The sequence below is a fragment of the Saccoglossus kowalevskii genome, chromosome 14, assembly GCF_978046115.1.
Source record: "Saccoglossus kowalevskii chromosome 14, keSacKowa6.1, whole genome shotgun sequence".
Taxonomy (NCBI): domain Eukaryota; kingdom Metazoa; phylum Hemichordata; class Enteropneusta; family Harrimaniidae; genus Saccoglossus; species Saccoglossus kowalevskii.
The window spans coordinates 29,413,622-29,557,800 of NC_140654.1; the positions used below are offsets into that span (position 1 = coordinate 29,413,622).

General features: G+C 37.6%; 3 protein-coding genes, 2 long non-coding RNA genes and 1 pseudogene across 5 annotated transcripts; 4 read left to right on the plus strand and 2 right to left on the minus strand.

The window, feature by feature from the left end:
- The first annotated feature begins 733 nt into the window (after nt 1–733).
- Nucleotides 734–1,331, plus strand: LOC146734671 (uncharacterized). The gene is made up of 2 exons (XR_014931565.1): nt 734–877; nt 1,264–1,331. It is a non-coding gene; the product is annotated as an uncharacterized LOC146734671 (long non-coding RNA).
- A 1,164-nt stretch (nt 1,332–2,495) lies between these two features.
- On the plus strand, nt 2,496–51,816 carry LOC100369350 (uncharacterized). Its single transcript, XM_085507592.1, has 43 exons — nt 2,496–2,790; nt 3,881–4,105; nt 4,710–4,874; nt 5,811–6,297; nt 6,891–7,023; nt 7,680–7,844; nt 8,591–8,819; nt 11,578–11,768; nt 12,266–12,368; nt 12,718–13,137; nt 13,658–14,275; nt 16,443–16,700; nt 17,220–17,554; nt 18,184–18,402; nt 19,471–19,728; nt 20,702–21,011; nt 21,543–21,772; nt 23,113–23,263; nt 23,420–23,655; nt 24,408–24,909; nt 25,625–25,734; nt 26,370–26,552; nt 27,006–27,129; nt 27,688–28,448; nt 28,670–28,851; nt 29,249–29,474; nt 29,996–30,215; nt 31,093–31,227; nt 32,045–32,265; nt 33,091–33,742; nt 34,011–34,236; nt 36,052–36,146; nt 36,855–37,072; nt 37,525–38,854; nt 39,095–41,848; nt 42,342–42,700; nt 43,415–43,616; nt 44,009–44,192; nt 44,830–45,050; nt 46,005–50,077; nt 50,771–50,945; nt 51,649–51,764; nt 51,799–51,816. The coding sequence occupies exons 1-43, from the start codon at nt 2,496–2,498 to the stop codon at nt 51,814–51,816; spliced, it is 18,315 nt and encodes a 6,104-aa protein (XP_085363718.1).
- An 8,443-nt stretch (nt 51,817–60,259) lies between these two features.
- Nucleotides 60,260–98,780, plus strand: LOC144342566 (uncharacterized). The gene is made up of 16 exons (XM_085507593.1): nt 60,260–62,793; nt 62,995–63,140; nt 63,278–63,431; nt 63,895–64,193; nt 64,466–68,090; nt 68,221–70,032; nt 70,203–70,364; nt 70,754–71,137; nt 72,063–72,359; nt 73,231–73,543; nt 75,941–76,067; nt 76,410–84,203; nt 85,196–86,217; nt 86,798–86,895; nt 87,560–87,761; nt 88,397–98,780. Exons 1-16 carry the CDS (start codon nt 60,426–60,428, stop codon nt 97,353–97,355), a joined length of 27,762 nt encoding a protein of 9,253 aa, XP_085363719.1. The 5' UTR covers nt 60,260–60,425; the 3' UTR covers nt 97,356–98,780.
- Nucleotides 98,781–101,514: 2,734 nt separating this feature from the next.
- Nucleotides 101,515–104,113, plus strand: LOC146734672 (uncharacterized). Its single transcript, XR_014931632.1, has 2 exons — nt 101,515–101,645; nt 102,665–104,113. It is a non-coding gene; the product is annotated as an uncharacterized LOC146734672 (long non-coding RNA).
- Nucleotides 104,114–104,504: 391 nt separating this feature from the next.
- LOC100369644 (dehydrogenase/reductase SDR family protein 7-like) lies at nt 104,505–112,661 on the minus strand. The gene is made up of 7 exons (XM_006824707.2): nt 112,609–112,661; nt 110,413–110,579; nt 109,878–109,981; nt 109,349–109,568; nt 108,075–108,167; nt 105,626–105,778; nt 104,505–104,901 (listed from the first exon to the last, which is right to left on the minus strand). The coding sequence occupies exons 2-7, from the start codon at nt 110,567–110,569 to the stop codon at nt 104,699–104,701; spliced, it is 930 nt and encodes a 309-aa protein (XP_006824770.1). The 5' UTR covers nt 110,570–110,579; nt 112,609–112,661; the 3' UTR covers nt 104,505–104,698.
- A 5,126-nt stretch (nt 112,662–117,787) lies between these two features.
- Nucleotides 117,788–120,613, minus strand: LOC102803218 (uncharacterized; annotated as a pseudogene).
- Between the last annotated feature and the right edge of the window lie 23,566 nt (nt 120,614–144,179).

The window sequence follows — 144,179 nt, forward strand, 5'->3', positions numbered from 1 at the left end:
GTAAGTAATTTCTGACATGAAAAACCTTTTTTTGTTATTAAAAACTTCATGGGCAAACTGATTATTGACTGATGACTTAATTTTACATATTTCATACACAGGAGAATTGTATTTTGGTGACGAGCCGTTTGGTAACAGAGTGGTAAGGTTGGGTCTTGGAGGCAGTGGTGGTGGTGCACTTAAAATAACAACAAGACATATGGTTTTAGATGGTAGTATAACAGCTGATGGTAAAGCAGGTAAGTATTTTCTATCAGTCATAGCCATTGGCTAATAAATAATTGTGACCTAACCTGTAAGCCAATCAGAAAACACCTTGTTTGGTGGCCTATCATTTTCTGGTTTTGAAATAGCTCTTCCTTTGTCAACATGTGTGATGCTGAGCATATCTGACAACAGAGTGAATTTATATAATTCCAGACTATGCTAATTTTCATCTGCATAAAAACAAACAAAAATAAAATAACTAAAAGCTGTTTTTTTTTAGTATTGAAACTTAAATTTCAATTTAGATAAATCTGTCTCTATGTTTTGGACATTCTTACAAGTATATTTCTGATAAATATTAGTTACATGTAAAATTAATCACTTTTGAGTTTTGAGAATTGTTTTTTATGGTATGGTATTGTATGTATGATTGTCACATTTAACTGTACTATATTTTTATATACCCTAGTGTGTTCCTACTTTGATAGATTATATCTCTGGTTAATCACAGGAGGAGGTAGTGGTGGCAGTGTATGGATTGATTGTGAAGACTTAGATGGTTATGGTCTGCTTTCAGTAAATGGTGGTAGTGGAGGTGGAGCTGCTGGACGTGTTGCTGTATATTATCAGGACAACACAAAGTTTAATGGAACAGTCACAGCATTTGGAGGTGAAGATTCGTTTATTGGTTTTTTAGATAAAACCAGCAACATATTGAACACTATAAAATTTCTTTCAGAAAAACATATATTTTCATAATTGGTAATATTTGTTTGTACATTGGTAATTTTCAGATTAGAGTGCAAGCCAGAGTGTACATTTTATTTATTTATAAAAAAATGCCAATGAACATAAATTTTGGGATAGGTGTTTTGGGGGCCGGTAGAGCTTAAAATGTCTATTCACCCATTGCGAATAATTTAAAAAGTGCATGCCGAATGCAGATACTATGTATTACCCATGTTTTGTTGTATCAATGCTTTTTTAAGCACAAATGCAAGCAGGTACTAGGGAGTATTGCATGCAGCGATTTAATTAAAAAGATCTACATTACAGGTGATGGCAGTTATGAAATTGGTGCTGCTGGGACAATTTATCTTGAGCAGAGAGAGCAAGAAACTAAAGAGATACTGCATCGAACTCTTCGTGTTGATAACAATGGTGTAGGATATCCTCATGCTGCTGTGTATAATCATGGTGATCTACGAAATTTATTAGACGGTGACTATCAGGATATCAGCCAATCCGGCGGGATCACGTGGTTGTGGCATTCTTCTGATGCGTACCAGGTTGATGAGTTACATATCAATGGCAAATCACATGTCGCGATACTTAGCAATGCCAGTATAAATGAAGTGGTTGTGGAAGGTGGCAGGATGTATGGTGATCGTACTGGTGTTCTACATGTTGGACAGCGTCAGACATTTGGGTTTGACTCTGTGGATATTTATATACCCATTAACCTGCAGATTTACAGGTAGAGTTCTACTGTCCACATCAAGCAGTATATAAAGATAATGATATGCAAATTAATTTCTATGTATGGATGGTTACATGCAGGGTGATACAGTGAATGGCATAAAGCTTGGGGTGTTTTAAATGTTTTTTAAATAAAAAATTTTATAAATGAAAATGACTGGTTGAAATTTGAAATGATATGACAACATCATCACAAGTTCTAATATTACAGAATTACACACCATTCAATCAGCAAAACCTTTATTTTGAATAATTAGGCAATCTCAGTTGCTATATTTCACTTGAAAGCGTGCACACACATTATTGGCGTAGACAAATATTTGAATTTGAATGAAAGCTGCTGATTTACAATTATTTATAAATATGTTTATAATTATAATAATAATAATAATAATAATAATAAATATTAATGTGATAAGTTCTTTGTTACTCTTCAATAACAATTTCTGACGATATGGCATCACACAAAATGTGGAATAGACACTTGGAACGATTTGATTGTAGAAACAAAAACCTACTTTCATGGTTTCTTGCACATGACTATAATATGATTATAATAATAATAATAATAATCTTCATTATACCATAATAAAAACAATGTTAACTTCATCTTAGGCTCAAAAGTAATAGAGAAATACTTCAAACAAAATTAAGAACAAAACTAAATAAAAAGTTAAAAATAAAATAACCTGCTGTATTTATATGTTATCAATAGTTATTTTCCTGTGAGAATTATGAACAGTTATTTATTTTGCATTAAAACTGAATATTATAGATATGGTCACTTGGAATTGCCACCTCGTGCAGTAATGAGGGATGTGTGGATGGAATGTAACGGTACATTGGCAAATGTTGCTGATCTCACTGTAGAAACAGGTGGTTTTCTCTATCTATGGTCCTATGGCAGTACATACAATCAACTTGATGGCGTCTATGAGTTTGGGAATGTGACCATTCGTGCTGATGGTAAATTTGAACTGCTGACAGTGGCAAATTACAGCCGAATGTCGCTTGGTGTTACGTTGCTGGATGTAAAAGCCGGTGGTTATGTACGAACTAATGATATGAAATTGACAGCAGTTAATGTGACCATAGATGTGGCAGGTAGGTAATCATTAAATACAGAATAAAACACAGAAATCAATCATTAAGCTTGATCAGTACAGTATTATAAAGTCTTTGGCAATTTTTTTTATATTTTTCAATTAGTTTGCTTATGGACCCAATTTTTTAGATGAATGTGATATTTCTGTATGAGGATTTTGGGTTAACGTGGAAATCTATGAGAAAAAAAGTAAACTCATTTAATTAGAAAATTTCTTTGCAATTTTTTTGTAACTCAAGATTATAAAACAATGTGTCTGGAAATATATATATATATATAAAGTAAAATGAGTGTGGGGTACAGAACTATTTGTAAAGATATGACAGTTTAATTGTTTTGCCCTATGGTTAATGCATGGCTGATAGACGTACAAATCAACATTGAAAAGCTTATATTTGTTACAGAAAAAAGCTATACGAGTGGTGGCAAAAGCAGAGTATAGTAGTCATACAAAACCTATTTTTTATAAGTTTAAAACCTTAAATATATATGACATTATTGAATTAAGAACAGTATTAGTTCGTTATAAAGCAAATAAAAATCAATTACCTTTGAGTGTTCAACAGTACAATACAAGACAATGTCAGAATTATGGTACCATTTACAGAAGGACTAGAGTAAAAGCTATGTGTTTATCTTGTGCTGGAGTAAACATTAGGAACAGTATTGATAATAATTTGAAAAATTGTAAATCTTTCCACACATTTAAGCAAATGTACAAAAAGCATTTGTTAGAACAATATCGTGAAATGTGATTTTTCTTTTATGATGTTGTTAAATTAAGCAATTAAAATTTGTAATTAATATTTTGAATTGCCCATTAAGGCAATTGTCAATTTAGTTAGTGTAAACAGGGAACATCATCAATAAGCAGTGCTTCGTGATGTCCCCTTTTTCTTGTAACCATATTTATTTATTTATTTATATTTTTTTTTTATATTTTGTGCATAATGTATTAACTGCAGATGGATACAAGGAAATAAAATTATTGTCATTGTCATAGAACATATTCTCTTATGAAAACTTAACAATATTTTAATGAATATATTTTGTGTTACTACTCACTATAACTTTAATCTTTATCCCCAGGTGACATGCACTCAGATTGGTCTGGCTATTCTTCAAGTGAAGGTCCTGGTGCTGGACTTGACATTCAAGATAACACACTTGGTGGATCTGGTGGTGGCCACGGTGGTCGTGGAGGTCACTCTGATGCTGGTCTTTACTCTGCATACTCCTATGATTCCATGTATTCCCCATCACTACCTGGTAGTGGAGGAGGTAATGGTGAAGGCAGTGGTGGGAGAGGGGGAGGTAAGATATACATGTATATGATTCATATTTAAAGGGGAAATTTAATTTTAGTGGATGAGATGTTGCAGGGATATTTTTTTCTATGAAAAGTCAGCTGATAGCCAGCTTGGAAGTTAACCTTTTCACTACCAGTTCCCTCTTTTCATCACAAATTCACAAAATAGTCCTGTTTATAGTCTGCACTTTCCTTCAGAAGACTGGGACAAAAATAGCCAAATTGACTCAAATTTTGTCTGTTGGCTCCAAAATTAGGGTTCATTTCCAGAAAAATGGAAGAATATAAGAAAAAAGTGACGAAAAATTTGGGCGAGAAAGAGTGGTGGTGAAAATGTTAACTAATGCTTTGTCTTTACTGTAGTGGAATGCATATTTTATTGACAAAATATGGAGTTTTTTCAATAACAACTTGCCTTGCATTACATGAGATATCATAGTATGGAAATAAAAAAATAACACTCTGAAATTATGAACAATGAAACAATGAAATTTCTTTAAATGAAAGTTGAAAGAAAAATCATACAAACATCATCACAGTCATCAGATGCAATAATTTACCCATACACAAATTATAAATTGTTTATTATGCTTTATTTATGCTTTGTAGGTGTGATGCACTTGGAAGTTGCTAATACTTTACGTGTCGAAGGTCGTCTTCATAGCAACGGGGAGGCCAATGGTGATAGTGGTGGAGGTGGAGCTGGTGGTAGTATTATGATACAAACTGGGCATTTGGATGGAAGTGGAACCATTGAGGTCAAAGGTGGCCAAGGTGAGTACACACACTAATGATTGGTCAGCACAAATGCATGAAGTCATTTTTATATTTAAAATAGAGTAAATCTATATTTTGTATTTAGTCTGTTTAAAGTTTACAAAAGCCAAAATTTGTATTTATTATATACTAGATTGTTAAAATACAAGTTATTTTGATTATAGACACACCTCTGCTACTTATGTAAGCCATGCGATACTATTACTACATGTAATAGGTCATTGCACTTTTTGTGCATGCATGTGTATGCAGTGACCAGTTAGCAAGTACTGATCGTTCCCACTCAAAGATAAAATGATAGCGCTGTTCACTGATGTTGTTATCTAATTTACATATATGTGTTCCTGTACCTAAACCAATTTGTGGGCAGTGTTGTCATCGCAGATCCTGAACTACAATGATCAGTTAGCGAAATTTGTTATCAGACATTCGCTTGTGGGTTTACAAAAATATAAACAATGAAGTCACAGTGTGATGACCTATAGATCAAATACTGTAATATAATTTCTAACCAATTTCATAAGCAAATTATCAGTAGCACATTGCTGAACAGTCAGATTTTTTAAATGTGACCTAGAGTTGTTTTTCAGCTTTTTCAGTCTAAATAATTTTTCTTTCATTCTCACACTCCTAATTCAAATTCATTTGCTTTAAGTGTTTCTATTTCCAATAATTGTCTGTACTTTCCTATTTTCATGATGCTTTTCAGAAATATGTACATATGTACACAGTTTATACAGCTACATTCTGTAATTTTCCTGGGTTACATTTGTCCTTTATTTTATTGCTTATTTTTGCTGTGTTGAACTTCAATGGATTTTTGGGGAAATATATATAAAATTGTTTTATTGATAGTGAATTTATATGCCAGAAAGTAGCATGATTTGTTTAGAATTCATGTACAAGACCTATAACCAGCCTTTCTTTATACAGCTGTTAGTGGTGGTGGTGGCAGTGGAGGAAGACTAGCTATATACACTGATTGGTATGATTTCATTGGTCAGTTACAAGCATATGGCGGCACAACAAGCCATAATAAGGACATGAGAGATACCAGTGGTAGTGCTGGTACGGTCTACACAGCCAATGGAAATAATAACAAGCAACGTAATTTATACATTGATAACACCCATGATGTCACGGAAGCCGTTCGTGTGAATGAAATACACCAATTGTCTATGGCTGGAAAAAATGTGAATTGGTATAGTACAACGTTCACAACATATGGGGATGTGGTAGTCACGACGACTGGTAGTGTGTGTTGTAGCGTTAATGGCGAATACCCATTCTATAACATCAAATCAGGAGCAGGAAGTGATGCTTATTATAGAACAACAACTGACGACCCAACCATTACATACTTTTTACCATTTGCGCTATATGTTGATCATATAAAAATATACCCACAATGCAGTTATCAGTAAGTAATATTGTAAATCATTTCTCTTTATGGGAGACAATCTTTCAGGAATTTTGGTGGTCATTGAAACTGTTAAGATTTGTTCCAGTGAAAATTTTGTTTGGATCTTTGAGACAGCACTATTTTACATACTACCTGTACATACATCTCTGCAGTCATCTTATGTATTGTAAATATTACATTTCATAGTCTGATTTCAACTGATTTGAGGTAGTTCACTACCATTAAAACATGGAAAAAATACACTCAGTCAAGACCATCACTTGTTATGGTATTGATCTACTCAACTGACTGCACTCAATGTGTTGTAAATTGAATGGGTGATATAACCTGTCCTCAGTGTGTTAAATAGCTGATATGTCTTTAATGCAGTTAACAGATTTCTGCTATTTGATTTTTTACTTTAATGCCAGAGCTGGGATGGGACTTCATATATGTTACTAGTGTTCTTGCTGTTGAGTAATGAATAAATCAAATAACAAAATTGAATTATATTATCAAGTTACGCAACTCATGAACTTTGACAGGATTTCAGAGAAAACAAAATCTTATTATGCCATTTTATTCATTTTGATGTATTGTGTTGTTTGTAGAGATTGGACAAACTATGAGGTGATTGGTGAACTTAACGGTGAACAACTGAATCATACTAATGGGTATGTGGAGACTACTGGATGCCAGAGTAATGAATATGGTAGAGTGAACATAGGAAGATTCACAGACAAGGTAGGTGCATGATCAGGTTTAAAATGCATATGCAGATGCAGCTACTTGACTAACAAACTGAGCATATTGCTAGGCACTGACCCTCACCAACTTATCAGGACAATTATTTAAATAAATAGGTGGAAACTGTGAATGTTACAAACTATCAGTATGTTCCTTTCCCCTTTTTTTTGAGAAAAGATGTAACAGCATATCTTTCTCGAGATATGTGTGGAACTTGTCATCTCGCAAATGTTGATACATGTTGTTTTTGGCAAACTGTTTTAGTTTGGCAAGGTATTGTAATTGGAATAAGATGAAGATCCATGATTTCACAATAATCACGACAGATGAAATAACCTTACAAATATAAAAGTGCTATAGAACTACAACTATCCCCCAACAAATTTATGAGGTTTTTGACCCTAAACAAAATGTCTCCCGCTTTGACTTTCATGGAATATTCACTGAACCAACATTTTAACCAAAACTATAATAGAATTCTACTGTACAATATATTAATGTCCAGATATGAATGCAGACAATCTTAAAAATGGCAGGCATATTGTGTTGCCAAATTACTCTAGTATCAACTAAGTTTATTAATAAGATAATACTATTAAATAAAATATCTTAAATCTACAAATGTATAAAATTTTCATCCTGAATGTTCACAGATCATAATCAACTTGCATGCCATATCAACGTATGCCGCAGTCAATGAAATTGAGATATATATACGAGAAGATCCTGAATCCGCTGAACAGAAGGAATTTACTAACCATGTATCAGCAATGATTGTATCAGAGAATGAGGAAACCAATCAGTTTGAATTTGAAGAGGTATGACTGAATACAAGTTTTATGGAGACTGAAAGAGTTAAATAGATTTTGTCTTTGAATTGAATTGAATTGACCAGTCCAGTGTGTGGATGTATGTTGGTGGACTGAATACAAGTTTTATGGAGACTGAAAAAGTTAAATAGATTTTGTCTTTGAATTGAATTGAATTGACCAGTCCCGTGTGTGGATGTATGTTGGTGGATCTATTTTAATAATGAATGGCATGTGGAGGAGGCTTCAATGTTATAAGTTTTTGTTGCCCTTATTTAATGGCAAAGTGTGTATTACATGTGTTTCTACTACATAATTAAAATTTTCCTAGCCTACACTAGTACTTTTGTTTGTAATAAGTTTGCTTCACATGAAATCTTCATTACATAGTATCTATGCTGCATACTCTTATCTTACCTGTTCACCACCAGTTCCTTCTTTTCATCACAAAATAGTCTTATTTATAGTCTTCAGAAAATTGGGACAAAAATAGCCAATTTTTTTTGAGTAAAAACTGAAAATTGACTCAAATGTTGGCTCCAAAATTAGGGTTCATTTCCAGAAATATTGAAGAATATAAGAAAAAAGGAGAATAATTTGGGCCAGAAACTCTGGTGGTGAAAAGGTTAATAATCCTTGGTGTCACTTAATAGAAATGATATATGACAACTTTACACCCCCCAAAAATGCCAGGATGTGTGACATTTAGGGGGTCATGCAAAATGTGTAAAAATGTGATTCTGTTATTATTTCAGATTAATATATCTGGTCGTGGCTCATTGGGGATGAGTTCTGAAGGATCCAGTATTATATCACATGACATGTCAGGTGACTACAGTGGACTGGTTACCATACGACATCAACAAGAGTTGTATACATCACTAGCTAGGGAGCTAGTTCCATATTCTATTTTGATCCACAGTGGTGCTAATGTAACCCTTCCAACTCATCTAGATTGCAGGAATGTGGAATTAATCATTAGAGGTATGGCAATTTTTTAATCTGTAAAATTTGCATTCCCACTTTGCACAATTATAATATATAATTGTGTTTGTATACTTATTAGGATTTTGATTAAAAATGCAACACAGACATGAAGAATAAAAAAAAAGAGGAAAAAAAACTGATAAAATGAATAAAGTACAAATAAAATGGAAAAATAAAAAAGAGAATTTATTTTTACCATCAAAGGAGATTGTGGAAGGATAATGAGAAATTTATTAGACAATATGAATTTCAAGTCTTATTAAATTAAGCTAGATTTGTAAAGAATTGAGTTAGAAGATTTTCTTTGTCGTTGAAGGTCAGTTGTCTGAGTGATAAAACCCTCTAATAATTTCAAAATAAGTGAGCACAGGATATCTACTTTTAATATATCACGTTTTTAAGCTACAACAGCATCATTTCAGATATTTACAAAGGGGAAATGCATTCTTAGAGGAACCCAAATGGGAAGTTGTATATTTTGATTACACTTACCTTGTATTTGTGAAAAGGGCATCGGCTGCGTTTTTTACCAATTTTTCAATATTTTGTAATCCATGTGCCATATTACATTTTTTGGGGGTTCTATGGTAATAGAGCTGTCAGTTTATTTTAAGGATTCAGTATACAACTAATGCGACTGTTGATTTATGTTGCCTTCTATTAGATGTGCTTCTAATAGAGCATATTTATTATTATTTTTGCGAGCAGCTACATGTAGCTGGAAAATAAATTCTGGGTTGGTACAAAAAATATTTTCCAGCTGTGCTCTTTGAATATATATAGTATGATCATTCTACTTGTTATTACTATAGCCGTGACTTCTATTAAAATAGTACAATGCAACAGAGGGAATGCTGCTTCCATCAGAGTATTTTACTTTTATGAGGGATGCAGCTTGTAATACAGATTTTACGGTACCACATGTCTTTTATTAGCTCCGCTGTCGACTTTGTCGAGCGGAGCTTATCATATGAGTGATTGTCCGTCGTCCGTGTCAATGTTTTACTTTTTCGACTTCTTCTTGAAAACTACAAGCCTGAATGCTTTGATACTTGGTGTATATGTACCTTGGGTAGACCTCTCTTAGGTTTGTTCATTTCATGTTGATATCTTCAATTCTCTAATTTTGGTGAATATTTTTGTCATTTTTGGTAAAAAGTGATATTTTCGACTTCTTGTTAAAAACCGCAAGTGCAATTGCTTTGATATTACATATATAGGTACTACATGTGGACCTCTCTCAGATTTGTCCATTTTGTAATGATATCTTTAATCCTCTAATTTTGGTGAATATTTTTGTCATTTTTGGTAAAAAGTGATATTTTCGACTTCTTGTTAAAAACCGCAAGTGCAATTGCTTTGATATTACATATATAGGTACTACATGTGGACCTCTCTCAGATTTGTCCATTTTGTAATGATATCTTTAATCCTCTAATTTTGGTGAATATTTTTGTCATTTTTGGTAAAAAGTGATATTTTCGACTTCTTGTTAAAAACTGCAAGTCCAATTGCTTTGATACTACATATATAGGTACTACATGTGGACCTCTCTCAGATTTGTTCATTTCGTGATGATATCTTCAATTCTCTAATTTTGGTGAATATTTTTGTAATTTTTGGTAAAAAGTGATATTTTCGACTTCTTGTTAAAAACCGCAAGTGCAATTGCTTTGATATTACATATATAGGTACTACATGTGGACCTCTCTCAGATTTGTTCATTTTGTGATGATGTCTTCAATTCTCTAATTTTGGTGAATATTTTTGTAATTTTTGGTAAAAAGTGATATTTTTGACTTCTTTTTAAAAACCAATAGTTCAATTGCTTTGATATTACATATATAGATACTACATGTGGACCTCTCTCAGATTTGTTCATTTCGTGATGATATCTTCAATTCTCTAATTTTGGTGAATATTTTTGTAATTTTTGGTAAAAAGTGATATTTTCGACTTCTTGTTAAAAACCGCAAGTGTAATTGCTTTGATATTACATATATAGGTACTACATGTGGACCTCTCTCAGATTTGTTTATTTTGTGATGATGTCTTCAATTCTCTAATTTTGGTGAATTTTTTTGTAATTTTTGGTAAAAAGTGATATTTTTGACTTCTTTTTAAAAACCAATAGTTCAATTGCTTTGATATTACATATATAGATACTACATGTAGACCTTTCTCAGGTTTGTTCATTTCGTGTTGATATCTTCGATTCTTTAATTTTGGTGAATATTTTTGTCATTTTTGGTAAAAAGTGATATTTTCGACTTCTTGTTAAAAACTGTAAGTCCGATTGCTTTGATATTACATATATAGGTACTACATGTGGACCTCTCTCAGATTTGTTCATTTTGTAATGATATCTTTAATTCTCTAATTTTGGTGAATATTTTTGTCATTTTTGGTAAAAAGTGATATTTTCGACTTCTTGTTGAAAACCACAAGTCCAATTGCTTTGATTTTACATATATACATATATAGGTACTACATGTGGACCTCTCTCAGATTTGTTCATTTTGTAATGATATCTTCAATTCTCTAATTTTGGTGAATATTTTTGTCATTTTTGGTAGAAAGTGATATTTTCGACTTCTTGTTAAAAACTGTAAGTCCGATTGCTTTGATACTATACATATTGTTCATTTTCTAATGATGTCTTCAGTTCTTTAATTGAAATGTGCATTGCTAATAGCGGAGCTATCTCAGCCGATAGGCTGCTTGTCTGATGTGTGTTTAATTGTAACTTTTAAAGGTGAATTTGATGAGATGGAGAACTTGACAATAAGTAAAGGATGTGCGTTTACTCTACAACATCTGACTTCCACTACAACCTTCCTACATCATGTGATTGTGAAAACTGATGCACAGTTTACTGTATTAACAAAAGGACAGTCTATCACAACCCTAGAGGGCGCCACTTTCTCTATCAGAAGTGGTGGTTTGGTAAGTAATTTATCTGATATTTGTAATGTTTGATTTATAAGTGCATATTCGCTCTGGTAATATTTTTACATGAAGTTGAGATGATACTTTTTGATTCAAGTTTATTGTTAGATATACATGTATGTCCACATTTTTAGGATTGTCAGTGCATCTGAAAGTTAATTGGTGGTTATTTTGGTTCCCAATCGAAGTTTGTCTTAATTTCAGCAATTCCGATCCAGTTACTGGATTTCCAAATGCTGTATACTGTGATTTGCATTTCAAGAACCTAATTTAGATCTAGGCTGAATTTTTAAATATTTTCCACTTATTTCCAAAAAGTCATACTTATTCTTACCCCCAGATAATCCGATAATAATTTCTAAGACACCTGGAAACATAAAATTGTCATGTTTGGGTATAACTTTAGCTGGCTCACAAACAGGGAAATTGTATTTTTACATGTACGGTATATATGTACTGCTTAATCATTCTTTTTTTTTCATCTATACTTGTAGGTGTACTCTGATGATTTGGTTCTTAACTATGAAAATATAACCATAGAACCATATGCACATCTATCAGCTGATGAGAGTGTTCCTCTCAGTATAGCAGAATCAGGTTAGTGTCATGCTGATACCTACATATACACTGTATTTTTCAACTGATTGGCCAATCAGAGCCAACTTAGTATACTGGGTTTACTGACCTGTCAAATTCATTATGCGTAAGACAACTTTCAACAAACAAGCTGCTCTCTGATTGGCCAGACTGTTAGATATTCTGGTTGGGCAGCCAATCAGGCTCAATCTTGTATGTGCTATGACAATGGTAGTTCATGGGTTGATATTAGATGGATTCCTTTGAAAATTCTATATCTCTTGGCATTATTAATTCAAACTTGGGATTAACAATAAGCTGTACGTGCGCTTAATAGTGATTCATTCCATTCATCTTTTCCCTTTTGTAGGCATTGGAGTTGGTCATCCAGGGCAAACAGGAAGTTCTGGTGGTGGCCATGGTGGCACTGGTGGTCAGGGTAGCATTCAATCTGTTGTTGGTAGGGGTCATGGCTCATTTTTAACTCCCAACTCATTTGGTCGTGACGGTGGACATGAAATATTCCCGCATCTTGGAGGAGCTGGAGGTGGTAAACTCTTTATGAGTGCTAAGAATCGATTGGTCTTGGATGGTTCCATTTCTGCTAATGGTGGGGAAGGTCGGTCTCCTCATAGTGGCGGTGGAAGTGGTGGGAGTGTTCGGATAGAGTGTGGTACACTGGACGGTGATGGGTATATTGAAGTGATTGGTGGAGATGGACGCACCGGGACTGGTGGTGGTGGAGGGGGAGGTAGAATTGCTGTCTATTACACTGCCAATCATTTTATTGGTGAGTATTGAGTTTCTAGTGTTCATTTAGATTTTACTAAATTAATCACAACATCTGAAAATTACGATACTTTTATTATTATTCAATTCATGGCTTATTACAAATGAGCCACAAAATAGATTGAAAAATATTTGTTTCTGTCTATTTTTCACATTTTTTTTCATTTTCACAGTATCTGACAGAAACTGACACACATGCTGACTAAAACCAAATCATTTAAATTTGTTAGCCTTGTATGCAGTTATTTTTTACTGATGGGGTATTTGACAGTAACTTTGGCTTTGAAATATTTTTCTGAGAATTACTTCTAGAATTTGGTGCCACATATATTAGCTACATCAATGTTAATTTCATTCAAAGTGAAAAAGAACATTTATTGATTAAAATATGACAGATTTTAATCACATTTTTGAAACACGAATAAACGACTAACGTTGAAATTGCTGTAATTCTTGTTTCCATCACAGATTTGTTGCATATCAAAAATTATTTATGTGTTGAATATTGTTTCCCCTATCAGGAGATTTCTTTGCATATGGAGGTGATAGCGGTTATGAACCTGGTGGAGCTGGCACTGTGTATTTACACAAACTTCTTGCATCAAATGATTCCATTCTATTGGATGGTACCAGTCCTGAAGCACTGATATCCCACGATTCCAACGTCACGTCCGAATTGACCAACAGAACGCTGTACATCAATAATATCGGGAGATATCCGCGAGATATGCTCCGAAATCTAACATCAATCTACCAAGATTTGGAACTAGGGTCAACATTGACGTGGATCACTCCGGGAGAACCATCTCATGACAATGAACAAAGCCACCACTATACCGAACATATACAAATTGACGAATTACACATATATGGTGGCGGCCATGTTGGATTTGTGTTTCCAGAGAGGCCAATGGATTCTCTGGATATCCGACTTGGGACAGTGTTTGGTGATCGTACTGGGCGATTACATGTTGGGTATAATCAGAGTTATTTTTCAGCTCATTCAGCCATGCCTATGGATATGTTTGTATATCAGAGAGGCTTAGCTGTGTTACATGGTGAACTCAAGGTGGACGGTGTGACAGTAAACGTTGAGGGTGTTCTGGAAAACTTAGAGAATATTAGCATATCAGATGGAGGTAATACCATTATAACATATCCTAAGTGTCAAATTTTTGCTGCTATCAATTTTTTAGTCCCCGTTCGGACGTAGTCCGAAAACAGGGACTTATAATTCGGTCTCCGTGCGTCCGTGCGTCCGTGTGTCCGTGCGTCCGTCCGTAGTTATATCTCAGAGTCCCTTGGACCGATTCCGTTCATTCTTTGCATGTGCCTAGTACTTTATGTGGGACATATGCACATGCAGTGGTTTAGCGATTCGATTCAAAATGGTCGACTTGTAGCCATCTTGTTTTTTGAAAATGTTGTATTTTGGACATGCTTTGTCAGTTTTCATTCAAACTTGGTACATAGATTATACATGTTAGGATACATGTCCATGATGATTTATTTCACAATTGGATCAAAGATGGCCGACTGACAGCCATCTTGTTTTTTGAAAATGTTGTATTTTGGACATGCTTTGTCAGTTTTCATTCAAACTTGGTACATAGATTATACATGTTAGGATACATGTCCATGATGATTTATTTCACAATTGGATCAAAGATGGCTGACTGGCAGCCATCTTGTTTTTTGAAAATGTCGTATTTTGGACATGCTTTGTCAGTTTTCATTCAAACTTGGTACATAGATTATACATGTTAGGATACATGTCCATGATGATTTATTTCACAATTGGATCAAAGATGGCTGACTGGCAGCCATCTTGTTTTTTGAAAATGTCGTATTTTGGACATGCTTTGTCAGTTTTCATTCAAATTTACTACATAGATCATACATGTTAGGATACATGTCCCCGACCGTCCATGAGTTCCTGAGTCTGTCCGTCCGTCCGTGTGTCCGTCTGTCCCTGCGTCAGTCTATCCAACGTCATATTTCAGAATCCTGTGGACTGATTCCGTTCATTCTTTGCATGTGCCTAGTACCTTATGTGGGACATATGCACATGCAGTGGTTTAGCGATTCGATTCAAAATGGCCGACTGGCAGCCATCTTGTTTTTTGAAAATGTTGTATTTTGGACATGCTTTGTCAGTTGTCATTCAAACTTGGTACATAGATTATACATGTTAGGATACATGTCCATGATGGATCAAAGATGGTCGACTGGCAGGCATCTTGTTTTTGTTTTTTTTTGCGGTATCTTGGACGTGCTCTGTCAGTTTTCATTCAAATTTGGCACATACATGTACTTTATACATGTTAGGATGCATATCCATGACAATTTGTTTCAAAATCTGGTCAAGGATGGCCGATTGACAGCCATCTGACTTTTTGGCCTTACTACTATATTTACACAATTTATGTACCATTTTCATTCGTATTTGGCACATACATCATACATATCAGTGTGTTTCATAATCAGATCAAAGATGGCTGAATAACGGCTGTTTTTATTTTGGCCATATTACTATGACACGAAACACGTGTTTTGATGTAAATAAACAATCTGTTGTATAGGCCACTTGGAACTCAAGTTTCAAGGACACGCTCGCGACAACCCCTCCGCTTTAATATGACGAGCACAAAGAGAACTTAACGGGGACTGTGTCATTTTCAATGACTTGTTGCTTTTATTAATGTGTGGACATTCAGGAGGACAAAATTATCAGAGTCACTGTGAATTTATTCAACGCCGCAAAATTTTGTGATTTGCCCTGACTTACTTTGTAAACAAATGCAAAGATTTGCTGTGATGCAACTAGTTATTCCAATGGTATGTTGTTGATGCAACAGAAAATGATACTGTAACAGTGATATTATAGTGATCTTGAAAAACATCTATATATAGTTATAGAATTTGGTAAAGTGAAATTAACATTTTACAAACAAAATAAATGTAAAAATGAAGAAAATCAGGTGCCAAAACATTTGTGTTTGGGCCTTAAGTCACCAACCTAGTCACATACCATTTACTCATTTTTTGAAGAACTCACTTCAGCAGTCAACAAAATGGCTCAACTTGATTTTGAGGGATCTCTACAAAATCAGTTCTGGAGGCACATTGCTTCAAATATAAAAACATTTACTTTGAACAGTTCGTTTTGCCATTGTCAGTTTCATTTTTCACCACAACCCTCTCATATGCAATCTTATTTTCTTTGGAAAGTTTACTTGATGCATACAATATTTAGTAAAAGAAAACAAAAATAGAACTTCTCAAATTTTTTGTTTTTCTCTTCAGGTAAGCTGTACATGCATGAAATGATAAACATAGATGGTGAACCAACTGAAATGTTACAACTCCAGACATGTAATGTTCGTAACCATGGTATCATGTACACACATAATGGAATGAATAGAAGAACTTTGTTGGGTCATACCATTCGTGTATATGGGGGTGCAGAGCTCTATGGTGTTAATTTGCATATTGAAACTGAAGAAGTGATTGTTGATTCTCTTGGGTCATTGAATGTTGACAATGCTGGCTACCGAAGTGCAGGTAAACAATTTTATTGGTTGTGTTTTCTGGAACTTTTCCGGGTTAATTAAGGAAGTTACGTGTGAAGGAATTTTTAGTAATTACTGTAAAACACATTGAAATAGCTACATGCTATTTTAGCTAATTTGACTCAACACATGAATTAACAAAATCTTAATTTAGCTAAAATGCCAACAATCTCATTGTGAGAATATACTTTATTCTAAATTAGCGACATCTTGAATTAGCAAAATTGCAGATTACCTGGGGTAGCTAAATTAGCTAAAAAGACGTGTTTTACATAAGTGGAGAACATGTTGCTGCTGTATTTAACATATGGTTGCCGTGGTAATGTTTGTTTTTGGTTACCACAGTAATATTTATAGTGTTACATGTATGATTGCCATGGCAATGTGTGATTCTCTGTGGTTGCCATGGTGAATTTTCCTTCATAGATAGTTGCTATGGCAATGTGTTTTTTGTGGGGTTTTTTGGTGATGTGCAACACAGATCTGTAATGTCATGTTTTCTTCATTTCAGATGGTCCAGGTGGTGGTTTTACATATGGTAATTATGGAACAGGTGGTAGTCATGGCGGCAGTGGAAGCTGTGATAGCGAAAGTGAATCGTCTCCTCCTGGTTATGGATCGTTTGTCTTCCCCAATGAGTTTGGATCAGGAGGCGGTATGAGCCACCTTGGTGCAAATGGAGGAATGGGTGGTGGGATCCTAACGATGAATGTCAGTCGCTTGTTACGTGTTGAGGGTGCTCTTCATGCCAATGGTGAGAACTCCCAGAATAATGATGCAGGTGGTGGCAGCGGAGGCAGCATGCATATTATTGCCAAGAGGTTTGAAGGAATGGGAAGTATACAGGTAATCTCAGTTTAATAAACAATTCATCTGTCCAAGTATGTGAATATTAAATTTATTATTTCATGATTGATAAAATTGAAATTATCAATTTTGAAGTATTTCTCAGAAACGATAAATACTTATCGTAGGATTATTGGAATAAACATTAGCGATTTTCACTGACTTTTGAAATTACTGAAAAATTAACTCAACATGGCTTACAGTAATTTTTTATTTTCCCCTGAATACTAGTAAGTAGATTAGCTACTTATTGTGCAAAACACAAATATGCACCGGACATCATCACATCTTTATAAAGGTTAACCTTTTCAATTGTGTAACAAGGGGTACTAGTCTTATCCAATTTTGTGATTTCTGATAAATTCTGCTTAAAACACATTTTTTTAAACTATGCACTGGACAAAGCTGAAGAATCTGTCTTCAGGTCGTCACCTGTTATAATCAGTTGTTTTAATCATGTCACTAGTTTTATCATATCTGTGTTTTCTGATGAATGTTACTTAAACCTTAATGTATTTAGTACATTGTTATCATGCAGTCAAAACAAATTATAAAAACGTGAACAATGTTCGCATCTATACTTTAAACTGGATTTAAAATATTATGACTTACAAATCTTTGATACAAAGGTCAATGGTGGTTCTGGACATGGTGGAGGAAGCGGAGGACGGTTGGCTTTGTATTACGAGGAAGACGACTACAGTGGAGTCTTTGAGTCAGCTGGTGGTGCAGGATACAATGAACATGGTGCGTCTGGTACAGTGTATCTTAAGAAACAACATGATGATTTGGAAGAAGAGTATCGAACACTTCGTATTTATAATAGCTTTGAATATGCTAATAAACAGGTATGTAATGGGAGTAGTCAAACTGATATTAGATAAAAATACCATTATTTGTCACATATGAAATGTACACATGTATAGTGTGTCACACTATTTACTATTATAAGAAAACACATCTCTAATAGAAGAGCATATAAACCAAAAATGACATTTGTTGTATACTGAATTGTTAAAGCGAGAGGGTCGTCACCTGCGCACGAGTGGGAATTGAGTCCGAAGCGACGATAACAACACACACTAAAAACGCAAAGGCTCATGAGTAGACGCTTGTTTGTAAACACGCTATGGCCAACTGACGCATGCACAGGTAACGACTCTCCCCCTTTAAAACATTAATTATTTTCACCATTATAGTAACATCTCTAATGTACTTAAAACTCTTTGAGTGCCATTGTCACATTTTTGACACCAGCAACCAAATGATTGTATACAATCTGCTCCCCCACATGAAATGTGGGTAAAACATCTTGGTCAAAAGCTGATAGTAATATCTGAAACTGTCAGTATGGACCAAAATTGTGATGAAATTTAGTGACAAATTCACAAAATGTGAAAATATTTGCACTGAATTTTGGGCAAGAAAAATATCTGGCAGTCAAAAGGTTAAGCAATTAACAATTTAACAATTACGATAATTTCACATAAAAAATAATAAAATTTACAATTAAATTACTAAGCAATAAAAATAGACAAAATTATATCCAAAAGCCAAAACAATAGATTCTATTTTAATTTGATTGGGTTGATGCCTGATAATACATTATAATTGGAAGATGGTCATAATGCCATGTCACGTTGTCCCAATAAACATGTATTTTTTTAGTGGTGAAATTTAGCATTTTTAATTGCAATCTGCACATAAAATAAATTCTGAAGATACAAAAACGAATTTTATAACAAAAACTACATGTAACTCACACTAAAGTATTTAAAAAAATAAGAAGAAAAAGTACATGTTGGATAACTAGGATATAACTATTACTGCAGTAAGTGGTAGAAACATGGCTCCAAATGTCTGATATGTTTTCTAATATTCCTAGTCATTAGTATTACATTATTGCCTATTTACAGAGTCGTAAAACATGGGTAAACATTCCAGAGAATGTGTCACGTGATTATGACATTGATTTATTAGACATTGGTGGATATGCACATGCCTCCATTGAGTCCTCTGACATCAATGGCTGGCCATCACAAGGACTAAGACGATTAAGTGTGTATGATATTGCTGGTGATCACACAGCTACTGTGCATGTCAGTGCTGACAAATACTTTGATATTGTTGGCAATGCAACCTATAGAATACCATTCAGTACAGCTGTCTATGAGGTGAGTCATGTTATAAACATTTTCACCACGAGTTCCCTCTTTTCATCACAAAATCCCCCTTTATAGTCTGCACCTTTCTTCAGAAGATTGGGATAAAAATAGCCAATTGCTTTGAGTAAAAAGTGAAAATTGACTTAAATTTTGTCTGTTGGCTGCAAAATTAGGGTTCATTTCCAGAAATATTGAAAAATATAAGAAAAAAAATGCAGAAAAATTGTGAGAAGTCTGGTGGTGAAAAGGTTAAAGGAAGAGCTGAGATCACATTTCAGTCTAGTTAGCCAATTTGACAGGCATGGACTCTTCATCTTTCAAAACATGAGTCATTTACGAGAAGAAATGTTATACAAATAGACATTTAGAATCCATCTATTAATTGATTTTGAAAACAATTGGAGAGCACACAAGCCAGGCCTGTTACCAGACATGAAACTTAAGTGTTGATGTGCTCCAATGTAAGATCCAAACTATCATACCCATGTTCAAGAGTGACATATTTCGTCACAATTTTTGGTTCACATTGTCTTGCATAACAAAAAAAAGTGCAACATTGATCGTGCACAAAAATTATTGAATTAATTGATTGTGAAAGGTATAAAACAAAGTTCTTTGCCAAATGTTCACAAGTTGTTAGTCTCAGGGTGGAGCTACATCACAGAACGTTCTACGTTGCGAAGACTGTGGAATGCCAGTCAATAACTAAATTCAAGGAAACAGCACAAACTCAAATTTGAAATAATCCTGAACAGCCAAATTTATTTATGTTGTACATTGTAGGGGTAATCTTGTTTTCCTGTTCAAGTATCTCAAAGTACAGTTTTCTGAAAGTTTTTGGAGAGTTGATTATTTGAACATCATAATTTTTCTTTCCAAAACTTGTTTTAATTTTATTGTATTTCTGTGTTAATTTGAACCAAATGGACTTTAATAATTTCAATTTTTCAACATACTGTGTGCTTTTGTTGACTTCATACAGAATGGCACTGCATCATTTCCGAGCCATACCTATTTACAAGATGTAGACTTGATGTTATACGGTGGTCATGTGTTTGGAATTGACCACCTTGAGCTGTCTCTGAATGGCCAAACCATCATGGATGCTGACAGTAGGATAAACTCAAAAGAAGATAGTATTGTCAGTCTAAAGGATGTCACAATACATGATGGTGGTGTGTTTCATTACACCGGGGATGCAAGGGTTGATGATGCTCTGATGATGACACTAACAAATGGACTACATGTGAGAGGAGGTGGATCTCTGATTGGTAATCAGTTACACATACAAGGTAAAGACAACATTAAACTCCCATATATTAAAAACGTGTAAACTTGTTGAACAATGTTAGGCATACATGTACAAGTCAATGAGTCAAGTAACTAAAATTTTAAAAATTAAAAGAGATTTGTCTCATTTTTAATATCAATAGTAAATGGCATCATCCATCATCCCAAAATGAGTCAATTCTACTCTACTGGTGTAGTAGCAGTATTATAATGAAAGCGGTCTATTCATTTATAAACATGAATACATATATTATGTAGCAGTAATAGCCCTGTCAATGTATTTATTGGAGAAATTGCAGGACAATGTTTTGGCACTTTTTGCATTTCATTGTTTGTACAAGCAACTGTTTTCATGTCCAGGCCAGCGCAACACAGATTGACTTTCTCATACAGTAGCTTGATCTACACTTGGTACCTTAAATATTTGTGCAACAGATTAATTTTTTTGAAGATGGTGATATGAAGTGCAATTGATCACTGGTTGGTGACATTTTGGTATATATTTTAACGATGATTTTTTTTCATCATATCAGCCAAGACCATTACAGTTGATGATGAAGGAGAAGTGAATGTCAACTACAGAGGATATGGACCAGGTGAAGGACCTGGTGCTGGCATTGATCATGTTTATGGTGGTACAGGGGCTTCACATGGTGGCAGAGGTGGCATTGGAAGTTGGACATTTAAAGCAGCTCCTGCATATGACAATGTCCTGGACCCAGTGGATTATGGTAGTGGGGGCAGCATTGGTGGAGGGACACAGGTAGGTCATCCCTATGACAATGTACTAGTCTATTTTATAATGTGTAAAACTGGTCTATAGGGATACATCTAGGTTGAACAGTGATATGTAATTAGAATGTACAGTGTATACATTATAGTTTTCAACAGTTTTATCATGTGTATAAGTATTTGATTTATGTTTAATGATATTATACATATGCACGTCAATTTGTTTCATGATCTGATTCAAGATGGCCGAATGGCGGCCATTTTTGTGCTAAAAATCATCAAAATCAAGCATTTTTCGGCTGTTTACAGATGGATTTTGTTCAAAATTGGTATATACATTAGACATTATAGGACCTTGATGCACATCATTTTGTTTTTCAGATAAGATTCAAAATGGCCGACTGGCGGCCATTTTGTTTTAATGAATGTGGTTCTAGTGCCATATCTCTGACTTGCTTTGACTGATTATGTTCAAATTTTAAATATTCATTATAGATCATGTCATAGATATACAGATATATTGGTTTGACGATTCTACTAAAAATGGCCGAATGGTGGCCATTTTTGTGCTAAAAAATCATCAAAATCAAGCATTTCCCGGCTGTTTACGGATGGATTTTCTTCAAACTTGGTATATACATTAGACATTATGGGACCTTGATGCAAATAATTTTGTTTTTCAGATCGGATTCAAAATGGCTGTCTGGCGGCCATTTTGTTTTAATGAATGGGCTTCTAGACCCATATCTCTGACTTTTTTTGACTGATTATGTTCAAATTTTAAATATTCATTTTACATCATGTCATAGATATACAGATATATTGGTTTGACGATCCTATTCAAAATGGCCGAATGGTGGCCATTTTTGTGCTAAAAAAATCAACAAATATCAAGCGTTTCTGGCATTTATAAATGGATTTCGTTCAAACTTGGTACATATATTAGACATTACAGGTTTCTGATGCACGTCATTTTTTTTTTCAGATTGGATTCAAAATGGCTGACTGGCGGCCATTTTGTTTTAATGATTGGGCTTCTAGAGCCATATCTCTTAAATGCTTTGACTGATTATATTCAAATTTTATATACGGTATTCGTTATACATCATGTTATATATATATATAAATGGCTGATTTTGAATGCTGTTCCAGAGCAATATCTCTCAATATGGACAAGTACTTGTTTGACGATCAGATACAAATGTGAATCATTTTAATGTTAAAAAAATCATATTCCTGACATGGTTATATTCCAGCTATATTACTATAAACAAAACTATGTATCTTAAATTTGATAACTAACGGGGACTGTGCCATGCATGGCTTGTTTTTCATCATTTGTAAATTCTATTCTAATTAATTTGTTTCCAGGCGACAGGGTCTGGTGGAGGCACTATTCAGCTGATTGCAGATGTTATCATAGTAGATGGTGTGATCACATCCGATGGTGGTACTTCAGACCAGCCTGGTAACGGTGGAGCTAGTGGTGGAAGTATCCATATTCAATCTGACATTCTATCCGGTGAGTTATCGTGAAATATATACTTTCACTTGTGGAAGCTAAATACGGTTTACCAATGTCACAGTTACTCTATACATTTTGTATGTCAAAAAATCAATAGAATGTAATACACATGAACAAAACTAACAATAATGTGTTTGTGTTTTGATTATGTAGGTACTGGTGAGATGTCCTCTAATGGTGGTGATGGTGCATGTGTTCTACATTGTAATAAATGTAATGAACATAGAGAATGTTTGGAGTGTACAGATTATAAATATTGGAGAGATTACAATTGTATCGATGATTGTGATGATTATCATAATCGCAGAAATGTCTCTTATTCATATGGTCATCTGGTAATCCATAAAGTTGGTAGTTATTGTGTGAATGAGAAAGCTGCTCATGACGAGGCAAGTATTGTTTTAATACTGTTTATTGCTGGGAGTAAGGTTCAATCTCAAAATTGGGATTTATAGATTAGCTCAGCATTCCTTGAGTAGCCTTGAATTGCCAGGATGTACCGGAATTCCAAAAAATCTTGTTTCAGTCTTGAAAAGTCTAGAGCAAAAAATCTGACACTTGAAGTTAATAAAAACTCGCTCCTTTTCTTCATACTACCTTTTCATTTATAATTTGCTGATGGTGAGAAAGTTCATTTTTGCAATTTTCTAATCTGTGCTTGAATTGTATTAATTCAATGGAAAACATTGATTCCGGTGAAACTTGAATGAAACTTCCCTTTGTACCACCTTATAAATTACAACCAAAATAGCCTGGAATAGCCTGTAATTATTTTTTTTTCTGAAATGTATGAATGCAACAGCAGTTTGTCTGACCATTATGTTGGCAGAGTGATCATACATTAAAGCATGAATGTGTTCATTATTTGTGTTATCATGATTGGATTCAATATGGCCAACTATTTTGATTTTTGTTACAATCTATATCTCCATATCCCCATGAATACTGATGTTCTCCACAATATTTGGGCCAATTGATGCATGAGTTCATCATTTTGCTTCATGATTGGATTCAATGGATTCAATTGAAAACTTAATTATTATTAACTTTGTTTTAAATGTAAAATTTTACAAGTTATCATATTTATAATAGAATGTAATGTACAAGATAGCTGAAAGTACAATTTATATTTCACTCACAGTTGTGGATAATTGGGGGTGGTGGAGGAGGAGGACGCATTGCTCTGTATACTTATGAAGATAATAGATATACTGGTAACTTACACACTTATGGTGGGGTCAGCTACAAAGAATCTGGTGGACCTGGAACTATCTACATGTCTAATACTACACCAAATGGCACTCAGACTACTCTAATAGTGGACAACCAGGGAAGAACGCCTCTACGGGATCATAGACTCCACGATGTTGAGGAAGACTCTGCTCGAGCATATATAATTACTGGTGAAGCGCATCAAGTTGATTCTTACTGGTTTGATGAGGTACACATCAATCAAGGTGCTCATTTAGCCTTTGAGAGCAATGTTAATTATTCTACTGCGGTGGAGATTGGTAAAATATATGGAGATCTGACTGGTATGCTACACAGTGCAGAGAGTTTTCCTATTATCATTACAGAATCACAGTCACCATTCCCTGCTGCTTTTTACATCTATGAAGATTCATATGTACAGCTACCAACAGGTGGGTTGTTTAATCTTGCATTTAGTGGTGAATTTATACTCTATATATACATGTACATGTATGATCATATGAAATTTAGTCCCAGAAGTTTAAAAAAGGGAAACTTCTCCTTCTTGTGTGTATGTGCACGTGTATGTGTGTTCATCCACACCTTAATCTCAGACATGTCTGGATTAGTCATGTTCAAATTTCATATGTAAGTCGTACTTCATGTCACACACTATAAACATGCATTTGTTTCATGATCCGATGCAAGATGGCCAAATGGCAGCCATTTTAAAGTTAAAATGCAAAAACCAAATATATCTGGAGCCAATTCTGGACTGATTTAATTGAAACTTGGTACATATACCAGAATATGTTCTGTTGCTTGCAATTAACTTGCTTACTCATTAGTGATATTTGCTGTAACTTTCAAGAATATTTTAAATTCTCAAATGATTTTTTTGAGCCAGTGAATAATAAGTGTTAAAATAAATTACTGAGTTTCATGCGTTTATCATATTTTGAAATCCTTGCCTGGAAGGTCCACTCAATTTTATATTCAGCACATTCAGTGGAAAAATGTTGGTGATATATGTCAAGGATTTTTGGTCAGTCTCTTAGTATGGAGATGTGCATGTTATGTCAATAATGGTAGTAATAGCCAATATTCATTTTTTTTACAATGTATGATACATGATTGTGACAGGAATGATTATATTTATCTTTTCAGCTGTCACACTCAGTAATCTGGACTATCCAGACATCTATATTGATGGTGAAGTAGATGGAGTACAGAATCTTGTGATTGGTACACATATCAATTTGCATATTGGAAGTCAGGTAAATATTTATTTTGTGTTCGATTCATGAAATCATCGCAGTACTGAAATTGTTGCTAAACTGAAAATAAAGTAAATTTAATTCAATGATCTGATTCTACTTGTAAAAGCATTTTACAACTCACAATAAATATCCTTAGGACAGTTCAAACACATAAATAAGCGAAACAAAATTATTGTATTTTTTTGTTTCAAAAGTGTCACATAATTGTTGATTTAGACATAAGTCATTCACTGTTGAGCTTTTTTACTCTGCATCAATAATTTTTTTTTTTGAAAACGTATAAAAATGGGTCTCTTCGAAACTATTTCTATAGGATTTCATAAAACATGAATAGTGTTTGTCAGAATTTGTCAATAATTCAGAAAAGCCATTAGTACCCATCTTATAACTACCGCTACCGAACAAAAATTTTGAGATATGACTAAATATTTTCATCACAGGAACCAATGGTATAATGACTTTATGTGATGAATCTCATTAACTCTGAACGCCAAAGTCAACTTTTGTCACCATATACTAATTTCAAAAGTACAAATTATTTTCGTAATTTTTTCCAAATTTTGATCAAGACTTGTTGCTAATTGAAAACTATGTCCAATTGGTTCAAAATTATGCATCTTTTTCTATTTAAGGGTCACTCATCTGGAGACGATAAAAAATGTCTGAATTTATTGAACCTGGATATTTTATCTGATGGTGCGATTCAGTCCTGGTACGGACAAGATCCAGATTTATCTGAGACCAATCCAGATTATCCTTCATTGAATTTATCGTTAAGCGATAAACTACACATCCATCCTGGTGGCAAGATATTGGTAAGTGTACAAGCATAGACATAGAAATTTATGATAAGACCAGGACCAGATATCTGAATAATTAATCTTATTTGGATGGTGGGACAGGAACTTGTAAGGAGTTCAGTCCATGTATGCCTATACCAATTTTTGCTCTAATTTGGCAAAAATACAAGATATGTTTATACACGTATACATGTAAATTTGTATTTTGTTTCATTACTTTTGACGGACTGGTGGCTATTTTTGTTGCTAAAAGATTATGTCATCAAATGCTTCTATAAAGAATTTAGCATTCCTATAATTAGCAATATAATTTACTCATTTTAATACTTTGTCACCAACGTATCACTACAAAAATTTGTCCTTGTATATATCATTAACCAACTGTAATTCATTGCACTCACAGTATGGCTAAAATTATAAGACATTTGCAAACCCAAGTCATAACATCTGAGTGTCAATTTCTTACAGACTGCTTGGGTTGAAGTAAATGCTAACACTGTTATCATAGATGAAGCTGGATTTATTGATGTTAGTGAGCAAAGTAGTCAATATATACATGAAAGACATGGAGAAATATACTCACCATACTGGGGTAAGTATGAAAACTTGTCACATGAATGATCAAAATAGTGCATATAATTTCATGAAGAAATTTCTTGCGAATGCAAATTCAATAGTTGTGAGATCCCATGGTTATGTGTGAAATCAAATGTAAAAACAGGACAAACAAAGGTCATAGAGTCGTAATGACGTCATAAAGTTGTGTGGCACTCAACAAATGCAAAATTATTTTGGGGTATTTCCATGCTTAATTTTGTGCTTTACATTTTTGATGATGGTCAATTTTGATGAAATAAGAGTATCCCAAAGCAATATTCCTATCTTCAAAAATCAGTATTTCAACTTTAGTTATTAACCAAAAAAGTGAAATTAAAAATCAAATCAGTTGATTCTTTCACACAATATACAAGTTCTCGCAGTGAATGGAAAATCATCTATTTTGATGATGATTTGTAGGAAAACAATTTTGTGAAGTATATGTATACACGCCAAAATTGATATTAATCTGATCTTATTGATCAAGGAGTATTCTACTTTATCACTGCAGGGTTGAATTATCAGTGAATCAGTCTAATTATATTTTCAACAGGTGGTTCTGGTGGTGGCCATGGAGGTAGTGGTGGACAGGGTTACAATACGCAGAAAGTTGGACCAGCATATGGATACTTACATCATCCTAGAGATTTTGGTACTGGGGGAGGTAACTCAGGTGGCAACCTGACTGATGGCGGTAGAGGAGGTGGTGTCATTAGTATCACTGCCCTTGATATTGAGATATATGGAAGTCTGAAAGCCAACGGTGGTGATGCTATGAGTGTATCAAGTGGTGGTGGTGGTGGAGGAGGTGTGTACACAGAGAGTGTTAACTTTAGAGGGTATGGACTGATAACTGTCAACGGAGGGTCAGTTCCAGAGGGTGGAAACTATGCTGGAGGCGGTGGTGGAGGAGGGAGGATGGCTCTCAATTATATCAATAATTATTTTACTGGTCATCTCCAAGCATATGGTGGAAGAAGTCTACATGAAGTGGGTGGTGCTGGAACTATTATACTACATAACACCCAAGGATTGAACACATCACTGTACGTGGACAATAACAATATAGGGAGGCCGTTAAATGAAGCAATTGATTACATTTCTTTAGTAGGACGACATCGTGGTAGTGTTAGTTGTCGTACATGGGTTGTTGACCAACCAGGTTATGAATTCCTATTCGATACTATGTTTGTCACTGGTCAAGCAGAGTTGGCATTTGTTCGGCCATGGCCTGAGACGATGGTGAAGCAGAACATTCTGGCAAAGAAATCTGAGGGTGATGGTTCAGGCATAGTACATATCGGACCTTTACAGGTAAACCTGTGATGTATTCTCTATCAAACATCTTTCATTTAATGCACCAAAATCCTGACTACAAATTATCATGAACTTTCTTCAGAACAGCAGACAGAAACAATATATACTACAATTGAGGTTTATAATTTAAAAAAATAATTCAGATATTACCTGAAATTAAAACACATGTGAAATTACCATGATCTTAAAACTAATTACTGGAATCTTTATATTCACAGGTGTTTGATGTAGAACTTCCTCATAGCAGTCCTCGACTGCGTTGGGGTATAACTATCTATCCACATGGTGAAATGATTACAGCGTCATCCCTTGAAATATATGATATAGCTGTCATCATTGAAGGAACATTGACTGGGGGTAAAAACGTTACAGTTGGACGTGGAGGAAAACTTATTCTGAGGTATCAGGCAGTTTTAACTATTAAACCAGAAATATTTAGGAATTAAATTATTATTTATTATAAATATGTCAGTAAAACCTAGACCATATATGAGCAAAGAACTTGCAAAAACATGTTCATAAATATTTACCAGTCATAACCCGATTTCCTTGAAGTAAAAATGTTTGTTTGGCAGAATCTACCATCATCATCATTACAAATTCTCTGACTCAATTACAGCAAAACTAAATGTTCAGAAGAATGACAAAAGTTTACTGACAATTAATAAACACATATTACAATTCATGGTCAAATCAAGGCATGAAGCTGTCCTTCTTTCATTGGTTTTAATATTATGTTTTTTAGTAAATTAAAAATTAATTTATATCTTAACATAACGAATTTATTGTTTATTTAGGCATGTGACCAATGAAACCCATGAGAGTATCCGTGATATTGGATTTGATCATCTTGAAGTGTATGGAGGAGGTCGTGTTATATCAGAGAGTGATGAAGATGGGTTATTCCTGACAACCAATCGTTTACATTTGTCTAGTGGATCGGTGTTTGAAGCTGACAGATTAACAATTACATCACATGTTGTTATATTAGATGACCAAGCCATGATTGATTTGTCTTCCAAGGTGTGGATCACTAAACAAAGATTTTTATTCTCTTTATCAAACCTCGTAAATAATATTATTTATCACTATTAACCAACTTCATCAAACTTTTGATCAAAATCTAGGTTATCCATGTTTTCCAATGTTGGCGGAGTTTGAAAGTTGGATAAATTTTCTTTTCCTGCATTTTAAACCTAATATTTTGTCAAACACTGTATTTTGATTATTTTAATATTTTCTGGATCAAATTATTTGGTTTATTAAATTCATGGAATTCCCATTGAACCTGAAAAGTTCTATTGTAATTTATGTTCTTAGGGATTTAATTAGCAGGAGTTTACTTGTCAATGAAAATAACTTGCTTAAAGCTCAGTGAATACTTATAAGTATTCAGTAAATTTTATTTCTGCTGCTTAGAAAATGGTAATGAAGAATCAACTTGCATATTTTCATACAAAAAACTTGTCTCTAAAATTGCAAATGGACTGGTCATACAACTCATGAACCAAAAAAATAGTTAATACTTTCTGTTTTTTACACAGTCTCTGATTGGTGGTTCAGCAGGGCTTGGAGAAGGGCATTATGAATCTGGAGCTGGACATGGAGGTGAAGGCGGTAAAGGTTCACGTCCTTTTAGTGGTGGTGGTATGTTTTATGGAGACTTTGTACACCCTAATGAATTCGGCAGTATGGCTAGTAATGAACAATCCCATGGTGGTGGAGTACTCAAGATAAACACAGACAACTTGCTTCATATTGATGGTTAGTAAACCTGATATTGACATCCCAGATACACAATTGTACTATCATATTGTCCACTGGAGGCAGGGAATAAGATGTAATGCAGCAAATGAGGTTGTGTCTCAACCATTTGTTTGAACGCTACTCACACATTTAACAATGTGGAGAACATAAAGCAATGAATGTCGTAGGAGTAAACTTAGATAAGTTGTATTACTGTAAAATACAAAAATTTACTTTATATTAGCTGGAATCAATTTTTGCTGAAAAGATATTTTGGGTGTTTTATATAGAATTTATTTTCACTGATTTTTGACAAGTTGAATGTAAAATATAGGAAAAAAGGTATATTCACTGGATTTTATTTTCACTAAATCATTCCATCAGCAAAAATAGTGAAAATGAATTCCAATCGAAAATAAAGTATTTTACAGTAATCAAATCATGGTTTTGAAAATGACACTATCATCAGAATTGTACCTGTGCATAGGGAGAGCTCAAATAACAATGAATGTTTACAGATTTAGAGTGACCAGTTTACAGAGATCTACTAAAGTCATTTGCATATTTACCTGCTAGCTAGTAAATAATTGTTAAAACTATGTTTTATGCTTGGAAATAATTAATGTTTTTTGTGATGATAAAGTACTGTTATGACTGTGAGTGATGATCATGTTTAGAGTCTACTATAGTGTAATAGTGCATGCGTTGTAGTAAATTAAGCAAAACAAATTATAATAGAATTTTGTATTCAAATTTCTGGCGACAGTGCCACTTTAATTCATCTTTTTGAGTTGTGATGTAATTTTAAAAGTATACGTGTTGCTTCTTTCTCATCATGACCAATTTTAAAAGTGAAATTTCATGGTGACCTACATTATATGTGTAATTATTGCAGGAATAATACGGTGTGATGGTGAATCAGGAAAGATAACCAATGGAGGAGAAGGTGGTGGTGCTAGTGGCGGTAGTGTTTTACTTGTAACCAATATCTTGAGTGGTGTTGGGAGAGTAGAGGCCAATGGTGGAGCAGGTTAGTACAAAACACACAGTGAATATAAATATACAAACGTTCACAGATATAAGTGTTTATAATTTAATCATTCAATGGTGTTTGCATGACTTAGTGGCTGTCATTCATTATGACTGATGCATGAGAAACGTACGCTATTCGTAATGGGTGCTGAACCTGAATAATGAATACAAAATTTTGAAAATACAAAATTAACCCATATCTTATTTAGTTCACATGTTTACATACCTTTAACCCACATCATACCACTATAGAAACCATTACATTGGCTCCCAGTCAATGCTCTAATTAATTACACAATTGCAAGCATGTATTATTTATCACTGCATCAGACACTGCATCACTTTATTTTGTCAGTATCACATGTACAATGTTTGACATTCACTCATGCCTGTATCTATAGCCTGTGTTTTGCGTAGTTCCTTATTGTGATTTCAATGCTTGTAATAAAAAATTAACTTGTACTTCTTCTGCCTCCAAATAAATAGATTTAAAGCTTGACGGCTCCTCACAATGTCATGAACGTCAATGACTCAAGGAAGTCAGGAAAATGTTCACAGCTACAAAATTACATGATTTCTGCTGGATCACAAAATATGTTGCTTGGAAATAAAAGTGTCCTCCAGTAATAGACAAATGACCCTTAAATTAGCATGAGGTGGATATGGCCCACAATGCATCACACTGAGATGTAATGCCACCTTTTCTTAAATCTTAATACCAGTTATAAATATTTTAAAAATTGTTTGTGTAGTGCAGAATGACTGATTTTGAGTCAATTGAAACTCTCTTGTCTAAGTAAATTGTTTTTTATCAGCTTTTGTAGATGAGAATGGTGAATGTTCAAGTGGTGGTGGTGGAGGAGGTCGTATTGCTGCATTCTATCACCAAAGTAACTACCATGGTATAATGACTGCATATGGTGGGATATCGTCATGGCAACCAGGTGCTGCTGGTACAGTATATTATGAATCAACAGATCCTGGTGTTCGATATAATCAGTTAGTGATTGATAATAATGGACAAGACACCGGTGTGGTGAGTAATAGATGTTTATCTTGTGATGCATTGTGGATCTTCCATGTGCGATTAAAAAAAATCGTTTGCATGGTTCATACTTAGTACATTATCTAGAAAGCCCTGATATCTGACGGTAAAAATACTGTAGTGACACTGTCATTATGACTGAACATTTGCATGTGGCAAGTGGCTCTCAACAAAAATATTTGCATAGCAACTACGGGTGTGATTCCTATGAGTGTTCATTTATGGGTGTGAGTCCTACAGGTGTGATTCCTATGGGTGTTGATTTATGGGTGTGAGTCCTACAGATGTTCATTTAAGGGCATGAGTCCTACGGGTGTAAGTCCTACAGGTGTTCATTTATTGGTATGAGTCCTACAGGTGTGAGTCCTACAGGTGTTCATTTACGGGTGTGAGTCCTACAGGTGTGATTGAGTCCTACAGGTGTTCATTTACAGGTGTGAGTCCTACAGGTGTTCATTTACGGGTGTTAGTCCTACAGGTGTTCATTTACAGGTGTGAGTCCTACAGGTGTTCATTTACGGGTGTGAGTCCTACTGGGTTCATTTACGGGTGTGAGTCCTAATTGTGTTCATTTACGGGTGTGAGTCCTAATTGTGTTCATTTACGGGTGTGACTCCTACGGGTGTTCATTCATGGATATGAGTCCTACAGGTTTTCATTTACAGGTGTGAGTCCTACAGGTGTTCATTCACAGGTGTGAGTTCTACAGGTGTTCATTCACAGGTGTGAGTTCTATGGGTGTTTATTCACAGGAAAGATATGTACGTTTGTTTCATTTTTGCCCTGCAAATTAAATAGTGTTAATTTCTTTTTTAGGATCACATTCAGAGCTATGAGAGCTTTTTTGAGAGCAGTGGTACCACTTGGCTGACTTTGCCAACTATGCAGTTCTCACTTACAGAACTGAAGTTGTTGGGAATGTCACACCTTGCAATTGAGTATAAAAATCACCAATCCAAAGAACTCACCATGGAGGCCTTCATTGGTGAGCACCTTGATGACTATCAGAGATTTGGCACAATACATGTGGGTCCCAAACAGACGGTTCGCATTCAGAAGACAGAATACTATCTACCATGCAATGTACGAGTGTATAACAAGGGCGATGTACACTTACCAACTAAAATCAAATTTGAAAACAATCATTTGTATATTGATGGTGGGTTTGGTGCTCCACATGAACTGTCTATTACAAATGCGACAGTAGAGTTCGGAGGAAATGCACACTCATCGTCAGAGATATATAAACGTAGAATCAATTTTCGTCAACTTTCTCTGCTTGACAACGGTGTAATGGATGTGACTGAATCTTATGAAGAGTACACTGTAAGGGTGGATCAGCTCACTATACAGCCAAGAGCAGTGCTCAAAGCCAAGGTTCTGCTGCTTGAAGCTGATTTGTTGTCTGTTGCACCAAGTGGTCATATTAATGCGGATTTCACAGGCGATAGTGTATATGATGGAGAATGTGAGTAAATAATATCTTCTTCTTAGAGAGTTATATCATAGTTTTTGCTGGGTGAACCTATCAAAACAGGGGGGGGGGGAGCTTTGCTAGAGAGTGAAACAATGATATGGTTTAAAATATAATTCCTAAAAAATAAACGTTGCCCCTGCTGACAGATTTTTGGGTGTTTTGTATGGAATTTATTTTCACTGATTTTTGACAAGTTGAATGTATAGGAAAAAAGGTATATTTGCTGGATTTTATCATGGAAATTTTTGTTACTTTACAGATACAATCTTTGGTGGTGCTGGAGGGTCACATGGTGGTGATGGTGGAATAGGTGAACATATACATCGTCACAGTATTTCATATGACTCTATTGTTCACCCTGTTGAGCCGGGCAAAGCTGGAGGATGTGGTAGCTTACATTGTGATTTAGGTGGAGCACCGGCTGGTGGAGGTGTCCTTCATATTATTTCTGATACACTTGAGAATAATGGAGTAATCAGCGCAAGGTATGTATCTTGAGTGTGAAGATGACATACTGGTTATATAGCTAGGTTTCTCACTTGATGACACACAGATTTTTAAACCATTGTGATGATCGATGCAGACTGGTGTGAATACACTGCACCATGGTGGTATGCAAGGCAGACTGGTCTGAATACACTGCACCATGGTGGTTTGCAATACAGACTGGTCTGAACACACTACACCATGGTGGTATGCAAGTCAGACTGGTCTGAACACACTACACCATGGTGGTATGCAAGGCAGACTGGTCTGAACACACTACACCATGGTGGTATGCAATACAGACTGGTCTGAAAACACTACACCATGGTGGTATGCAAGGCAGACTGGTCTGAACACACTATACCATGGTGGTATGCAATACAGACTGGTCTGAAAACACTACACCATGGTGGTATGCAAGGCAGACTGGTCTGAACACACTACGCCATGGTGGTATGCAAGGCAGACTAGTCTGAACACACTACACCATGGTGGTATGGAAGGCAGACTAGTCTGAACACACTACACCATGGTGGTATGCAAGGCAGACTGGTCTGAACACACTACACTATGGTGGTATGCAAGGCAGACTGGTCTGAACACACTACACCATGGTGGTATGCAAGGCAGACTGGGCTGAACACACTGCACCCTGGTGGTATGCAAGGTAGACTGGTCTGAACACACTACACCATTGTGGTATGCAAGGCAGACTGGTCTGAATATACTGCACCATGGTGGTATGCAAGGCAGACTGGTCTGAACACACTACACTATGGTGGTATGCAAGGCAGACTGGTCTGAACACACTACACCATGGTGGTATGCAAGGCAGACTGCTCTGAACACACTACACCATGGTGGTATGCAAGGCAGACTGGTCTGAACACACTACACCATGGTGGTATGCAAGGCAGACTGGTCTGAATACACTACACCATGGTGGTATGCAAGGCAGACTGGTCTTTACACACTACACCATGGTGGTATGCAAGGCAGACTGGTCTAAACACACTATACCATGGTGGTATGCAAGTCAGACTGGTCTGAACACACTACACCATGGTGGTATGCAAGGCAGACTGGTCTGAACACACTACACCATGGTGGTATGCAATACAGACTGGTCTGAAAACACTACACGATGGTGGTATGCAAGGCAGACTGGTCTGAACACACTATACCATGGTGGTATGCAATACAGACTGGTCTGAAAACACTACACCATGGTGGTATGCAAGGCAGACTGGTCTGAACACACTACGCCATGGTGGTATGCAAGGCAGACTAGTCTGAACACACTACACCATGGTGGTATGGAAGGCAGACTAGTCTGAACACACTACACCATGGTGGTATGCAAGGCAGACTGGTCTGAACACACTACACTATGGTGGTATGCAAGGCAGACTGGTCTGAACACACTACACCATGGTGGTATGCAAGGCAGACTGGGCTGAACACACTGCACCCTGGTGGTATGCAAGGTAGACTGGTCTGAACACACTACACCATTGTGGTATGCAAGGCAGACTGGTCTGAATATACTGCACCATGGTGGTATGCAAGGCAGACTGGTCTGAACACACTACACTATGGTGGTATGCAAGGCAGACTGGTCTTTACACACTACACCATGGTGGTATGCAAGGCAGACTGGTCTTTACACACTACACCATGGTGGTATGCAAGGCAGACTGGTCTGAACACACTACACCATGGTGGTATGCAAGGCAAACTAGTCTGAACACACTGAACCATGTCCATAATAAATATTAAAGAACTTTTTCTAAATTGCTGCTCTTTTTTAATAGAGGTCAAAATGCTGATGATAGTGAAAAGGGAGCTCGGTCTGGAGGTGGTGCAGGTGGAAGTGTTTGGATTGAAGTCGAAAATTTAATCGGCAATGGTGAGAACCTATTTTGTAGTTTTGCAATGCAAGACTACAAAATGTTAATACAACATTTTATTCTGATTGAAGGGCCATCACATTTTCCAGATTAAATATAAAATAAATAAACTTAAAATTCTTTGGGAAACAGAAGACCAATTCAGAGTTCATACAGCACAGATTGCAGGTATATTAACATGAGTCTTGGACTATTCATGTCCTATGTTTTAAACTTTTTGCACTTTTTGTCTTTTATTCTACATTATTTCTGGAGATGAACCCTAATTTTGGAGTCAGTGTAAAAAAATTTAGTCAATTTTCAGTTTACTCAAAAGATTTGGCTATTTTTGTCTCAATCTTCTGAAGGAATGTGCAGACTATAAACAAAACTATTTTGTTAGTGTGTAATTAAAAGAGGGCGGTTAAATAGTTAAAGAATTAATGTCCAGCATAAACATCTCATAATTGAGAGGTGTAAAGTTTAACTGCTACCATGTTTGTTCTATTGGAAGCGCAACTTCAGTAAAAGCATAAACCAAAAATTTTATTTATTGTGTACTGGATCATTAAAATATGACTTATTTTGAAACACTTCTGTAATATACATAAGCTCAAAAAAATAGTATATTTATTATTTAAAGTGGATGCAACTTTTACTACATGTAATTATAATATTTGAAAAATTGTCATCAAGATTAATCTTTACATTTTGGTTTATTGTAACAGGGAAGATAGATGTGAGTGGAGGCGATGGTCATTTTGAGGTAGATGGATTGTATCACTCTGGTGGTGGAGGTGGGGGAGGCTATGTGTCCATTGGTTATGGAGAAGCACATGTAACATCTCTTGAAAATATTGCTACTCATGGGGGAATTGGGTATCAAAATGGTGCTGCTGGAGCTGTGTATACAGAAGAACTCATTGACTCAGGAACGACATCAAAGGTACACTATAAAATATCTTGTTATGTATCAACAACAATGCATTGGCTAGTTGTCTGACAGTACCATTTTTATTGCAGTAATATTAGAATTTCAGACTGGATACGGTTACTTGCATGGTGTACTTACACTAACTCATAATAAAAACAAGTTTTGCTCTCCATCTTTCTCTCAACAAGTTGTCTGTGGCCATTTATAAATAAGTTCTAGTGTTGGAAATTATGATAACATAGCTAGAGTAATATCTGTGAATTGTTGGAATGATACATTATGGCTTGGCTGATAGGTAAATCATTGAACTGGTATCTGTTGTCATATAGCTTATAGCATACAATATGAACATGAATTGATTGATTCACTTCCAATTCTTTATTGAATCATTACCTGCTTGGTAAAAATTATGCCACATATTACACACATGTGACTTATATACATGTAATTTTTATATTCTGCAGGTACTCATAGATAATAAACATATGTCAGCGGATGTTCTAAATGGTGACCCAGTGTTCTCTAATATTAATTTTCATCCTGATATATTTCGCTGGTCATTTGACGAGGTTCAATTACTAGGAAGCTCTAATGTCAAGTTTGTTGATAGAAGTGACAGTACTGAACAGTCTATCTGTGTTAATATTGGTAAGATTAGTGGAGACTGGACATCTTTATTGAGTGTGGAAACCAAACAGGAGGTATATGTTGGTGATTGTGGTTGTATTGGTGGATGCCCATTTAGTGGTAAGGAAACTGTCTTAGAATTCAATGTTAAAGTGGATAAAAACGCACGCTTTGGAACGACTGAGACGCTCCTACTTACCAAAAGAACTCAGTTAGATGTTTGCGGTCAACTGGTAAATACGAAAGACATAACAATTCAGCATGGTGGGGAATTGCTTCTTGGTTATCCTGCCAGCACCTCTGGTAAACCTGGTGGTGAGATGAATCTTCAGACGGTGCAACTCTTCAAACAGGGCACATTGAAACAATCAGATAGCTGTGAGAATCCTCTTGATAAACTACTCCATGTACATGTATCTCACTTTATTAAGTATTACAACTCAACCCTTGATGTAAATGGATTAAATATAACACAGAATGTGTATGAAGACATTGACATAGGTCCTACTCTACCTATGTATTGCCTTGAGACAGACCATCTCCATTTGTTAACTGGACAGGATTGCTCATTGAAACCTGGAGCTTACAGCTATAATTCTATCACAATTGAGAGTGGAGCAATCATGTTTATCGAAGGTGACTCATTAGGCATAGATTTAACTCAGATCACAGTCACTCAAATGGTGATTCACGCAGACGGTCTTATCACTGGTAATGGAGCTGGACATCATGGTGGTGGTGATGGTTTAGCTACTGGTATTAATGGTGCAAGTCATGGAGGACGCGGTGGGGGGAATACAGCAGTTGTAAGCTTGTACGGTAGTGTGGCATACCCATCTCTTTATGGCAGCAGTGCAAGTAGTGCCAGAGGTGGTGGGCAGTTGAACTTGACAGTTGATGGACGCCTACTAAATGATGGTGTCATTGACATGAGTGGTGATTCTGCAGTCGATAGTTTGACTGGTGGAGGCAGTGGTGGTAGTCTGTACATCAAAGCTGGTAGACTTGTAGGAAATGGCGAGATACTTGCGCGTGGTGGTAATGGACACTCTGGGAGCCATGGAGGTGGAGGTGGCAGAATATCTCTAGAAGTACCAGATACAAGTCTTGAATTTACTGGTTTAATAGATGTTGCTGGTGGAAATGGTACTTTATATGGGACATCAGGTATGCTAAATTATTCACATCAGTTTTGTTATCATCCTTGCTTGCTTATTGTGTCGCATGCTATGAAGGTTACGTGAAATAATAACCCAGACATTGTACTCTGTGATATTTGATGGCAGACTTCAGTAATAATGGCTCATCTGAATATTTGTTTCCTTTTGTCAAATGAAGAATATTGCAAACCTGAATGGTCCAGTACTCCCATATTCAATAATCACATCTACATCTTTCTTACAACAGGTACATTGTTTATCAAAGACATGCCTCAATCTGTACTAGAATCTACACTAGTGTTAGCAGGCAGTGGAAGTGAACCTGTCTTAATTCCATTTGATACATGGTCTGATATTGAACACTTGCACAATCTGCAAGTATTAGACAGTGTTGTATTTGACATAGATAATGATATAACAGTTGATACACTGATGGGTGATAACACTGGAAGTATAATAGCAAGTACTGGTGTGGCCACTATCAAGACTGTGCTGCATCCATCTAAAGGAACACTGTGTAACTTTGATGTAAGATCTGGAGCTGAAGTTCATTTCATAAATGATATTAAATTAAGCAGTGACATTACTGAAGTGTTACAGTTGAATGGCAAATTAGTTACACCATCAGTCACCATTGATGAAGACCAGACTATCTTGGTTGCTGACACTGGTGTTCTGGAAACTGAGCAGTTCATTCTTGGTATAAAGTCAGTTGCTGTGTTCTCACCTTTGTCAATGGTCGGAATAGACAGTGATCTGTCCCTACCTGGATCCTATGCATTCAATAGACTTGAAGTAGGAGTTGATGCTACTTTGACCTTGGAGGCTGCAGATGTCAGTATTGTGAGTGTAGATGTAACAGTCAAGAGTGGAGGATTGATCCAAATGACAAGTCTGTATAAAACACTTCATGTCATTGCGAATGCTACATATATTGAAAGTGAAGGGTTAGTATCTGTAAATGAAGGAGGTCACATAGAAGGAACTGGGAGACCGAGTGACTCTACCAATGGAGCTAGTCATGGTGGTGAAGGAGGATACATGAATGAGCCTGTGGGTGAAGTATATGGATCCACAATGCTTCCAAGTGAATTTGGAAGTGGTTGTGGATCTGCTGTGAATCAAAGTCGAGGTGGTGGAATCCTAACATTTGCTGTCAACGGTGCATTCGTTTTGGAAGGAATACTTTCTAGTAATGGTGGAGATGGCAGTGTTGGTTGCGGAGGCGGAAGTGGTGGGAGTGTGTTAGTTGAAGCTGGTAAGGTCGAAGGTCATGGCCAGGTTACAGCTCATGGAGGATCCGGTGCAGCTAATATCTCAGCTGGTGGAAGTGGTGGACGTGTGGCTTTGTACAGTGATGACGTTTCACTGTTTAGTGGTGATATATTGGCATATGGTGGGCATGGAACACTCCCTGGGGCTGCAGGAACTGCCTACATGAAGTACACTGAGTATGGTCTACTGACAGACTATATCATCATAAACAACAACAACCAGCAAACACCAAGTAACACAATCATTTTGAATGATCAAGATCAATTCATCAATATTGCGAATTTGAAAATATTGAAACATGGTCGACTAGAAGGACGAAACTGGCAAACGATCGATGTAGGACAACTTGTTGGTGATAACACTGGAACAATCATTGTTATTGATCATCAAAACATGTCAATAGCTACATCATTTGGAACCAGTCAGCCGTACATCCTGCATAGCTCAATCATTGTAGAAGAGAATGGAGAATTGAGACTACCATCATGGGTGTATATTGATGCACTCCAAACTAAGACATCATCCATTGTGTTAAAGGGCATACTGAATGGTGCCCAAGACTTGGTAGTTGGTGATAATGCTGTCTTTGAAGTCTATCAAACAGCACATTCTGCATTGTCTGATGGTGATGAATATTTGTACATTGATGACCCTGGGACACTGACCTTCAACTCAATAAATATTTTAAGTAATGGCAAGATTTTATTCAACACTGATGCTGATATAGTAGTTAATTTGATTGTTGTGTCTTCTGTGAATGTGAAATACAGAGGTTTAATCAGTGGAAAGAGGTTGAATATGATAACAGCTGCATTGCAAGTTGATTATGAAGGAATGATCATGGTTGACGGGGGTGGGTATGTAGCTGATACAGGTCCTGGTGCTGGTGTGTACAATGACGCTGGTGGATCTGGTGCAAGTCATGGTGGATGTGGAGGGATTGGTTCTGCTGGAATCAGAAACATGATTTGTTCATATGGTACATTGTATGAAAGCACAGAACATGGCAGTGGTGGTGGCAGCAGTATCGGTGGTGTTGGAGGTACAGGTGGTGGAATACTGAGCATTGAAGCAGATAAATGCAGACTTGATGGTATCATTAGTGCTGCTGGATTAAGCGGCACTGGATCAGCCGGTGGAGGCTCTGGTGGTACTCTGTATTTCAGCATAGTAACTGAATTAACTGGCACTGGTGAAATGAAAGCAACAGGTGGTGATGGAGGAACAGATGGAGGCGGTGGTGGAGGCGGTGGACGTATTTCAATCCATGCTGCTACTACATCAAAATATACAGGACGTTATGAAGTCAGTGGCGGAAATGGAGTGGACACTATCAGCAATTCTGGTGGCGCTGGCACAGTCTTTAAGAAGCAGTCAAGAAACGGACAACTATACTCTATTTTATACATTGATAACAGAAGAATCACTGTCCCAGCTCCACAGGGCACAGTTTTGAATGAAACCCAGATTACTGAGTATGAATTTAATGAACTTCATATCAAAGATAACGTGGTTCTGCAGATTGAAGGTGATGGTACCTCAGTAGTTGCTGATGAGTTTTATGGTGATGTCACCAGTGTGGTTCATGTCCACCAAACTATGATCATGGAAATCGATAAATACACTCAAGAGACTTCACTGGAGAGTAGTTTTCATGTGGATCAAGGCGGTGAAATGAGACTACCACCAAGAGTTACATTTCTTGGTCCTGATAATATTCTTTCAGGTAAATGAATATTTGTGTTTTTAAGTTATTTTTGTCACTGTGTGTGTCATAATTCTTGTAAAGTCATCAATGGTTTGACCTAACCAGTTTTAATCATGTAACAATCATAGATGTGCATAGCAAACTTAGGCCAGGAAAGAAAAATTCCCTGTTTCTCGTTTCATGGAAATTTTAAAATGAGGAGGCGAGGCGACTTTTTTTTTTTTTTTGAATACTGAGCTAAAATAGGCGAAATTTGAGACAATTGTGAGTACAAGCGCATTTTGGAATGCTTTAGAAGAAAAAAAACGTTCGAGGCGCATAGTTCAAAATGAGCCGCGTGGAAACGAGAAACAGAGATATTTTTTTTCTCAGCCTTAGCTGGCTATATTACTGTTTTGATGTTCAGAACACTATAGCGGTGACAGTAACATTAATTTCTTGTATGATTCTAAAATACAGCAGTTTTTGTGCTAAAATGAATTACAATTGATGCCATTTTTTGTTGCTACAGGTACACTGACCAATGTGTTTGATCTGTCTGTCGCTGCGTACCAAACAATTGTATTCTCACAGCTAGGAAAAACTGCTCTATTCCGTGGTGGAGAGTACACATACATTTCAGAACCCGGAGCTTACAAATTAACTTATCTTACTCTTGGGGAACATTCCACTGTGCAGTTTGAAGGTGTAGCAGATCCTACCAATGCTAAAGTACTATCAATTGGAACAATAGAGGCCAAGTATGGATCTGTCCTCACTGGAAGATCATTGAAAGTCATCGCTAATGACATCATATTACACGCTGGTTCCACAGTAGATTTAAATGGTCAAGGATATGATGCAGATGAAGGCCCTGGTTTTGGTGATACAGTAAGTATAATTATACCTTTCATAATTCATTCATACAAAATGTAATAGCCCAATTTCTGTTCACTGTGAGATCCCATGTTATGCTTGAAATCAAACGGAAAAACAAAGCTCATAATGTCATCAGAACATTGCATGTGTTTCGACAAACATGAGAGTTTTTTTGAGGTATTTCTGCGCTTAATAATATGCTATACACATTTGATGATGGTCAATTTTGATAAAGTGAGGATATCTCACTCTGCAATATTTCCCTCTGAGAGTTCAGCATTTTGACATTGAGCTATAAAAAGAAAGTCAAGTTCAAAATCGAAACATTTTCAAAAAACAAAACATGCATTGGTTTTTCTCGTCTACGCTTTTCACTTGCAATAAACAAGATTCTGCAGTTAACAGAAAATCATCTATTGAGTTTAATGTGTTGACCATCAGAGTTGTATATCTGACACTCTAAACTCTAAATACACATTTGCTGTTAATTGCGCCTAGCAGCAAATGAATTGATTATTATAGACCATTTAACTTTTACTGTCACTGACACTGCTACAGAATTTTGCAATGTTACTTGATTTGCAAGATAAGTGAAACTTGTAAGCGAAAACACAAAATAATATGGGTTTACAGAATTTCAGAATTTTTCAATTTGTGGATTCATTGCCTTAAACATGTGCATATATATCACAACAAATATCGACTTTTCTTGATTACCATTTTCAGGTCAATGATATTGGTTATGGAGCAGGACATGGTGGATTTGGTGGAATAGCCAAAGATTTAGGTGAGACTGGTGGAACATGGTATGACACAATACAAAATCCAATACAGAGTGGCAGTGGAGGAGGCAGTGGTGTGGATAGTACTGGAGGATCTGGAGGAGGTTATCTACAGTTTACATTGAGTGGAAATCTCATTCTTGAAGGTTTGTTTTCCATCTGTGTTTAGTATTATATAATAATTCATCATCGTCTTTATCATCATTTTACATCTCTGCAAAGATTGCATATGAATTTATTTATTTGTTTATCCATTTCTACCATTGCCTGTGGAGCACATTCAATAAATGTAGTAAAAAACTCTCTTTAGGCAGCAATGTTATCCATATACTGCATTCCTGAACTTAATTTTGAAGTCCTGCCTTTCTCAAAAAATTATCAAAATACTTTTTTTTTTGCTTTTAACATACCATGATTTTATAACCTACAGTTGTTGTTGACTACTGCAAACAAAATTATATTGTGTGGAGAATGTCTTGAAAACATTTTTATTTTAAATTCATTCAATATATTACTTAATTTCTGTCAATATCTTCAGGAACCATACACCTGTCTGGAAACAGTGGCAGTGGCCCTAATAGTGGTGGTGGTAGTGGAGGTGGTGCTCTTATAAGATGCAATAATCTGATTGGCCATGGTAGATTGGTTGCAAATGGTGGCAGTGGCATCAACTTAGGTGGTGGTGGTGCAGGTGGTCGTGTAACTATCTTCATTGAAAATATGTGAGTATACTGTTCAAAAGCATGTAGTAGTGTAAAGTGGACTAGAATTTGAGCATACTGAATACATTTTGAAAAATTGGCTAAATGAGGGCCTCTTTAATTACATTTATTGTACACTGGATTATTTTAATATGACTTACTTTAACCATAGATAGATATACCTATGTTATTTATGTATTAAAGCACATGTGCTGCTATATGATCAAATAACATACTGGCACATGATACCTTTGTGAAAAAAACCTTCCATACTTAATATGAATAGGGTACTCATCTTTTTGAAGAAGACAGATATAATTGTAAAGTTCATGCTTTTCTGTATTTACGTTGGGGTCTTTATATTTACTTCTAATGTTGCATATTGTTCAATTATTTCCGTTGCATGTTTTTATTTGCCATTCTATTCCCTGCCACAGTTTGATGTGCGTGTTGTCAATTTTCGTAAATTTTTGTTTTTTTGCAGGGGGTTTCCGGGCATAAGCCCACCCCTATTTTTTGGCGATTTCCTATGGGGCCCTTACCCAGATAACTACGGTAGTAAAATCATTAGACAAGATTTGTGTGTCCAACTATTATCCCAATTTTTGCGTTGATATGCATATTAGATCATAATTCATAACATTTTGTTATATATCAGGTATACGTTTGCTGGATCAGTGACTGTGTATGGTGGAAGTAACGATTCACCATTTAGCTCATATGGAGGAGGTGTTGGTACATTCTTTCTGGGGGACATTGTAAACCAGCGTCCCGTTTACCATCTTTTCATCAATGGAAACGAGTCAAGTGAATTACATCAGCAGAGTCAAACTATGATATCAGATGATTCATATGATTATGATTATCTATCTATGATGGGTAAGATATAATATTACGCATCTTATGATGTAACTTGCATAACAATTATATTTTTCAAATTGTTTTTTATCATCAAATTGACCCAGACGTCATCAGAATTTGTGGCAAATATTCATGTGGTAATTGTTTCTCTTGTAAGGCCTGTGAAAGTTTGGCCAGGGTTGTGAGTTATTGGATTGTGGGTCGCAAATATATTTCAGTTTTCAGTGAAAACATTAATCCTTGTAAGGTAAAGTGTTAAAATAGGTTGCCAATTAAAGTCATGGAATTAATGTATGCACTTGCTGACCATATGCCTTATAATATTTTGATGCCATTATTGAGACAATAAGACAAAACAGTAGTTAAGTAACATTGTAACAAAGTAACATTGGTTCCTGCCAAATAAACACAAGCCACCAGTTTGAAACAGATCTTTGTTGATACAATCTTACCGGCTGTGTCGTGATAATCTTCCAAATATTGTTTCCTAAATCACCAAAGAAAATGTTGCTTGCTGCTTATATTTTCAAGCAATTTCTGCAATAAATATAAAATGGCCATCAACATTAAAGGGCGGTGGTCGCCAGGCTGCGCATCTGCGACATTTGTGTTGAAAAACATTGATTTTGCCACAATCCAATGCGCTCTTCTAATTGAAGTAAGGCGTCGCGCACTAATTACCACCGGTGACTCCTTTGATACCTTCCAGTCACCTAAAAATACCCCATATAAAGCTTGGTAATGTCTCAGTTTGTACCCGTTGATCTGCACAACAGTCAAAGTCACCATCTTTGTTGATTTGTTGATATGAGACCCATATATATTGCGCTTGCGTGAAGCGATGACTACCGCCCTTTAAATTATTTTTGTGAAACATTTGCAAACTAATCATTGATATTTTGTATTATACTGTATTGTGTTCTTCATTGTGTGATTTAGATATTTAAGTTATGATATTCCTTGTTCTTGCAGGATATGCCAAAGTCTATACAGAAGGCGTGTCAACTGTGACTAGCATTGGTAGTTTCATAGGGGACAAAACTGCAACATATTTTGTAAATCATCAACAAGTTCTTTACGCTGAACGTTTCGAAGGTATGATAACACACATGACCACTGAAGTTAATTTCCTTGTTAACAAAGAAGCTTCAATTGTGTTCCCAGACAGTTTATCATTGTCAAAAACGAGGTTAGAAGTACTTGGACGTCTTGTGGCCTGGAATATAGTCATTGATGCATATGGTGAGCTGGTCTTACATAATACAAGTTACACTGCTGTTACTGACCAAAGTGGATTCCTGGATACGAGTCTCCCAGGATCTTACCTGTTCACTACAGTCATTATTAAGAAGAATGCAATGTTGGATGTGATGGTTGGTGGTCTGTCAATGACTGCTGATTTCTTTGAAGTGAAACGTGATGTGATATTGAATGCAGAGTTCTTCAACATCACTGCAAGGTTGTTGTATATTGATCGCAATGCTGCTTTAGATGTTAGTGGCATGGCACCCATGAATGCAGACCATCTTAGTAATGGAGATGCTGCCACGTATGGCGGAGGTGCTTACGCTAGCCCGGGTGGTGTTGGCATTGGTAGAGATCTCTCCCTGGCCTCTCAGGCTTTTGGAACTATTTATACCCCAAATGAATTTGGCACAAGTGGTGGCTCAGGTGGAATGGGTGGTGGAATTATTCGTCTTGTGGTAACAGAACTTCACAACAACGGTTTCATAAGAGCAGACGGGCAGTTCTTGTCGGGTGGTGGTGGTGGTGGCAGTGGCGGTAGTGTGTGGCTAACATGCAGTACTTTACTAACCGGACATGGTCACATCAGTGCAATAGGAGGAAGTGGAAGCACAACATCATCTGGCAGTGGTAGTGGTGGACGCATTGCGATAAACAGTCCTCATTGGGATGATTATCATGGTACAGTTTCAGCTTCTGGTGGCAGTGGACATAGCAGTGGGCCTGGTGGTGCAGGCTCAATATACATACAGGAAGTAAAAGACAATTCACCTTTTGAAATTCTGAAGATTGATAATAGTAACAAACAAACTGATCACTATTTTACTCTGAAAGAAAATTGGATCCACTATGACATCAACGAGCTTTATCTCAGTGATAAGGTGAAGTTCCAACTGCCTGAAGATGACGTGGAGCGTAATTTTAACATTGGACGTTTAGTTGGTGATGGTTCGGCACTGATACATATACACAATCAGCAATCTGTTGTCCTAGAAAGAGAATTGACTGAGAACATCACCAGCACCAAAACAATGATTAATATCAAAGTTGATGAACTTGGTGAAGTGATTATGTCAAGTAGTACATGGCTAGTTGGGAACACTGAGGAATACCCTGCTCTTGATTTGGCTGGGCGTTTTACTGGAGTGCACAACTTATACCTAGCCGACCGTAGATCAGTGATAATGAGACAGACTGCACATACTGCTGAGATACCAACACCTACAGGTGAACAAGTAGTAGCGCCCATAGGAATTTTTACATTTGCCACAATTGAGCTGTACAGTGGAAGTACTTTAGAGTTTGAACCAAACATGGGGGCTCATTTGAATGCAGGATTTCTTGGTCTTAAATTTACTGCCAGTATTTCAGCTGATTATTTTGTCATAAAGGCTACCACTCTTGATGTAGAGATTGGTGGTATCATTACATGCTCTGGAAATGACAGAAACAAATCTGAGACTATTGACTTGCTGATTGGTACTGGTGATAGTGATGACAATGGTGGTGGCGGGGCTGGGCATGGTAGTTATGGTGGTATTGGACGATTTGCTAGTGTATCTGGCGGTATTCCATATGGATCAATCTATACACCAGACATGCCTGGAAGCAGAGGAGGCTTGAAAAGTAATAAAGGTGGTGGCACTGTGCTGATCAATACGACAGACCTGATAATTGATGGGATGGTAACTACAAGTGGTGGTGATGGGGTAATAGATGGAGGATCTGGAAGCAGTGGAGGAAGTATATGGATTGATACAACCATTATGAATGGATTTGGAGACGTGACTGTGAATGGGGGGAATGGTGCACTGTATGGTGGTGGTGGTTCTGCTGGCCGTACAGCTGTCTACACCCAACTTATCAATGAATTCAGAGGAAACTATCATTACTATGGTGGGAATGGATATAATCAATATTCAAGACCTGCTGGTGGTGGAAGTGGCACTCTTTATTTAGAAGAAACAAGAAATAGTTTTCCATACCAACAGCTACGGATCAATAATCAAGATAGAATGATAAGCCAGTATGTGACACTTTCTGAGTGGGGTACCACTGAGTATGAGTTTGATGAAGTCCACATCCACCAATCTGCATCACTTCACATCAATAAAACAGTATTAGATGCTACTTTCATAATCCATGAGGTACACGGTGATAGATCTGGACTTTTACACACCCATGGATCACAACTGTTTATTGTTGAAGTGATTGAGTCTGTTCAAACTGTTGCTAAACCAGCAGTGAATTTTATTATTGATGAAGATGCTGAAGTGATCTTCCCATCAACTCTCCATGTAATAGGCAATGGTGTCCTGTTAGAAGATGGAAAGGTTGTCTCCTTGCAGCTAGATGGGACACTGACTAATGTTGCACACTTAGTTGTCGGACAAGAATCTAAAATGTACTTTATGCCTAATGCGCACACTGCTGTGATTGAGAATGGTGAATATTTGTACAAAGACAGTCCTGGTGAATTTCAATTTGGAAGTCTTCAACTCATGACGGAATCTTTGTTTACTTTTGCACCAGATATGGGAATGAAGTGTAGTGTTGGTGAGTTGGACATCAAGTATGGTGTTAAAGTCGCCGCCGAACATATCATAGTTTTTGCTTCACAGGTTAATGTTGAGGATGGTGCAGATGTAACAGTATCTGTTATTGATCGTCCCGATGATAGCATACACAGTGAATATGGAACTGGGCATGAGGCATATGGTGACAGTGGTGCTGGAGGCGGAGGCCATGCCAGCTTTGGTGGTGATGGCTATACCAATACAAATCAAAGTGATATAGCTGGTGGTATATATTTCGGGACAATATATCAGCCAACAGAAAGAGGTGGCACTGGTGGAAGAGGGACAAATGGTGATGACGGTGGTAGAGGGGGTGGATTTATTAAAATGATCATTGGTGGTACCCTGTACTTAGATGGCAACATTAAATCTGATGGTGGAGATGGAATGTCAGAATCTAGAGGAGGTGGTGGAGCAGGTGGGTCTGTGTGGTTGGATAGTGCAGTAATCGAGGGCCATGGCACTGTGACATGTCATGGAGGATTGGCATATGGAGTGGGTGCTGGTGGAGGTTCTGGAGGCCGACTAGCAGTTTACACATCTGTAAACCATTTCAAAGGTAAGTATGATGCTTTAGGAGGAGATGGCGATGTCAGCAAGTCTTCAAAGGCATATGGCGGACCAGGATCAGTTTATATACAGGAAATCCGAAACCAAGTAGAATACTCTGTGTTAAAGATTGACAACAACAACAGAGGATGGACACAGTATTACACTTTAGATGAGTCAGACACTCTTGACTATGAGTTTGACGTGATAGAAATTGTTCGAGAAGCTTCTCTGCAGACTGTGAATGATACCATGAAACATAGCATAACCATCCACACTCTAAATGGTGATTTCACTGGTCTTCTACATATGCATGCTAAGCATACATACTATGTAGATGTTATAGATGCTAAAACATCAACACTGAAAACACAGGTCAATATGAGAATAGATCCTGAGGCCACCGCTGTACTAGCTACTACTGTTGATATCAGAGGGAAAGGAGACCCTGCGTTATCATGGAATGGACAGATGGAAGGTGTGAGACATTTAAGGATCGCCCATGAAAGAAAAATTGAGATTGGACCTTATGCACATACCTCACTGATGATTGATGGTAGTTATGTTTTCCGTGATGAACCAGGAACGTTTAGATTTTCAAGTCTGGAATTTGGTGCAGAGTCACATGTATCATTCCCACCGCCAATGGGTATTGACTTCACAGTTGGATATTTGGTAAGTGGTTTTATTCCTTTTGTGTGCATGTTTATGCTTCATCCAAATCTTCCCAGTTTTTTAATGAGAATTTAGCTTGGTGGATTCTGTTAGATAAAGCCTTAATTATTGATATATTGGTAATAATATTGAGCTGTATAACTACATTGTACTGAGTAATGTATGGTTAGAGTATGTTACATACTCAATATGAACCAATGTGCAAATCCATCTAAGTGCCACTCTGTTTTAAATTCAAGTTCTCAACTGCTGTTGTATGTTACATGCAACAGGATGTAGTAGTTTTTTTTTTTTTTATCAAAATGAACTTTTTATACTTTATAGAATACATACTAGCTATATCTAATTATTCTGTGAAAATTCAGAGCTCTATCATAAATGGAACATACTTAAAACAATGGTCAAAATTAACAACCTGCTTTGATATTTAAGTGTGCATGTATCGGTACTGTAATTTTCTGTGAAAAGGCTTTTTGTTTGGAAATTAATTTCATAGATTTTTGATGAGTTAAATGTAAAATATAGAAAAAAAGGTATATTCGCTGGGTTTTATTTTCACTGAATCATTCCTTTAGCAACAATAGTGAAAATAAATTTAAAGTATTTTAAATAATTAGATGGTTTAATTATATCTGTCTTTAACCATATTTTTTGAATACTTTAAAATATGTTTACATTATTGATAAATCATAGGATATGAAATGGTCCTCCTCATTCTTAGCTGAGTTCTTCAAGATATATGTGACTGACTTTCATCTGGAGCCTGGCGCAGCCTTGATTTGTAGTGGCAGGGGACCAGTAGATGGTGGTCTCGCACAAGGTAATGGTACTGGTGCAGGTGCAGGACATGCAACATACGGGGGAGATGGTAAGTACATTAATTAATTAATTTTTTTGTAATGCAAGTTTACATGCACATTTTTATTTTATTGATGAAAGTAAATGGATGTTTTCTTCTATTTAAAGGTAATGCTTTACATGTGGATAGGCATTATGTGATAGGTAGCATTTATAGTTTTTATAGCAAAATATATGACTAGATTTTTAAATTGATTTACCTAATGAGTACAACTGAAGATAACATGGTTAGACAGATTGGAGATTATTTTTTCAACTTGGGTGTCACAGAGCAAGCAGTTCATTTATAATAAGTGATTGTCCATCCATTTGTCTGTCGCCTGTCAACAATTCTATTTTTACCTTCTTTTTGAAAACTAAAAGGCCAATTACTTTGATACTTAGTATATAGCTACCTCGGATGGACCTTTATCAGATTTGTTCATTTTATGGCAATTATCTATCAGGTCACTTGCCTTATTACTTTTCTTCTGAGTGTTTTTCTTCTTAAATTTTTTCAATCTTAATAATTTATCACTGTACACCAATATCTAAAGATGCAATAAAACATTATTATTAATATTTTTATATCTGCTAAAACAAAACAATTAAGCAAACACAACCTGTTCATACTAGATGCCTACTCTTTCTCTGTAACAAGTTGGCTGATATGGACATGTTCTGAGCAGAGATGAAAATGCTGGACATTGAACTCTAAGCTTTATTGTTAATAGGATTGAATGGCATAAAAGGTGGTGGACCCTATGGGTCAATTTATGAGCCTCAGCTTGGTGGCAGTCGTGGTGGTGCTGGATCGAATGGAGAGACAGGACCTAGAGGTGGAGGTACCGTGAGAATTGTGGTTGGTTCTGTATTCCATCTAGATGGGGAAATTAATGTGAATGGTGACAGTGCTGTGTCTTGGTCTGGTGCTGGTGGAAGTAGTGGTGGCAGTATCTGGGCTAGCACAGGTATGTCTTGTCATAAGATTACTGTAATGTTATTTACATGTATGTGTGGATTATACATGTACAATATAGTGCATACATGTACCTGTATATCACAATACAGATAGTAATCAAATCATGTGTTACATCACAACTAATGTTTGTATACAGTATTTAGGCAATGGTATACTATACAAAATGTATAGTCACTCAAAGCAGTGATGTAACACAGACAGGCGAAAGCCTATTACTGGTGTAGTGTTCAGTTTTTACATTGTACCGGTAATACTCAATTGTATTTTCATATTTACTGTAGGTCATTTGCGTGGGCATGGTTTGATGTATGCCAATGGTGGAAAGGGTGACGGTGCAGCTGGTGGAGGTGCTGGTGGTCGCATTGCTGTTCATGTGATGCATACTGATGAATACCGTGGTGGGTTGATGGCACTCGGCATGGGTAGTAACAGTGGAGGTGACATAGGTGGAACAGGAACTGTGTTTGTTGAGGAGTTCAGAAATGGAACTTATTATAACAGACTGTACCTGGATAACCAACATGTGAATCCAGTTAAAGTATTCCTCTTAGACGAGCAAAATCCTAGAATTCTGAGAGCTGGAGCAAAAGAGCATAACAATGCTGACTATGGATTCAATGAGTTAACACTTAATAATGAGGTACAGAAGAATGTTTTTGTAACAATTTTAAATCCTCAAGTTAATTCTGATACAGACATGGTAAAAGAACTCTTTTATTGAGGGAATGTTATAGCTTTATCTGTAATGTATGACTGTGGTCATGACAGACACCATTCACTGCAGCCCTTTTGATCTATTATCTGTATATTAGCGTGCTACCCATAGATCTAATACCTACTATAGCAGTAATCTTAGATCTAATACCTACTATAGCAGTAATCTTAGATCTAATACCTACTATAGCAGTAATCTTAGATCTAATACCTACTATAGCAGTAATCTTAGATCTAATACCTACTATAGCAGTAATCTTAGATCTAATACCTACTATAGCAGTAATCTTAGATCTAATACCTACTATAGCAGTAATCTTAGATCTAATACCTACTATAGCAGTAATCTTAGATCTAATACCTACTATAGCAGTAATCTTAGATCTAATACCTACTATAGCAGTAATCTTAGATCTAATACCTACTATAGCAGTAATCTTAGATCTAATACCTACTATAGCAGTAATCTTAGATCTAATACCTACTATAGCAGTAATCTTAGATCTAATACCTACTATAGCAGTAATCTTAGATCTAATACCTACTATAGCAGTAATCTTAGATCTAATACCTACTATAGCAGTAATCTTAGATCTAATACCTACTATAGCAGTAATCTTAGATCTAATACCTACTATAGCAGTAATCTTAGATCTAATACCTACTATAGCAGTAATCTTAGATCTAATACCTACTATAGCAGTAATCTTAGATCTAATATTTGCTATTAGCTGTAATCTTAGATCTAATATTTGCTATTAGCTGAAATTTTAGATCTAATATTTGCTATTAGCTGTAATCTTAGATCTAATATTTGGTATTAGCTGTAATCTTAGATCTAATATCTGCTATTAGCTGAAATTTTAGATCTAATATTTGCTATTATCTGTAATCTTAGATTTAATATTTGCTATTAGCTGTAATCTTAGATCTAATATTTGCTATTAGCTGTAATCTTAGATCTAATATTTGGTATTAGCTGTAATCTTAGATCTAATATTTGGTATTAGCTGTAATCTTAGATGTAATATTTGCTATTATCTGTAATCTTAGATCTAATATTTGCTATTAGCTGTAATCTTAGATCTAATATTTGCCATTAGCTGTAATCTTAGATCTAATATTTGCTATTAGCTGTATTCTTAGATCTAATATCTGCTATTAGCTGAAATTTTAGATCTAATATTTGCTATTAGCTGTAATCTTAGATCTAATATTTGGTATTAGCTGTAATCTTAGATCTAATATTTGGTATTAGCTGTAATCTTAGATCTAATATTTGCTATTAGCTGTAATCTTAGATCTAATATTTGCTATTAGCTGTAATCTTAGATCTAATATTTGCTATTAGCTGTAATCTTAGATCTAATATTTGGTATTAGCTGTAATCTTAGATCTAATATTTGGTATTAGCTGTAATCTTAGATCTAATATTTGCTATTAGCTGTATTCTTAGATCTAATATCTGCTATTAGCTGAAATTTTAGATCTAATATTTGCTATTAGCTGTAATCTTAGATCTAATATTTGCTATTAGCTGTAATCTTAGATCTAATATTTGCTATTAGCTGTAATCTTATATCTAATATTTGCTATTAGCTGTAATCTTAGATCTAATATCTGTTGATTATATGTACTCTTTATATCTAATATCTGCTTTGTTGATCACAGGGCGTGTTTGAAATATCTAACCATGACTGGTCTACCGCATCTGTGTCTATACTTAATGTTATCAGCGATGGAAAAGGTGTTTTCAACATCGCTGCAGATCAGACATTTTATATCGAATATAGCCCTGCTGAACTGCGCAGAGTTCATCCACGTGTTAATTTTGTTGTTGAGAAAAGTGGAGAACTCTATTTACCAGTGGATTTCAGAATTAATGGAGATAATACACCAGCACTGTATTTAAATGGACGACTGACAGGCGTGGTTAATTTAACTCTTGCCACAGGCAAAGAAATGTATGTTGATGTTGATGCTTCAAATGCACAAATAGAAAATGGAACATACACAAATCCACCGCAACCAGGTACATTCATATTTGTTTTTTTTATTTATTGTTGATTTAATACACTTAACATTTGCATTTGAATAATTTTGTCATTGGTAATATTTTTAATATTTAAAATTCTTGACACAGTCAACAATCGAGTTCTACTTCAAGTCCCCATGGCAAGTTTACAAGAGAGTGCCTGATTGGCTACCTAATCCTAACACCTAACTGTTAGACCAATCAGAGAGCTGCTTGTTTGTTCACAGGTATTTTTGACATATCAAGTTCTGGCTTGTATATATGCTTCAACTCAACTGTACTAATGTTGTGTTTCACAGGAACCTTGGCTATGGGTCATATTAAATTAGAGTCTACCTCCAGATTAATATTCCCAGAGAAGATCAGTTTAGAAGTTAATGACCTGACAATGCGATACAGCTCCATACTGTCGGCTGATGAAGTATTTATTAGTGCATCAAATATCCACATAGAAGGAGGGGCAGTGATTACTACCAGTGGACGTGGTCCATCATTAGGTGACAGTCCTGGGTTGACCATCAATGGTACAGATCATGGAACTGGTGCTGGACATGGTGGATATGGTGGAGGAAGTGATGTCATTGAATATGCATCAGGTAAGAAGGTTTGTTTATTGAAAGATGAATGGTCAGAGCTAGTTAAAACTGACTGGCAAATTACAGCATTTACAAAGTGATACTCAGATTGCTTGAATATTGACACAACAAATAAGCCAAATTTCTGTGCTGTCAAAAATTTGAGCAGAAAAAATGGCCTAGTGCATTGATTTTTACAATTTTCTATTGAATTGTTCAAACCTTTCATCACCAGTCTTTCTTGCCAAAATTTGACTGCACTTTTTTCTTGTATTCTTCAATATTTCTGGAAATGAATTTGAGTCAATCTTTAGTTTTTACTCAAATAATTTGGTTATTTTTCTCTCAATTTTCTGAAGAATAGTGCAGGCTATAAACAGGACTATTTTGTGAATTTGTGTTGAAAAAGGGAAACTGGTGGTGAAAAAGGTTAATACAATACAATGTATCTAACATATCTATTATAGTTTATAAGTCACACACAAAATCACTGTACCTCAGCTTGGACTACCTACAATGTAGTTTCAGTGAACACATATCAAGTGACACTTAATTTGTTTCTAATTAGTTAAGAAGTACATTTGCTGGGGTAAATCAGAAACTAATTTCTTATGGAAGGAAAAACAATATTATTCATTCTATTTCATTGGCAGGAATGAAGTGAAGCATTACAAACATTAATTCAATTAAAAATGTTGACATTGTTTTCATTATATTTTTGTACTCTCATTTCAAGATGACAGAGTGTAACTATTCATCATCCCCCCCTTGAACAATTTGATTCTTTTCTTTTTGAAAAACCACAAAACTGATTGTTTTGATTTCTGATTGTTAAAAACACTTCGGGTAGAACACTATCATATTTGTTCATTTTGTGATATTAATTTTTTTTTTGGTCTAAATATACATACATAAAGATAACCAAATTGACCAAACCTAAGGATTGAGTGGTTGCCATTTAGTTGAACGTGATGGGGACCATATAACAATATGATGCACAATGTACACTAGCCTCTCATACATATATAGCTATATACTCATTTGATATTTCACCCAGGGACCCAACAAATTTGTCATCTTGTACCATAATCCCTCAGGTTGATTTGACAAAACTGGATTGTAATAGATGGTCTTGTAAAGAATTTGACGCAACCATCTGTCCATCTTGTTTCACTTGCAAGTAATTTAATTAATGTATGTCAGTATATAGCGTATATATATATATATATATATATATGCTATGCTTTCAGTATTTCATATTTCTGTGATGACCATTTCCAATTGACAATAATGACACATTGTTTTATTAAAATAAGAATCCAAGTAACAGCTATTGTTGCTTTAATTAAATATTTTGCCTATTCAACACTAGGACTTGGATATGGTTCCTACTCCATACCTGTACACAAGGGCAGTGAAGGAGGAGGCGATCTTGGCGGTGCTGGTGGTAGTCTTATTCGCTTAGATATTGGTCATGAGATTCACCTAGATGGAAGACTGGAGAACGATGGACAGGATGCTACAGGTGGAAACTCTGGTGGTGGCAGTGGTGGTAGTATCCATATATCTACACTGCTCTTCTCTGGTCATGGCATCATATCCGCTAATGGTGGCAATGGCGAAGGATTTGGATATGGAGGAGCAGGTGGACGAATTGCTGTCCATGTATCATGGCTCAGAGAATTTGCGGGTATTTACAGAACATATGGAGGATATGCAGGTGTGCTTGTGAGTGGAACAGACAGCAATGGTGCGGCTGGTACTATTTACTACACAGACACTAACCAAGGAATAAACTTCCGGAAAGCATCATATGATGAATTCAACAAGACTCTCTGGCAAGATGGTTTCCGTAAACTCTATCTTGACAATGACAATAGAAACCATGTACTGCCTACAATTGTTGTGAGTGAAAACGACACTAGTTTTGAATTTGATGAAATAGAAATACATAATCATGTTGTATTTTGGTTGGACAATGTGGTGAGTGTTCTTACTGTGCATAAGTTTGTGGGTGATAGAACTGGTTTAATGCACCTTAGAGCAGGGCAACGGATGTTCTGTGAAGTTGTAGAATCTCAATCTGGATTCACTATTGCTCCAGTTAGTTATAAAGTTGATAGTGGTGCTGAGGTTGTGTTTCCATCTATGCTCACACTGCTTGGAACAAGATCTCTGATTGAAGGTCTTATCACTGGAGTTAATGATCTTAGACTCGCTGAAGGTGCAGTGACAATATTCACATCTACAACTCAGACAGCTCTAATGGAAAATGGAACGTACACCCATATGACCACACCTGGCAACATAAGCTTCAGCTCTATCACAGTACAGAAAGATTCTGTAATTGAAATGACCCAGGTAGAAGGAGATCTTACAGTCACTGCAACAAACTTAGCAATAAAATATTATGGCACAATTCACATGAATGAAGGAGTTATAAGTACTGGCAATTCTTGGATAGAGAGTCAAGGTCTATTACAACTAAGCTATCGTGGATATCCTGCTGAATCTGGTCCAGGTGCTGGTGAGAGTTCTGCTATTGGAGTGGGTTATGGGGCAGGACATGGAGGACATGGTGGAGCTGAGGAACCATTCACAGGTGGTGAAGCATATGGCAATTTATATCACCCCACTGAAAAGGGTAGTGGAGGAGCCAATGCAGGAGGCAAAGGCGGCAGTGGAGGTGGAGTTCTGTACTGGGACAATGGAAAAGAGCTGCGAGTGGATGGATACATACGATTGCAAGGTGAAGATGGCATCGGGGGTAACAGTAGTGGAGGAAGTGGTGGAAGTATCTTGATTGATACAATGAATTTTACAGGACATGGTGAGATCAATGTAAATGGAGGTAATGGTGCAGGACTTGGGTATGGTGGATCTGGTGGACGCATTGCTGTGCATGTACATCACAAACATAGGTATGCTGGCAAATACAAGTCTGTTGGTGGAAGCAATGATGGGATGAATTTTGCAGCTGCTGGCACGTCATACAAGGAAGAGACATCTCGTGGTCCCCAATACCAAGACATTAAATATGATAGGGATACAAATTCAACCTATGTAACAGCAGCACATTCATATTTGCACATTGATAATGAAGATCAACATGTGCCTTGGCTGTTTACAATGCTAATGGAAGGTGAAAAGGATTGGTATGAACTTGATGAAGCTCATGTAACAAGATATGCAAATGTACGAATTCATCATCCTACTGCTTCTCCTAATGTAACTGTTGTAATCCACACATTCCTTGGTGATAAAACTGGGTTATTCAATATACAACTAAATCAGGTACTCTATGCTGATGTAGTCGAATCAGTGACAAATGAGACAGTGGCACCAGTGAGTTACTACATCGATGAAGGTGCAGAGATTGTTCTTCCATCAACTGTCAATATACGTGGTACACGTACTGTCCTAGCTGGGTTGATCACAGGCGTGCATACATTACACATAGCAAAGGGAGGAGATGTAGTCTTCCAATCATCAGGACAAACTGCAAGGACTGAGAATGGAAATTATGTTGATGTCTCACCACATGGCAATTTCTCTTTTGCTAAATTCTCAGTCGAAAGGAATTCAAAAGCTGAGTTTCAACAAATCAATCACCCTATGAGTATCACTGTTAGTGAATTCAAAGTCAAATATCAAGGGGAATTGTACATGAATTTTGCTAATATCATATGTTCCTATGCATGGATTGAAAGTCAAGGCATTTTTCAGTTGGATGGACGAGGACACTATCCAGAGGAAGGCCCTGGTGCTGGATGGACAACTAATGATACCATAGGGATGGGTGCTGGTCATGGTGGTCAAGGTGGTGGCACACCTCCATATGGTGGCAATGCATATGGTTCTGTCTTCAGGCCACTTGAACGGGGGAGCGGAGGTGGAAATGGGAATGGCACTGGTGGCCGTGGAGGTGGTGTTCTCTTCTGGCAAGTGGGAGAGCGTCTTGAATTAAATGGTGAATTGGCATTACGTGGACTCCCAGCAGAAGGTTGGGACTCTGCAGGAGGAGCAGGAGGCAGTGTGCTGATAGAAACATTGAATATGACTGGGCATGGTGACATTACCGTACATGGAGGGGCAGGTACAGGCCGTGGAGGAGGTGGTGCAGGTGGGCGCATTGGGATACACTGCCAGTGGAGATTTCAGTATGGTGGGCGATTTGTCAATTATGGTGGTAAGGGTGGCAATGGAAATCGTGTTCATCATGGAGGTGCAGCTGGAACAACATATAAAGAGGAGAATTATAGAGAACTGGAATACAGACATAAAAAGTATGATAAAGTTTACAATGTAACTTACTTAGCTGTGGATCATACTTATATACACATGGATAATGATGGCAAAGTTGTACCTGTAGCCACAATGATTATGGAGGACTATAGAGTGGAATATGAATTTGATGAATTAGAAATCACAAGTGCTGCTAGGTGCGTCTTCTATCATCCAGATAACACAACCCAAGTGGAACTTATTGCTCACAAATTTATAGGAGACAGAACTGGCCAGTTGCATATACAGCTCAACCAAACTGCATATATTGAAATAGTTGAATCAGAAACCAACAAGACATTAGCACCTGTAAGCTACATAACAGATGCAGGATCTGAACTGATTCTACCTGAAGAGTTTCATATTCACGGAACAAATAGTACATTTGGTGGATTACTGACTGGCGTGTTGCATCTCTATATTGAAGACCAAGCACATGTCATATTTGAATCAACTGCCCAAACTGCAAAGATTGAGAATAGAGAGTATGTTCATGTAACAACCCCAGGAAACTTCTCCTTCGGAACAATTACTGTGAAAAAAGGTGGTGCAGCTGGATTTCAAAGAATAACGCACACAATGAGCATTGAAAGTGCTGAACTGAGAGTTAAATATCAAGGAAACTTATTCATGAATCATGCTGTAGTGTATTCCACCTATGCGTGGATTGAAAGCCAAGGTGTATTTCATCTTGATGGACATGGTTACAAATCTGAAAGTGGACCAGGAGCTGGAAGAACTCACAATGGAACTGGGTATGGAGCTGGCCATGGAGGAGAAGGTGGTGGACCTGATATAACACTTGTAGGTCAACCTTACAACTCTGTGTATACACCGCTTGAACTTGGTAGTGGTGGTGGAAATGGTGCTGGAGCTGGTGGTGCTGGAGGTGGATCCCTTCATTGGAAGACAAGTCATAATATGGTTCTCAATGGATTACTGTCAGCTAAGGGATTAAAGGGGAGTGGTGGCAATGCAGGTGCGGGGAGTGGTGGTAGTATACTTATTGAAACAACAAACATGACAGGACATGGAGAAGTAAATGTTGCAGGTGGCGATGGATCTGATCAAGGTGGGGGAGGTGCTGGAGGCAGAATTGGTATTCACTGCAGATGGAGGTATACATATGGAGGGTTGTTCACAGACTTTGGGGGAAGCGGATCATCTGGTTATATCCTTTCACATGGCGCTGCTGCCGGGACTGCTTATATTGAAGAAAATATGCGCCCACTGAAATACAGAGAAGCCAAGTATTTGAAAGAATACAACACAACTATACTGGATGTAGATCACAAATACTTACATGTAGACAACATTGGGTTAAAAGTACCAGTAGCATCAATGTTAATGGAGGAAAACACACTTGAATATGAATTAAATGAAATGGAATTAACTGGATCCGCTCGTCTTATCATATATCACCCAACAGGTGGAAAAGTAACTGTTATTGTCCATAGGTTTATTGGGGATAAAACAGGACAATTACATATTCGCAATGATCAGATCGTTTATGTTGAATATGTTGAGTCATTTAACAACAGAACTGAAGCCCCCTGTAGTTACATAATAGACTATGGTGCTGAAATTGTAATGCCATTTGAAGTGCGCTTACATGGTACAGACACACTTATAGAAGGCTTGCTCACTGGTGTGCATCATTTGTTCATTGAACAAGGTGCCAAAGTGGAATTTACATCAACAGCTCAAACTGCCATGCTGGAGCAAAGACATTATGCCCACATTACTGAAGAAGGTAACTTTACAATGCCTCAAATAATTGTTAATTATGAGGGACAGATTGCATTTACCCAATATGCAAATGAGATGATTGTCCACACTGCATTTTTGGAAATCAAATACAAAGGATTGGTACTGATGAATAATGCATTGATTGATTCCGATAAAGCAGATCTTGAGAGTGAAGGTGTTTTATCCTTAGATGGGCGAGGGCTTATCAATGATGAAAATGTAACATCTGGACATGGTGGAGGACATGGTGGTCTTGGTGGAGGCACAAACAGTTCTGGTGGAGGGATTTCCTATGGTTCAGTGTTTAAACCTACAGATCCTGGTAGTGGAGGGGGTTTTGGTAATACTGGACCAGGAGGGGCTGGTGGTGGTGTATTATTCTGGAAAATAGGAACATTGATTCATCTCAATGGTCTGATAACAAACCGTGGGCTGGATGGTAAGGATACTGGTTCTGGTGGTGGTTCCGGAGGGGGAATTGTCATTGAAGCTACAAATATTACTGGACATGGAGAGATTAATGTAGATGGAGGTGATGGTAATGGTACTGGTTCTGGTGGCTCTGGTGGAAGAATTGGCATACATATTCGGCATAAGAATACATATGATGGAAGTTACAATGCAAGAGGAGGTGCAGCTGGGATGTCACATTCAGCACCAAACTATGGCAGTGGTGGCCCCGGAACTGTCTTCAAGTATGAATCTAATCGTGGCCCACAATACAGAGAAATTAAATACCATGATCCTACTACAAACATTACAGAATATATTCCTGAGCATACTGCTCTAAAGATCGATGACAGTGATTTAGATTCTGATAATCCAGCAATGGTTATGGAAGATGGCACTGTATTATATGAGTTTAACGAGGTTCAGGTTAGAGGGCACTCTCTGGTGCAATTCTACCACCCAGCAACTGCTGTCAATGTGACTGTAATAGCACATGAACTGATTGGTGATAAGTCAGCGCAAATTTTAATCAGGAACCGACAACGATTATTTGTTCATATTGTTGAATCTACTCATACATATCTTGAGGTGCCATGTGGTATCCATGTACATGACGGTGGGGAGGTTGTGCTACCTACTACAGTTATTATGCAAGCTGAGGTGTTGAAACTGGACGGGAGAATGACTGGTGTTGAACAACTAATTCTAGAAAGGGATGGGACACTTCACCTAGGAGGTACAGCTCACACTTCAGATCTTCCAAATAGAGCAGATTGGTATGCTGATGAACCATTTGAGCCATACACCGCTGGACTCATTGACATTGGTAGGTTGTATATAAACAACCAAGGACGTTTGATAATTGATACCAACCCAGTAAGACCTCGGCTTGATATTGGTAATTTCATAATGAAAAAAGGAGCTTTCGTTGACTGTGATACACACAATGTTGAGATATTCGCTGGAAGGATGTTACTTGAGTCTGGAAGTGAGATGACAGCAAGTGGTGCAGGACATCCAGCTAATGAAGGTCCTGGTCACGGATCATTCTCGGCGGTCGGTGGATCAGGAGCTGGATATGCATCAAAAGGTATGTATAACCATAAGGCACAAAATTCATGAAGGGACAATGTAATTTCTTAGTTGTTTGATATACATGCTTTTTTGTCTCCTGTTTCATGTGCCCATATTGAGGTTTTCTCATCACCAATGAATTTAAAACTACCTGAATGTACTTTAAGGGTCATGCTTACATTTGAAACTTATTCCCTAATAATTGTGTTCTTCAAAGGTGGCAGTGCGACATGTGATCCAACCCCCTGTTTAACTGGTGGTGTTGCATATGGTACCATATTCCGGCCAGATGACATAGGAAGTGGTGGTGGTGGACCAAATGCTGGTGCTGGAGGTGGTGCAATATATATAAATGTTGGCAGTGTAAGTTACACAAATTATCAAAATTGTCAACTATTATTATATGCTTATAGGTGCCATTCATATTGGTATGTAGTGTACAGGTAAATTTATTAATCTTCTACTCCATGTCTCTATTTATCGCACTATTTTACCAATAGGATTTCATTTTGGATGGTTTAATATCAACACATGGATTAAATGGTGAATCTCTTGATGCTGTCAACTTCAGCGGAGCTGGCAGTGGTGGCAGTGTTCTCATTGACACAACAGTGTTAATTGGTTATGGTACAATTACTAGTAATGGAGGGACTGGTAAGAATTATCATTTGTGGGAAATAGTTTCTTTTGTACCCACCCTCCTAACCATAATTTTATCCTTCTTTTCCAACACTCCTATTCAATTGTCTATGCCTCCTCTAGATAACTATAGACCTTAAGAGGGCATATGTAATGAATTTGGGGAATGCTGGAAGGTAGGGTTAGAGATAGGGGTAGGGGTACAAAAGAAAAAGGTGTGTGCATCTAGAAATGTATTTATTACAGTCTATATGGACATAAGATGCTTGGTACTACTAAACTGTTTCACAAATATTGCAAGACTACTTTTCAAATGTTGCAAGGCTACTTGATTTATTGTATATACCTACTTCAGCTGTACTGTATTTTGTGTATGTTTCTCTCAAAATTATTGTTGGAACATTCACTAGGTATTTACTGAAGGTAGTTTATGGGGGAGTGCTTGCATCACATAACATCCAAGCATTTTTCAATGCAGGTTTCCAGTCTGGTGGAGGCAGCGGGGGACGAATAGCTCTTCACATCACAGAGTCAACTGTATTCAAAGGGACTTTAACAGCTGTTGGTGGAGATGGATCTGATCCTGGATCCCCTGGTACAGTATATATACAAGAGACTATTGGTGAATATGGTACAGGAATACTCTATGTTGACAATCTTAACAGGGGAGATGCTACTTCATGCAGTTACCCAGTAGAGATGGATGAAAATGGGCTGCGGGATTTCAATTTGGGTCATGTATACTTGCTTAGAAGAGCATGTCTTGCCATTAAAGAGGTGAGTCAATTTAAATATACCAAATGCCAAAATGTGATAGCGTAGATGATAGGTGGCACAAGTTCATAAGTATACAAATCTGTGCAAGTAGAAAATTGCCATTGAAAGATATTTGAAAGTATATGTCAAAGCAATGCACTGATTATTTTAACATATATGTGCAGATAAAGTTAACTGCATTTGAAGTTAGACATGTGCATGTAGAATGACAGAATTATAGTCGTTTCAGTTCTTGTTTTATATTTATATCCATAATATTCATTGATTTTCAGCATTCAAGTGGAACTTCATCATTGAAGATTGGCAAAGTCACCGGCGATGGGAGTGGCATCATAACATCTAGAAACAATGATATTGTGCACATTGAACCCACTGAAATAAAATCATACCTACCTGGAGTAATCACCATATCCACTCTGGGTGGAGTGGTAATGCCACCAAAGACAACTATTAGGGATATACTGCTAGCTCATGGTGCTCTTTTTGGTCTTGAGGAAATGTCTATAAAAGGAGATGTATCACTATACAAATCAGGATACAGTACTTGCCAAAATTGCTCTGAATCCAGCTTTGAAAGGGGACAATATTGGTTGGGTTCGGTTACTGTGAAGCATGGAGGCAAGCTGAACATACAATCTGGTATTGCTGGCAGCACCAGTAACTCGGTTCAAATTATAACTTCTGAAATGTTTGAAGTAGAATATAATGCAGTAGTTGAGCTGTTTGATTCTTTAACTGTGTACTCTAAGGATATGAAGACAGAGTTAAAAAGCAAGATTGATGGAGATTACAATGGACATAGTGGTGGTCTTGGACTGGGAACTGGTGGTACGTGTGGTAGTGGTGGTGGTGGTGGAGGCCATGGTGGTTTAGGGGGTGCAGCTGGAGGTGATGGAACTACTTCTAATTGTGACTCTCAAGGTTCTGTGTATGGTGACAGTTGTTTACCAGTATATACAGGAAGTCGAGGTGGTTATGATGCACATACTTATGCACCTGGAAGTGGTGGAGGAGCTGTTCGACTAATAGGAGATAGAGTGGTTGAAATTGAAGGCACTGTCTCAATGCTTGGACAGGCTGGTGAAAATGGGGCTGGTGGTGCCAGTGCTGGGTCAGTGTGGTTGGATGGCAGATATATGGATGGATGGGGGAATTGCATTGCAGATGGAGGCTCAGCTGATCGACACTCTTATACCTGTAATTTCAGGACTTGTTGGCACTATGGTGGTGGAGGTGCAGGCGGTCGAATTAGAACTGTTTCACAATTCCCACACATCGTCATTGAAAGTAGGCGTAGAGTTACTGGAGGCAGCTCATATAATCAAATTAGAAATGGTCAAAGTGGTACCCTTTGTGAAACCGGTGTTCAGTGTAATGATCATGGTACCTGGGATTCTGAGAATAACACTTGCCACTGTGACAGTAATTATGTCGGATTCAACTGCCAAATATACTGTAATACTGAAACCACGTGCAGTGGGCATGGTACCTGCACTCACGATGGTGGATGTGAGTGTTATTATGGATTTATTGGATATAGATGTGAATACCTATGTGATTCTAACAACACATGCAGTGGGCATGGCACATGCAGCGCCCATGGTGAATGTATATGTGATCCATGTTATGAGGGTGATGATTGCTCTGTCTTGTGTTCTGGAAATGGACAGTGTATCGATGGTGAATGTCAGTGCAATCCATGCTTTATTGGAAGTAACTGCAATTCTGAATGTAACCAGCACGGGTCATGCTTTAACTTTACACAATGTGAATGCGACTATGGCTGGAGTGGTAATTTCTGTACCATAGCATCCTGCCCAGGAGACTCATTGCAATGTTCTGGACATGGCATATGTAATTCAGCTATTCATACATGCTACTGTGAGCCAGGATGGATTGAAGATGACTGTTCTGAAGCTGACTGTCCTGGTGATCCAAACTGTTTTGATAGAGGTTACTGTAACTACACTGTGGAGCCTCATCAGTGTCAGGACTGTGACACTGGTTGGATGGGATTGGACTGCAATGATGTTTGCTTGCATGGTGTACAGAAACCAATGGATAGTGGGGTATGTGTATGTGATCCATGCTGGATGGGAAGGAACTGTGACTTACTATGTTCAGGGTTTGGACATTGCGACAATGACACTCAAACATGTGCTTGTAGTTTTATAACTGGACGCTGGGGTGACTATTGTGAAATTCTTGGTTGTCCCGGTATTGGCACGCCTTGTTCTGGACATGGAGATTGCAACAGTGCATTGAATGAATGTGATTGCTATGGTGGGTGGATAGATATTGGTTGTCAGGTACCAGATTGTCCAGGTGAGCCAGACTGTGCTGGACGTGGATACTGCAACCCTGAATATGACCCTCCAATTTGTCAGAACTGTTCTATTGGATATATGGGACCAGCTTGTGAGGATCCATGTGTACATGGTATTCAGACACCCATGGACAGTGGATTTTGCAATTGTACATCTGGATGGACTGGGGTTGGCTGTGATGTAGCATGTTCAAACCATGGTGTCATAATTGATGGTACATGTGAATGTTATTACGAAGAAGGATGGAAGGGAGAACTTTGTGATATACCTGGTTGTCCTGGAGCATTTGGACTTGATTGCAGTGGACATGGTGACTGCAACAGTGTAATACCCAAATGTACATGTAAGCCTGGTTGGTTAGGCATTGGTTGTGAAGATCCTGACTGTCCCGGAGAACCTGATTGTATGGATCGTGGCTACTGTAACTCTACTTTTGACCCTCCAGTATGTCAGAACTGCAGTGTAGGTTGGATGGGTGCATCATGCGAAGATCCATGCATTCATGGTATCCAACAGCCAATGGATAGTGGTATATGTGTCTGCCATCCTGGATGGGTTGGATCGGGGTGTGATGTGGAGTGCTCATTTAATGGTCATATTATTAACGATTCTTGTGTCTGTGATATTGGTTGGAGGGGTGTAATGTGTGATGTTCCAGGATGTCCCGGAGATGATATTGATTGCACAGGACACGGAGAATGTAACACAGGGACGCATGAATGTGTCTGTTACAATGGATGGCTTGGAGATGCTTGCGCGATACCAGACTGCCCAGGGACACCTGATTGCCATGGAAAAGGACACTGTAATACAACTGTAGATCCACCAGTTTGTACAAACTGCCATCATGGATGGATGGGTACTGATTGCAATGATCCTTGCACACATGGTATCCAGTTACCCATGGATAGTGGCAATTGTGTGTGTGATGCATGCTACTCTGGAAGAGGTTGTACCAGTGAATGTATGGGGAATGGTGTCTGTCAAAATGACACATGCCAATGTGTTGCTGGCTGGAGAGGGGATCTTTGTGAGATACCTGGGTGTCCTGGAGATGGGATTGATTGCAGTGGTCATGGAGACTGCAATAGTGCCTTACATGTATGTTTCTGTCATCCCGGATGGAAAGGAGATGGTTGTGCAATCCCGGACTGTGCACAGGACTGCAATGAGCGTGGCTTCTGTAACAGCACAGGGAGAACAACACCAGTGTGTACAGACTGTGATGTAGGTTACATGGGTGCTGCATGTGAAGAACCATGCACCTATGGTGTTCAGTATCCAATGGACAGTGGCTTCTGTCTATGTGAAAAATGTTACACTGGATATAACTGCGATGTGCAATGTTCTAATAATGGTAAATGTACATTTGGGGTCTGTGAATGTGACATTCATCCTGGAAACTCCTGGCTGGGTCCAAACTGTGAACTGAAAGGTTGTCCTGGAGAAGATGCATCTTGTAATGCACATGGTGATTGTAACTCTGCTACTCAGAAATGTATATGTTACCCTGGTTGGACGGGACAGGACTGTAGCATACCTGATTGCCCTGGAATACCAAGCTGTACAGGTGAGATATGTTTTATTTTGTTTTTCAGCTCAAGCTCAAAAACATGTTGAATACTTTCATGTGATTCACTGTTGTATCTCAAATAAATGAATGAATTTATAATTTATGTTCATATTTTTGTTTATAAAAGGTCATGGTGAATGTCAGGAAACTATCCCCAGACAGTGCTTGTGTTACAGTAAATGGGCTGGAGCAGCTTGTGAAATACCTTGTGTGAATGGCAAGAACTATGGCTATGAATGTGTATGTGAAGCATGCTACACTGGTACAGGATGTAATGAGATATGTAATGGATATGGTCAATGTAACGATTCTCAGTGTGACTGTGATTTTGATACTGGATATAGAGGAGAATTCTGCCAAATACCTGGTTGTCCCGGACATGGTGTTGACTGTTCCAATCATGGTTCCTGTAACTTGGCAACATTTGAGTGTTTGTGTCAACCTGGTTGGAAAGGAATTGGTTGTCATCTGCCAGATTGTCCAGGCAGTCCTGACTGCCATGGAAGAGGAACTTGTCTATATCCTGATGAGGGGCAGGATCCCATATGCGATTGTGAGCTTGGTTGGATGGGTGATGGTTGTGAGTTACCATGTAAATTTGGAATACCAGAAAGATCAGATAATGGCAACTGGTTTTGTCACTGCAATGAGCCATGTTACAATGGTCTTGGATGTGATTTGCTGTGTTCTAATCAGACTACAGCTCTATGTATAAATGATACTTGTGACTGTGGATTTGAAGGTGGTAGAGGTGAATTTTGTGAAGTTGGTGGATGTCCTGGAGAACAAGGACTTGACTGCACAGGTCATGGTGAATGCAATCTTGCCACTGGAATTTGTTTTTGTGATTCTGGCTGGGTCGGCCTTGGATGTGAGATTCCTGATTGCCCTGGAACACCAGATTGTAACGAGAGAGGTGTCTGTGACCCTAGTGATCCAACATATTGTCGCAATTGTACAGATGGGTGGATGGGAGCAGCATGTGAAATACCATGTGTTTATGGCATCCAAGATCCAATGGATTCTGGCAACTGTTCCTGTGAACCATGCTATCATGGTGTTTCCTGTGACATGATGTGTGCCAGTGTTGGCAACTGCACTGATGATGGCTACTGTGTATGCCCATTTGAAGGTGGCAGAGGCACGTTTTGTGATGAACCTGGATGTCCAGGATATGGGGAGGATTGTACTGGTCATGGTACTTGTATACTTGGACAATGTTTGTGTAATGAAGGCTGGGTTGGGATTGGCTGTGAAGAACCTGATTGTCCTGGTGATCCTGACTGCAATAATAGAGGCATATGTTATACAAGTACTGCTATACCAGAGTGTCAGGATTGCATTGAAGGATGGATGGGCCCTGCTTGTGAGATTCAGTGCGGACCCGAGCATGGACAACAAGATCCACCAAACAGTGGAACATGTAAATGTAAAAATGATTGCTGGCATGGTATAAGTTGTCATGACTTCTGCAGTTCTAGAGGAGAGTGTGTCAATGGCACATGTGACTGTGCTCATGAAGCTGGACTAAATGCAGGATGGTGGGGAATGTACTGTGAGGAACAGGGATGTCCCGGAATCGAAGAACCCTGCACTGGACATGGTTATTGCAACCCAGCAGGTCATCAGTGTATTTGCAACACTGGATGGGTTGGCAGTGGATGTCATATACCAGATTGTCCTGGTGAACCAGACTGTAATGCAAGGGGTACATGTGACAGAAGCTATGATCCACCAACCTGTACCAATTGTGATGATGGATGGATAGGTGCTGCATGTGAATTACCATGTGTCAATGGAACAGCACAGCCAGATTTCACTTGCTTATGTCACCCATGCTATGGTGGTGCAGGATGTAATCAAGAATGTAATAACCATGGTAGCTGCATTGACAACACTAACAGTAACCAGACATGTGACTGTGACGTGTCATGGTGGGGTAAGTATTTCTCAAGGCACTACTTTATTTTTATGTCACTGCATTGCGCATACATCATTATTGTGTGATACTTTAACAAATGACTATAACCAACATTAAAAATGGCAAGGTAAATAGAATTCATGTCTTTTCCTTTCCCTGAGTCAGTGTCATTCATATTTTACACTCAGGTGATACATGTACTGTTCGTGGTTGTCCAGGAGTTGGTGAAAGCTGTTCAAAGCACGGTTTCTGTAATGTCAATGATCAAGAGTGCTATTGCTATTCTGGATGGAAAGGGAATGATTGCAATACACCAGATTGTCCTGGAACACCTGATTGTAGTGATAGAGGTAATATCCATTATCTAATATATTGTTTATATCAGCTAATTATATCGCCTCTCAAAATTATGTTGAAACATTTTTTCCTGGCAGTTTTGAAAGCATTTGGCATTAATAGGAAATTACACACATATAGAAATATAAATTATATAAACTAATGAGATGATGCAACTTTCAGGGAACCTTGTATGGTCGATCTGCAGTTATGTTATGCTCAACTGGTGTTAGTTGCATCCCACTAATGATATTACGGTGGGAGTATCGTCACTCAGCCTTGTCATATCTGAAATATGTTTATAATGCATTTCATGTATGGTTTGCACTTGAGAAAAAAAACATCTAATGTCCAGCACTAAAATATACAGCCTATCATAAAAAATTATTTTGTTATTTTTTAGGTTTCTGTAATGGAACATATGAGCCTCCAATGTGTATCTGTGATGATGGCTACATGGGTGAGAAATGTCATATACCATGTATTCATGGAGAACAGTCACCTCCCAATAGTGGCATTTGTGTATGTGATCCCTGTTACTCTGGTATGAGCTGTGATACCCAGTGTTCCAATCATGGTAGCTGCATAAATAATTCCTGTGTCTGTGAAACTGGTTATAAAGGTGACAGTTGTCATTATCTAGACTGTCCAGGTGATCCGGACTGTTCAGAACGTGGTACTTGTGTAAGACGAAGTGGATCATCTATATGTATATGTAATCCTGGGTTTGATGAAGATGATTGTTCTGTAATGGTATGTCCCGGTACACCACAATGCAATGATAGAGGTAATATACAGTATGTCTTGTATCTGCAGATAGATATTCAGCATTTAGGGCTGTCAAACCCTAAAATGGGAAATGTATGTCATTTTAGCTGGTGCTGACTCCCTCACTAAAAGTGCAAACTCCTGTACTAGTTCTGTTCATTGAGTTTGGTATATCTGTGGAGGCTTTTAGTAGATTTTAACCTGCAAAATTGGTCATAACAAATTGACTATAATAATAGTATGCACTGGTTCATACTATCCCCATGCTGATAATTTTCCCTATTTACACGCAAAAGTATTATTCAAATAATTAGCATTTCCCCAAATATGTCGATGGGCTTATTTCTTTTGCGATGACGACATACTGGTTATAATATGAACAATAATGAATATCGAATAAATACATTAAGTTTGGTACATAAGGCTAATATACCTTCAAATCTTAATGCATACTATGTGGTGGGGACCGGTAACTTTATGTAATAAAGGGAGGTCGTAGTCGTGGAAGACCCCTTCTGATATTTTAGGGGGAAAAAAATTGCCTCGATGCAATACTTTTGGAATCAATTCGACCGGAAATATTTTTTTTTCAAGGCCATATTTGAGTCATAGAATTATGGTATCTATAACTGGAAATTTTTGTACAAATTAATTTAATTCATATTGTTATTCACACCACAGTTATTTGCTCATGTAACTTTGAATGAGCCTGCAGGTAGTTGCCGTATTTGAACAGAATATCACGCACAAATATCCTATTTATTTTTGGCAGAGGGGGGCTTTGTCCCCATGCGCATAGATTAACTAACTTTATTTTCAGTACTCACATTTAAGAAGACAAATATTATGGTGTTCAAACAGCTTTCCTCTTCATACAAATGACAGTTTATGAACTTTTTTGCTTTGCATATTTTAAATACTTGATTATTATATACATAATACAGGATCCTGTGAACTGATTAGTAACACTCCACAGTGTAACTGTCAGCATGGATTTGATGGGAATGCATGTGAGCTGTGTCTACCTCGGTATGATGGGACCCATTGTGAACATTGCATTGATGGATACATAGGATGGAACACTGACTGTGGTGTGTTTTGCCTACATGGATATGCTACTGAGACTGGAGGTGATCTGTGTGAATGTTATGCTGATGAAACCAGTGGATTCTGGACTGGTGCTAGTTGTAACGAGTGCATTGAAGGTTGGGGATTACCGGACTGTAAGGGATGTGGTGCAAGTACGTAAATATGCTTTGGAAATAACTTGATTCCAGCGTTTCCTGAATCATGAATGCTTGTCTCAATCTGATCAAATTCTGTGTGGGGGAAAGCTGTCATGTTATAATCAAAGGTTCAATCTAAATTTGTTATTGATTAGTTTGAATAGGTCATGCCAATCGTGTGATATTTGTATTCCCTATTGTTATGTATAATATGAGGTTATTACAAGAATATTTCAAAGTATGCACAAAGACAGTACAGTATCGACCAACGGTCAGCAGAGGTTGATGCGCGGCGTACTGTCTGAGTGCATACTTTGAAGTATTCTCGTAATAATCTTATTAGTATACATCTTTCCCTTACAAGGAGACATCATGGAATGCCAAAATCAGCGAACTTCTTTGTGTGAAGGCCGGTCAAACTCTGGTGGCAGCCATGTTCGTTTTTATTATTAGAGGACGCTTACACGCGTAATCATTCCATAATTGGAATTCACATGTCCTTATATGGTAGGATGAAATAACCCGTAAAATACCACAAAATTATTGCACGCTGTAACTTATGGCATTACGGTGACAGATGTATAATAATAACTGTTATTAAATCTGGTTTGCCCATTCACTTTGGTAATACAAATATTTTCATTCATGGTATTATAGTACTGTCTTGTTTTTTTGTTTCTTCTATAACATTTATGTGAATACTTACAACTAACATACAGTTAATTCTATGATTATCAGACAATTTTCAAATTAGATAACATGAATTCTATCATTCTTAAACGTTTTCCAACAACAAATTGCCTTTCAAATAACTAGGTAATATTTTTTCATCATAATCAATTTGAATTTTTAATTCAGCTCAAACTTTCAATCAATCTTGTTTTAGGTTTTGTTGGTCGTGGCCATTGTGATATTCGATGTGAAGCTAACCAGGGTAGGTACAGAGATCCCTCAGATGGGCAAGGAGGCAAGGAATCTGTGATACCAGTACTACAGTGTGTGTCAGTCAGTGATGATGGTGATGGTTATGTCGCATGGCTTGGATATGATAATAATAACCAGCATAATGTGTACATTCCCATTGGTGCTGATAATAGATTTGAAATCAACAATGAACATGGTAGCAGCATAGCCTATGAGAATATGGGTCAGCCTACCAAGTTTAAACCAGGACAGATGAGGAGCGTGTTTTTCATTATGTATGTATGCACACTTAATTGCAAATCATTTTGGACACTTAAAAACTATTGGCTAACATGATGATCACTCACACAATAGTGGCCATTTTGGCACTTAAAATAATATTCTTCATTATTTTGGGCACTTATAAACTATTGGCCATTATTTTGAACACTTAAAAAACTATTTACCATTATTTCCATTACTTAGATGTAATTGACCATTATTCCGGGCAACTATTGACCATAGTTTTGGGTGATTAAAAACTATTGACCATTGTTTTGGGTGATTAAAAACTATTGACCATTGTTTTGGGTGATAAAACTATTGACCATTGTTTTGGGTGATTAAAAACTATTGACCATTGTTTTGGGTGATTAAAAACTATTGACCATTGTTTTGGGTGATAAAACTATTGACCATTGCTTTGGGTGATTAAAAACAATTGACCATTGTTTTGGGTGATTAAAAAATATTGACCATAGTTTTGGGTGATTAAAAACTATTGACCAATGCTTTGGGTGATTAAAAACAATTGACCATTGTTTTGGGTGATTAAAAACTATTGACCATTGTTTTGGGTGATTAAACTATTGACCATAGTTTTGGGTGATTAAAAACTAACGACCATTGTTTTGGGTGATTAAAAACAATTGACCATTGTTTTGGGTGATTAAAAATATGGACCATTGTTTTGGATGCTTAAAAAAATATTACCCGTTATTTTGGGCACTCATACATGTATTCTATTAGTTATTATTTTGGACTGTTAAAAATTATTATCCATTATTTTGGACACTTAAACAAGTGACCATTACTTTAAGCATTATTTTGGGCATTTTTTTTGGTGTTCAAAAAACTTGGCCATTATTGTGTTGTGCTAAAATAATATTAGACATTATTTTGAGATTTATATAGTGTTGGCCACTTAAAATATATTGGCACTATTTGGGCACTTATATTCTATTGCCCATTATTTCAGCCACTTTTTACTTATGTTTTCCCTGTGTGCGTCCGTGTGTCCGTGCGTCCGTGATCACCTGTATCTCATGCATGGGCCGCTTAAGTTCAAACTTCACTCATACATCACACATTATATGGGACATATGCACATGCATTTATTTCGTGATCCGATGTACGATAGCCGAATAGCGGCCATTTTAAGGCTGAAAATGCATCAAAATCGCATATTTTCACCATTATGGACCCGGATCTCAGTTATGCATGGACGGATTTTGTTTAAATTTGGTACATACATTAAACATAATAGGACCTTGATACACATCATTTTTGGGGGGGGGGGGTCGGGTTTGAAATGGTCGACTGGCGGCCATTTTGTTTTAAAGAATTCAGTTCTGGATCCGTATCTGAGACATGCCTGGATTGATCGATTTCAAACTTCACACACACAAGGTACATCATGTCACAATAATGTATGTGCATTTGTTTCATGATCTCATAAACGATAGCCAAATGGCGGCCGCTTTAAGGCCGAAAATGCATTGAAATCGTACATTTTCATCATTCCAGACCCAGAACTCAGTTATGCATGGACGGATTTTGTTCAAATTTGGTACATACATTAAACATAATAGGACCTTGATGCACGTCATTTTTTTTCGGATCGCATCAAAATCACGTATTTTCACAATTCCGGAACAGGATCTCAGTCATGCATGGATGGATTTTGTTCAGATTTAGTACAATGTGTTGTACATATGCAGGTGCATTTCGGATCAGAACACTGAAAGTGGTCTGAGATTTCGGTCATGATCTTTGAATGTATATGTCACTCAAATATGAACGGAACGGGGACGTGTCATTAACAATGACTTGTCAACTGGGGACTGTTGTTTGGAGCACTTCAAAGTAGTGACCATTATTTTAAGCACTTGGAAATTAATGTCCATTGTTTTGGACACTTGTAGACTTTTCGTTTAGTTGTGACTTTTAGTTGTGACAATTAGTTTAACTGCTACAGATAGTAATTAATTTTCCAATTTAATAATATCCCGGGGGAGTTATCACCTACATATGCATCAGGTGGCCATAGTGTGTCATTGTTTACAAACAAGCATCCACCCATGAGCCTTTGCCTGCCTGCAACTAAAATTATTTAGTGTTATAATTTTTGTCTCTCAAAACATGATTTTGATTTCAATGTGGTTTTATACATTAGAAATGAAGTGTAATATGTTGACTATGATGATAATTATAGATAATAAATTTACCCTTTATCCTAATTTTAAGAGAAAAATCATAGGATCATGATGTTTTGATGAACATAATCACTACATCGGTTTTATTGGAACTAATCAGTGGCCACAACTTAATTGAATCTCAGAATTATAATTTGTTTTCAATTTTAAAATGCTATTTGTATGGTATGTCAATAATCATATTGTTTATATACTTAGTATACCAGATGAGGAGACTGAGTACACCTGGAATATCGCATATACATTATCCAATCAAGTGTATAGAACATCAATAAAATACAACAGTGGGGTAGAATGCACTGGTAATGAGTGGGAGGACAATCAGGTAAGACCAGTTAATCAGATTGCATTGTTCAGTTATAACAGTCTGGGCTTCTGTTATCCCTTCGGCAGTCGTCAATGTTGAAATATTTCATGTTGTCACATAAATTTGTATTATGCTAGATCCTAATATAAAGAGTATGTTATGTTACTGTTTGATCAAGTCTAAACAATTGTACATCATTGCCTTGAATCTCTCAATCATATTTTCAGTGACAGATAGGTTTCTTACTAGCCATTCTTAGGCTGAAGGAAACCAGCATATTTCATTTATTATCTCTCAGTCTGATATATAATTGATTAATCAATCTATAGAAGCTAACTTGGAATTGAAAACATTTTTTAGGAATTTAATAACGAAACTGATCCTGGCTACTGTGAGTGCTACCATGGATACTGGGGACCTGCATGTGAGAATGAATGTATTGGTGGGGCTAGTAATCCTTGCTTTGGTCGCGGGAAATGTGACTCAATTGATGGCAATTGCACATGTGATGTCAACTACCTACCTTTTAGTGACTGTTCAGACTGTGCAGATGGCTGGATTGGGGCAGATTGCTCTATAGGGATCCCTAGCTTACTGAATGCAGTTGGTGGTTCTTATCTTGGAAAAACGTTTGGGCTTGGTCATTTCACAACATTTGATGGAGCCAGTTTCATATTTTATGGCCGTGGAGAATACCTCCTATTTGCTAATGGTGAACTAGAGATACAGATACGAATGGTACAGTGCAATGCCGATGGGCAAGGAAGTTGTTTTAATGCTATAGCCTTCAAGATTGGTGCTAAGACTATGACAATCCATGGTGGGTATACTGATGATGATTTAGGAGGTGTCGTGTGGATTGATGCTGTTAAGTCTTCCCTGCCACAGACAGAACACTTGGGATCTGGATACTACCTCTCAAGAGTTGCTATCGATCATTACAAGTTGTCAAGTGACTACATTAACCTAGATGTGTTCATCCATGGAAGATACATTGCTTGTGATTTGTCAGTTGACACTTCAAAATGTAGTGGATCACATGGTCTGTTAAGCTCCTGTGACGGAAATCCTTGGAATGACTTCATCACTAGTGAGGGACTGGAGCTTACAGCAAACATAACTGGCACACTCAGCCAAGAAACTGTACATAATATCTATGGACCATCTTGGTTTGTCAACTCTAAAAGTAGTCTCTTTGTTTACAACTATGGATTATTTGACGAAGAGAGAAACAATACTGGCTCTGAAGCTGGATATGCATTATTTTTCAGAGATTCTCATTTGTATTCAGATGAGCTGTTCACTTTCTCTGATGGTGATGTTACATTTGAGTTCCAATTCAAATTGAGCCCTGATCATATACAGTGTGGCACGTTGTTCTCATACACATTAGTTGGCACGTTTTCTCTCACTTGCTGTCGAGATTACCTGATTGTAAGTTATGATGATGAATTAAACCAAGAAGTGTTACTCACAGTAGTTGATGAAGTTTGGTACCAGGTGTCATTAGTGTGGCAAGCCAGCACAAAGCTCTTACAGATTTACATCTATGATTTTGAAGTCCTGCAAAGTGATCGTGTAGACTTTGCCAACGTTGGAACTATTCTTCCACCAGGTGGAATTCTAACAATTGGAAAATGGAACTCCCATCTTCATACCTTCTCTGATCCTCCATATCCTGGGTTTGTTGGATGGATGGACGAATTCATTATATGGAAACAAAGATTCGGCCTTACAGATTTACAAAACCACTGGGGTTTGTTTATAGATTACAATACTAAAGGCCTTGCTAGCCTGTGGCGATTCAATGAAGGAAGTGGATTAGTGATTCAGGATTCAGCCTCCACAGCGAATCTGAAAATGCCTCCAGATCCATGGAATAACCCCGAATGGGTTTACTCATCAGCAGTTGTGAGGCGTTCTTTGTCATACTCGGTATTAGCACAGTATATGGCATCTAGTTCGTCTGATGATTTTGTAATTGCTGCAGAGCATACATGCTATGACCTCATATATAGTAACATACTACAACGTGATTGCTCTACCCTTGGCATGTCTAATTATTTCTACTTGTCTTGCCTGAAGGATGTCATCAACAATAATAAATTAAATAGAGCAATGGATCTAATTCTGGGTTATGCTGATTATTGCAAAGCCATTTTACAACTCTCATACTGGCCAGCACAGCCATTTTGCAACTATTTTGAAGGTAGGCATTTTCCCCTCTGGATTGGTGAAAACTGTAACATTCCCTGCATATCAGGAACATCTTCTCCACATAATTCAGCACATTGTATGTGCTATCCAGGTTTCTGGGATGATACATGCAGTAGTGAATGTCCGGCTGGTGCTTTCTCACCTTGCCATGACCATGGAGTCTGCGATTCAGACATTGGTACTTGTGACTGTCCAGCAAAGTATACAGCTGATTGTTCTGTGTGTGCGCCAGATTGGTTCGGAGAGGAATGTGTGTCAGCGAAAGTTGATATTTCACAGAGCACACATTATGCTGTGTGTTCAGTTTTCAGCTACTCTCATTACATCACGTCAGATGGCGCCACCTATGATATGATAGCTGCAGGCGAGTTCATCTTAGTTCAATCCATACCTCTGTCTGTGTTTGTTCGTCAAGTTCCATGCTCGGCAGGACGCACATGTATCAACCAGGTTTGGATTCATGTTAGGGAGGCTGATGTTAGTATCCATGGACCATATGATGACACTGGACGTGAAGTGATATCATTGGATGAAGAGGAAGTATTGTTTGATCAGTATATTGTAGTTGGAGATGCTACGTTAGAACGAATTGGTCCTAAACAGTATACCTTCTCACAAGGAGATATCAGTAACATCACTATCACCATCAGTGGTAGATTCCTCGACCTTCAAATTGTACTACATAAAGACCATTGTGAAGCATCTGACGGTACACTTTGTGGAAGCTGTGATGGCAACATTGATAATGACTTTCAGACGTCTTCATCTATTTACATACTACATAGCGACCTCACATTTGACATAATCAATAATGAATTTGCGGATTATTGCAAACTTTCTAACACAGCACAGACCAAATTTAGACTCAGTCATGGTGAATACAGAGAAGATAGAGATATCAGCGCTGGTGGTTACTGCTTACATTTTAGCAATAGTCATTGTGAAAGCCAGTCATTAGTACACACTTTTGATCTTGATGATGATGTCAGCATTGAATTACTAGTCCGTAGTGAAGATCCTAATTTATATGGTGGAACCTTATTATCATATGTAAACATTCATCTCTTTGCAATCACAAATGATGGAACACTGAGACTGCATTATAATTCAAAAGATATTGATACTGGAATTGTACTATCAACCAAGCAGTGGGTACACATATCATTTGTTTACTTCAGATTGACTGGCACGTGTACACTTTATGTATTCAATGAATTTGGAGAGATTAGTGGTTATTCCTACAAACTAACAACCGGATTATTTAATCCCGGGGGCATTATAGCACTAGGAATATGGCCACCTGGTCACAAAGGGGGAAATACTCCCAAAACAACATTTACTGGTGAGATTGATGAACTACGAATCTGGAGGACTTCATTTGACTATAACACTGTCAGACAAAACTATAGAATGAATGTACAGCCTGGGATGACAGGATTGAGTGGACTGTGGAAGTTCTCAGAAGGGCAAGGGAACAGCGTCAAAGATGAAGTATATAACCATTATATAACCATACCAAGGAATAAAGGTGCTTGGTGGTATCTATCCAATTCACCTGTTGATAATGGACCGAGACATGATTATAGGTTCATTTCTTTACTCTTCAGTGAATTTACCAAAAGCCCAGCTGCACAATGTAGAACCGCAATTCTTGAAAGCAAAATACATGATGAATGTGCTACACTTGGAAATGCTCTAGCAGAGTATTATTACGACGCCTGTGTTATGGACATTGCATATTCTCAGTCAATGTTTTCATATACTTTGTCTGTACAAGCATATTCTACTTACTGTGAGGCTGTGCTACAACTACCATTCTCGCCAGAAGACCCGTGTAAAATGAATGCCACCGGCCCTGGTTGTGGAATCCATTGCGTATTTGGATCACCTGATCTTGAAAACAATGTTTGTGATTGTAATCATGGATACTGGGGTGAGTCGTGCACTAAGATATGCCCTGGTGGGACGATCAATACATGTAATGGCCATGGAGTGTGTACTGATGAGACTGGGCATTGTGAATGTGATGTAGGCTGGGATGTTGATTTCAACTGTACAGTCTGTGCTCCAGGATGGACAGGAGACTTGTGTACAACCAATACTGACACTGGAGGAACAGGAGAAATCTATGTGTGTAGCATGTTCGGGCAAGGACATTTCAACATCTTTGATAATGCTAGATTCGACTTCAAAGAAATTGGGGAATACAGCCTGATTAGATCAGAGTCAATGACATTACAAATCAGAATTCTTCCTTGTTATCTTGACTCATCGTGTATAACAGCAGTAGCACTCAGATATAATGGTGAAGATGTTGTTGTTAGAGCTGGCTATACCACAAACAGCAAATCTCTGCTTTGGTGGAATAACAATAACATAGACTATACTGAAAACACAGTACGAATGAACAGTTTTGTTTTCAACCATGTGTCCACCAATGAATACTTACTACAAGATACCGCCGATGACATCCAGTTGCGTATTCGTGTTGCTGATCGATACTTTAGTGTTACATCTAAAGTGAAACAATCTTTGTGTTCTGACATAGATGGTATATGTGGATCATGTGATGGTAACGTGACCAATGACATCACAGATGTAGGACTTGCAATCAGCACTGGCATTTGGACTGTGCATGTAAACAACAGTTTGTTTGGACCAATCTTTATCGACAGTGACTATGGTGAGACTCCATATACTACAGGTGCAGGTTATAGTCTGATGATCAGTGACAGTCATTTGGTCTCAGATCTTTTAACTGACATATTCAGCGAGTCTGATGATGTGACTGTTGAATTCCTGGTTCAACTTGTACAAGATGGGGTAGTGTTTTCACATGCATCCGTCACATCGTTCTCTATAATAAGTGAAACATATATCAGAGTGCAAATAGGTGAAAGCATCATAAACACAACACTTTCATTTGAGAAAGATGCATGGAACCATGTTGCAGTTGTATGGAAGAGAGCTGTCCGGCTATTATTTGTCTACATCATTAGTGCTGATGGAACAATGCATTATGATACTATACCCACCAATAAGGTGATATTCTCAAATGGCGGCACACTTAGTTTTGGAACCAATCAGCCAGCATCCGGTGAAAGAATTCAAGTTCTGACCCACGTTCCATTCATAGGAGAGATAGATGAAGTCCGAATATGGAGGAGAGCACTTTCCTCTATTGAAATAGAACACAGTTGGCATTTCAACATCATGCCAGAAACACCTGACCTACTATGTTTATGGAAATTCAATGAAGGACAAGGTGATGTTATCTACAATTTAGTTGGCCACATCCATCTCAGATTCTTCAATCATGTTTGGAATTACAACATCCCAAAATGGAGGTTCGCATATTCATCAATAGAACTTGTATTAGTGAAATATACGTATACGTTTGTTGACAGCGCAATTGAGGTTTTAATTACAGATCACTGTACACAGATTGTGAGAGATTCTTCAATGTCAACCACATGTAGTGATCTTAGTGGTGGCTTGATTGATTTCCATTTCAAGGCATGCATCCATGACATGGGTTGGTCTAATAACGCCTATGGCTCATTGGCAGTGAGCATTTCATTGGCTGATTACTGTTACTTAGTGTTACAGCCTCCCTCATGGCCAGCAAAAGACCTTTGCAATGCATTCTCTGGTGTAGTATTTCCAATATGGTTTGGTAATACCTGTGATGATGAGTGCTATTTTCCCTCAGGCAGTACAGTACTGACCGGTATTTGTTCTTGCCATGTTGGATATTGGGATTCTCAGTGCAATTCAGTGTGTGTGGGTGGGGCTGGTAATCCATGCAACAACCATGGAGTGTGTCAACCAGATTCTGGTCAATGTGAATGTGAAGACAATTGGAAAGGAAACCTGCAGTGTACAGCATGTACTGATAACTGGAGAGGATCAGATTGTTCTTTAGCTGTCACACCTATAACACCTACAGACACTATTAAACATTGCTACACCTCCAAAGGTGGATTCTACACACTCTTTGATGGAGGGAGTATAACTTTCAAAAACAAAGGAGAATATCTATTTTATAAAGGAGCATCTGATGGAGTCCAGATTAATCTACTGCAAACAGCTTGCGACAACCAAGAAGTGTGTACAGTATCTGTTGGGATATCATTTGAGAGCACAGTGCTAATTCTAGATGCATCAGAAGAGGACGATTATGAACCCACTGTCTGGTTTGGTGATCAGAGAATATACCCTGGGAAAGAGACAACATTAACACCTGACTTCAGATTAATTAGAAGATCTTTACAGATTTATGAAGTTCTTGGACCAAGTGGTTTTCTTCTGAAGTTATTTCTTGGTGGGATTTATTTCAATGTTGACTTTGATATCAGAACATCGGGTTGCAGAGATGTATACGATGGAATCTGTGGTCCTTGTACAATAAAAAATGATGTCTGTCCACCTGATGATATCAAGTGTCGGATGAAATATACTGGATTGGTGGAGTTTTCTACTCATTATGACATCAATCTGAAGCTTGTACATGAACTGTTCTCAGATTGGAAGATCACAGTTGTTGATTCATTATTTCCATCAAATCTCAGAAATATCGGAGGAGGATACAGCCTTGGTTTCAGTGATAGTGGACTTGTGTCTTGGCCGTTCCATGATTATGTTCTGATAGATAAACACCTAACACTGCAATTGTACACCAAAATATATGTAGCAGAAGGCACATTAATATCATATACTCACCAGTCAACTTTTTCAGTGTCTATCTTGGCTCAGAAATACTGTCTCCACTTTGGCAGTGTTGTTATTGACACTAGTATAATTGTGAAATTAAATATCTGGGTTCAAATTTCACTGGTCTATAATGTAGCGTCAGGTATGATGGAGTTCTCTGTTGTGGATGAAGATGGATGGTGTTTCCATGGATACTACTATATTGGATTACATGTGTTTGTACCAGGGGGTGCATTTGGTCTGGGAATATGGCAACTACCGCCAGATGGTATGGGAAACCCTCCAATGGGGCAGTTCAGTGGTGAAATTGATAGAGTTGTTATTTGGGACAAACGCTTTCCATTGATTGATATTATAAGGTCTTCACATGTACATGTGACAAGATATGAGCGCAATATTATCTCACTATGGAACTTGAATACTGGAGCTGGATTAATTGCTTATGATCCAGTGTCATTGCTCGATTTCAATTTTCCAACAGTCGTAAATCTACAACCAAACTGGCATTTGTCTACAGCTCCCATACAAACAGTTATTGATGTGCTTTTTAGATTGGTGGTTCGATTCACTGACCCAGTTCTTGAGTTGGAAGCCCATGATGTATGTACGAGATTGATGTTTAGTGGTACTATGCAAACTCATTGCGGAACCTTGACAGTAATATCAACATACTACTTCCATGTCTGCCTCACTAACATCGCTATGTCAGGGAATCTCAATCAAAGTATGGATGCAGTACTATCATTTTCATCACAGTGTGAACAACTACAAAATCTTCCGTCACCACCGGCACAAAGTCTCTGCAATGACTTTCCAGGAAGACACTTTCCAATCTATGTAGGGGAGCACTGCCAACAGAGATGCTACTTTGGTGTTTATAAAGATACTAAGTGTGTATGCCATACTGGATACTGGGGATCTGAATGTAACCATGTATGCCCAGGAGGAGGTCCTCATAATCCATGTAATGGGCATGGCAGCTGCGATGACATCACCGGTGATTGCATATGTGACAAGCAATGGCAGGGAGGAACATATTGTAGTTTATGTACAGTTGGCTGGAGTGGTAGAGATTGCTCTATTCTGCTGCCAAGTTTACCTGATATCCATCCGGTAGTATGTTCAGCTCGGTCTGGTGCTTTTATTAACTTTGATGGTATGGCATTCAACTTCAGAAGTGCAAATGTGATACAGCTACTCAAAGCAGAAAATATTGAGTTACAGGTAATGATATTGTTTACATTTCTTGTTGGTGTGGTTGTATTTTTTCTACAAAGGCGAGGGATTTTAAATATAAAAAAAATATTAAAAAAATATGATAACCAAGTAATTGGCACCAGTATCTGCATCAATATAATCATCAAAAAATATCTTTCATTTTATTTCATTTTTACACATGTTTTACCATACTTCCCCGAGCATAAGCCCCTCCCCGAGTATAAGCCCACCCTCTGTTTTTAAACATTTAACATGTTGAGGGCATTCCTGAGTATAGGCCCAGGGTGTTTTTACCGGGCGTCAATGACATTTATTACAAATATGCATGTAAAAAATGTATTTCATTGAATAATAATCTGGATTGGTACGGTAGTTTGGTTCCTGCTTTTACGAGAAAACTCGCATTAATTTCACAGTGCATGGCCGGCGAACGTATGGAACATGGTTCGGACCTTTTCTATTCTGTTATTTACTCAGGATGAACCCTGATGTTGCAATACTGTTTAAATACTTCCTCCACCCTCAGTTTACCTTTCGAACATTGAGAATCAACAGCTTTTTTGTCGAAATCAGATCGCATTTTAACATTGCGGTAATTCACTTCCGCATTGCGTTGAAAAAATAGCTTCGTCAATTATCGGAAAACTTCGTCTGTACGACACAGCATTTTGAAACGAAAGACGTGACCTGTTAGGTCAAAGGAATGATCAATCATGATGAAAAACACCATGGCGGAAATTGAATTGAAATTGAATTGAATTGAATTGTATTCCACAAAGAAAATATTAAGTTTTGCCTTCTACTGTTTATCCACAGACCCTACCATTTTAAAAAGTGTTGTGGAAATCAAAAAGATGTAATATTTCTCCGAGACCGGCGCTGTGAATGAAAAATGTAATGTGGATAATTTTTCGCGGTTGGGAAAATGGTTACAATTTTAAACCCCCCAAAAAATTATTAAGTATGGTAATAATATAGAACATTATTGTGTTTTTCAGATCAACCAGATTAGTTGTTACGATGATTCACTCTGCATTGATGCAATTGGTATCATGATGTTTGATGACATTGTGACTATTCATCATAAGGGTAACTACAAGACCAAGTCTTACCAAAACTATGAGTCAGTCAACTTCCATGGTGGTAGGCATATTAATAGAGAAGATCAGTGTCGTCTCCATGTAGCTATGTATTCATCAAAGTATTACGAGTTCAATGTGCCAGAGATTGGTCTCACTGTGAACATAATGGCACTGAAGGAACATTTCTTGATTGACATGGAAGTTTCACCTGAGTTCTGTTGTAGCTCTGCTTTCTTTGGCATCTGTGGTCCCTGCTCCTACTGCAGTGGCGTGATTTCCCCCAATCAATGTGGGACTAACCGTAAACGTCGATCCACATACACGCTGAATAATAATGTGACTACACCGATTGTGATCAACGAAACTGACTCTGAAGAAATCATTGATGAAAAATGTCTCATGGCTATTGTGAGTCCGGGGATGTTCCGTGAAGATATGGAATCTGGTTTCAATCCAAATTTTGAAACTGGAGCTGGACATTGCATCTTCCTCAATCATACGTATGTTGGTGTTGATGAAGTACATCTGTTTAGTGGTGGTTATACCACAATAGAATTGCTCATAAGGACATGTGACTCAACAGTTTGTGGTGGGACAATTTTTTCCTATAGCAGCGGCAGTACTTTCTTCATAACCCAAGAATTTGGATCATTAACTGTGCATTACAGTGACTTGAATTACACAACTGATATCATCTTTCAAGTAGATGTGTGGAACCAACTATCATTGGTTTGGGATCATGACAGTTATGTTTTGAATATGTATATATTTAATGATGTAGGAGTTGTAAAACGGCAGATGATAACTTTTGATGTTGATGTCCTGTTGCCCGGTGGATCGCTGTATATAGGTCAGTGGCAAGCAGCTGCAGATGGCAAAGGATTTCAACCGCTGGGTATATTCAAGGGTTACATCGATGAATTTAAAATTTGGAGCAGGTATGTTAAACAAAAACCATTATTAATTATATTTTACGATTTTACAGTCAATTTAGCTTTTTAGTGACCAAAATGCAATTTTTGGTGATTATTTTTTGTATGAAAGTATTAAAATGTGGTAAAAAATATACAGTAGGATGTCTAGGCTATACAGCAACTATATAGCAAGAAATTTATTTTTGTTTGTTGCATTTTATTATATAATATGTATGTTGTGGGATGTGACAGGGGCTAAATTCTGCAATGTTTATTTTTATATGACAGAATTAAAATGCAATAAAAAATAACTCATGAGTCAATACAGTAGGATGTCCAGGCTATACAGCCACTATATAGCGAGAAATGTTTTGTTTTTTTGTATGACTGACATGGCATTACTTTTTATTTATTTATTAGTACTATGTAGGTTTTTTACCACAGTATTGTATGGATTAAACAATCCAGTCAAACAGTGCAGTGCTTTGCCACTCAATTTACATGCAATATTCAGTATTCAAAGAAACATTGCACATACTGCCTGTATATACCTACACCAATGATTTGATATTTATTTGTTTTACTCCTTGCAATTCACTTACAGATATTTTGACAACTTTGAAATCCAAGAGAATTGGAATGTTAATATACAACCTGGTGCTCCCTATCTAACAGCTATATGGAAATTCAATGAAGGAAATAGTAAGTGAAAACAGCCTAATGAATTGCTTCAGGGCAATGTCAGTGTTGGAAATCACTGCCTATCTGTGCGCCCAAGACAGGAAATTTTCAGTCAAGTTGGTAAAATAATTAACTCACATGCATGGTAATAAATACAAATATTTTCATGGTCTGCTTAATTTAAAATTTTTAACATGCAATTTGACTAAATATTATTAATGGATGATGTTAACGCTGTTCTGCGTTTTGATGACTATTACAAAAGTTTTTAAACAGAATGCAATAATTTGAATTAGGAGATTTTAATAATAAATCAAACATAGAAGTGATTATGAAAGAAACACTAGTTGTCATTATCTACTATTGCAAAATAAAATGAATTTGTGTATTTCTTTGGACAGAAGTATGTGACAATAATTGCTAATGCAGGTAACTTTCTTGCAGGGTTAATGACATTTGAAAGTTACCTGCGCTGGTGACTGGCACACAGTTTTAAGTAATTTCACTGGGAATGTTAATTTGATTTACATCATGTTACAGTGACATCTGTCCAAACCAACCCCCAATGTTTAGGTTTTTTATATGAATCTGGCAATGGTGAAAAACAAAAATATGTTTACCATCTGTACAAATTTACATATTTCCAAGAAAATATGTCTAAATTGTTACATTTATTTTTTTCCAGATGATATATTATATGACTCGGTGTCTAATATTCCGATGTATTTGCGACCATCACCAGCCAATCGTTCACCTGCCAAAAAAGTGTATTCTGATGCACCTGTACCACTTCCAACTAGAATCATTGTACAAGACCCAGTAGATAATAAAGACCACTGGGGAGTGGACTACTGCCATAAACTATTTTTCACTGGACCAGTCTATGAGTAAGTGTTTTAACACAATCCATACACAAGACACAGTGACACAGAGTTAGAAATCTACTATCCCAGAAAGTTTCTATGGTGATGTTGTTTACAAAATATAAAGGACAAATCAAATAAGTGCTGATACAGCTTTATACAGAGCTGCACATTCTATTTTTTTTCTGTGCTAGTTGTATTATAATGGTTATCATACATGGAACAGGTGGTCCCCTTGATTCTGAAGTAAAATATGAGCCCATATTCAAGGAACATGTCAATTACGGAAAGTATTTTTACTATACAGTCTAAACTATTTACATGTATTTGTTATCACTATGCATGTTAAAATCTTGAGCATGGTGTACAATAAATATTGTACATAGTGTACATAATTACAAAAAGAAAATGCACATTTTATTTGTCAAATTAATGGTCATTAAACAATAATATTGAGCAAAAAAAGTGGGCAATATAACATGATAGAAATATGTAAACTTTAAATTTTACTTATAATATTCAATACATATCAGCGAAACTACATATTAGCGAAAAATATAAACATCAAGCTAAATATAAAACCTAAAATAATAGGTTATATTACAAAAAGTGTTTTTTATTCTTGCATAATGTAAATATTGTTGGTTTATTTTTTCTAGGGACTGTAAATCATTGGGTGACAGTGTAATACATCAGTACAATGACAAATGTGTGAGTGGCGTTATTGCAACCAACAGTACTGAAGCTGCCTTAGAAGTTGTGTTGGATTTCTCTGGATATTGTCAGATTATTCTCCAGTTGCCAAGTTCACCTGCGAAAACACTGTGTAATTCCTTTGAAGATGTGGATTTCCCAATATGGATTGGAGAGGAATGTGATATACAATGTTTGTTTGGTACACAAGACACCATGCAATCAGGACTATGCATATGTGAACCAGGGTTTTGGGGAGATTCGTGTGATAATGTATGTCCTGGTGGAGTGGACAATCCATGTAATAATGTTGGTGCATGTGATTCAGCAACTGGAATATGTGCTTGTCCTGCGAACTGGCAAGGAAATGAAAACTGTACTGAATGTTCACCTGGTTGGTTAGGAAATGACTGTTCAATGATAAATATATACTACTCTGTAATTGATGTGAGGATGCGTTACAGGATCTCCACTATTCTTAGTTCGTCACAGCTAACAACCATGAGTGGCATCACGTTCCTACACTATTCTATTGGTGAATACTACCTACTGCGAGTGTTAAACTACAGACTAATAGTACAAGCTAAGTTTATTAGATGTTATGGAACCTATTCATGCATTAGACATTTGGGCATTCGATTTGGAGACTATTCCGTGGGATTCACCCGCATCACATTCAGTGGACCATCCACCATTGGAAGCTATCCCAGGACATGTGTAAATGGCTTGGAAATGGTCATTGATAACCGTTTGGAATTTGGATTGTCGGGATATGTTATTGAAAGACTCTCATATGATGAATTACTTTTTGCTGGACCAAGTAATTTCAAAATAATTATCCGAATTGTCGGACATTATTTGGCTATTGACACACGTATGCCAAGTGAAATATGTGACTCATCTGTTGGAGTTCTTGTAGGAGAATGTTGTTCAAATGTTACAGTCGCTACAGGGCTTTCTTCAATGCAAGCAGATAATGTACCATTAGATCTGTGTCTCCATGACTACCAGGAGCAGCATCCTTCACCTTTAGATACAAATCCCTATGAGTTTCCAGAAAACAATAACAGTTCCTGTGGCATAGACAATCCAACATCACAAGAAGATGTTTCCTTGTACATGAACCACTGGGCGGTGGATGTATGTGATTCAGTAATTGACTATCCAGTCCAGGAAGCATTCCTACAAACCACTGCAGGATACTGCTTGAAGTTTGAACACACATCAATTAGCCCTCAGTCGTCATTATTTCACCTGACTCTCACACTTGATATGACAATTGAAATGTATGTGAAATGCAGTGACCCTTTTAGACGATGTGGAGCTGTATTTTCCTACACCAATGTGAAATCATTCACTCTTGTCATCAACGATATCATCTATGTTGTCTATGATAATGTAGAATACCGCACAAGTTTGATTATTGAGAATAATAAATGGAACAAAATAGTCCTGGTGTATGATAGAAAAGGAAAGCTGAACATTTACAGTTTTACTGCCATGGGTGTGATCAAGCGAATGGAAATAGCTATTAACATTGATACATTTGGAGTGATGGGTTCTTTTGCTATTGGTCAATGGCAAGTTCAGCCTGATGGAACATCCCAAGTTCGAATACCCAACTTCCATGGTGATATTGATGAATTTAGAGTGTGGAATAGAACCTTTGACAGTGTAGGAGTTGAGGAGATGTGGTATGTGTACCTACCTGCAACAACACCAAACTTGTACCATTTCTGGCCATTTGATGTAGGTGAAGGTGATTTAGTAAACAATGTGGTCAGTGACGATGATCTGTTATTACCAGCAAAGCCTTGGAACAGGCCAACATGGCTGCCTTCTGATCTCAATCTACCTGATTTGGACACACCTGACACTATAGATGTTGAATTTAATGATACAGATATGGAAGCTATAGCCACCTTGCACTGCAACAACCTTATTAAATCGCCGCCTTTGTCTGACAGATGTGCTGGTCTTGGTGAATCTGTCAGTGCCTCATACTTCATGGCGTGTCTGAGAGTTGTAGCATCAACAGGGAACATCACATTAACATATGAAGTGGCCTTTACATTTTCTGATGTTTGCCAAGTGACTCTAAATCTGACGTATTGGCCGGCTAAACCCATCTGCAATGAGGCTGCTAATGTACGTAGAGGAACAGATTGCAAAAATGAATGCATCTTTGGATACAAAGATGATTTGGATGATTGTATTTGTTACTCTGGATTTTATGACAGCAACTGTTCATCTGTGTGCCCAGGAAGTTCTGTCCAACCTTGTAACAATCACGGAGAGTGTATGGGGAACTATTGTACATGTGAAAGCAACTGGAGAACAGGCCAGGACTGTGAAAACTGTGGGTTGGATTGGGTGGGAAAGGAGTGTACTCTAGCTCTATACAGGCTGCCTTATTTTGTATACATCCAACGTACATACTTTGTGGCAACCATATCAACTTATACAAGGTACACAAACTTTGATGGAATTAGTTTCTACTTGGGAGCTGTTGGTGAATTTTACATTATTAGACTTGCAAGTGTGCATGTCCATATCCGTCAAGTAACTTGCTACTATACATCAACATGTCTGAATACCATTGCTCTGACAATATCTGGAACAACTCGTCTTGTTATCCATGCCCCTGTAACACTGCATGACAGACCTGGAATTTGGATTGATGAGAAGAGAATGTTACTGTCTTATATCAGATTAGATATCAAGAACACTGGCTGGTTCATACTCACTTTAACTGATTATGAATGGGAAATACACAGTTCAGGAGCTGAGAGTATTGTAATACATCTACGTTTCATTGGTAAATACATGCAAATTAGTATTGAAGCACCAAAAACTACATGTATGACTTCCATCGGCCTACTTGGAAATTGTAATAATGACCTGAATGATGACATATTCCCAATGAATGATATCATGGCAATTAATTCAACATCCCAGAATGACATCAACATTGATTTAGCTGATTGGTGGAGAGTTCCTGCAAATGAGAGTCCATATCAAGGAATCACTGATCTCTATTATGAGATCCATGGTGATCATTATGGGGGTGTTTATGCACTGTACTTTGATAGTACAAGTGGTATGACAAAACCTTTAAGGTATACTTTCGATGATAATCTTCTCAACACAGATATCACGATTGAATTCCTGGTGAAACCTGTAGCATTAGGTGGTACGATAATTTCATTTGGGTTGGACTATACATTTGCAGTTATCAATGACGTCACCATCAAGATACACCACAGTGGTATTGTATATGACACAAAGATACCTATTACCTTAGGAGAATGGAACCAAATCATAATAATAGTATATGCCAACAAGCAGTCGCTGGAGTTTTCTCACAAAGTTGACGTCAATATCTCTCGGTGCAGTTTTGAAATTGAAACAAGTGAACTACTCCAACCAGGAGGTGTATTAGCAATTGGTCATTGGCAGACTGCTCCTTTGACAGGACTTAAATATATAGATGCTAATTTTATTGGTGAAATAGATGAGTTGAGAATCTGGAATCGCTCTATTACACCTGCTTTCCTTGACCAAATAAGTGGGTTGAATGTTCATACTGGCCACTACCACCAAGACTTGGTAGGAATGTACGAGTTTAATTCTGGAGAAGGTACTGTTGTACCTGATACACTGGATGACAATGATATTTTCTTACCACCTGGGTTGTGGAAACGACCAACCTGGCTGCCCTCAACAGCACATATAGCGCTTGAAATTAGTGAACCCTTTAGAAATGACAATGTTAACACATCTTTGCTGGAGTCTGCTGAGACAATATGCAGCTATATAAATGGCAGTGGTGGTATTGCTACACACTGTGCTAATATTTCAAAATCTATGGTTGAGTTTTACTTCATGACTTGTTTGAGCATTGTGTCAACAACTAATCAGTTGAATACTACATTTGATGTCCTGTTAACATTCAGTGATTTCTGTCAACTGAACAATCGCTTAGAATATTCGCCACTGTATACCATATGTCATACATTGCTGCAGTTTAGTCCGCCAATTTGGTTTATACAATTTTGCTCGACATGTACACATGGATTTCCAGCTAACAATTATAAATGTGATTGCACACATGGTTTCTGGGGTGAAGACTGTTCAGACGTGTGCCCAGGTGGTCAGTCAACACCATGTTATGAACATGGACAGTGTCAGGCATCTGGGGAATGTTCATGCTGGCTGAACTGGAATGGTGACCATGAATGTGGGAGTTGCAGTTCAGGTTGGAGTGGCAGAGAATGTAGTGTTATAATCGGCCAAATAGCATCAAGTATTCATCGATATGCTAGTGTTGCTCTCCATGGTAAAGTCACAACAATTGGCAGTGTTTCCTTCTATATTTCAACACCAGGGTGGTACAGACTGATTAGTAATGTTCATCACAGTCTCAGCATTGATGTAAGATACTCCTTGCGTGTGAACAATAGAAACTATGCCAGCTCGTTTGATGTCCTGATCATTAACTATGGTGGACAGCAGCTGGTTATGAGGGCAGCATTGTATTCAAAAACAGATTTAGAACCATTCTTGTGGAGGAATAAAAAACTAATTATTCTGGATCACGAAACTCAAATAAGTCCAGATTTTCTTATAACTAGAATTGGGATTCATCGTTTCCGTATCACAATAATAACTCTTGATTTAACACTGTATGTGACTGCTAATTATCAGTATCTGGAACTCGTCTTCAGTATCCCGGAAAGTGTATGTGATGATCCAAATTACCTTGGTTTGACAATAAATTGTGATGTATTAGACCAGTTGCAAAATTGTAGTGCACAACATATGAATGAAACCGATGACTGTTCTATCACTCAAAGTATGATTGACTCCTACGCTCAACTATATAGAAGAGATGATGTCGTCTACACCGAGTTTGAAAGCTATTCCAACTTGGTACCATTAAAAGGAGCAGGATATACACTTTGTTTTACAGATAGCTTAGTGATCAGCAAGTCACCATTACTGCTTCCATTGGACAGATTCACATTAGAACTTTTAGTCAGAATTCAAGCTACTGATGGGACTATTCTTTCCTTCTCATCCATCAAAGTGTTTGCACTATTTGTTCTTCGAAGTAAACTTCATGTCCAAGATGCAGGTGAAGTATTTTCTACTGATCTGACCATTGAAGTTGGGTACTGGAACCAAATCAGCATACAATGGCGAAAACAAATTGGATTACTAGAACTCTACATATTTGACAGATTTGGCAATGGTCGAGTTGAAGCAATCAGACTGAATCAATTGACTTTCTCGTATGAAGGGAACCTAACAATTGGCCAGTGGTATTCTCATAATGACGCCACAGAACCATTAGTGCCTATTGTTGCGTTCAATGGTGATATTGATGAAGTCAGAATATGGGATAGAGAACCAAATCCAAGTATCATCACTGACTCCTGGATGGCAAATATTGGTGACAATTGGCCGGATTTAGTTCACTTGTGGAAAATGAATGAAGGGGATGGAGAGTCGATAATGGATATCATCAGTGGAAACGATTTGGTAATTCCTGAATGGAATGGACCAACATGGCGTGTGTCCGATGCGAATACAACAACATCAATTGATTCACCATTGGAATTGCCACTGTTTGTAGATTTACAGCTGAAGGTGTTGGCAGAACAGAAATGCAACGAATTGATACTGACTGGTCAGCTGTTTACCACATGTTTGCCCATTGGTATTGCTGTGTTAGAGTCCTACTACATTCAGTGCTTGTATGACATTTTACACTACAGACATATTGATGCAGCCATGTTGCAAGTGGTGGCATTATCCGATTTCTGCTACCATCAACTCGGTCTTGACACTGATCTAACAAATTGGCCCTCTAAGCAACTGTGTAATGAGTTTCCAAGTCGACATGACTTTCCATATTGGATTGGTGCAGGTTGTAATGTCAAATGTGTGTTCGGGGAAAGAGACCATAACAACCATGAATCATGTGTTTGTAGGCATGCATATTGGGGGGCTGCTTGTGACAGTCCATGTCCAGGGGGAATCATTAATCCATGTTATGGACATGGTAACTGCAATGTCACCAATGGTCTTTGTAAATGTCCTTCCCATTGGCTGAATAATAACGATGAACCAGAATATTCATGCTCAGAATGTGACCCTGGATGGGCAGGAACAGACTGTTTGGTGAGCTATATGACAACAACTGAATCATATGGTATTGCTATAATTTTTGGGGACATTCACTTCACCACCATGGATGGACCTAGCTTTCATATGCATACCCCTGGGATTTACCAGTTGTTACAAACTCCAGCAACAACAATTCAAGCTTTGTTACTTCAGTGTAGTGGAAAAGTTGCCTGCAATAAGATAGTTGAAGTAGCAGTTATGAATGACAATGTTGGTATAGCAGTTGTTGTGGACATTAAATTTACCAATGTGATCACATTGTACAAAATCAATGTTGGAGAATGGGTGGAAATTCAAGACAGTTTTTCTAACAGAGTATCGAGTGGCACATTCTCGGTGACAATTAGAGACAATGTTGTCAACATTACTACATCTGATGATGTAAACATTGTGGTTGTTATGTACTCAAATGTATTGAACTGTGTGATCGAGTCTGAGAATATCGTTAATATTCAAAGTAAACATACAATGATAGGATCATGGGACAACAATTGGCTCAATGACTTGAACTTAGGATTACAGAGGAATGGTACACTATCAACAGTAAATGATACCTACTTCCTGGAAAATGTATTGTCTCAGTCATACATGGATGTTACGTTTTCCAACTTGTCCCATGTGGATTTATCAGAACGCCAGCTACAAAGTATATGGGCATATGAGGGAGATGTAATCACAGGTTATATACTTCGCTTTCTACACAGCCGTGTTACTGTAAGTGACCTCACAATTCTGGGATTAGATGCATTTACTTTAGAGTTCTGGGTTCGACTACATGGTGATAACTATCAGTCCATCCAAACAATGATCAGCTTTGACACGCCGGGTAACGTCTTTGTAGTAAAATTATCTGGTGGTGACTTAACAATTGTCATGGATGGTGCAGTAATTACAACTGACTTAACTCTAATTGTGGAGCAATGGTATCATGTTGTTGTTACTTGGAGGAGCTATGATGGTCGATTAGCCATTTACCTATACTCGAGAATGAGCAAGCTTACGCTAGTGTATGTTGTCAACAATATATTCCTAGCTAAACTCTTTAACATACAAGGGGAGTTGCATGTAGGGCAGTTAGTATATCAAGGGCGTGTTGAATCGGCTGAAGACTGTAATGGGGATATTGATATGATACGATTCTGGGGATACTGTAAAAACATTAATGATCTTGATAATGAAAGAGAGAAATACAGTGAATACTACAAGCCTGGGTTGCTGATCCGCATGCCATTGGAAGAGGGTTATGGACTCAATACATCTGTTGAAGTATTTCCTATTGATGGATATTCTGTAGGTGATAAAATAAACCGTTCAAGTATAACACTTGGGAACTTAGAACCAAAAGATTCGCCACCAGAATGGATATCCACAGACATACCAATCACAGCTGATGGGAGCAACTTTCCAATATTCTCATCCCCTGAACTTAAAGAAGAAGCTGAAACATTTTGTCACGAGATGTATTTTGAAGGTACTCTAAATGAGTACTGTAGTGAGATCATCAGTTCTTATATATTTTATTATGAATCATGTCTTCTTGATATTGCTGCCAGTAACCATGTGGCGCAAGGAAATGTTTCTGTACATATGTATGCATTACTTTGTCAGAGATTATTGCAGCTACCAGAGGAGAGCTTCTGTGGGTTTTATGAATTCTGTCAAGAGATAATTGAAGATGAAGAATCATTCCCCGTCTGGATTATAATATTGATTGTTTGTTTGATTATTGTACTCCTGGTATCATGCTGCATGTGCTGTGTGATATGTGTATTGTGTAAGAAAAAGAAAAAGAGGCGTACTGGTGAATATGATTGTAGCCACGTTGCCTTAATGGAACCTCAGTCCACTCAAGAAATACGATTTGCAATGGGCTCATGTGAAGATGTACAGCTCACAAATTTTCCACAAGCAGAATCAGCTAGAAACGATTTTAATTTAATTGAAGCATGGACGGTAGGAAGAGCTGATAATGGTGTTTCAAATGCAAATACAGACCAAGATCGTAGTGATGAGAAGCCAGATATACCCGAGAATCCAAACATACCTAATGCCTTCTTTAATAGTGTTTACAATGAAACTTCCTCCGGTTTCCAGGGTGTCAGTGAAGGAATGAATGATTTTATGAATGAAGAAATACCAATGCAAACATTACGACCTGCCCCTGATGTGGATGACTTTTCTGGAGATTCATTTGAAGAGGATAACCTTGACATGCATCTACCTATTGCTTACACAAGTAGTAGTAGTAGTAGTGGCACTGATGAATCAACATACACTGAATCTACAAGCCGACCTAGTAGTGGAAGACTGCATAGTGGTCGTGTAACACCATTAACAAGTGTACAGAATGAAGAAAGTAGTACACCAGAGCCTATGAAACCTAAGCGTACCCGTAAAGGAGATGCTTCCAGTAAAATGAGGAATAAACTCTTGAACAAAAACCAGGATGCAATTGTTGGTAAACGTAGAAGAAAGCGCAGAAGACCTAAGAGTGAAGCTCACAGTAGACCTAGAAGAAAGCTGGATAGCAATAGACCACAGAGTGTGGCCACCAGTAGATCAACAGAGGCTGCTCATCTTCCTCTTAATGCAGCTACTACTGGAGCTACTAGTAGACCTCAGAGTCCCCCACAAGGTCGTACAGCACATGTTGCCTGGTCAGATACTCCCAGAAATAAAACCTTTGGGGTGAAATTGCCACCATTGATGCGCAATAATGAGAGTGAAACTTAGATGTTTAGAATCATCAGTCAGTAAAAACACATTAAGTTCGTTAGAACATTAACTACATCCAAATCAAATTAGGTGACAAGAATGATATTAATGACATTTAATTTGCCAACATGTGTGTCCGTTCACTGTCCTTACTGTGTAATTAAGTATATGATATAAATGGAAGACAATATACAGTATATGCTGTTATATATGTATTTTAATCAGATTCATGCTCTTGACCAATACCAGATTTTCTATTTGTCATGGTCTTTGAAAGGGCTGTCCAATTTGTCAATTGGGTAATATTATTCGTGTGGGATTATTACTTGTTGTATATAGTCAGGACCATAAATTTGGAGTGCAATTTACCACACATCTTCCATCCATTTCATTGTATATATATTTGTAATAGATGTGATATATATTGCTATTTAGAGAGATCGTTGTAATGGGTATGCAATTATTTAACATATAGATTTGATATGAACAACCATAGTATTACACAATAATGAGTGATATGTGGTATGATCCAGTTCTTTTCTCTATTTACATTAATGTTAAGTGTGTAATTTAGAAGTTTGATGTTCAGCACTTCGCGGTGAGCACTATTGTTAATACTGCTGCATAACATCGCAACAATGGTCAAGTACAATCATATATATTCAAATTACATTATGTACAGTTTTCTAAATACAGAACACTTATGACTCTGCATAATTACGTTGATATAAAAACCGTCCATTAAATTGTTTTATTAATATTTAGCATTTATTAAATAAAACTTCTTGTAATTCGAAATTCTTTGTTTCGTCCAAAAAAATGTGTATTTTGTTTTAGGTGTGTTGTCCGAATAATATTTGAAAAATGGCGGTGTGGTTCTGTGTTGACTAGGATATCATTTGAAAGGCGGGTATGTGTTTGTGTGTTGTCTTGATATTGTGTATTAGGTGAGGTAAACAGGACTGGAATGGCAAGAAAGTTTCAATCTATCGACATGGTTGTCAAATAAACTTGGTGTAATTTATCTGATGTTCAAGAAGTATGCAAATTTAATCTGAAGAATTTCAGTTTCTTGACCAGCAACAATTTGCTAGTTTGGTTTAAAAAATCAGTTTGATACGAGGCCTTGCACAATTAGGATTACTTTACGATTCACTTATCGGTTGGACTGTGTTTATACACTGAGTGAAAATGACAAGAATTGTACAGCAGAATGTGTTCTATACAAACGGCGTCCATCATGTGACAACGTAATTCATTCGACCATGTCACCATTTTAGAAACTTTTCCCCTGTAGTAATACTAACTGAGAACCTCTCCCGTTTTCAAGCAACGTTGTTTTTATTGTGTCGTATTTGTGGACCGTGAAGTAATTTCATTGGAAGATTGTTTGTTGATTGTTCTCAGAGAGTATTGGAATAAATAAATAAATACTCCCTGCAAGGCTGTACATCTTTCTTTGTTTTATTACATTACTATTTTAATCATATATTATGAACCTTTCTTTCAAAGAGAATGAGACTACACAATACATTGAAGTGAAGAGAAGTGAATTTGACCAATTCGACGATGTCTTAATTCTGATAAAATAGATCGTAACGTGGGAAACACAGAATAGAGTAAATTCTCTCGTATTTACACGCATTAAATTAGCTGGTAAGAATGTGATAACCATATTGTGTAATCTCACATGGGATGCTGCAATGAATGCAAAACACCATTGAAAAGTCGAATGTGATTGGTTCCCGAAATAAAACCCATACGGGATTTATTGAAGCCTCGTTAAAATAACACTTTCAACAATGTCTTTCTGTGCTAGTTCTACGCTGCCTCACATTTACGATTTATCATTTGAAAAAAAACAAAAAAACATTCATAACCACCTAAATCGCTGTAATATTCACAAGAGGGCGCACGATAGTACTGTGCTACTAATCGCAGCTCGGCTTCTAAATGAAGTGTGCCAACCTTGTTGGGATCTGAAAAAGAGGCGCTGCCCGTCGATTTCTCCATGTAAACTGGATACTTCCTACATCCGAAATGAACACGAAGAGACTTGCAGGGCAAATTTCAGATCATATTAAAACCAGGTTTGACCTGATTCTATTATTATTTCTATTAAAACCAGGTTAGACCTGATTTCTAATAAAGTATCTCTTAAGACGAGCAATTCAGAAAGACCAGGTAAGATAAAAATTGTATTTACCCAGGATGCATTGCAGGTATGGGTTGATGACCATGATTCAACAGGGGTTGTGAACTGCTTTTTTTAACACTGCGAGTTTCACCCGAATGTAGCATTAAATCAATCTGTCGTTCCATTTGTTTTATAAAAATCTTTCAAATCTTAACCACTATGGCATGGTTCAATCTATATAAATCGATGAAGTTCAACTAATTACGGTAATGATGCGCAAATTACCTAATGACATCGGACTTTGGGCATGGACACTTTACAATGATGGTATTAGGCATTTTTCGAGAGAAAAAAAATAGCAAGCAAGACTTGTATTTCCATGTAATTTGGTTGACAAGTTGATTTACCCACCGCTTTTGTCTAGTTGTAAATAAAAGCCCCCCCCCACAATATTTTGAATTATGAAATGTAAACACTATAGGAACCTGCCAGGCACCAAATTTGATACTTGATAAATTTATGTTGAACTATTCAACAATGATTTCAAATGTGAATAGAATAGAATCTTTATTGCTGTCGTACCACATATTTTAGGTTTTGGTGAGAAGTACAATAAAAGTAATAAATTCTGAAAACATAAAAAATACCTAACATTTACAGGAAAATTAAAACAAGGCGCTCAAATTTCTAAGCTACTGGTTTATATATATTTCACTATTAATTGAATTTATAAATGTTTTTCGCCACATCATTTATAATGTTTTCATCTTTATTGTTTAAAATATTAATTAATAACTGTTTTTGTTGTCATGAATAATGAACTTCTCAGCGTATTTACTTACATGACAGTAAAAAGTGTTACTCATTGTCAATTTTTTTAATTTCACAAACTGAACATTTTCTATCGGTGATTGGTACATGCGATGTGCGTTTATCCTCAGTTTGGTCATCCAGAGCGATATTGGGTTTTTATTATTATTTGCAAGTATTACTTTATTGAAAAATCCGTCTGTTATTAATTTTCTGTACGTTCTCAGATTATTTTTATGGTTTGTGCCTTTGTAGTCATTGTAGCTTCATCGTTACACATAAAACTGATACTATCCAATACTGTAGTTGCCAAACGCTGCGAATTCTGGTATTCTCAATTGTAGTAATACGTAAACTGCATGAAGATTTTATGTTTTAGATATCGCGCCGAAAAGGTGATTTTACGTCACGAGAGTCAGCGTGGTTCAACTTGGGCCACTACATCGTGTGAGCTAGTTCGTACAATACGACTTCTATCCGATGCGACACATAATCAACTTCTTTTACCCACATAGAGGGACTGTGCTTTATCATGGGCACAATGGGACTGTGGCCAAACCAAATGCAGCGTCTCCAAAATATTGCTTATCGTAATCTGTAGAAATCCGCGAACCGCTAAGTTGAATCGCAAACTATAAAACAAAGTCATCATGTGTGTTTTTTTAATCATATTTCTCCAACTTGTATACGCAATTTTACTCTTTAGCTTACACTGTTTGGATAATTTAATATAGATTAGTAAAATTAATAAAAAAAAACTTAAAATTAGCCACGAACGTGAGTCCCTACCCTAACGATGTCACTTGGCCAAGTTTCTGGGCAGTGCAGAAGGACTGGTTTAATTGCTGCATCAAACTTCTTTAGATACATAATTCCGAAAGAAAAAGTATTTAAAACATTTTTTCAGATCTAGTCAGCCTAATCTAATATATCTGTGTTATGTTCTTTGTTTCTGACTAAAATATGATAGTTACGGCGTTAAGGCGCATATGAAAGCACATTTTTTGTTGACAAAAATATAAAAAAAACACAGCTCGCGTCTCAATTTTGAAAAAAAGAACAAAAAAGAGAATTTCTACTTATAACTCATTCAATGGAGATTAGGATTATAACACGATTGAAATCCAGCTAACACTCCTTTACGATGTAACGTTACCAGAATATGAAACATAATATAATATTTGATTTCCAATATTGGAAATAAAAGTGCGCCAGCGGGCGATGTTCCTTCCTATTGCCGATGAGGGCGTCATCCTAGGTCAGCGCGAGGGTCATTGCGTTGGTGTTTCTTATGTTGTATCCTATAAATATTATTGTTTTAGTGCTATGCACATGCTACACTGCGGTGCAACAGTTGTCAGGTAAGCCTCTACATACAAAATTATCGTAAATTCAAATAATTTATTCAAAGATTCGTTAGATGTAGCTTGTGAAGATTTAGGTAGCAACACAATGAGATTTGTTCATAATTACACCTTTGTAACACGAAAAACACGAGATTTCACTCAAATGAAACGACATGCCAATAATTGTTGGTGGAAATTATGTGTTCATCATGGTGATAGTGTTTGTAGCAATAGTTGATAGTCCATGATCAACTCATTTTATAGTCATCATCAGCTATGATGACGCCATGTTGTTTTTTACTCGATCTTCTGCTACAGTGAGTCAAGGAAAGATACAAGGCTCGGGTCAGTCGCCCGGCGATTGTTTATTGAAGGTGTGGCTATCTTTACAGAAACCTGTGTAGATTGGTCAATGTGTATAGTAGTCCAGTCAGGCCTGCTTCCATAGAACATTGACCTGAGCTACATAGGCATTCCATAATGACAAAACTATTAAATACGTTCACACAACAGCATTTATCCGAACCCTATGGCTCGATCCATCAAAAATGGTCATGTATATGCGTTTGGCTCAAGCCAATTTTGGCTCCATTAAACCCTCTGGGTTGAACTCTGATAGGGTTGAGCTCCGGCGTGGCATGTATACGCATTGGGGTCCAACTATGGGGGCTGAAATCATGCCCCCAATCATCTTCTTCAAGTAACCTCTCATTCCAATTATGGCAGAGACAATATTGTTTGTAATTTGGATCATGCAATTTCTGGCTTGACGAAGAGGTACGCGCCCTAATATCTATTTGGCAGAGTAAAGAAATACTGCGATAGATTGATAGCTCAACAGGAAACAGGAAGTTAAAGCATAGACCTAAGACCTACGTTTCCTAAGGTCTATGATTAAAGAAACTTATTTAAAGATAAAAATTGTAGAAGCAGTCATGGTATGGCAACGCGTTTCTACTAGGTTTAGGTAGACAATACTTCATATTTATAGCACTATATAATCTTCTTTGATTGATATATATTTTATGTTTTAGTGTCATGAGAAAAAGGAAACTGGGAAGATGGCCAATGAAACAACCATTCGTTCTGAAAGCAGCTCAGCATCAAATATGAGTCAGGAAAGTGGATTTACATTGGAGGTGGGTGACAACGCAGGTGGGATTTCTACACAGAGACATCAACTGGATAATGCAGAGTGTGAAAAAAAACAGTACCAGTGTCAGCTGTGTGCTATGCTGTTTACATCGCAAGCAGGATTGAGTAGTCATACATGTGTTGGACTTGACAAATCATATTGTGATGAAAGCATCAGTGTTTCCACACATCAAAGTACCCATGGTGTGAAAATGACATCTGGGATGATCAGACCGAACCAGCACCAATACAACTACAGCGGAAAACAGTTATCACATCAAAAGAGAATGCATAGAGTCAACTCAACACCAGAACAATATTTTTTCAAATGTAAATATTGTAGCGACTATTTAGCAAACAAACACACATTTAGGCAGCATCTGAAATCACATGAACGTGAACGTTTGCAAGCGATTCATCGATGCAAGTTTTGTCCTAAAGTCTGTTTAATGGAAAGTCAGTTGCTTTGCCATATGAGGATACATACAACTCAAAAACCATTTAAGTGCACACTTTGTCATAAACAGTTTTCAGATCATCTCCAGCTGGTGACTCATCACAAAACACATGCAGATGAGAAACCATTGCAATAAGATTTTAATACTTGGGTTACCACCCATGGACCAATTGCTTTGCCTTGCCTAGTGTTAGTGTTGTTAACAATTTCATTTAATCAGGGCTACTGTAGTTTTTGGTAAAACTGGATGTATTATCTTGTTGCAGTTCAAATCTGGCATTTATGTCAAATTGTTGGCCACACGTCTTAAAAATCTGCAAAAAACATTCACAGATGTTAAACAGAAAAATTTATTACAATTTATTGTTTTTAAGTGTCACATATTTATTAATTTTGATACATCATATTCTTTTCCGATATTTTCTCCAGACTAAATATTTGTTTGGAAAAAAGATGCATAGAAAAGGTATGTTAAAGCAAACTAGTTTCATAAAAAATAAATAATCAAAATGTTCTGACAAATAGCAATCTTATCACTACATATAATTTGTTTCACCGTGTGTAACAACAAATTGTATTATGGGGAGAACTTTTTATTGTAGGAATCAATGGTTCAAAAATCCCCATTTTCATAGATGTTCAACTTGTGTTTTGTGCATGAAGTAATTTGGTGACCATAAATTGTTTGTAAACAACAGCATTAAATGAAACTACATTGTGTATACATAAAAAAAATCTGATTTTTTTTCTACTGAAATAGGCAACACTGTCATACAACCTTAAATTTATAATTTACCCATTGTTTGGTATGGAGTATGTGTTACTCTGTAAGATTTGTCATTTTAGATAAAACTACTTACTTGTTGTATAAAAATTGTTGGTAAATATTAAATTAAGTGGTCATTTTTTTTTTCTCGACAAATCATTGATCATGTGACCCCCTAACAAAAGAACACTTATTAAAGATTAGTTTGAACTTGCTAGTTTAAAGCGCGGTGGTCGTCGCGCAGCGCGTGTTTGATTTTCAAGCGTTGTATACGTCGCTATGAGTCCCATAATCGAACAGGACGCGGCGCAAAAACTACCGCCCTTTAACTAATAAAATAAATAACAAGCAAAGGTGCTTCCCAGGATGCCTGACATTGACTAGCAATCATGGAATGAACCATTGGTAAGGGCTAGAATTCCCAAATTAAACCAATATTTGTTAAACAGTATCAAACTATGTCCAAATAGTGTCAGTAAATTAGCTAGTGATGATATAAAAAACTTTTGACAGTATGTGACATCAAAGTAAGTAATTTTTAATCTGTCTTGTATTATAACACACAATTTAGATGAATACATTATTCAGGTAATAAAAACTAGAAACAAAATACTACAAATTCAGGTAAAAACTAATTCTAATAAAACTTCAATCACATCAATGTTTATACAGTTCATCCAATAATTACAGATGAAGTTTTATAGCAATGCTTCAATTTTCAGCTGCTAGTCCTTGCTTAGCCCTGGATGCCATTATCATGTCAAACACTGTAGGTAGTAATGTCCGTAAATATATTGCTGCTTTGTGAGTGAATGGTCCAAGTACAACGTCATTGGTTTTTGTGACAATAGCTTTCATGATATTGTCAGCAACATATTCAGGTGACATTCCAGTCTCTATCGTCTTATCCATGACTGAAAAAAACAAATTGATATAAGTTAGAAAGCTACACAAAAGTAAAAATATTACGTATATTTGATATGCCATTCTACAAGAATGAAGACAATGAATTAAAAAAATGTACTCGATTAAGAAACAAAATGTAATGAGAATAGCAAGCTTTGTTTTGATGTTAAAAGTATCACCAATTTGACCATAAACAGATTGACAGTTAACCAAAAACTAATACAATGATTTTAATTCTAGACAAATTTAATTTTTTGTTTATTTGCTTGTTTGTTTTATAATTACATGGTTAACAAATTGACAAAAACTGACATCCATAAAACATTGTATGACCAAAAAAAGGTTTGCTTCTTGTCTGGCATCACAGGTGGTTTGTTATACAATTTTGCTTGTCAACAAAGTGTGTCATATACAAGTATAGGAAATGTTTGTATTTATCAATCCAAATCAACCTTTAATGCACATATTAAAAAACTAAAACTAAAACTGCATTATTTTAAAATTTTTCCTGAGAGGAGAAGCAAAACCTTTGGGGGGGGGCTAACCTTTTATCAAGTCAACCTTTTATCATTTCCAACAAAAATAAACCTAAAAATAATTATTATCAAAAATCTGCAGTCAATGGGGAAATTATTAAATTTAGTCTATATATAACATACAAATTATATAAAACATAAAAATGTTTAAAATGTTGCCTCAAATATATAGCAAAGAAAATGATGGTGCCCTTACCTCCATATGTAGAACCATCAGGGTTGACAGCATTCAGAGACAGATTGGTTTTAATATAACTTGGACTGATTACTGATACATTGATATTTTTATCAGCTAATTCAGAACGTAAACTATCAAAGAATGCCTGCATGGCGTGTTTAGACGCTGTATCTGAAAAAATAAGTTATACTGTATTAGTAAGTATGGCTATACATGGATGCTGTATCTGAGGAAACAAGTTACACTGCATTAGTAATAATGTAGTGTACAAGTTTTAGGAAGGATTTATGCTTAGAATAATTGTTTTATTATTATAATAATATTACTTCAATTTAATTTAATTTAGAGAGAAACAATTTTTATGAATTTCATGAGTCAGTGAAAATCACATATGTTGTAACAGTGACAATTTCTCTGCAGTCCTACAACATGGAATCTCAGTGACTGTGGTGAAATTTTGTTTTCACGAAAGCAATATCATCAAATCATGAAAGTTCTTAACAGCAAAAAGGATTAAATGATACAGCGAATGCCATCAGTAAAAGTTCAGACCATTGACAATTAGCATGCAATGTTCTGTAATTATAATCCCCGGCCTTGTTAACACTGGGAAGTGCACCCTCACATCAGGGCAATAATTTCCTGTATCACGTCTGGCCCAACACACCTTTGGTCGTACGGCTTACACGTCCTCACATGCTTGGACACTCTCGCCACATGACCTTGGGTCGCAAAAGTCATATCCAGTCCATAAAGAATATTATCATACACCTTGTATTGCCCGGTTGTTAACGCTGTGGGAAGTGTGCCCTCACAACAGGGCAATAATTTCCTGAATCACGCTCAGCCCAGCATGCCAGACTTTCATCAATCAAAAAAAAAATATGCCATTCTAAATTACGTTGTGTGTTTGAGGTCACAGTGTGGTAAAATTGTAATTACACCTATAAGGTACTAGTATATGATAAACCATTATGGACTGGATACAGCTTTTACAGTAATTAACATTATTACAAAACCCTTTCAACTTCTATAAATATTGTTTTCACTAATTCCTCTTCATCAACTAACTTTGTATCTCACTAATTTGACTTGTTTAAAATCCTAATTATTATTCAGTGGAAAACAATATTACATATATTTACATAAGAAATTAAAAAACATTGTCTCCAAATAAAAGATATATGAATTCATTATTTTAAATGATTTATTTCATTTGAAAGTTCATAACGGTATGGAAAATAAATTGGGGTCATCGAATATTTTTTTTTAAAACAAGGGACCAAATAGTCAAGAAAAATGGTAAAATTTTCTTTGTGTCTAGATTTCCATTGCACTGGTTTTGCTAATATTTCTTCATACCAAGAAAATATTACTTCATGACATGGGCTGAATGACGTTCTATATTGTTGATACAATGAATTTCATGAAGGCATGAATATTTTTGTCACGAAAATTTATAAAATATTAATGACCCTTATATTTCATTCAAACCCAAAGAATTCACTTTTTTTGAATATATATTTGGTATTACCCATTACACACAAGTGGGGTTTCATTCAAACATTGGCTGATTTACAGTAAAAGACAGAAAGCTTTACCTTATTTGCGAATAATGATCATCAACTTTCATTCAAATATTTAATGACTGGCCCAAGAGTTCCACACTGTATACGCCCATAGTGTGTGTGCAAGCCTTTAAGTAACATTGCAACTGCAACAGTTCAATTATTCTGATGATGTGGCCATACCATTTCTAGATTGGTCAATTTGATTTCTACCACTCATTTTGATTTATAAAAATTTATATTTATAAAAAATTTATAACTTCCCCAGGTACTTGTCTTTCATTGAAATTTACAAAACAATTATATAAAAAACATACATGCCTACATGAAATTCACTTAAGTTTGAATATGATAATAATATTAGATTAGTGAGATTCTGATATTAATAATATTTTAATGAATTACATTTATTATTATACATCTGTCACCATAAAGTCATAAATTACAGCGTGCCATAATTTCATGGTATTTTACGGGGTATTTTCATCTTACCATATTAGAAAATGCGAATTCCAAATATGGAGTGATTACGTGCATAAGCGTCCTCTAATAATAAAAAACTAACATGGCTGCCACCAGGGTTTGACCAGACTCCACACAAAAAAGTTCACTGATTCTGTTCTAAACATTTTTGATTTCGGCATTCCATGATGTATCCTTGGAAGGAAAAGATGTATAATAATAATGTTATTACGAGGATACCTCAAAGTATGCACTCAGGCAGTAAACTGTTGCATTGACCTTCGCTGCGGTTCCGTCGATACTGTCGCTGTACTGTTTTTGTGCATACTTTGAGGTATCCTCTTAGTAACCTCATAATATTTATAATATTTTAATGAATTTAATTTTCCCATCATGCAGTATTGCAAAAACCAAATTTGTGTGCTCTTCATACTTACAAGCAGTTCTGAAGGGTATGGCCATTTTGCCCTGGACACTACTAACAGCCACAATATGACCACTACCATTGGTCAGCATAGCAGGAAGTACACCTTGCAACACAACCACAGACATGAATATAAATTACAATAATTGTGAAATTTACGTGGTGGTGGTTGTCATCTGGCCACGTCCTGTTTGATATGGGACTCATAGCGACATACACAATGTGCGTAAAATACATTGTTTGTTTACATGAAATTTAAACGCCACCGCTCTTTAAATATTACAATCATTCAATGTAACCCAGTCTATTGATTTTGACAAAAGTGGGTTTTCGTAAAAAATTTAATTTTAGATGAGCAATGATCATGACATGCCTTGAAGATAAAAATGGCTCTCCTGGAATCAATACCACACACGATTTAAGGAACTGTTAAAATCTCTTTAAGATTTTTAATAAGTACTGTTTTTGTTTTGTTTTGATGAAGTCTTGATCAACTAAAATCAAAGCAATATTTTAAAGAACATTGGACAGATATCGATTTTCAACAACTTGAATGGAAAGCTGAGTTGAACACATTTTTGAAGCTCAAACAACACAAATGTTTTAAATTGAACTTGAAATTAAAATCATATCTTATATGCATTTGGGGTTGCACTGTGCAGGCTGTCTGTCTGTGTGTATGCGCTAATAACTGAAACCAGTAGGCACTGCAACATTTCTAGACATGTTAGACTATGCATCCTTTGTGATATCAGAAGATTATTATCATTTTCATTTAATTTTATGAGTTGCACCCATCCATGTATTTCAGGCAATTTGGCAACGTTTGTGCACCATGTACATTCTGAAAAGCATTCATATTTATTAATATAATATATCTTTTATCAATTGCTGTATTGTGAATTTATTTTTTTCTTATTTCTTATTACTTTGATCATTTATACCTATTTGTAGCTGTGTACATTTAGGCTGATTGCTTTTAGTGTGGAATAAATATATTTATTATCATTTGATATTAGACATTATCATTTAAACTGCCTGTGTATGTGTTCTTCTGTTCTCTGATTGGCTATCACCTACATTCCACACTACGCAGTTCATTCAGTAATTCATTCGTACAACAATTTATGAACCATCGATCAACCACAAGAATATATATTTGGTGAACGATTGTATTTAGCATCTTTTAAACGTGTACTACAAGTACATTATATAAAGATGTGTGATTCACCAAAAAGACACACGCCAAGTTATGATGACAGGTATTCTTTATGATCACCACCGTACCTTTTGTCAGAGCTACAGCACCAAAATAATTCACATCCATCAATTTTTTGTCAACTTCCAGAGAGGTTTCAACTGCAATGCCACGAAATCCAATTCCACCATTATTAATTAAGATATCAATGTTACCATGGAAACTGATGGCTTCATTTGCCTTCCTCTCAAGGCTATTCACAAGTGACAAGTCCAATGGTAAGATTCTTGGAATATGTGTGGTCGTATCCTGCAACAAAAAATGTATCAAACGAAAACAAAAATACACTTACATTTTTAGTTTCAAGTTTGCTTTTTGAATACTTCCCTTATGTCTCGACTCAAAATAAACCTATTAAAAATGCAAGTATGTATATATATAGTTATTTTAAGAAAGTTAATGAATAAAATATCATTGTTTAGTTCCAATTTTTATCCAAATTGTTGAAAAATATGGAAAAAATTTTTTTGTTAATGGTGAGAAAACGATATTTTCTAAGGTTTAAAATTGATCTTCATATGAATTGTACTACAAAATTAAAATGAAATGTTTACATACCAGTTTCAAGGCACATAACTCATTTCTGACTCGTTCCAACTCAGAAGATCTCCTGGAACTCAATATTAGTTTAGCACCAGCTTTATAGCACAGCTTAGCACAAGCTAAAACAAAACACATTAACTTTCCTATAATATGGATACTCCATAGCTGATCATGCAAAGTGATGTGGAAATGTAATGATAATATTAAAAAAAAAAATGTCATGAAATCAAATGAAATGGCTATTTGTATATGATAGCCAGGATGGTTGAGTAACCAAAATTACAAAAATCACAGTTTGTGTAATGGTATATGCTTGCAGCAAATGTAATTTATGACTTGTAACCTTACATACAGGATATGGAATGACATATGTAATATAAAAAATTTACTCTAGTAAAAGTGCATCTCCAATAGAGCACATAAAAACCAAAAATTACATTTGCTGTACACTGAATCATTAAAATTATACTTAATTTGACCATAGAAACACACATTTGAATCTTATGCAAGAGCATGTACTACTAATAGTAAGAACAAATATGGTATTTACCTTCCCCAACTCCTGAACTAGCCCCAGTAATCCATACCACTTTATTTCTCAGGCTTTCAAGTTTATATTTATACTTGATCTGACGGATAAGCCATAGAACACCAAATCCACCAAGTGTAATACTGGCCAGTGCAGCTACGTATTGCAAAATAGCCATCCTCCATACACTGATAACAAGAAATAAAAGTTATAGTAATATGGATTTCAGCTAAACTGTAATTTCACTAAAGATGTAGCTAATTTAAAAAATATATATATTCTTACTTGAAAGTAATTGGTACTTGTTATTTATCTAAATTAGGATTCTATTATTTTATGCATTGAGCCAAATTTGGTGAATACCGATAACATATGTAGTGTATTTCATAGTGTTTTACAGTAATACTTTACAATTTCCAGGGCTGTAATTATTATTTATTCTTGGGATCATGGCGCTATGTCACAGCACGTTCTATATTACTATAATGCACACCACTGTATATCTATGAGCTCTGCTCGATTTGCTATAGAACAGCTGTTGAAGAGTTGGCAAAACAGTTAACATTGAGAAAACAGAACAAACTCAACTATGAGACAATACTTAATAACCAAATTTATACATGTACATGTATGTTGTACAAGTATGGGATACAGGAGCATCTATACAACTAGCCCAAAGTACAGTTGTTGTTTTTTTGAACGTTGTTTTAGCTAAGAATATATGCTGTATGACAATGTAGTTACTGCTTCGACGATACAATAAATTACAATCACATTCACCGAAAAAGTAGTATATATTTTGGACTATTTTTAGACAAATAGTTCAGTTTCTGGAAAAAGTAAGAGCACACTTTTACCACTTCTTTTAGTATATTTCATTCACATTTTAGTATTAGTATATTCTTATTTTGATACATTGAAAATGAACATTTATGCATTTAAAAGGTTGTAAAGAGTTGTTGTCTTCAGCAATATTAAATATTGACATTGAACTTTTGATTATATTTGATCTGATAAGTAACATGATCAAATGTCAAATTAATCAAAACAAATGGTAATTGTTTAGAGGTTATAAACAGCAATTGAGTATATTTGATAGAGAATACAAGACCTTTCTAGGGAAAATTAGCATATTTGGCAGGAGATAATGCCCGATAATTAACTGCCACAAATATGCTAATTCATAAGTTTATTATAACATGCTTGCACAAGAAATACACTACAATATAGCCATTTATATCACGTTGCTATATTTAAATTTAAATTACATTACTATCACACTATTTGATGATAAGCCATGATGTTTTAAAAACACTGTGGAATTGATTGAGGGTTGAAATTCAGCATATTTTAGGACGTCTCACAATTCAATCAAATATCAAAGAATACCTTTATATTTAATTTATACCAGAATAATTTAGTTATTTACACCAGAATAAGTTTGAATTTTTCTCAAGACATTTATTCTCTCAATTTAATAAATTGTAATGGTGGAAATTAATTAAACAACATTCATCACACACAAATATTTTTCAAATATACTTTCAAGTATTGTGCTATGTTTTACATAAGCAACAAACACCTAATTGGCAGTAATGTTCACAACTGGGATGTAGATGCACACAATGTACTTCACTAACCTCAAGTTGGACCATGCAAATAAACAATTTGTTAGTGGATCGATCTCTCATAGCCCTGTGGATCATACGGGCCCGTGTTCAAATTATTGTATGACGACCCTCATGATTTAGTGGATATGTATAGTTAAGGAATAAATTAGCGTACAATGTAATTTGAAAAAAAAAAAGGTAAAGCGTATACATACGTCTTCTGGGGCCTTTTTTATCACAGTGGTACAAATTAGACCACAGTTGAATATTTTAGGACAGATACAACTGCTGATTAAAAAAATGCTAATCATTCACATTACTGCATCGTCAAGCCCCTGTATCATGAGACAAATACGTATAAGCGCTGTGTTCATCGGCCGAACTATTGGACAATGCACGATTACTAAAAAAAGTAGTAACCGTGGACAATGTGATCGGGGGATTGCCCGTCCGTATTAATTATGACACTAATCTCCCGACACGCAGTCAATGTACGCAGGGCTAAAGACTAATTTGATAAACACAACAATCTTACTTAGCATTTTCTGAATTATCGTGAACTGTCATTACTTAATAGCTTATTAATAAAACAATGAAAATAACTCACGTCAAGTCCCAGTCACATGTCGATATCAATCTTTTATCGAACAGTTTGTAAGTTCAATCAAGCGTTAAAGGTCACGTAGATGGTCAGGTGACCACCAACAAAAACTACCTGACAAAGTACCTTATACACGCGAGCCTGAAAATATGAATGATCAAACATTTTAATCCCAACACAGCACATGCTTTGTGCTAAAGAGAATACACTACAAAAAACTCACCAGGTGATATTATTAAAAAATCTCATTGCATAAATTATTCGAAGTGCGCCATCTAGTGTTAGAACACTACTCTTGCCAGCAGTATTTATACGACCGGATCAAATAACATACCAGTATCTGTAGTATACAGAGAAAGCCAGACAGAGGTACCTTAGAATATAAACATACTTATAACGATTTTTAAATACCGATCATCAGCTTTCATTCAAAATAAAATAGTTGAAAATGATTCTCTAAAGAGCTGCACATTGTCTACGCCAATAATGTGCGCACAAACCTTCATATCAAGCGACCAAGCAACTTCACAAATTTTTATCATTTTTTTTTCTTTATGCTTTTTGTTACTTTACTTTGCATGTACTGTACATGTTATTTTTCTTTTACTAATATCTGATTTGTAATTTTTTTAATATTGTGTGTTAATAAATAAATAGTTAGCCCACTTATGAAAAATGAGTGGATTGCTGATTGAATGATTAATAATGATTTATAAAAAATATATATATATTAATAAAACGTTTGTAATATTCCCAGTTTATGCCTTTGACTGCATACAAAGAACTTGTAAATACACAGGGAGTTCAGGAACTATGATCAATTATATGCAGTCTCCTTGAACGGAGCGGGGATATCGGCTGGTATCTAGTGTAAGAAATACCCAAGGGATGAATGCTCCAGCGAGCTCATATTTTTTAAACTGGAAAAAACACTGAGACGAACAGAATGAAAAATAAAATCTATAAAAAATACCAGGTTGAAGAATATTAGTTGCTCTTTCAAATTTTGCCAAAGTCTTACCTATATTTATACCCCCCCCCCTCATAGAAACTGCATACAGTTGATCATAGTTCCTGGGATCCCTGTGGTAAATTATCTGTATGAATCTTATTTTTGATCACTTCAACCATCGGGTGATGAAGGTTATTGAAACATTGATGCCAACATTGATACGAATCTAATTTGCGCCTACTATAAAATATGGGTCTACAGTTTATAATTAGCTATATACTGACCCCATTTCAGACGTCATGAATGTAGACGACATTCCCAAGTGCCAATTGTTTGCTCATTATAATAATAAGTGAGGTATCAGGTGAAATAATTATGTCTATTTTGGAGAGAATTGTTTTTATATATATTGAGAAATATTTTTTCACTTTATGTTAAATTATGTTAAAGGTTTACAAAACAAGGCACAAACAAATTTTATTAGAAAAATTGTAATGTATGAACTTGACGAATGGAGATTGGGCAAAGCAAATGCTGTGAAGATAATTTTACAAAAGTGTTGTAAATATATCCTTAAAATTCCATATAACGCTAACACAGAGGGTGAGCTAAGTCAACCGAGTTTAAAGTCGGCTTGTGAAAATTGCCAAATATTGGTTGCGCATTTCCAAAATGAGTTACTCATCGTTACGATCGCTACATTCTTGAGTGCTACAACTTGAAATTTTAACTTCACCAAGCAAACAATATAAAACCGTTTTGGTCTTGTAACTGAAAATGGATATTATTTTGTGATGGTTTTGGAGTTTGTTGCGACTCGACAATCCTTTAATTATAAAGAAAAATCGTGCGACATGGATATTGGCAAGAACAAATCAATAAGTGCCCGAAACGACAAGAACGAACGAGTGCCAGCACATAATTCAAAAATAGAAACGGAAAGATACCTTCTACTTGCTAGAACTGAAACAAGTTGTCAATTTGTGTATCGAATACCATTGCGGATGGATTACGTGTCTAGTATATGCCATTATATCACATGATACCGATTGTCATCCGTTATTTATCAATTTATAATTATCGAGCGCACAAGTTGTACCAATGTTATTACACAGATAAATTTGAAAACTCGCGTTTAAGAAACCAGACACCTTCTCAGAGTATATTAATTATTGTGTCCAGTAAATAGTGCACGTACTCCCCAGAACAGTGTATATTCTATGATACTACTATAATCGTACTTTTAGGCGAGTGGACTATCGTATGGAATAAACATATTATTATTACTATTTTATAATAACACAAATTATACTTGTTAATTTTGTCACCTGATGTATGCATAAATTAGTCATAATTTTATAATTAATTGCGGAACAGCGCCACGCGTTGTGAAATTGGGAGAGTAACTTATGATTGTAAACCAGTAGATATTACAGAGGAGGTAAAAATACGGAACAAAATTTGGGATGATTGTTTCACTGTGAAAGACGCTGACCATATATTTTATTGTTGTTCAGTTTTGAGCTGGATTTATTTTTAGGACGATATAGATTTTTGTAAATATTTGTTTTAAAAAACGGATGGACAATACCCGTATCGTATCGTACGCGATTGTTATTTTTTACATTATTTTGACCGCGAGATTGTATGACATTTATATTCATTTTAATCAAAGCATATTAGACTCAAGAAGACAATTTTTAAGTATGATGCAGTACGTATTGATGATCTAGATGCTGATACAAAATAAGATGTTTCTGACATGACATATTGTTTTTCCACATCTTGTATTACACAGTAAATACAATAGTATGTCCTATTAAAAACAAGTATATTAGTCCACGAGCCATACCGAAAATCATTACCAAATCAAAGGACAAAGGATGACACCACTTTTTTTTTGTAGGAGAGAACTTCTAGTTTCAGAATTTATCTTCTTGTCACGAAAAAATAATAGTTTGTGAGGTGAAATCCGCTAGAAGGCGCTTTTAGGAAAATCTTGACATTTTTTAGAATTTTTCTGAAAAGGTATCTGTTAAATGTATACTTTCAAGAAATATAAGAATTAGTACGGTATATTGCAGGAAAAGAGGTCAAATATGGCTTAATGTGTGATAATTCCAATAGAAATACCATTTTTAAATGCGATTTTCGACCGTTTTTATTTTTTTCAGCAACATCTATCCTGTTTCATTTCACTCTGATACTTCACTATTGTCTATGCCTATGGGCCATTCACAACAGTCCACTTGGAAATCAAAAACACACAACAGGGTCAGTAGTAGGAGTCAAAGTTTAAAGGGTCTGTATCAGTAAATATACCGACAGGGGATTTTATAGTGATAACCGCTTAACCTATTCACTTTCAAGTTACTTGAATTACATGGCTAGTGATTGTTAAAAGAATATTTTGTTAGTACAGTGGAATTGTTGTCTCAGGACATATGTGTATATTTGTGGATTCATGTGAATGAGTAGGGCGGCTCTACGTTTGGCTGGATGGAGAGGTGGTCCAATGATGAGGGTTGGGAGGATAATTCTGTTATATTCTTTCATTTAATTCGATAATGACAAACGTTGTGAACATAGTATACAATACTAGATGACTGAATGTCAGTGTATTGCGCTGTATTATTGTTCTATTTTTTCTATATCCAATCGTGTCTACCCATCACCAATTGTCTACTCATAAAAATGGGCCAAAATATATACAAACTTGAACATGCTGATATAGATCAATGTTGATTATTCAGAAGGAAATATAACCTTACTTCATTACAATATACCTTCACCAATGTTTGCAGCACATTATTGATCATGGAAGTAACAAAAACAGTACTTTGACATTTATCACTGTGACATTTGTTTGTCCTGTTTTTCAATTTTTAATTTTCAGTGAACGAAAAAATAGTCTATTGGACAATGCAACCTGACTAACTGGTCTCATCTAATTGCCCTCCCATTTATTACCAGTGCATTCTACCCTACTATCGTCTTTGATTGATATTTGAAACATGCACAGCAACAAATATTCATTATCTGTCGTCTGTATACCCCGCCCCTCATACAATAATCAATTGAATGTAATAATTTGTTCAAATATGCCAGTAACTTGCAGGCTCATCTGAAGTACAAATCAATGAGCCGAACATTTTGTCAGAATTTTGTAGTGTTTCAAATCTGATATTTACGTGTCATACTGTGGTGTGCTGGATAGAACTTAAATAACAATGCGAAGTAAGGTACATTTGTTGATAAACTTCTAGTTATAGATATCATAATTCTATGAATCAAATATGGCCATGTAAAAAAATGTTTCTGGTCAAGTTGTTTCTCAAAAAATTGCGTTGAGGTATTTTTTTTAGCTAAATTATCTGATAGTGAAACAATTGTGCGGGTTAAATACATTTCCTGATTAAGCTTTCATGGACATACCAAAATCAATGACCTATCATAGAAGTAGGGTGGTCAGTACCAGCTACTAAAAACATTTCACATTTTAACAGCCCTGTACGCTGAATATCTATGGATACCACCACAAAATATATAACCTCCACCATTACATTGTGGTGTACCTGAACACACCATAACAGAACAATCATCTTCATAGACGTTCCACTTCGTCTTACACAAGTACCACGTTCTGGACAGTCCGGATCACCTGGACAGTCTAGATAATGACAACTGTCACCTCTATAACCAGTTTCACAGACACAGGAATCATTTATGCAGCTACCATGATTGGAACAATGGGTATCACAGCTCATACCAGAGTAACAGGGATCACATACACAAATGCCACTATTGGGAGCAGACTCTTTCACATGAATACATGGTATATGACATTTCTCACCCATGTAGCCATCATCACAGATACACATTGGAGGTTCATATGTTTTATTGCTGGACATTAGATAACACAGCTATTTTTTTTCTTTTATGTCCCAAGTACAAGTCATACCTGCAGAGCATTATAACCGTATTACAGATTTGATACAAAAGGGCTGTGTGACCATATTTCTTTCATAATAGCATTAGTGGCATGCAGCCAGCGCCAGTAGATCGCAAAATACCTGCAGACCCAACATTACAAAATTCCCCCAAAGTTGTATCATCTCATTCGTTTAAATAATCCATATTTCTATATTTTTGTAATTTTCTATTGATACCAAATGCTTTTAAAATTCATATACAACTAATTAGTTGATATGGACAATTGATATAAACAATAGATTAGATATTACTGCTATCACTACAATCAGGTGTTCCAGGACAATCTGGTGTATTACAATCATTTCCTTTCCATCCAGAATAGCAAAAGCACTCTTGATCATTGAAATTACAGAAACCATGCTTTGAACAGCTTTCACCAACTCCTGGACAACCACGAACAGTACATGTATCCCCTGGGTGTAAAAAAATATGAATGACACTGACTCAGGGAAAGGAAAAGACATGAATTCTATTTACCTAGCCATTTATAATGTTGGTTATAGTAATTTGTTAAAGTAGCACACAATAATGTTGTATGCACAATGCAGCAACATAAAAATAAAGTAGTACCTTGAGAAATACTTACCCCACCATGCCACGTTACAGTCACATGTCTGGTTACTGTTATTGTTGTAAATGCAGCTATCATGGTTATTACATTCTTGATTAAATCCTGCATCACCATAGCATGGGTGACATGAGCAAGTGAAGTCTGGCTGTGCTGTTCCATTGACACATGGTAATTCACATGCAGCACCTATCCATCCATCATCACAATTGGTACAGGTTGGTGGATCATAGCTTCTGTCACATGTACCCCTTGCATTACAGTCTGGTTCACCAGGACAATCTGGTATATGACATCCACTGCCAACCCATCCAGTGTTGCAAATACACTGATGACCTGCTGGATTGCAATAACCATGCCCGGTGCAGGGTTCTTCGATTCCGGGACATCCCTGTTCCTCACAGTACATTCCCCTCCATCCTGCATTTAGTCCAGCTTCATGAGCACAGTCACATGTGCCATTGACACACTCTCCTCTAGAACTGCAGAAGTCATGACAACTTATACCATGCCAGCAATCATTTTTACATTTACATGTTCCACTGTTTAGTGGATCTTGTTGTCCATGCTCGGGTCCGCACTGAATCTCACAAGCAGGGCCCATCCATCCTTCAATACAATCCTGACACTCTGGTATAGCAGTACCCGTATAACATATGCCTCTATTATTGCAGTCAGGATCATCAGGACAATCAGGTTCTTCACAACCAATCCCAACCCAGCCTTCATTACACAAACATTGTCCAAGTATACAAGTACCATGACCAGTAAAATCCTCCCTATATCCTGGACATCCAGGTTCATCACAAAACGTGCCCCTGCCACCATCAAATCCACAGTCACAAGTACCATTTATACATAGAGTTGTAGACTGATTAGAACACAGCAAATCACATCCAAGACCATTGTAACATGGCTCATTGCAGTGACAAAACCAGTTGCCATTATCTGATCTTTCTGGTATTCCAAATTTACATGGTAACTCACAACCATCACCCATCCAACCAAGCTCACAATCGCATATGGAATCCTGCCCCTCATCAGGATATAGACAAGTTCCTCTTCCATGGCAGTCAGGACTGCCTGGACAATCTGGCAGATGACAACCAATTCCTTTCCAACCAGGTTGACACAAACACGCAAATGTTGCCAAGTTACAGAAACCATGATTGAAACAGTCAACACCATGTCCGGGACAACCAGGTATTTGGCAGAATTCTCCTCTATATCCAGTATCAAAATCACAGTCACACTGAGAATCGTTACATTGATCATATCCATTACATATCTCATCAAGTCCTGTACCAGTGTAGCATGCTTCACATACACATTCATAGCCATAGTTCTTGCCATTCACACAAGGTATTTCACAAGCTGCTCCAGCCTATTTACTGTAACACAAGCACTGTCTGGGGATAGTTTCCTGACATTCACCATGACCTTTTACAAACAAAAATATGAACATAAATTATAAATTCATTCATTTATTTGAGATACAACAGCGAATCGCATGAAAGTATTCGACATGTTTTTGAGCTTGAGCTGAAAAGCAACATGAAATATAACTCACCTGTACAGCTTGGTATTCCAGGGCAATCAGGTATGCTACAGTCCTGTCCGGTTCAACCAGGGTAACATATACATTTCTGAGTAACAGAGTTACAATCACCATGTGCATTACACGAAGCATCTTCTCCAGGACAACCTTTCAGTTCACAGTTTGGACCCAGCCAGGAGTTTCCAGGATGAATGTCACATTCACAGACCCAAATGTACATTTACCATTATTAGAACATTGCACATCACAGTTATATCCAGTGTAACATTTTTCACATAGACAGAAACCACTGTTCATTGGATAATGAACACCATAGGTGCATGTTTCTTCATATGAAGCACCCATGTAACCTACATCACAGTCTGTACACACTGGTGTTGTTCTTCCTGTGCTGTTACAGAAGCCACGCTCATTGCAGTCCTGTGCACAGTCCGGGATTGCACAACCATCTCCTTTCCATCCGGGATGACAGAAACATACATGTAAGGCACTGCAATCAATCCCATCTCCAGGACACCCAGGTATCTCACAAAGATCCCCTCTCCAGCCAGCAATACATTGGCATGTGTCATTTTGACAGACACTATTCCCCATACATTCACAGGTACAACCTCTTCCAAAAAAAATATTATTTTTCACCACCAACCAAGATGAAATTCTTTGCATTGCTACAGAGTACTAACTCGTTTATTTTACTAAGTTTGGGTAAATATTTGTTTAAGAGTTTTCATTACAGAGAAACTGAAATGGAAGTATGATTTGAAGTATATGTATCTTGTAATTTTAAAGCGACCATGTGTAATTTAAGTTTTGAAATGTAACAGTACTTTAGGCCGGTGGCCATATAGTGCGGAATAAAAAAAAAATAATAATAATAACCTCTTCCAGAGTAGCATGCATCACACACACAATTGCCACTATCCATGGGGAACTGGATACCATGTGTGCAAGGATCATTGCAATCAGTACCCATCCATCCATGATGGCAGTTTGTACAAACTGGTGGATTTACAGTTGTATTACAGTGTCCTTTTCCATGGCAATCAGATGTCCTTGGGCAGTCTGGTACTGTGCAAGCATCTCCAAGCCATCCATTGTAACAGACACATGCATGTGTCTCTGTGTTACATTCTCCATGTCCCGTGCAATCAATATCATCTCCGGGACATCCTGGAACACCACAAACTTCACCTCTCCAACCAACATCACAGACACATGAATTGTTAATAATATGACCATTAAATGAGCACTCCACATCACACCCCGATCCAACCCATCCAGGATGGCAGACACATATACCATCCATTGGCTGATGGATACCATGAATGCATTGTATTGTAATGCTGCCTCCACTGCCCCCACTGTCACCAGTCTTATCCTGGATTAGTATCGGTAACTATTAGCTGTCATGTTAACATCTATTTCTAATTCGTGTACATCAATCTCAAGAATACCACCATCTGTATCAGAATAGACACAAAGTTATTATTTCTATTGTTCATAACAGTTTATATTTGTTATTATTGATATTGGTCATTATTACTACATGACAAGTTATGACTTGTAATTGTGGGCATAGACACGAGTAGAGTTTGGCCATTACTGATTGATTATGATAGGTATATATTATGACACTCATTGGCATAGGTTACCATCATGGGTCATTCATTATATGTATTGGCATAATTGGTATATGTTATTACTGTGAGTTGGTTATTTTTTGTATTGGTCATAACTGGTATAGGTTGTCACCGTTGATTGGCCATTATATGTATTGGTCATAATTGGTATATGTCATTACTGTGGATTGACCATTATATGCATAGGTCATAATTGGTATATGTAATTACTGTGGGTTGGTCATTTTTTGTATTGGTCATAACTGGTATAGGTTGTCACCGTTGATTGGCCATTATATGTATTAGCCATAATTGGTATAGGTTAATACTGTGGGTTGGTTATTTTTTTAATTGGTCATAACTGGTACAGGTTGTCACTGTTGATTGACCATTATATGTATTGGTCATAATTGGTATATGTTATTACTGTGGGTTGGTCATTTTTTGCATTGGTCATAACTGGTGTAGGTTGTAACTGTTGATTGGCCATTGTATGTATTTGTCATTATTGGTGAAGGATATTACTGAGGATTGGCTAGTTTATGTATTGGTCATAACTGGTATAGTTTGTCAATGTGGGTTGGGCATTATATGTATTGGTCATTATTGGTATAGGTTATTACTGTGGGTTGGCCAGAATATGTATTGATCATTATTGGTATAGGTTATTACTGTGGGTTGGCCAGTATATGTATTGGTCATAACTGGTACAGGTTGTCATTGTAGGTTGGGCATTATATGTATTGGTCATTGTTGGTATAGGTTATTACTGTGGATTGGTCATTTTTTGTATTGGTCATAACTGGTATAGGTTATCACTATGGATTGGCCATTATATGTATTGATCATCATTGGTATATGTTATTACTATGGGTTGGACATTATATGTATTGGTCATAATTGGTATATGTAATTACTGTGGATTGGCCATTATATATATTGGTCATTATTGGTATAGGTTATTACTATGGGTTGGCCAGTATATGTATTGGTCATAACTGGTATAGGTTGTCATTGTTGATTGGCCATTATATGTATTGGTCATAATTGGTATAAGTTATTACAGTGGGTTGGCCATTATATGTATTGGTCTTAATTGGTATATGTTATTACAGTGGGTTGGTCATTTTTTGTATTGGTCATAACTGGTATAGGTTGTCACTGCTGATTGGCCATTATGTGTATTGGTCATAATTGGTAAAGCTTATTACCGTGGGACGGAAAGTATATTTTTTGGTCATTATTGGTATATGTTATTACAGTGGGTTGGCCATTATATGTATTGGTCATTATTAGTATATGTTATTACTGTGGGATGGCCAGTATATGTAATGGTTATCATTGGTATATGTTATTACTATGGGTTGGACAGTATATGTATAGGTCATTATTGGTAAAGATTAATACTGTGAGTTGGTCAGTATATGTATTGGTCATAACTGGTAAAGGTTGTCACTATGGATTGGCCATTATATGTATTGGTCATAATTGGTATATGTTATTACTACGGGTTGGACATTATATGTATTGGTCATAATTGGTATATGTAATTACTGTGGGATGGTCATTTTGTGTATTGGTCATAACTGGTAAAGTTTATTACTGTGGATTGGCCATTATATGTATTGGTCATAATTGGTATGTATATGTTATTACTATGGGTTGGACATTATATGTATTGGTCATAATTGGTATATGTAATTACTGTGGGATGGTCATTTTTTGTATTGGTCTTAACTGGTAAAGTTTATTACTGTGGATTGGCCATTATATGTATTGGTCATAACTGGCATGGGGTGTCACTGTGGGTTGGCCATTATATGTATTGGTCATTGTTGGTATAGGTTATTACTGTGGGTTGGCCAGTATATCTATTGGTCATAACTGGTATAGGTTGTCATTGTAGGTTGGGCATTATATGTATTGGTCATAATTGGTATAAGTTATTACAGTGGGTTGGCCATTATATGTATTGGTCTTAATTGGTATAGGTTGTCATTGTAGGTTGGGCATTATATGTATTGGTCATAATTGGTATAAGTTATTACAGTGGGTTGGCCATTATATGTATTGGTCTTAATTGGTATATGTTATTACTGTGGGATGGCCAGTATATGTAATGGTTATCATTGGTATATGTTATTACTATGGGTTGGACAGTATATGTATAGGTCATTATTGGTAAAGATTAATACTGTGAGTTGGTCAGTATATGTATTGGTCATAACTGGTAAAGGTTGTCACTATGGATTGGCCATTATATGTACTGGTCATCATTGGTATATGTTATTACTACGGGTTGGACATTATATGTATTGGTCATAATTGGTATATGTAATTACTGTGGGATGGTCATTTTTTGTATTGGTCATAACTGGTAAAGTTTATTACTGTGGATTGGCCATTATATGTATTGGTCATAACTGGTATAGGTTGTCATTGTAGGTTGGGCATTATATGTATTGGTCATTGTTGGTATAGGTTATTACTGTGGGTTGGCCAGTATATCTATTGGTCATAACTGGTATAGGTTGTCATTGTAGGTTGGGCATTATATGTATTGGTCATAATTGGTATAAGTTATTACAGTGGGTTGGCCATTATATGTATTGGTCTTAATTGGTATATGTTATTACTGTGGGATGGCCATTATGTGTATTGGTCATAATTGGTAAAGCTTATTACCATGGGACGGAAAGTATATTTTTTGGTCATTATTGGTATATGTTATTACAGTGGGTTGGCCATTATATGTATTGGTCATTATTAGTATATGTTATTACTGTGGGATGGCCAGTATATGTAATGGTTATCATTGGTATATGTTATTACTATGGGTTGGACAGTATATGTATAGGTCATTATTGGTAAAGATTAATACTATGAGTTGGTCAGTATATGTATTGGTCATAACTGGTAAAGGTTGTCACTATGGATTGGCCATTATATGTACTGGTCATCATTGGTATATGTTATTACTATGGGCTGGACATTATATGTATTGGTCATAATTGGTATATGTAATTACTGTGGGATGGTCATTTTTTGTATTGGTCATAACTGGTATAGGTTATTACTGTGGGTTGGCCATTATATGTATTGGTCATAATTGGTATAGGTTATTACTATGGGTTGGCCAGTATATGTATTGGTCATAACTGGTATAGGTTGTCACTGTGGATTGGCCATTATATGTATTGGTCATAACTGGTATAGGTAATTACTGTGGGTTGGCCAGTATATCTATTGGTCATAACTGGTATAGGTTGTCATTGTAGGTTGGGCATTATATCTATTGGTCATTGTTGGTATAGGTTATTACTGTGGGTTGGCCAGTATATGTATTGGTCATAACTGGTATAGGTTGTCACTGTGGATTGGCCATTATATGTATTGGTCATAACTGGTATAGGATGTCACTGTGGATTGGCCATTATATGTATTGGTCATTGTTGGTATAGGTTATTACTGTGGGTTGGCCAGTATATGTATTGGTCATAACTGGTATAGGTTGTCACTGTGGATTGGCCATTATATGTATTGGTCATAATTGGTATAGGTTATTACTGTGGATTGGCCATTATATGTTTTGGTCATAACTGGTATAGGTTGTCACTGTGGATTGGCCATTATATGTATTGGTCATTGTTGGTATAGGTTATTACTGTGGGTTGGCCAGTATATGTATTGGTCATAACTGGTATGGGGTGTCACTGTGGGAGGGAAAGTATATTTTTGGTCATAATTGGTATATGTCATTACTGTGGATTGGCCAGTATATGTATTGGTCATAACTGGTATAGGTTATTACAGTGGGTTGGTCATTTTTTGTATAGGTCATAACTGGTATAGGTTGTCACTGTGGGTTGGGCATCATATGTCTTGGTCATTATTGGTATATGTTATTGCTATGGGTTGGTCATTTTTTGTATTGGTCGTAACTGGTATAGGTTTTCACAGTGGATTGGTCATTATATGAATTGATCATTATTAGTATAGATTATTACTGTGGGTTGGCCAGTATATGTATTGGTCATAACTGGTATAGGTTGTCACTGTGGATTGGCCAGTATATGAATTGATCATTATTAGTATAGATTATTACTGTGGGTTGGCCAGTATATGTATTGGTCATAACTGAGATAGGTTGTTACTTTGAATTAACCATTGTATGTATTGGTCATAAATGGCATAGGTTATTACTGTGGGTTGGTCATTTTTTGTATTGGTCATAACTGGTATAGGTTGTCACTGTGGATTGGTCATTATATGTATTGTTCATAACTGGTATAGGTTATTACTGTGGGTTGGCCATTATATGTATTGGTCATTATTGGTATAAGTTATTACTATTGGTTTGCCAGTATATTTATTGGTCATATCTGGTATAGGTTGTCACTGTGGATTGGGCATTATATGTATTGGTCATAATTGGCATAGCACTATCCCTATAGCTCAATGGACCATTTTGACAAATTGTGTTAATAATTTAGGTGACCTGATACTTACCAATGTCTTGAACAGTCAAAAAACCACTAGTATCTACATTAATTGTTCATGTAATACTAATAGAAAGTTTGAGAGTTGTCATGTGGAGAGAACTAGCTTTGAAGTCACCATTAACAGTAATATCCTTGTCAAAAACAAGGTACGAATATGGTGCACCAGAACCAGTATTCAGAGGTTCTCCTTTGTATGCTAAATCCTGTATACCAGTAGTGTTGATTACCAGTCTGAAACCTGCCAGTCAAGGTTCATCATGTGATACTGGACTCAGAAATTTACCCTTGAGTCCGGGCTACACTGTGGGTTTTGACTCCTTTCTTGCCAACCCACAGGTGTTCCCGTCATGAGACGCACAGTCGAACATGCTCTCGCTCACATATTAAGTTGAGAAAAGACAGCTCGTCCGCATCAGATACAGTGGGTACCTCGTGCGTTCCCTCAGAGTATTCCATCTGTAATGACTCAGTGAGCCACGCCATTGGAGTGATGTGGAGTATCATCAATCCTAGTGATACGATGTATATACCCCAACCCTCAATCCTAAGGCAACCACTTACTGTTGCTTCAACGCTTATGGTATCACAGGTGCTGGGATCCAAAACAACCCCATCTGCACATCTCCCCTGATTTGGCCTAGTGCTGGCGTAGGGCACACAGACAGTGTTAATGGGCGGACAATGGTCAGTCACAGAGGAGGTAGCACCTAAGGCCCCCGGGTGGGGTAATCTTATGCAAAGCGCTTTCCGCTGGACCAAACGGTGTGTGATTTCGTGATCAGACTCCAAAGTGTGGGATGAGACCAAACGCTAGCCACTTGGCCGCTGCCAAGGGTAAACAAAGGGTGATCCAAGTACAGAAAACACAACACCTAAGGCGACGTCTGCTAGGCAGAGTCAGCCAGGAGGCAAGTGCTCTTACCCTTCCGCAAGAGGGATGAGTAGCGATGCCCCCCAAGGAAGAATGGACCAGGTGGTGGCTCCTCATCCTCCTCAGGCGGTGGTCCACCTCGGCAGTGGGGGAAGCATGTTTGACGCTTACCTCTGCGATGGGGGGATGGGCATGTGTTTGGCGAGAGGCCAGGTCACAACTTAGTGACTACTTCAGGCCCCGTGGAAACTCACCTCATAGGAGGAGAGAGCACCCACACCTCACAACTGCCGAATCAATCCAGTTTGGAGGCAGTGGATGACCGATTCCTGGATTCTCCAGGTGGTGATACTCGGTTACAGGAAACCACAGACATCTCCACCTCCCCTGTCAGTGTCCCTCCCTCTGAGGCAGTTCTGGACTTAAGCAGACTAAATCAGTACATGCTCCTTGATCGGTTCCGCATGTAGATGCCAAGCAGTGTTCTTCTCTCAATTCACCGGTTCGAATGGCTAGCCTCATTAGACTTAAGCGATGCCTACATGCACATACCGGTGCACCCAGCTCTTTCGATTCGCCCACCTGGGCCAAGTATTCATATTTGGGGGGGGGATGCTCCCCTTCACAGCTCCTTACGGGTTCACCAGAGTGATGAAACAGTAGTGCTGCTGCTTCACCAAATGTCGGTACACATAAATCTGTACCTAGATGTCTGGTTATTACACAACCCAAGCAAAGGGTTATTAGCTGAGCAAGTAAGGCTAACGCAGGATTTACTTCATCAGTTTGGCTTTTTAGTAAATCAGACAAAGTCCCATCCCAACACATCGCAACAGTTGGTGTTTCTGGGCATGGAGTTCAACACAGAGATAGGCTAGGTACATCAATCTCAGGTGCGTTGCCTGGCGCTAAGCAGCCTAGCAGAATGACTAGTCAGCGTTCCCTCAGTGTCCCTCCAAGAACTAATGCAGATCATCAGAATAATGCATTCATCTGGCTCGAGTTGAAAGCAGTGCACATAGCTCTACTACGCTTTCTACCCATAGTTCGAGAACCACAAAGACCTGCTCCGCACAGACAACACAGCGATGGTTTCCAACATCAACATAGAGGGTGGACACGTTTCCCATCGTTGTCAGTCCTAGCAGAGCAAATTCTCCTTTGGTGCCTGGAATACAATGTGGAGCTAACCTCACACTACCTTCCAGGAGTGAGGACCAGTCTGGCAGACACCCTTTCGAGGCGTCTCCAGAACGCAGAATGGCAGATACCCCAGTGGGTAGCCTCTAGGCTGTTCCGGCTGTGGGACGGTCCAAAGATAGACAGTTTGCCGCACCCCGCAACACCAAGCTCCCAACATACGTAACACTCATGCCAACACCAGGGGCCTGGGCCATGGATGCCTTGTCAATCCCATGGACCCACATAGATGTCTTCCCTTCCTGATAATTCACCGGGTACTAGAGAAACTTCAATGGGAGCCCACCTGTGTATTGACTATGGTGGCGCCCAATTGGTCAACCAAAGCCTGATTTCCACGTCTGTTGGAAATGCTAATTGAAACACTAGTATTGCTTCCGGACCTACCTGACCTGCTGTCCCAACTGGACAGCACACTAGCAACGAGCCCAGCGGTGTACCACTTACATGCTTGGAGACTCTCAGTAGACTGGCACAGATGAAAGGTTTATTTGAGTGGGCTGCCAACGTTCTGGCCAGGGCAAACAGGGATTCCACCAACGGTGCCTCCAATTCTAAGTGGCGAGCATAAACTGATTGGTGTAGTGGAAGGGAGATTGATACATGCTATCCCTCTTTGGCCAGGTAGCAGACTTCTTCGTCCACCTGTTTGACAAAGTAGGTTTGTCCTATGCAGCGATTGTTGGCTACAGGTCGGCCTTGTCCCCCATCATTGCTCTAAACAGGCCGCCCTTTGAGCCTCTACGATCAGCACCACTCAAGTTTTTGACATGGAAAACAGTCTTCCTACTGGCCCTCGCCTCAGGAAGGCATCGGTCAGAACTAGGGGCATTGTGCTTCTTGGACGGGTGCACGCCTTTATGGATGATCAATTTGTGCTAAAGACACGAATTGGGTTCCTAGACAAGAACCAAATCCCAGGACACGATCCTCAGCTGATCATCATCCTCCGGCTGTCAAATATTGTTGGCTCAGAGGATCAGGAGGAATTGCTTCTCTGCCCAGTTCGAGCACTGAGCTGCTACGAGAACTGTACTAGGGATTCAAGATGGGGAGCCAAGCACATGTTTTGTGTTATGGCCCAGGCAGGCAGGATAGGCCGGCGTCCCCGACTTCCATCACCAGGTGGATTACTGCGACTATATTAGAGGTATATAAGACTTTAACTTCCTTGACACAAAACTTGCAGAGACACCAAGTATGAGCGCATGAGGTCTGTGTGATTGCTAACTCACTAGCGCGAGTGTCTGACGCCCCCTCGAACATGAACTGAGGGCAGGTTTCTGGAGAATGCAAAACATCTTTATCAACTACTACCAAAGAGACACCCAATCCTTTAGGTTTGGTCCCGTCATAGCGGGTCAGACCCTGGCTGCTGGCCAGCCCAAACAACCACAAAGATCCCTGTGCATAGGCGATAAGTCAGTCTCAGCATTTTTGCAGACAGATTTCTCTACTGCAACACTCCTTAGAAGTTTCCAGGTCCACATGCAGAACTGTTTCGGTCTTTACTTTGAAAGCATATTACCCCCTGGATTGGGTTTTGGGTCTAGCTTTCTCTGGCACACCGAACCCTGTTACCATAGCAGCATTTTTGGCTTTTGCGTCGCCACATTACCTCGGTCACGTGGTTCGTGACGTAAGGGACAAATCTTGCAGTCATTGGGCTTCCCCTGACCTAGATTGTATCTCTCCATCGTTGGCAGAATCGCTGATTAATACCTACAGTCTATGGTGGGTATAAACTATGTGAATAGGCGGATTCTGAGAACCCTCTGCCTAAATTAAATACAAATATAGCTGCAAGCAGTGATTACCGTTTTTGGATACTATGCCAGCATTAGCACAGAATTGCATTTATGCAACATAGTTATGATATTACACTTCTGTAATATCTAGTAGACATGTACTGTGATCAGTTTACTATAGTTGTAGTCAAATTGATATATAATACACAATATATGTTGATTTAATCTCAGCATGGTGAGCTGATCACACTATATATACTAACAGGTCACAATTTTGTTAACAGCTGGGAAAAGGTGTTGTTATGGTAAATTGGTGACTGTATATGGTGAACCATGACCAGTTCACTATATTGGAACCAGTCTATCCGGCTTTTAAGTAAAGGGCCATAATACTATTGAATTTGAAAAATTTCATTTGTGCAATCTATATACATGTAGCTTACACGATGGTCTTATCCCTTGCCTTCAATATAGCGTTATTTCCATGTTTCTAACTTCAATGGTGCTCTAGATATAAAAGATATGCATATTTAATGAGTTCTATGACCATATATGGTCATTGAACATTTCATCAATTTCTCGTCTAATGTCTTCAATATAGCATTGGTATGGTCATTGAATATGTTAGTTATTTCTCTTGTCCATTGCCTTCAATATAGCGTTAGTTCCGACATGCAATAGTGCTTGAGATATTAGAGACATGCATATTTAATGAGTTCTATGACCATATATTGTCAACTCCTCAACCAATCAGGACCATTTTTGTAGGCAGTCATGACACTGTTACTCTCTACATGTATGCTAAGTTTCATGTCATTCAGACAGTAATTTTATGACATATATTTTAGTGGTATTTTTGACCTTATAAGGAAAAACTATGGTGGCAAAAGTCTCATGTTCATTCAAGTTTGTTTTCATAAATATTGGTATGCACATACCACCGGTGCAACATAACAAATTTGGAGACCCTAGACCCTCAGAAGGTGGTGCATTCGAGCATTTCCGGGTTTTACTAAATCCAAGATGGCGGCCGAATAACGTCACATATCGAAAACCGGAAACTTTGACGTTTTAGAGAATTGCATGTACATTGTGTCTGTAAAGTTTCAGGTCGAGAAAAAGAGTTTTGAAGTTCAGTTGAAAAACGGCAGAATAAGAGGAATAAACATCACAATAACAAAAGACAAGCATTAAAAGCCGCAGCCGCCACCACTTGACGAATTGAACGCATCACTGCCGTTTGCTGATAATACACCATCAATTTTGACAGTATTGTTTCCGATGATATAGATGACGCCGCCACCTGGGCCACCGTTTGAGCCCCCTCCTCCACTCCCTGATGCAAGGGGATGGATGAAATTCCCATAGCCACTGCCTCCGGACAACAATCCAGATGTAGGGCGTCCTCCACGGTCACCATGACTTCCTGCAAATAAAAGTTTCAAAAGCAAGAATTGAATTAATACATTTCGCATAGTTAAAAGAGACTTTCTTTTGTTAAGTGACTTTTCTTTTCAAAAAAGTTCCCAGAAAAGTATTGACTAAACAAAGATTAACAACAACAAATTGTTTTTTGGAGATTAAAAAAAATCATGCAATGACATGTACCGTTATATCTTATTTCAATAATTTACAGTATAACATTGACACAGTAAGTTTCCCACAAAGCAATTTATTTATTTTTTCTCTTTTTTTCATAAATATGTTCTTAGCAGTTTTGATAATTGCAAAAGCCACAAGGTTGACGACCTATATCTCCCAACTAATTTTATAGAGCGCCCCATCAAAATTGGCAACCCGACTTCTCAACTAACTTCTCAAATTATGTAGGGACCCCACTAAAGTTGGAAACTCAACTTCTCAAATTCCCAACTTAGTATACAGGGTTCCCACCAAGTTGACAATCCAACTTCTCAAGTTAGTATGCAGGGTCCTCACCAAAGTAGGCGACCCAACTTCTCAACTTGGTATCAGGGTTCTCACCAAAGTAGGTGACCCAAATTCTCAACTCAGTATCCAGCGTTCACACCAAAGTAGGCGACCCAACTTCTCAACTTAATATGCAGGATCCTCACCAAAGTAGGTGACCCAACTTCTCAACTCAGTATCCAGGGATCTCACCAAAGTAGGCAACCCAACTTCTCAACTTAGTATACAGGGTTCTCACCAAAGTAGGCGACCCAACTTCACAACTTAGTATACAGGGTTCTCACCAAAGTAGGCGACCCAACTTCTCAACTTAGTATACAGGGTTCTCACCAAAGCAGACGACCCAACTTCTACACTTATTATACTGGGTTTTCACCAAAGTAGGCGACTCAACTTATCAACTTAGTATCCAGGGTTCTCACCAAAGTAGGCGACCCAACTTCTCAACTTAATATGCAGGGTCCTCACCAAAGTAGGCGACCCAACTTTTCAACTTAGTATACAGGGTTCTCACCAAAGTAGGCGACCCAACTTCTCAACTTAGTATACAGGGTTCTCACCAAAGTAGGCGACCCAACTTCTCAACTTAGTATACAGGGTTCTCACCAAAGTAGACGACCCAACTTCTACACTTATTATACTGGGTTTTCACCAAAGTAGGCGACCCAACTTCTCAACTTAATATGCAGGGTCCTCACCAAAGTAGGCGACCCAACTTTTCTACTTAGTATACTGGGTTTTCACCAAAGTAGGCGACCCAACTTCTCAACTTAGTATACAGGGTTCTCACCAAAGTAGGCGACCCAACTTCTCAACTTAGTATACAGGGTTCTCACCAAAGTAGGCGACCCAACTTCTCTAATTGATATGCAGGGTCCTCACCAAAGTAGGCGACCCTACTTTTCAACTTAGTATACAGGGTTCTCACCAAAGTAGACGACCCAACTTCTACACTTATTATACTGGGTTCTCACCAAAGTAGACGACCCAACTTCTCAACTTAGTATACAGGGTTCTCACCAAAGTAGGCGACCCAACTTCTCAACTTAGTATACAGGGTTCTCACCAAAGTAAACGACCCAACTTCTACACTTATTATACTGGGTTTTCACCAAAGTAGGCGACCCAACTTCTCAACTTAATATGCAGGGTCCTCACCAAAGTAGGCGACCCAACTTTTCTACTTAGTATACTGGGTTTTCACCAAAGTAGGCGACCCAACTTCTCAACTTAGTATACAGGGTTCTCACCAAAGTAGGCGACCCAACTTCTCAACTTAGTATACAGGGTTCTCACCAAAGTAGGCGATCCAACTTCTCAACTTAGTATACAGGGTTCTCACCAAAGTAGGCGACCCAACTTCTCTAATTGATATGCAGGGTCCTCACCAAAGTAGGCGACCCTACTTTTCAACTTAGTATACAGGGTTCTCACCAAAGTAGACGACCCAACTTCTACACTTATTATACTGGGTTCTCACCAAAGTAGGCGACCCAACTTCTCAACTTAATATGCAGGGTCCTCACCAAAGTAGGCGACCCAACTTTTCTACTTAGTATACTGGGTTTTCACCAAAGTAGGCGACCCAACTTCTCAACTTAGTATACAGGGTTCTCACCAAAGTAGGCGACCCAACTTCTCAACTTAGTATACAGGGTTCTCACCAAAGTAGGCGACCCAACTTCTCAACTTAGTATACAGGGTTCTCACCAAAGTAGGCGACCCAACTTCTCTAATTGATATGCAGGGTCCTCACCAAAGTAGGCGACCCTACTTTTCTACTTAGTATACAGGGTTCTCACCAAAGTAGGCGACCCAACATCTCAACTTAGCATACAGGGTTCTCACCAAAGTAGACGACCCAACTTCTCAACTTAGTATACAGGGTTCTCACCAAATTAGACGACCCAACTTCTCAACTTAGTATACAGGTTTCTCACCAAAGTAGGCGACCCAACATCTCAACTCAGTATACAGGGTTCTCACCAAAGTAGGCGACCCAACTTCTCTACTTAATATGCAGGGTCCTCACCAAAGTAGGCGAACCAACTTTTCAACTTAGTATACTGGGTTTTCACCAAAGTAGGCGACCCAACTTCTCAACTTAGTATACAGGTTCTCACCAAAGTAGACGACCCAACTTCTACACTTATTATACTGGGTTTTCACCAAAGTAGGCGACTCAACTTATCAACTTAGTATCCAGGGTTCTCACCAAAGTAGGCGACCCAACTTCTCAACTTAATATGCAGGGTCCTCACCAAAGTAGGCGACCCAACTATTCAACTTAGTATACAGGGTTCTCACCAAAGTAGGCGACCCAACTTCTCAACTTAGTATACAGGGTTCTCACCAAAGTAGGCGACCCAACTTCTCAACATAGTATACAGGGTTCTCACCAAAGTAGACGACCCAACTTCTACACTTATTATACTGGGTTTTCACCAAAGTAGGCGACCCAACTTCTCAACTTAATATGCAGGGTCCTCACCAAAGTAGGCAACCCAACTTTTCAACTTAGTATACTGCGTTTTCACCAAAGTAGGCGACCCAACTTCTCAACTTAGTATACAGGGTTCTCACCAAAGTAGGCGACCCAACTTCTCAACTTAGTATACAGGGTTCTCACCAAAGTAGATGACCCAACTTCTCAACTTGGTATCCAGGGTTCTCACCAAAGTAGACGACCCAACTTCTCAACTTAGTATACAGGGTTCTCACCAAAGTAGGCAACCCAACATCTCAACTCAGTATACAGGGTTCTCACCAAAGTAGGCGACCCAACATCTCTACTTGATATGCAGGGTCCTCACCAAAGTAGGCGACCCTACTTTTCAACTTAGTATACAGGGTTCTCACCAAATTAGGCGACCCAACTTCTCAACTTATTATACAGGGTTCTCACCAAAGTAGACGACCCAACTTCTCAACTTAGTATACTGGGTTCACACCAAAGTAGGCGACCCAACTTCTCAACTTAGTATACAGGGTTCTCACCAAATTAGGCGACCCAACTTTTCAACTTATTATACAGGGTTCTCACCAAAGTAGACGACCCAACTTCTCAACTTAGTATACAGGGTTCTCACCAAATTAGGCGACCCAACTTTTCAACTTATTATACAGGGTTCTCACCAAAGTAGACGACCCAACTTCTCAACTTAGTATACAGGGTTCTCACCAAAGTAGACGACCCAACTTCTACACTTATTATACTGGGTTTTCACCAAAGTAGGCGACCCAACTTCTCAACTTAATATGCAAGACCCTCACCAAAGTAGGCGACCCAACTTATCAACTTATTATACTGGGTTGTCACCAAAGTAGGCGACCCAACTTCTCTACTTAATATGCAGGGTCCTCACCAAAGTAGGCGACCCAACTTTTCAACTTAGTATACTGGGTTTTCACCAAAGTAGGCGACCCAACTTCTCAACTTAGTATACAGATTCTCACCAAAGTAGACGACCCAACTTCTACACTTATTATACTGGGTTTTCACCAAAGTAGGCGACTCAACTTATCAACTTAGTATCCAGGGTTCTCACCAAAGTAGGCGACCCAACTTCTCAACTTAATATGCAGGGTCCTCACCAAAGTAGGCGACCCAACTTTTCAACTTAGTATACAGGGTTCTCACCAAAGTAGGCGACCCAAATTCTCAACTTAGTATACAGGGTTCTCACCAAAGTAGGAGACCCAACTTCTCAACTTAGTATACAGGGTTCTCACCAAAGTAGACGACCCAACTTCTACACTCATTATACTGGGTTTTCAGCAAAGTAGGCGACCCAACTTCTCAACTTAATATGCAGGGTCCTCACCAAAGTAGACGATCCAACTTTTCTACTTAGTATACTGGGTTTTCACCAAAGTAGGCGACCCAACTTCTCTACTTGATATGCAGGGTCCTCACCAAAGTAGGCGACCCTACTTTTCAACTTAGTATACAGGGTTCTCACCAAAGTAGGCGACCCAACTTCTCAACTTAGTATACAGGGTTCTCACCAAAGTAGGCGACCCAACTTCTCTACTTGATATGCAGGGTCCTCACCAAAGTAGGCGACCCTACTTTTCAACTTAGTATACAGGGTTCTCACCAAAGTAGGCGACCCAACTTCTCAACTTAGTATACTGGGTTCTCACCAAAGTAGACGACCCAACTTCTCAACTTGGTATCCAGGGTTCTCACCAAAGTAGACGTCCCAACTTCTCAACTTAGTATACAGGTTTCTCACCAAAGTAGGCGACCCAACATCTCAACTCAGTATACAGGGTTCTCACCAAAGTAGGCGACCCAACTTCTCAACTTAGTATACAGGGTTCTCACCAAAGTAGGCGACCCAACTTCTCAACTTAATATGCAGGATCCTCACCAAAGTAGGTGACCCAACTTCTCAACTCAGTATCCAGGGATCTCACCAAAGTAGGCAACCCAACTTCTCAACTTAGTATACAGGGTTCTCACCAAAGTAGGCGACCCAACTTCACAACTTAGTATACAGGGTTCTCACCAAAGTAGGCGACCCAACTTCTCAACTTAGTATACAGGGTTCTCACCAAAGCAGACGACCCAACTTCTACACTTATTATACTGGGTTTTCACCAAAGTAGGCGACTCAACTTATCAACTTAGTATCCAGGGTTCTCACCAAAGTAGGCGACCCAACTTCTCAACTTAATATGCAGGGTCCTCACCAAAGTAGGCGACCCAACTTTTCAACTTAGTATACAGGGTTCTCACCAAAGTAGGCGACCCAACTTCTCAACTTAGTATACAGGGTTCTCACCAAAGTAGGCGACCCAACTTCTCAACTTAGTATACAGGGTTCTCACCAAAGTAGACGACCCAACTTCTACACTTATTATACTGGGTTTTCACCAAAGTAGGCGACCCAACTTCTCAACTTAATATGCAGGGTCCTCACCAAAGTAGGCGACCCAACTTTTCTACTTAGTATGCTGGGTTTTCACCAAAGTAGGCGACCCAACTTCTCAACTTAGTATACAGGGTTCTCACCAAAGTAGGCGACCCAACTTCTCAACTTAGTATACAGGGTTCTCACCAAAGTAGGCGACCCAACTTCTCTAATTGATATGCAGGGTCCTCACCAAAGTAGGCGACCCTACTTTTCAACTTAGTATACAGGGTTCTCACCAAAGTAGACGACCCAACTTCTACACTTATTATACTGGGTTCTCACCAAAGTAGACGACCCAACTTCTCAACTTAGTATACAGGGTTCTCACCAAAGTAGGCGACCCAACTTCTCAACTTAGTATACAGGGTTCTCACCAAAGTAAACGACCCAACTTCTACACTTATTATACTGGGTTTTCACCAAAGTAGGCGACCCAACTTCTCAACTTAATATGCAGGGTCCTCACCAAAGTAGGCGACCCAACTTTTCTACTTAGTATACTGGGTTTTCACCAAAGTAGGCGACCCAACTTCTCAACTTAGTATACAGGGTTCTCACCAAAGTAGGCGACCCAACTTCTCAACTTAGTATACAGGGTTCTCTCCAAAGTAGGCGACCCAACTTCTCAACTTAGTATACAGGGTTCTCACCAAAGTAGGCGACCCAACTTCTCTAATTGATATGCAGGGTCCTCACCAAAGTAGGCGACCCTACTTTTCAACTTAGTATACAGGGTTCTCACCAAAGTAGACGACCCAACTTCTACACTTATTATACTGGGTTCTCACCAAAGTAGGCGACCCAACTTCTCAACTTAATATGCAGGGTCCTCACCAAAGTAGGCGACCCAACTTTTCTACTTAGTATACTGGGTTTTCACCAAAGTAGGCGACCCAACTTCTCAACTTAGTATACAGGGTTCTCACCAAAGTAGGCGACCCAACTTCTCAACTTAGTATACAGGGTTCTCACCAAAGTAGGCGACCCAACTTCTCAACTTAGTATACAGGGTTCTCACCAAAGTAGGCGACCCAACTTCTCTAATTGATATGCAGGGTCCTCACCAAAGTAGGCGACCCTACTTTTCTACTTAGTATACAGGGTTCTCACCAAAGTAGGCGACCCAACATCTCAACTTAGCATACAGGGTTCTCACCAAAGTAGACGACCCAACTTCTCAACTTAGTATACAGGGTTCTCACCAAATTAGACGACCCAACTTCTCAACTTAGTATACAGGTTTCTCACCAAAGTAGGCGACCCAACATCTCAACTCAGTATACAGGGTTCTCACCAAAGTAGGCGACCCAACTTCTCTACTTAATATGCAGGGTCCTCACCAAAGTAGGCGAACCAACTTTTCAACTTAGTATACTGGGTTTTCACCAAAGTAGGCGACCCAACTTCTCAACTTAGTATACAGGTTCTCACCAAAGTAGACGACCCAACTTCTACACTTATTATACTGGGTTTTCACCAAAGTAGGCGACTCAACTTATCAACTTAGTATCCAGGGTTCTCACCAAAGTAGGCGACCCAACTTCTCAACTTAATATGCAGGGTCCTCACCAAAGTAGGCGACCCAACTATTCAACTTAGTATACAGGGTTCTCACCAAAGTAGGCGACCCAACTTCTCAACTTAGTATACAGGGTTCTCACCAAAGTAGGCGACCCAACTTCTCAACATAGTATACAGGGTTCTCACCAAAGTAGACGACCCAACTTCTACACTTATTATACTGGGTTTTCACCAAAGTAGGCGACCCAACTTCTCAACTTAATATGCAGGGTCCTCACCAAAGTAGGCAACCCAACTTTTCAACTTAGTATACTGCGTTTTCACCAAAGTAGGCGACCCAACTTCTCAACTTAGTATACAGGGTTCTCACCAAAGTAGGCGACCCAACTTCTCAACTTAGTATACAGGGTTCTCACCAAAGTAGGCGACCCAACTTCTCAACTTAGTATACAGGGTTCTCTCCAAAGTAGGCAACCCAACTTCTCTACATGATATGCAGGGTCCTCACCAAAGTAGGCGACCCTACTTTTCAATTTAGTATACAGGGTTCTCACCAAAGTAGGCGACCGAACTTCTCAACTTAGTATACAGGGTTCTCACCAAAGTAGATGACCCAACTTCTCAACTTGGTATCCAGGGTTCTCACCAAAGTAGACGACCCAACTTCTCAACTTAGTATACAGGGTTCTCACCAAAGTAGGCAACCCAACATCTCAACTCAGTATACAGGGTTCTCACCAAAGTAGGCGACCCAACATCTCTACTTGATATGCAGGGTCCTCACCAAAGTAGGCGACCCTACTTTTCAACTTAGTATACAGGGTTCTCACCAAATTAGGCGACCCAACTTCTCAACTTATTATACAGGGTTCTCACCAAAGTAGACGACCCAACTTCTCAACTTAGTATACTGGGTTCACACCAAAGTAGGCGACCCAACTTCTCAACTTAGTATACAGGGTTCTCACCAAATTAGGCGACCCAACTTTTCAACTTATTATACAGGGTTCTCACCAAAGTAGACGACCCAACTTCTCAACTTAGTATACAGGGTTCTCACCAAATTAGGCGACCCAACTTTTCAACTTATTATACAGGGTTCTCACCAAAGTAGACGACCCAACTTCTCAACTTAGTATACAGGGTTCTCACCAAAGTAGACGACCCAACTTCTACACTTATTATACTGGGTTTTCACCAAAGTAGGCGACCCAACTTCTCAACTTAATATGCAAGACCCTCACCAAAGTAGGCGACCCAACTTATCAACTTATTATACTGGGTTGTCACCAAAGTAGGCGACCCAACTTCTCTACTTAATATGCAGGGTCCTCACCAAAGTAGGCGACCCAACTTTTCAACTTAGTATACTGGGTTTTCACCAAAGTAGGCGACCCAACTTCTCAACTTAGTATACAGATTCTCACCAAAGTAGACGACCCAACTTCTACACTTATTATACTGGGTTTTCACCAAAGTAGGCGACTCAACTTATCAACTTAGTATCCAGGGTTCTCACCAAAGTAGGCGACCCAACTTCTCAACTTAATATGCAGGGTCCTCACCAAAGTAGGCGACCCAACTTTTCAACTTAGTATACAGGGTTCTCACCAAAGTAGGCGACCCAAATTCTCAACTTAGTATACAGGGTTCTCACCAAAGTAGGAGACCCAACTTCTCAACTTAGTATACAGGGTTCTCACCAAAGTAGACGACCCAACTTCTACACTCATTATACTGGGTTTTCAGCAAAGTAGGCGACCCAACTTCTCAACTTAATATGCAGGGTCCTCACCAAAGTAGACGATCCAACTTTTCTACTTAGTATACTGGGTTTTCACCAAAGTAGGCGACCCAACTTCTCTACTTGATATGCAGGGTCCTCACCAAAGTAGGCGACCCTACTTTTCAACTTAGTATACAGGGTTCTCACCAAAGTAGGCGACCCAACTTCTCAACTTAGTATACAGGGTTCTCACCAAAGTAGGCGACCCAACTTCTCTACTTGATATGCAGGGTCCTCACCAAAGTAGGCGACCCTACTTTTCAACTTAGTATAGAGGGTTCTCACCAAAGTAGGCGACCCAACTTCTCAACTTAGTATACTGGGTTCTCACCAAAGTAGACGACCCAACTTCTCAACTTGGTATCCAGGGTTCTCACCAAAGTAGACGTCCCAACTTCTCAACTTAGTATACAGGTTTCTCACCAAAGTAGGCGACCCAACATCTCAACTCAGTATACAGGGTTCTCACCAAAGTAGGCGACCCAACTTCTCAACTTAGTATACAGGGTTCTCACCAAAGTAGGCGACCCAACATCTCTACTTGATATGCAGGGTCCTCACCAAAGTAGACGACCCAACTTCTCAACTTAGTATACAGGGTTCTCACCAAAGTAGGCGACCCAACTTCTCAACTTAGTATACAGGGTTCTCACCAAATTAGACGACCCAACTTCTCAACTTAGTATACAGGGTTCTCACCAAAGTAGACGACCCAACTTCTCAACTTAGTATACAGGGTTCTCACCAAAGTAGGCGACCCAACTTCTCAACTTAGTATACAGGGTTCTCACCAAAGTAGGCGACCCAACTTCTCAACTTATTATACAGGGTTCTCACCAAATTAGGCGACCCAACTTATCAACTTATTATACTGGGTTGTCACCAAAGTAGGCGACCCAACTTCTCTACTTAATATGCAGGGTCCTCACCAAAGTAGGCGACCCAACTTTTCAACTTAGTATACTGGGTTTTCACCAAAGTAGGCGACCCAACTTCTCAACTTAGTATACAGGTTCTCACCAAAGTAGATGACCCAACTTCTACACTTATTATACTGGGTTATCACCAAAGTAGGCGACTCAACTTATCAACTTAGTATCCAGGGTTCTCACCAAAGTAGGCGACCCAACTTCTCAACTTAATATGCAGGGTCCTCACCAAAGTAGGCGACCCAACTTTTCAACTTAGTATACAGGGTTCTCACCAAAGTAGGCGACCCAACTTCTCAACTTAGTATACAGGGTTCTCACCAAAGTAGGCGACTCAACTTCTCAACTTAGTATACAGGGTTCTCACCAAAGTAGACGACCCAACTTCTACACTTATTATACTGGGTTTTCACCAAAGTAGGCGACCCAACTTCTCAACTTAATATGCAGGGTCCTCACCAAAGTAGGCGACCCAACTTTTCAACTTAGTATACTGGGTTTTCACCAAAGTAGGCGACCCAACTTCTCAACTTAGTATACAGGGTTCTCACCAAAGTAGGCGACCCAACTTCTCAACTTAGTATACAGGGTTCTCACCAAAGTAGGCGACCAAACTTCTCTACTTGATATGCAGGGTCCTCAAAAAAGTAGGCGACCCTACTTTTCAACTTAGAATACAGGGTTCTCACCAAAGTAGGCGACCAAACTTCTCAACTTAGTATACAGGGTTCTCACCAAAGTAGACGACCCAACTTCTCAACTTGGTATCCAGGGTTCTCACCAAAGTAGACGACCCAACTTCTCAACTTAGTATACAGGTTTCTCACCAAAGTAGGCGACCCAACATCTCAACTCAGTATACAGGGTTCTCACCAAAGTAGGCGACCGAACTTCTCAACTTAGTATACAGGGTTCTCAACAAATTAGGCGACCTAACTTCTCAACTTAGCATACAGGGTTCTCACCAAAGTAGACGACCCAACTTCTCAACTTAGTATACAGGGTTCTCACCAAAGTAGACGACCCAACTTCTCAACTTAGTATACAGGGTTCTCACCAAAGTAGGCGAGCCAACTTCTCAACTTAGTATACAGGGTTCCCACCAAAGTAGGTGACCCAAATTCTCAACTTAGTATACAGGGTTCTCATCAAAGTAGACGACCCAACTTCTCAACATGGTATCCAGGGTTCTCACCAAAGTAGACAACCCAACTTCTCAACTTAGTATACAGGGTTCTCACCAAAATAGGCGACCCAACATCTCAACTTAGTATACAGGGTTCACACCAAAGTAGGCGACCCAACATCTCAACTTAGTATACAGGGTTCTCACCAAAGTAGACGACCCAACTTCTACACTCATTATACTGGGTTTTCAGCAAAGTAGGCGACCCAACTTCTCAACTTAATATGCAGGGTCCTCACCAAAGTAGACGATCCAACTTTTCTACTTAGTATACTGGGTTTTCACCAAAGTAGGCGACCCAACTTCTCTACTTGATATGCAGGGTCCTCACCAAAGTAGGCGACCCTACTTTTCAACTTAGTATACAGGGTTCTCACCAAAGTAGGCGACCCAACATCTCAACTTAGTATACAGGGTTCTCACCAAAGTAGGCGACCCAACTTCTCAACTTAGTATACAGGGTTCTCACCAAATTAGACGACCCAACTTCTCAACTTAGTATACAGGGTTCTCACCAAAGTAGACGACCCAACTTCTCAACTTAGTATACAGGGTTCTCACCAAAGTAGGCGACCCAACTTCTCAACTTAGTATACAGGGTTCTCACCAAAGTAGGCGACCCAACTTCTCAACTTATTATACAGGGTTCTCACCAAATTAGGCGACCCAACTTATCAACTTATTATACTGGGTTGTCACCAAAGTAGGCGACCCAACTTCTCTACTTAATATGCAGGGTCCTCACCAAAGTAGGCGACCCAACTTTTCAACTTAGTATACTGGGTTTTCACCAAAGTAGGCGACCCAACTTCTCAACTTAGTATACAGGTTCTCACCAAAGTAGATGACCCAACTTCTACACTTATTATACTGGGTTATCACCAAAGTAGGCGACTCAACTTATCAACTTAGTATCCAGGGTTCTCACCAAAGTAGGCGACCCAACTTCTCAACTTAATATGCAGGGTCCTCACCAAAGTAGGCGACCCAACTTTTCAACTTAGTATACAGGGTTCTCACCAAAGTAGGCGACCCAACTTCTCAACTTAGTATACAGGGTTCTCACCAAAGTAGGCGACTCAACTTCTCAACTTAGTATACAGGGTTCTCACCAAAGTAGACGACCCAACTTCTACACTTATTATACTGGGTTTTCACCAAAGTAGGCGACCCAACTTCTCAACTTAATATGCAGGGTCCTCACCAAAGTAGGCGACCCAACTTTTCTACTTAGTATACTGGGTTTTCACCAAAGTAGGCGACCCAACTTCTCAACTTAGTATACAGGGTTCTCACCAAAGTAGGCGACCCAACTTCTCAACTTAGTATACAGGGTTCTCACCAAAGTAGGCGACCAAACTTCTCTACTTGATATGCAGGGTCCTCAAAAAAGTAGGCGACCCTACTTTTCAACTTAGTATACAGGGTTCTCACCAAAGTAGGCGACCCAACTTCTCAACTTAGTATACAGGGTTCTCACCAAAGTAGGCGACCCAACATCTCTACTTGATATGCAGGGTCCTCACCAAAGTAGACGACCCAACTTCTCAACTTAGTATACAGGGTTCTCACCAAAGTAGGCGACCCAACTTCTCAACTTAGTATACAGGGTTCTCACCAAATTAGACGACCCAACTTCTCAACTTAGTATACAGGGTTCTCACCAAAGTAGACGACCCAACTTCTCTACTTAATATGCAGGGTCCTCACCAAAGTAGGCGACCCAACTTTTCAACTTAGTATACTGGGTTTTCACCAAAGTAGGCGACCCAACTTCTCAACTTAGTATACAGGTTCTCACCAAAGTAGATGACCCAACTTCTACACTTATTATACTGGGTTATCACCAAAGTAGGCGACTCAACTTATCAACTTAGTATCCAGGGTTCTCACCAAAGTAGGCGACCCAACTTCTCAACTTAATATGCAGGGTCCTCACCAAAGTAGGCGACCCAACTTTTCAACTTAGTATACAGGGTTCTCACCAAAGTAGGCGACCCAACTTCTCAACTTAGTATACAGGGTTCTCACCAAAGTAGGCGACTCAACTTCTCAACTTAGTATACAGGGTTCTCACCAAAGTAGACGACCCAACTTCTACACTTATTATACTGGGTTTTCACCAAAGTAGGCGACCCAACTTCTCAACTTAATATGCAGGGTCCTCACCAAAGTAGGCGACCCAACTTTTCTACTTAGTATACTGGGTTTTCACCAAAGTAGGCGACCCAACTTCTCAACTTAGTATACAGGGTTCTCACCAAAGTAGGCGACCCAACTTCTCAACTTAGTA

Bases quoted from the DNA above. Each gene is read 5' to 3' on its own strand.
- LOC144342566 (XM_085507593.1), top strand. From the start codon at position 60,426: ATGGTTCTCAATGGATTACTGTCAGCTAAGGGATTAAAGGGGAGTGGT. The intron at 70,365-70,753 runs GTAATATCCATT...GTTATTTTTTAG, and splicing joins ACCTGATTGTAGTGATAGAG to GTTTCTGTAATGGAACATAT. The intron at 76,068-76,409 runs GTAAGACCAGTT...AACATTTTTTAG, and splicing joins ATGAGTGGGAGGACAATCAG to GAATTTAATAACGAAACTGA.
- LOC100369350 (XM_085507592.1), top strand. From the start codon at position 2,496: ATGAGGGATGTGTGGATGGAATGTAACGGTACATTGGCAAATGTTGCT. The intron at 31,228-32,044 runs GTTAGTACAAAA...GTTTTTTATCAG, and splicing joins AGAGGCCAATGGTGGAGCAG to CTTTTGTAGATGAGAATGGT. The intron at 42,701-43,414 runs GTAAGTATAATT...TACCATTTTCAG, and splicing joins GCCCTGGTTTTGGTGATACA to GTCAATGATATTGGTTATGG.
- LOC100369644 (XM_006824707.2), bottom strand. From the start codon at position 110,569: ATGGCTATTTTGCAATACGTAGCTGCACTGGCCAGTATTACACTTGGT. The intron at 109,982-110,412 runs GTAAATACCATA...GTTTTGTTTTAG, and splicing joins TAGTTCAGGAGTTGGGGAAG to CTTGTGCTAAGCTGTGCTAT. The intron at 104,902-105,625 runs GTAAGGGCACCA...TGTTTTTTTCAG, and splicing joins TGATGGTTCTACATATGGAG to TCATGGATAAGACGATAGAG.